This window comes from Cupressus sempervirens, chromosome 5 (assembly GCF_028749045.1).
Source record: "Cupressus sempervirens isolate cs-2001-9-10 chromosome 5, ASM2874904v1, whole genome shotgun sequence".
Taxonomy (NCBI): Eukaryota; Viridiplantae; Streptophyta; class Pinopsida; order Cupressales; family Cupressaceae; genus Cupressus; species Cupressus sempervirens.
The window spans coordinates 589523943-589668121 of record NC_143122.1 but is presented as its reverse complement, the minus strand read 5'-3'; positions in this window follow the sequence as shown (position 1 = coordinate 589668121).

Below are 144179 nucleotides of genomic sequence, written 5' to 3'. Positions count from 1 at the left end.
TATCTCCAATCATATATTCCTTAGGATGAGTCAAAATACACTTTAACACATTTTTATCTCTTTTATACCTCATTATGTGTCAAAAAAAAAATTCCATTTCTTATTTTAAGAGACTTTGTATTTTTGGAACTGAGAGTTTGATTGATAAAACATTTGAAGTACCATACACATCATGATGTGCTTTATAAATTTATAAATTTCTACATTGATTACAAATATATTAATGTTTCTTGGGAGCCTCTAAGGAATTCAAAATTAACTTTGCAAATTTATCAACTACTTTAAAATAAAACTTTAATATCTTCAAATGCAGACTTGACCTTAGAACATTACTTTATTAGTATACTTCAGCAAATTTTTATTTTTGGGAGTATTTTTGCACCAATCCATGCTCAAATTTTAAACTTATGATCAATATTAACTTCATTCTAATATAGTGTTGATCTCATAAACTATTTTCTCAATAGTCTCACACTTTCCAAACACCTTGCAAGAGTATAATAATAATCTACACCACAATTTAATTTCTAGAAGCCATGAGACCCATATAATTTGAGAACCATATAAAATTATTTTTGCATAATTTTTTTTTAATGAATCTAAAACATTCATCAAAGTTCCCACCTTAACCAAATTCACCCTTCCATCATTTACTATAACTGAAAAAAATGATAATGAACAATAATCTGCTTGGGTTTGTGTGTAATTTTCCTTTAGGAGTTATTTAGCTTGGTCATGAATCTAAAAGAGTGGCATTTATTTATATTTTATTTTAGTTGTTTTGTGTTGGAATATTCAAATGGGAAGAATGCTTCTAAGAAGGGTGGGGGGGGGGGGGGAGGGGGGTGAATCAGAAGTACTACACTTTAACCATTAAAATGTTTAACTAAAAGTAAATTGCATGCATGTAAACATATCAAGAAAACATGAAAAACAAACAAGCATCACCACATAACACTTGAGATTTTGGTAACCCAGAAACCCTCCAGGAATAAGAAGGTAAAATTGGGATGGGGATGATATCGACAAAATCACTATAGTGATAATGTTTGACCACTTCTAATGGTCTGCCCTATTAAAGGCGTTACATTGTGTCAATAGTGACCTAGTTAAAGGATTTACAAACACTTTACATGAAGTGTTACCCTGTTAAAGGATTTAATCACCTTTTCAAAGGATCTACAAAATAGTTGTTAAGCTAACCTATTAACATAGGGTTTCCTTTCTAATAAAATGGCTAAAGAGTATTAGATAAAATAATCCTGATAGCTTAGAATCCTTCATTGCTGAATACAGGCACTTGATCTACTTTCTTTGATCTTGATCCTCTGAGATCTGATATTTATTTGTATCCCTTACTTTGTTCTAATTAACTAAATGTCTAACTGCTGCTCTCTTCCTCTAAGTCTTTTTACTATTCACTCCACTATAGTTTCCCCATACACTTCTTCATCCAGACATGATACAATGAGATTTTGTCTTCCTTATGAAGACATTCAAAGACTTAGTGTTAGGTGTGGATCTACGATCCAAATTGAATCTTTGTTTCCTGCTTGTTCCTTGCACTTTTGTTATTGGTTGCATGCCTTCTTCCTTTTTTTTATTGGCTACATGTAGTTTGAATGGGAAAAATAAAAGATTCAATCTTATCTGTTTGATCCTTCTAGATCTTTCAATGTCAGCCATAAAAAAAATTTACATCTGAATCAGTGACGTTATAAACTCATGTGTACATTCTGTGTTACTCGACACTTACTAATTTTTGATGCTTGACACATGTAACAAAACTATCTCACTCGACTCCTGTTGCATTTCTATTTTTCTCGGCATCATCTGTGACTCGGCACTTAAATATCACTCAGCTCCTGTATCATGCTCGGCACCTGAAGTCACTCAACACTTGATCTCCACTCAACACTTGAAGGCTGCTCAGCACCTGAACATCACTCGGCACCTATTGGATTTTTGACTTAGCACATGTTGTGGATCGGCATACATAGTGTTCTTGGCTTCAATGTAGAAAGTGGTTAAGTGTGTTGGGACTCAAATGTCAAAACCATTCTGAGACTAACAATCTCCCCCTTTGACATGAGTGTCAAAAATACTTAACTAAGCATTATTTATCTGACCTTATGAGTATGTTCACTAATCTACTCGGTATATATACAGAGGTTAAAAAAATAAAAATAAAACTTTATCAAAATTTTGTAGGAAACAATATATACTGCAAAATTATTGTAACTCCCCCTGAGTTGATTGTGCCATTATCTGTTCTGTCTTGGTAACCAAAATTATTGTGTTGAATATGTCTCATGTTGAATGCTGATATAACATTATATCTCCCCCTTTATCTCATCTTCCCCCTTTATCTCATCTCCCCCACTCTCTTTACCTCCCCCTTTTTGACACTTATGTCAAAGGGTTATATGGGTTAAGACCATATTTTGCCAAAAATGTACTATTTACCTCCATAATTATTTTGAGAGAAGCATCCCAATTACTCAAAGCAATTGCAAGAGATTTGTGCTAGATGTCAGTCTCTGTAGAAAGATGAACAAGACCATATAAAGTAGACAAATTAGGGTGTTTTTTTAGAACATTTTCTGCATAGGCTTGTTCCTTATGGAGGATTTCCAAGTGTGGGGTGATGGAAGATTGAGCTATAGCAATTTGGCTTTGATGGTGCTCTCTTCTGTTGTCAATTCAGCCAATTCCTTTTGAGTATGAAGTGTTTGAGAAAAATGCTTCTCACTTTGAGCTGGATCCTTAGGTAGTTGCATGCTTGAAACATTTAGATTCCTCTCCAAGATCATTATCTTCTAGTTGCTCTCTAGTGTGAAATATGAGAAGTCACACAACTTTTTGTACAATGAGAATATATTCTCAAGTACCTGTTTGACCTTCTCAATTTTCTTGGCCAGTTCAACTTGTGATAGTGTTATTTCATTTGCAATTTTTTTGTTTACTTTCCCTTGAAATTTCTTTTTAGACCATTCCATTAGTTTTACATTGGTCTCTTGGACTTCAGTTTGTACCCGTTCCACTATATTGGCTAGTTGCTCCATTATGGGCTTTGTTTCATGAGGTACCTATAAATTGAAAGCATCTAGAAATATATCCTTAATTTCTACTAATGCTTGCCTCTATTTGTACTCATTCCTAAGTACCTCTTGCTTCTTCTTCCTTTCAAGTGCCTCTTGCACTCCAGTCATTTGGGCAATGGTCATGGTGTCAAAGTCATACCTGGGAATGACTATCTCTTCATCAAGAGTAGGGTCTCCATAGTGAAGTACCCTTGCAACCTTAGTAGAACTTGAGCCTATTACAAATATCTGCAATGGTACTATAGAGCTCGGCTCTTGTGAAGTTTCAGTGGGAGTCCCTGTTCTAGGCAAGTTGACCAATGTTTGAATTGCCTGTTGCTCCTTCTCCTTAGGGCTCTCCCCTCCCTTGTCCTATTCTTTTCTACCTTGATCAATGATAGTTATCTTAGGTAATATACCTTGTGTTTGTGCTGTAGATATAGAGGTATCTTTTTGTCTAGTTTTCTCTTTTGTTGTCTCCCATGTATTTGTACTTATTGAAGTGTCAACCTTAGTAGTTGTATCTTTGACTTCATGCTCTTTAGGTTGAGTACTAGTAGCTGTAGGATGTTGTGAAGGTCGTTCTTGTGGATTCACCTTTGCCTTGGTAATTTCAGCTACTACCTTTTGCAATTCATCAACACTCACCAAAATAAGGATAGTGCACAACTGTGATTGCAATATTGTTTGGTGAAGAATCTTCTTGAGATCCTCTGTAGTGAGTGGATTGATGTTTTGAAAAGAGGTATCAGGAACATCCTTTATTTTTTACAGATTTTGCAGATGTAGTTGCAATATGTGGAGGGCTAGGTGGTGGCAATTGGGTGTCTTGGACACTCTGTTCTTGTTGTTGCTCCCCAGCTATTGCCTAGTCACCTTCTTGGGCATCTTTCTCCACATCTTCCTCTTTTTCACTTTCATCAATATCTTCTTGTTCATTTCTCCCTTCAAAAGGGTCCTCTTCTCCCTCATTTCTTGTAGTCAATCCATATATTACCTTCCATATTTGTGTTGACTTTTTGACAACATCTTTAATTTGGTTCTGCAAGATACTAAAGGCTCAATATTTAGGTACAAATTTTCTTGCATATTTCTTGCTTGCCTTACTGATTTGACCTTTTGTAAGGTCTAGCATTACATGAGCTAAAGTTGACTCTCTTATTTCCTTTTCCACTTTGAGGTAGTAATGCCACTTATTCTCAATTAATGTGCTTAGCTCCTTGGGTATTGAGTCATCAAGTTCAAGTGGAGTAGTCTTGAACTTTGCTATCATAGTGTAGATGGACTCCTCAACTATGTTTTGTAGTTCTATAGACAACTTATTGAACTTTATGGTCTTAAGACAAGAAAAATCTGAATTATCTCTAATTTCATTACAAATGCTTTCTAATCTAGATGAAGTGGAGTGTCTTACCATTCTAAACTGTTCTTCATCAGATTCTATTTCTTCTTCTTCTGACTCCTGTGATGCAATAAACTTTCTTTTCTTCTACTCTGTAGGCCCACCTTGCTCTATTGCCTTCTTCTTTTCTTGGTTTTTTTTTTTCTTGGTCTGTTCCCCTTGTATCTGCCCTTGTAGTTGGCTTTACTGGGCTAGGTTTTGTCACAGTTTTCTTTGCCTTAGGCCATGCAACTGATAGCTTCTTTTCTTTCCTTTTCTTGGGCTCAACCTTGGGTGGATCCTTCTCTACACTTTCCTCTTCTTCAACATCTTCACCCGTGCCTTGAGTTAATGTAGGTGGCCCTTGCTCTTTCTCTTCTTCATCTCCATTTGCTTCTTCATCTTCTTCCTCCCCTTCTATTGTGCCTTCACCAAGTTTTTTCTTTAGCCTTTTAACCAATTTATCCTTTTTCTTGAGTGTGGAGGCAGTCTTTAACTCCATATCCACCTTTGACCTTACCACATCATAAGTGCCAAAGTGTGGGGCACTCTTGTCTATCTCTTCTACCAATAATGCAGTTATTGCTCCAGATGCTTCATCTATGTTGATCTCATAACAAAGAGGCCTTAACCATCTCACTCTTGGTATGATGGCTTGTACATAGGTATATTCAATATCTACAAGAAAGCAAGCATCATTTACATGTTTCTCCACTAGAGAAACTGGAATCCTAATTCTTTGCTTCATTGATTTCTTAAAATCTTCAAAATAACTTGTCATTAGTGTGTCAAAAATGTCTCCCATTTGTTCTATATAATCATTAATTTGGGCTATGATAGTTCTATCATTTCTCCATGCAACTTTTCCAAAAGAAGGAAATTCATTCTAAACATAGAAGAATATACAAATCAAAATTGTACCAAATTTGCATTGGGCACCCTTTGTCCTTCTTATAGTTGCTAAGTTTTCATTAATCTGTTGTAGTTGCAGCTCTACAAGATCATAAGTATGATCCTTTTTCAACAATTTGTATCCTACATCTACTGCAATACACAACACACTGTTGAGTCTACTAGATTGATAGAATTTATGGGCAATAACTCTAATAGCAAATTCAACTAGAGGATCTTGAATGGTGTCAATTATCATTCCTCTTTTATTCCACTTGGCACCTGTGCTTTTCTCAATAACCTCCTTGGAGTCACTTCTCAAGCTTTTGTACTGATCTAGGGTAGGATATCTAGTTACTCTATGAATGATTCTTTTCATGATCTTTATGGGAACATCTTCTAACCACAAACTAACATCATGAATTTTGCTTAACACAAGTCTAATCCATTCTGTCTTAAATATAGTGGGAAAACCCAAAGCTCATGTTAAACCCTTCCTCTCAACAATTTTATATTCATCCTTTAAAACTCTATTGACACACAACTTCTCATAGGCTTCCCTTTTTCCCATATCTCCTATGGCTCCTATCTTATAGTTATAACATCTCCTTACATCCTGAACCATTACAACTTTTAGAGGTATGTGGGAAAGGGCTCTGACGGGATCATTCTTATATGCAACTTTAGGAATGGGATGGAAATTAGGCTGTTTAACCTCATTCAATACTAGCTAGACCTCAAATGACTCTTTGTCATGGGTTTTCTTAGAACTCAAAGCCATTTGTGCGAACTAGGGTTTCCTTTACAAAGAAATATGAAACTGTGTAGCTCGACACAAATGAAAATACCTCAAGATCGATAAAAATGTGTTGTAAGAGGTTGGAATCTTCTTGGAACACTAGATTCTCTACCATGAAGTTGCTCCACTCTCTTTCTCTTCTTTGCTTCTTGTTCACGATGAAGAAAAATGATTAAAATCGTAATGATATACCCTATTTCCATTGCATTAAATGCTCAACTACCCACTCATCTTCTGAAGGATTTTTAACATTACTCAACTTGCACTACATTTCTACTTCACTCAACTTTCATTGGAGTTACTCAACTCAGCATCATTCATCAACTTGATCATTGTTAGGAACTTGGAACCCACTAGAGTTTTACTTAGCCTTTGAGGACAACTCGACAGTTTTGTAAGAATCTTCATATTATGACTTGGCATCTCTGCTTATGCTGATTTCTTCTTTTTAGTACTTCTTTTTCTTGGGATTGGTGTATGATATAACTTTTTTTATTAGTCCCATGCATCTATTCATGTTTCAGTTTGAGGAAGTGTGATCACTTGACCCACTGGGTGAAGTAATCCCTTCACTTGATGTGTTGCACTCATCTTTCTTCTTCCAAGTCTTATTCATTTTTTCTCTTATTTTTTTGACATCAATATTTTCTTTTCCTTTGTTGGCTTTAGTTTTTGGTGCTTTTGACCTTATAGGACAATTTCTACTAATATGACCAGTTTTCAAGCAGCTAAAACAAGTGGTTTGACTTAGCCACCTGCTATAATTCCCTTTGAAGTGTGTCCTTATACAATTTTTAGGGATATGTCCTAAAAATAATGACAAATTTTCCTTGTATTGTAGTCCCAATTGTAATGGTTTACATAGTTGTTCCTTCTTACATGCTGATTTGGTGTCCACATAGGCTTTGATCTGCATTCAAAGGCTTTGTGTCGATACTTCTTGCAATTATGGCAATGTCCACCAAATCTTTGTGTCCTTGTGACTTTAGACCTGCAATCTTGTGTCATATGTTCTTGCATGTTGCACTTTTGATAGTAACCCTTGTTTTTGGATGTATTCAGCTAATTGATCCTTCTACTCCTACAACCATTAGTAGTATGTGCCTTTTTATTATAGTAATGACAAGTGGGTTTAGAAGCCTTACCTTTGTCACTTCTTTTCTCAACACTCTTTGATGATTCCCCAACTTTAGTGTTGTTATATCCAAGTCCTGATGTATCGTGGGCTGATCTTGGGGATCTCAACAACTGTTCAAAGTACTTGATGGCTTCACTTGACTTGTTGAGATTCTTTGATTTTTCTTTTTGTCTATTCAATTCATTATGTAGTTGTTCATTTTGCATTTTTAGTGTAGAGATCTCAATGTCCTTCATATTAAGTTCATGATGAAGGTTCATCATTTGGGCAAGTGTATCCATCTACATGTTTGAGATCATTGTTAATTCAGTACATTTTTCTTCAAGTCTGTTTGCAAGATTCCTTTTGTCATCTTCCATCATGACTCTATCCTCAACCACTCTTTTCTTTTGTTCAATAATTTCACATAACATTATGGCCTGTGATTTATGTTCCATCTTGAGAGATCTTATCTCTTTTGCTTGAACTCTATTTTTCTCCATCAATTCTGCTATTTTTGTATCAAACTCTTTAGTGTCTCCATTAGCAAACACTTGTGTGGTATCAATCTCCCTATAGTTTGTATCATTTTCAGCTATGGCTATCTCCTTTCTTCTTTGCAAGGATTTTCTTAATTCCTCTCTAGCTTCCTCTACCTTGTGTAGAGCGATATGCACATCTATCACCTAGTTTTCAATGATCTTTCCAAGTTTGAAAACTTCCATCTTCAAATCTTTTCCTCCAAGCTGTTAGGCTTCTTCTTGAGAGAACTTAGCTCTGATACCAATTTTTGGAATATTCAAATGGGATGAATGCTTCTGAGAGGGGGGGGGGGGGGGGGGTGTGGGTGAATTAGAAGTACTACACTTTAACCATTAAAATGTTTAACTGAAAGTAAATTGCATGCATGTAAACATATCAAGAAAACATGAAAAATAAACAACCATCACCACATAACACTTGAGATTTTGGTAACCTAGAAACCCTCCAAGGATAAGAAGGTAAAACTAGGGTGGGGATGATACCCACAAAATCACTGCAGCGATAATGTTTGACCACTTTTGATGATCTGCCCTGTTAAAGGCCTACCTTGTTAAAGGCTTTACACTGTGTCAATAGTGACCTGGTTAAAGGATTTACAAACACTTTACATGAAGTGTTACCCTATTAAAGGATTTAATCACCTTTTCAAAGGATCTACAAAATAGCTTTTAAGCTAACCTATCAACATAGGTTTCCTTTCTAATACAATGGCTAAAGCGTATTAGATAAAATAAACTTGATAGCTTACAATCCTTGATTGCTAAATACAAGCACTTGATCTACTTTCTTTGATCTTGATCCTCTGAGATCTAATATTTATTTGTATCCCTTGCTTTGTTCCGACTAACTAAATGTCTAACTGCTGCTCTCTTTCTCTAAGTCTTTTTACTCTTCACTCCACTATAGTTTCCCCATACACTTCTTCATCCATACATGATACAATGAGATTTCATCTTCCTTATAAAGACATTCGAAGACTTAGGGTTAGATGTGGATCTACGATCCAAATTGAATCTTTGTTTCCTGCTCATTCCTTGCACTTTTGTTATTGGTTGCATGACTTCTTCCTTTTTTTAATTGGCTGCATGTAGTTTGCATGGGAAAAATAAAAGATTGGATCTTATCTATTTGATCCTTCTAGATCCTTCAATGTCAGCCATAAAAATAATTTATGTCTGAATCAATTATGTTACAAACTCATGTGTGCATTCTGTGTTACTCAACATTTACTAATTTTTGATGCTCAATACATGTAACAGAACTATCTCACTTAGCTCATATTGCACTTCTATTTTTCTCGGCATTATTTTTGACTCGGCACTTAAATATCACTCGGCTCCTGTATCATGCTCGGCACCTGAAGTCACTCAGCACTTGATCTTCACTCAACACTTGAAGGTTGCTCGACACCTGAAGATCATTTGACACCTGTTGGATTTTTTGACTCGACACATGTTGTGGCTCGGCATGCATAGTGTGCTCAGCTTCAATGTAGAAAGTGGTTAAGTGTGTTGGCACTCAAATGTTAAAACCATTTTGAGACTAACAATTTTGGTGGTGTTTAAGTCTATAAGTGTTGTAGGATGAATCACAAAATGAGGAAGAACAAGGAGGGTGATCCTTTTCAAGTTGATCTTGACAAGTGGGGAGAATATAAAAATGACATTGAATTATTAAGAAACCCTCAAATGAGGAGAAATTACTAAGCTATTTTAGGGATGAAGGGATATAACCCAGATCTCTCTAAGAAGATTAAGGAAAATTGGGATGTGGTGAATGTTATAGTGGGTTGTGTTTCCTTCATTATGACTCTAGAATAAATCTTAATGATTATGGGTCAAAGTATGGAAGGTGTGAGGATTTCACAAAATATAAAGATGTCATTTGAAGAGGCTCTTGAGTGTTTTGTGGACTTAGGGGAGAAAAGTTGCAGACTACATTCTAGATTCAATAGACAAGCTATTAAGGGGGTATTGTAGAATGTGGTGAAAGTCATCATTGAATTTATCACTTGTATAGGTAGGCATAAGAGGTTCCATTACCATTTATTTCCTATTGTTAACCACTTTTAGATGTATGATTTGTTTATTATTTGTTCTAGAGTCTCTCCTCTCTTTCTCTTTTTGTGGAAAATGTAAAGTGAAGGGTTGGCTTCCCAATCACTAGGGACTTCTGTATCATCTTTATAAGTTTCATAGGAATCTAGTGCCTCAAATTTCACCCATTTAGTGTTTGAGTTGAATAATTAAGTCTTCCTAGATATTTCTTCCTCATTGAAATAGGTTTGTACCCCCATTACTCCCAAAAGCTCTTCTAGGTCTATTGTGCATGTTATTCCTCCTGCAAATATAAGAATAAGAAAGAAAACCCTCTCAAGCATCAGGAGGAATCTGTTAAGGTTTCTAAGGACTCTAAAGAGGGATTGTCATCAAGTACTAAGGTTAAATGGAAAATGGGGAACTCTAACCAATTTTTTCACTCCCTCATACCCTTGTTCTACTATGTTCCCCCCTCCAGTTTCATTGATTTAAGCTACCAGAGAGACCATAAAGTGTATTAGGAATAATCATAGGACCTATTCCTAAAAAATTAAAATTCTCTATGGATTTAGAAACTCTTATCTTATATTTGGTAGAAATGGGAATACCCTATAACATATTAAAGGTGGTGGCAAGATGAATACTCTTTCAAATGAATATATAGCCTAAAGTAAAATTAATAGATTTGAGGATATTATTGAGGTGGAGCATAAGGATGAATCTTGGTGAGAAGTGGGACAAGTGGTGGGAGATAAATTACACAATTGGGAGCAATTTGAGGAGCAAGTGGTGGATATCTAGAACATAGTTCCTTTGAAAGAGGAAATAGATGAAATAATTAAGACCATGATGGCCATGAAAAAATTTCAAGATCATACCAGGGATCAAATTAGTAATTTTTCTTCCTACCATAATTCTATTTCAGCCATGATGGAGGCTAAAAATTGTGGTCTAAAGCTCCAACTGGAAGATAGGTCAGCAAAGAGAAAGTGCATGGAAGAGACCCAAAGTAAGGATGATGGCAATTGACAGGGCTCTCAAGGAATAAGTGAGGTGATGTCTTTCCACCCTCTTAAGAACTCCTTCCTAGACTAGCTTAATAAGTTTCAAAAGAAGTGTCTTGGTCTTATTTTCTTTTTCCTTGGGGTGGTGTGTGTTGGGCTCTTAGTGGTTGGTTTCTAATGGTTTTAGGTTTTAGCAAGTGGTGGTATTTGTTAGTTTGGTGCAATTTTTCCTAGTTGATTCTTATTGGCTTAGCTGGGTTATGCTACTAAAATGTATTTTTTTAGTACCATATTGGTCTATCATCTAGCCTTATAGGTGTTTTTTGGGAATTTTTTTTGGTCTCCCAACCTATTTTAGTTTCCTTAGTTTTTGTTGTGCTTTTTTAGTTACATTTTTTTCTATTTTAAGTTTTGATTTGTAGGGAGTCATAAATCATCATCTTATCTATGTATCTTAAAGACTCGATGTTAAATTTCCTATAAGAATTTGGGCTTTCTTCTATTTTACTTATGCATTAGCAATGTGCTTGGGTTGGGATCTTAACTAAGGAGTCAATAATTTAAATATCACAATAGAATATCACTACTCCTTGTTCTATTCTAATATTTTTTCATAGTGTCTTAAAATGATTGAATTATTTAGAAGCATTAGAAACATATATATAATTAGCTTTATTACTGGACATGGAAATCACATTTTTTTGCTTACACATTTAACTAATTACACTACTAGATAAAGTTAAAATATAATTAATTTTGGATGTGTTGTTATCAATATTATGAGAAATGTTATCACCAATCAAATTTTTATGATATATTACAAAGAATACTCTAAGGTAACCTTCAAATATCTAAAGTGTTTTTTAACTACATCCTAATGAACTCTTCTTCATTAAGACATATACCTATAAATAACTCTTGTTCCTATGAAATGTGTTGTTCAATAAAGGCCATATCATATGTAAAAACTCAAAATACACTATAGTAATATACTCCTTTATGCTTCCATCTTTGATGGGGATGTAGGAAAATAATAATACTTTCAACCTATAAAAGGAACACATAATACTCCACAATATTACATGTTGAACCTCAATATAAATGATTCTTCATTTTTATATTGGTGTAGCCATGTACTTATGTTCACTATATCAATTTTTATTTCCATCACATGAACATGTTTAGCTTTAAAAAAAAATCATCTCAAATTTAGTACAAAGTTGAGGATTTAGTTATAAACTCATACATTTCCTTTTTCCAAACAAATAACACGTCATATTATGTGATTATTAGAAATAACCACCATAAGATTTATTAATTGATTTAGAATACTCAATTCTCAAACTCAACGCACATGTATTAGAGTTTTCATATGATATGCTAGGACTTTATTTGAGGCTATGCAAATATTTCTTACATTACAAACTAATTTTTTAATTTATTTTTACTATATAGTGTTTTTTTTAATCTAATATGAATGTCTTCCTCTAAACCACCATGAAGGGAAATAAGTTTTAGTTCTATTTCATCACTAACTAAATCATAAGAAACAACAATAGAAATAAAAAATATAATGGATTACATTTTTATAAGAAGATAAAATATCTCACCATAATTGACCCCCTCAACCTATGTGTATCCTTTCACAACTAATATTTCCTTTTAATTCTTTATATATCCATATAATAAGTCTTTTTATTCATTTCTTTTTTGCAGTCCTTATGGGTCTGTCTAGGCTTTCTACAATTCTAGGATATAAAATTGTACTTTTCAATAGATTTGGATCTCCCTATAGATTTTGATTTATTATGCTTCTTATTATTCTTTTATTTTTCCTAAGGTCTTGAATAAATAGTAAGGGCCTCCTTAACATTCATAGATATTTTCCTCCTCATCACTTCAAAAAGGAACCTTTGTTCTTTAAAATGCAATAAGTACTTCTAGTTGCCATAACAAGAGAATCTCATAAATCAAGAAAATAACAAAGAAACATCTAAAATTTCTTATCCTCATCAATGTTGACACTAATAGATGAAAATGTTGATCTCTAGGCCAAAGTTTCCTATTAGTGTCCAATACTTAGTCATTCTCTAGGTAGTGTTGGTTAGTAATCATTGTGATCAATCCATATAAAGAAGGTTAAGCTTATAGAAGCTAATTGTTGTCATGAATGTTGGTTATGACTAAGCATCAGAACATTCAATTGCTAAGTAAACCAATTTTGACATATGGGTTTGTAATGACACAGACACTCATGTAAATCATTTTTTGCTGACTTCTACATAATATTTAAAGATTTTAGAGAAAATTGAGGATCAAATTAATTTTTTTTTAGAAGGCATTAATCCCAAGAAAGGAAGATTAACCAATCAAAAAATCAAAATGATAACATGGAAAAAGTATGAAATATGGCTCGTTAATTAAGATCTAGAACATTCTATGATTATCTATTTAAGAAGGGATCTAACCTTAAATTCATAATGAGTGAGAGAATAAAATTTTGAAGGAGTGATTAAGAAAAGTACATAATAAGGAGGCTAAGTCAAATAGGAGATCAAATAGAGCAACCTAGTAGTGATGGATAGAATAGAGCAAACTAGATAAGGAGATTAGTTTAAGACATTGAAGAGAGGAGATTCCTAAATAGCTTCAAGAGTAAATTGAAGGATCAGGTATTGAGATATTCTAATAGATAAATCAAGGAAAATATCTTAACAAAGTTGTTTTAACAGACCTTATTTAAATCTCCTAATATATTCCTTACTTCAATGTAAGTGTAAAATCCTTTAATTAAGGTAAGACCTAATAGCCTTCTAAAGATTTTAATAGAGAAAACCCCTTCTAAGGTAGATCATTAGAAGTGATGAAATTGTAGCCCTAATAGGCAAAGTTTGATATTGTAGTAGTAAATATTTGTAGGTGTCATCCCCACCCTAGTTTTATCTTTTTCTTGAAGTGTCTTTGGGTTACCAAAATCTTTGTGTTCTAAGTTTATGTTTCATGGATGATATTTTAAGATAGATCTCAACATTACAAGTTTATGATTATATGGTATGATATATAAGATATGAGATGGATTACAAGTGAATATAGTCAAATTGAGATATAATTTTAACAATAAAAAGTTTTATAGATCCTGATTTACCCCCCTCTCAATATCTTATTTCCCAATAAGACTTCCAAAAATTAATATCAGATCTTAGTTCTCTTGAAAGAAGTGTAACAACTTGAGATTAAAAATCTTGGAAATGGAGAAATAAAAATTGGGAAAGATAATTGAGAACTAGATGATTGAAATCTAGATCATATTGCACCAACTTGAAGGAGAAAAAGAAGAGTTAAGGAAATCTCTAAAGAAAAGGATAAATATTTCCATTCATCAAAATGTCACACTATACAAGGAAGTTGATGTCAAAGAATTTCTTAATAGTGTGAATATAGGTGACAATGATATAGTAATGTTGAATCTATTAGAGAAGAATAACATTCTAAGTAAAGAAGTTAGAGAACTCAAAAGAGAACATGAAATTCAATCAGTAAGACTATGTGAGGTGATTGAACAAAAGAAGAAAGCTAAAGAAGACAAGATCATAGATGAAGAAGAAAAAAGAAAAATAATTACTAGACTTGAAGAAAGATCATTTGATGCACAAAAACTCACAAATACTCAACTAGATATGATGAGTCAATTATTACTGGAAAATAAGGTGTTGCACAAAAAGGACATGGAAATCACAAATTTGAGATCAAATAGTGACCATCTAAGGATAGAGTTAAGACTTGAGTAATAACTTTTGGAAAGAATGAATAAACCAAGTGAAGCTATCTGATGCTTTGAAGAACTAATGAGATCACTGAGGTCATCTAGTGATACTTTTGGTCTAGGACATATGTAGTGCCTCTCATGTTTGTAGTCTATACCTTGTCTATTTTTTATTTGAGAGATACTTGATACTCTTATATTATGTACTTTGAGATGACCTGAGGGTCTAATGTTATACTTTAATTTCAGTACCATACATTCTTTACTACAATGCTATTCAATATATCATATTTTCATGTTGATGCCATTTTGAGATGATAGTTTGTTTCATGATGATATTTTCTTATCTAGTATTTGGACATATTTTCTAATTATATCATGTGATGGATGTTATGCTATGGTTATTTACTTCATTCTTGTATCTTTATGCTTTATGCAAACATGAGTTATGTAAATGGATTATTTAGGTATAATTGAATAAATGGTTAAATTAGTTATTTAATTCTTTATTACTTTGTTTGTGATATTATATGTAATTGCACTTGATTGTGTGCTTTAGTGTATAGGATTTATATCCATGGTAGTGACCCATGAAGTTAGTGATTTAGCTATTCATATTTTACCAATTATGTCATTCCTATATGATTGACATATCCTTATTTAATTATTTAATTAAACCTTTCAATGATTATAAAATCTGAACTCATGGGCATTATGTGATTAGACTAGTGAGCATGTCTATGCATTTAGAAGTTTGCATTGTCACAAAAGTTTTTAAGGGATTTTTTGTGATTTTGGGTTTTTAGGATTTAAATCTTATTGAATTTAATTTATGGCAACTTTGCCTTCGGTAAATTCCTATTATGAGGGATAACCTATTTTCATTTGGGTCAATTCAGAGTTAAGCTAGTCTAACTGGCTATTTTCCCTAATCAATTATTCATTCGAAAAGTGTATAAGTATTGAAAAAGGGAATTATTTTCTCACTTCTTATTTTTGCAACATACAAATTTGAGAGCTTTTTTGAGAATCCTCTTTTAGAGGATCACATTTTTGTTTGTTATGGGAGCTGTGAGCATGGGATCTTTGCAAGGTCAGTCTTGTTAGATCTCGCTCAGGTAAACCTTACTTTTCTGTGATTTCCAATAGTTTTAGCAGGTGATTTAATTTATTGTGCTATTTTTAGATTGAACCCCTTTTTCTATCAGGTAGGGATTTCCTATTTTCTTGTTTCTACTTTGTTTCAACTTCTATTTCTAGTAGAATTTTGTTAGGAGGCTAAGGACTAATGTTCACCTCCATTTTTGTTTATTGGTTCTGCTCGGTTGGTTGGATATGAACATTTTCCTTATTTTTGGGATGAGGGTTTGGGGTTTCACACTATTATACTGGCTTATTTTGCATACGGTGTCGAAACCCAAATATTATTGGATTTTTGAGGGATTTGTACCCAAAGACCAAATGGGTTTTAATTGTGAAATTTTCTAGTTTTTTGGGGTTTTTACCTCATTTTGCATGTCACCCTATTTTCTTAGGTTTTCCTTGCATGATGTTGGTCATGGACCTAGATGATCCATTTGGATGTCAGTCAAACCACTATTGCACTTTTATGTTACTTTGGGATGCATGTCACATTTGTCCTCCTGAGTCTATTTTTGGTTGAGTGACTTTCTACATTATGTTCTCATCCAGTCCTTGTGTTATGATCTTCATGATGGTCATGTACCACACATAAGTACATGCAAATACAATTTTTAGGTGACTTCCAAGGCCCAATCTTTTGTGGTACTTCTGAAAGTTATGATCATTGGGGTTGGGTTGGGAATTTGCATGCTAATGGGCATTCATCATTGGGTGAGCATGGTTAGGCTAAGGTAGCATATGAGGAGGTCTTATATATTGTAGCTTGGTGTTTATGACACCATAGGGTTGGCAGAGGAAGTTTTAAGTAAGTGATAACTAAATAAAACACTAAATGGTAATAAAATTTAAGATAATAAGACAATGCTTTAGTATGAGATCCTTCCACTAGGAAGTTGAGTCTACACAAATCTGAGCTTGGGCTTTTAGATGCCAAGTGACTCTCCATGATGTTAGCCCCTACTTAGTAGCCCATTGAGTGTCTGACTAGGATCTATAGTTTATGCATTGTCTATGTTCTTGGTTTTAGTCATCATGTTGTTCTGGCATGTGTTAGCCATGGATGTTGTGCTTTATGTGTGTTTGTGGTTAGATCATTATCTCCATCACCATGGTGGGAGTGGGCCTATAGCTACCATGTATTTGCGAGGTATAGCTACCTATACCACTACTAGGGACCAATGTATAGAGATGATCTACTATCCTACTGTGACCATTGCTCGATGTCTCCACTTCGTACTTCAGGTTTCAAAGTAGGTTACCTTGTCATTTATGATCTCATTGGAACACTTGTATATCATGTTTAGATGATGTTAGTATTGAAACATTTTTTATTATGATGTTTAGGATATCTAGATGATGAGTTGATTTATATTATTATCTTATGCTTTACTTCTAGCAAGTTAGACTTCGTTATGCTTATATTGTAACACATTTTAGTAGTGACGTCCTCATAAGATAACACTAACAATTTGGTTGGTAGTTTGGGATGTTACACATGGGGGATGGCTAGGGACCATGATGTTCTTGTGATGCTATTATGGTTGGGAGGAACCACATACCTAGTTTGGTTGTCCAATTTATTGTGATGTTAATTCTGTGCATTGCAATGTTGCTTTCAATTATTTTCCTTTCACTATTTGTTAGATAGTTAGATTTTGTCTTTCCATCTTTTAATTATTGTTCAAGTGTCCTTGCCTCAAAATGTGGATTTGGTACTCCCTAGTGTGGAGGAACATTATTTCTTGATTTTTACCTTTATATTTTATGGTTTACTAATTTGGATTCTCACATGAACTTTTAGTTTCTCATACAAGAATGCAAGTTCTCACATAGTGTGTTGGGTTTTATCATGCAACTTCTGGCACTTTCTCATGCAAAACCTAACACCAATTTTAGGTGTCTTGGCTATTGGGTCAAGTACATTCTCATTCCATTTAGTGTACTTCCTCATGTGGATGACAATTTCAAGCATGGCGTGTTGCACTCCCTCACACGAGAATCTATTAGTCTGTTGGCCTTGCACAAAAAATAGGGGGTATCTAGGCTTGTGTAGGGAAATTTTGGAAGTTGGTTTTGGATACCCTGTTATGTTTTACACCTTCCTAGTTCAAAATATATTTACTGTAGGGTTTTAAATATATCATTTGAATATAAGTTCCTTATACAATTTAAGATATATTTTAATATATGCAATGAGTCTTTTGACATAGGTTGTAGACCTTTGCAAGCTAAGATAAAGATTCTAGAAAATTTTAGGGCTTCAAAAATCCAAACTTAGCCAAATTTTAGGGCTCCAAGATTTTAGACTTAGCCAATTTTTAGGAGTCAAATTTTATCTTTCAGCATGGTGTTCAGTAGTTGAGTTGTGCTTCCTTTCCACCCTCATCATGTGTGAGACCATGGTTGGTCTTTGTTATTTTCTTGTTTATTTTTGGTTTGTAGTGACACTTGGAGATCTTTGGTGTTGTTTGTTTGTTAGTCTTCTATTGTGATCTTTATGATCATTTTATGTTGGTTTTTGTGTGCTTGCATACTTGTAAAAAAAACTTGTTTGGCTTTTATCTATCCTTGTTCCAAGGATCTCTAGGCAGGGCATTTCAACATATCAAGTACTCTTCATCTAATGATGTGGGAGAGTCAACAAAGAACAAAGAAAAAAGAAATTCAAAATCCAAAGGAAAACCTACATTTCCTTATCGTGGTAAACTTGGACATAGAGCAAACATTTGTAGAAGCTAAAATGGTGTACAAAACCCTGAACCTTAGTTTATTGGTAACCATTTTAATTACAAGAAACAAGGACACTGAGAACATGAATATGACACAAAGACAAGTGATTTGAAGAAAATTTCACCTACTACACCTAGATTTGAAGAAAATCTTTATAACTATTAGAAATATGGACATAGAGCTCAAGAATGCAGATCCAGACCAAAATTCAACTGGACATCTAAAGGGAAAATACATGCACCTAAGCAAGGTAACTCTTACAATTGGGATTACAACACATGGTACAATTGTCATTATTGTTGAGAGTATGAGCACATTGTAAAGAATTTTATCAAGGACATTTTAGAGGAAATTACAAAAATGGTATAATGGAATCTGAGTTTGTTTTAGTTGTCTCAGAGTTGGACATATTAGTAAGAAATATAGGATCCAAGCACCATCACCAAACAATGAAATAAATAATGGAAATGTAAAAAGATTATAGAATGTGGAGGTAGTGGAGTAGAAAAAGTTGAGGGCATCCAATCTAATGGATCAGGTGATCACACCACATCAAACTAAGGAGAATAGGTATGTAAGGGACTATATACTTCAAAGATATATCATACATCAGTTCCTATCATAAAAAGTGTGATTAAATTTCCACATAAACATGAATCAAGATGCATTAGGACATATCTAAGATAAGAATTAGACACTGCAATAATTTACACTATCAAGTACCAAGCATCAGTAATACAATACAATTGACCAAGTATTGAAATATAGAATGAGAGCTTACATCGACTAAGCTTATGTATTGGCTGAACCAAATGTTATTGATCAAGAAAAGTGATAGTGATGAAGTATATGAATGAAAAAAAGTGTCAACACAACTTATGGAGGCTACGATAATTTTTATGCACTTGCCTAAGTACAACACACTTATTGTAGACTTAAATGACAAGATTGAAGTTATACATCAATTTTTGTTACTCATTTTAATTTCATCAAGTGATTTTTAGTGGATGTGAAATTTAAAGGTGATCAAGGTAATTTCAACAAAATAACAAGTGAACCACAACATGCTATTGGAAAAATTAGAAGAACTTAGCAAGTAAAGTTTCAGTGTTGAGCTACATTATTTTTAAAGTTGCTCAAACCATAGTTTGAAAATGGCATCCTTTGCATCTACATCCACTAAAGAAATATTGAAGGAGAGAAATGCACAAATCGTGAGGAATGATTAATGTCTTCCATCAAAATTTAAGGAATACCCTAATGTTGCATTGATTGGTGATGAATTTGGTGCCCTGTCGCCAATTCCACCATGAGTATTAATGATTCACAATATACATGTTGGAAATATAAGAGGAGTAACTAATAGGGGTGAGGAGTGAATTAGTTATGAAAAAAAAATTTCAAGTCCCTTAAGATGTCAATAATACAAAACCAAAACTCTACTAAAACTATTGCAACTCGGTTAGCACAAAATCACTTGGTTAACACTAAGAATTACTACTACTCAATAATCACTCAATTAATATTAACAATGAAGAACTTAAGATATTAAGTTTGATTATATCTAATTAACTTAGTTATAGAAACATAAATCAAATAACATGACACATGAGACACCAAGATTTAATGTGGAAATGTAATTTTAAAAAACCACCAATTGCAACTAGTTACTATTTTTCACTCTTCTAAAGTGAACCCTAATAGGACCCAACCTTGTTAAAGGTTATAAAATACATTGTTAGGTGTGACCCTGATAAAGGATTTAGTAACCCTGTTAGGGGTCGCCTTGTTAGAGGTCTTCAAAAACTTCAATATAGAAATCCCACCTTGTTAGAGGATTTGGAAAATAGTTGTTAAGCTAACTCTGTTAGGAGATTTGATTCACAACTACAATTATTAGAGAGTAATAATGACTTGACCTAATTGTTGATGCAATTATCTTTCTGATTTTAGATCTCTATTTTGGCTTTATTACTTGATCCTCCTTGATCAAAAACTCAAATACTCTATCTTCTTGCAGATATCCTTCTAATTCCTTTCCTTAATTCATCTTCTTCAATTCCATATGTTCACTCTCTCAATCCTCAACATGACCTTATACTTATATGAATCACCTTGTCAAGTCAACTTTAACATACTTATAAACATTCAATAATAAATATTTAAGTCAGCTAGAACTAACAAATAAATACATTAGATTCAATATGATGCTAGAAAAATCCTTTGTTAGCTAACCTAGCTCAGTCAACACTAACTTAGAAAAGCTTTCCTTTGGTAACCAAGTGAGCTAAGTTAACACTAGTTCGATGCCAACTTTCCTTTGGTAATCGAGTGAGCTTGGTTAACATTGGATTTCCTTTGATGCCTGAGTGAGCTCGATAGCTATTAACTCTAAAATTGGTTATCACTAGAATAGTCAACATACATAGGAAATTGTATTCATCACCCAAGTGAGCTCGACACACACTGACTTGCTCAGTAAGGCTTGATATTTTGTGTAACATCAAAGATGACATACAATTTAAATAATTGTTTTCAACAATATTCCTCTTTGGCATTGATGGAAACACAATATGTCATAGTACAATGAAATTTTTAGAGAAAAATAAGAGTAAGAATAATATCCTTAGTTTGATTATAATTCTCATCCATGAGACCTCCCTCTATCAATGTGAGGTCCCTCTAACATTAGTTTATCCCTCTAGAATGGTTTTTTGATTACTTTGACTATAATTTCTCCCTTTGTTAGCAAGCTCTCCCTCTTTGACATCTCATGCCAAAAGCATAAACTCTCCTTTGATATTTCAATCATTCACAAAATTTCTCTGATATGACAACATAAACTCCCCCTCTTTAACACCTCATACCAAAGATAGAATTCATCGACTTTCCATGTACCAAATGTGCTGATTCATATGAAATCTACCTTGATAATACTGTATCAACCCTGACTAATCTTCAAATATTTGGTTGATGCATCACTATTTCTTTTATAGTGTGCTTTAGATAGGGGATTAACCCCTAGCCTACCTCTTAGCTACAAGAATGCATCCTTAGGAAATGATTTGGTGAATATATCTATAATTTTTTCCTTTTTATTCACATATTCCAATATCACCTCTCTGTCTTGTACCAATTCTCTTAGAAAATGATATTTTATTGAAATGTGTTTAGTCTTGGTATGCATCACATGATTCTTGAAAATGTTGATTGCACTAGTGTTATCATAGAAAAAAACTACTACATCTTTGATTTATTCCTTCATACATGACAATAGTTGTTTGAACCAAACAATCTTAGAATAAATAAGTGCTACTGCAACATATTCTTCTCTTGCTATAGACTAAGAGACAATTTTTCTTCTTACTTGTCCAAGATACTAGCCTCTTTCCAAGAAAGAATGCTCCACCACTAGTGCTCTTCCTGTCATCAATGATTGCTGCCCAATCATCATTAGTGAAGGCTTTCAATTCAAAGTTACCTCCTTTCTTATACCACAATCCATAATATTTAGTACCATTTAGATACCTTATGATTCTTTAAAATTTCATCATATAATTTTCTTTCGGATTAGCAGAGACTCTTTCCACCATACCAAATGATAGTGTAATATCAGGTCTTGTATGTGCTACATACTGAAGTTTTCCAATCATTGATCTATATGTAGTCTGATCTACCTCTTTGGAATCATCATTTTGGGAAAGCTTATGTCTAGTAGACATAGGTGTTCCAACTAGTCTAGAATCCTCCATTCTAAACTTCTTCAATATCTCCTTGATGTACTTTTATTGAGTGTTGTATATACCATCCTTCTTCTATTGAATATGTAGGCTAACAAATAATTTGATCTCTCCAAAAATTGACATTTCAAATTCCTTAATCATTTCCTTAGAAAAATATTTGCACAATTCATCGTGTGTAGTGAATAATATATCATCTACAAAGATTTCTGCCAGTAATATCTTCTTCTATGGTCCTTCCTTGAAGTATAGGATACTATTGTCATTTGTTTAGGTAGAAAACTAATCCTTACCAAATAACTATGCAATCTTTCATACCAAGCTTTGGGGGCTTGTTTGAGACCATACAAATCTATGTGTAGTCTACAAACCATAGTCTTTTTTTTGGGATCAATAAAACCTTCAAGGTTCTCAATGTAGACTTCTTCTTCTAGGATTCCATCCAAGAAAGCTAAATTTACATTCATCTGATATACTTTGAATCCTTTATATGTAACATAAGAAAGTAGTGTTCTAACACCTTCTAGTCTTGCAACAGGAGCAAAAGTTTCTCCATAGTCAATTCCTTCTTCTTGAGGATAAAATTTGCATACTAGTCTTGCCTTATTCCTTGACACTTCTCCATTTTCATACAACTTATTTCCAAATACCAATTTTGTGCCAATTGCATTTTTTTCCTTAGGTCTAGGAACAAGAGACCAAGTCTTATTTCTTTCAATTTGTTCTATCTCTTCATTCATAGCCTTAATCTAACTATCATTGTACAATGCATCCTTAAAAGTTCTTGGTTTAAATTCTACAAGAAAACATGTACCTTTTAGTACATTTATTGTCATTGTGCCTTTTGACTAATCTTTGATTATCTGCTCCAGTGCATGATACCGTTTTACATATCTAGAAAGTATAGGTATCTTCTCTTTGGATTTTAGACTTGAATGACTTAGTTCAATAAGATCAAAATGTTCTTCTGAATCATGCTCAAGTCCAACTATCTATGTCTCGGGTCCTTTAGACTATGATTTAGTTTCTACTTGTTGAAACTTGGGTCCTTTCGACAGAGACTTGGGCCCTTTTGATTGTGACTTAGGTTGAACTCCATACAACTTAAGTTGAACTGGAGATTTAGGGGAGTTGGGTGGTGAAGACTGTTGATTCCTAATTATATTTTCTTGAACTTTAGGTAAAGTATTAGGTTCATAGTAGACAAATTTTTTGGAGCTTTTAGGTTCTTTTCTACTTTTTTCTTCACTCTTTTTTTCAAACTATTCACTATTTTATACAAACTCAACAATTTTTACATAAGCACTTTATATAACCTTGTTAGAAGTTAGATTCAAACATTTATATACTTTTCTTTTGTTGCAGTATCCTAGATATATGCCTTCATCACTTTTCACATTAAAATTTTCTTTCCTTGTCTATTTAAAGATATAACATTTTTTTCCAAATACTTTGAAATAACTATAGTGCCTGCCCCTAAGTTACATTTTGCTATCATTTCCAAACTCTTTTAGGCACGTTTTATGTTTGATGTTTAGTAGCATTACTTTTAAATTATCATATATTGTTTCAGATTCAGTTGATTATATGATGAGATTACTTGGTACTCTATATTTCATGTATACATGATGATTATTAGAGTGTTTTTAGTTATTGATGATGATTAGTTAGATGGTTTATTATCCTTTGTGTTTTATTATGGATACTTACCCCATATTGCATGTGTATGGTGTGCATGTTTATTTTCTTTATGTATGGTGTTCTTGATGTGGTTAAGGAAGGTAGTCATAGTCACCTGCTAGTCGAGATCTATATGATGTACCACTTCCTGCCATTGCTTGTTTAGCTTAGAATATTGTGTTTGTACATGTCTGAGTTTTATGAAAGTTGTAGGTACTAGGTATCGACTTCCCTGAATTGCCAAGATGAGCGTACCCTATTGCATTATCTCAATGGTAAGAGAGGGGAGATAAATTCGTAAATCCAACTTCCAAACCTTTAAGCCATTTGTTCTAATTGAAAATTAGGACAAGTATCTAAGTCGAGTACCCTCCAAATGCATCGAATGACGTTAATACGTGATTATAACACTTTAGTTTGATTTTGTATGTGTTTTCTTATGATGGGTTCTTGTATGTTGTTTTATGAGTCTTTGGTAAAATTTCTATTAATTAAGTCTAATTAAAAGATTAAATTAATGACTTGATTTAATGGAAAATTATTATCATATTTTAATACTTAGTTATATTTAAATAATTGGGAAATTAATTAAATAAAAAGAATTAAATTTGAAGATAAAAGTTATAAGAATAAATTTAGAACGTGATAATATTTATTTTATTTAATAATAATATATTTAGAGTTCATTTTTAATTAAATGCTAAATATTATTATTATTTAAGTTAATAAATATTTTATTGATTAAGTTTTGAAAATAAATTAAAATATGAAAAGATATTAATTTATTAAAAGTTATTAGATTGAATGATATATGCATGAGATTTAAAATATAAGAAATTAGTTAAAAAGATAAAATAAGTGAATTTAACAAAGATATTTTAATTGCATAATATGTGCATGAGATTAAAATTTAATACATTAATTAAAATAGAAGTCAAGTGAAAAGTAAATAAAATTATTTAATAATTTAATAAACATGCATGGAAAAGATTAAGAAAAGTTAATTTAATGTTGAGTCTAGTGAACAAAGGGTTCTCTCGGGTGAACCCACAATTAGTGCGCTGATTTGAGGAGAGAACTCCTTATCACCAATGGAGAGTTCATTTTCAAGGGACTGAAGTTTTTGGGAAGGAATTGCAAATTTTGGAGAAGGAAGAAATTTTTGAAAAGAAGAAGATTTTGAGAGGAGGAATTTTCTCTATAGTTTTTTGGGGCATTACGATTTTAGCATCAGAACTAGGTAGGTTTTTGAGTTTTGTTCACCCAATTAGAGTTAAGTTATTTAGATAATCCTCCTTTCTTCGTGATTTTTGAAATCAACTCTCTAGATTTCATTACATGAATCTCTTGCTCTCTTGTTCTGAATCTATAATATTTGTATTGTATCTCATATGTATAATAAGATTAAAAGAAAAATAAATCAATTAAGAACCCTCATTCCATAGATGAAAGGAAATTAAAATTTAATTTGGGAAGGGTTTGAATTTTTAAAAAAGAAAATTCTAAAATGGGAAAATTTGAATGGTTGATAATAATTCTTCTATCAGACTATATTTGTAATTGATAGTTTATATATATATATATATATATATATATATATATATATATATATATATATATATAATTTCATTGAAGGGGGTTTTCATTTTATTAAATTTATAAAAAAAATATTAAATCCTTTACAAAATAAAATTATAAAAAACAAATTTTAAAAGATTTTAAATATATATATATATATATATATATATATATATATATATATATATATATATATATATATATATATATATATATATATATATATATATATATATATATATATATGGGTCGAGTGGGGGAAATCTCACACCCTCCCCTCTCTTAAATGTTTCCATAGGTCTCTGCTAGCACATGGACTATGTTAGTAATGCTGCTGCAAGCCCTGTGTCAGCAGGAGGCCACATGACTTATGTAAAATAAGACTGCAATTTCAAATTGCGTTTAATTTGTAATTTTTTTAATAAAAATCATTTTATTTTTAATTTAATTAAATTAATTTTATTATTATTAATTTATTAATTATTATCAGTTATTAATTTTATTATTAATTTTTAGTTAATAATTTTATTATTAATTTTTAGTTAATAATTTTATTATTAATTATTTAATTAATGAATGAATTCATATATGCTATTTATTTAAAAGGATTTAATTCAAAATTTTTAGTTATTAATTATAAATTAATTAATGATATATATATAATAAAAGAATTTTGTTAATAGTTGTTGATTATTAATTAATTAATAATTATTAAATAATTAATAATTAATAATTTAGTAATGTAAATGGATATGGGAACTAATTTGAATTAATGATAAATATCATTTAATAATGTTAATTATATTTATTATTTAAAAATTTAATTATTAATGAAATTGAGATTATTTTTATAATCAAATATTATTATTTTAATAAATTATTATTATTACTTTTGAGTCATGATATGATTTTCCAATTATAAGAATGAGAATGGGTTTAATTGCAAGGGTAAATAGTGAATTTTATCTACCCGAAAACTTATACTAAAACAAAAATTGAAACCTTATATTTAACCCAACCATGTGATTTTGAAAACAAACCAAAACATGAAATTTACATCGTGGTTTCCATGTGATGTTTGTGTTAGGGGTTTTTGGGATTTGACTTAGCCTTGACCAGTCTTAGGTTGTTACCAGAGGCTCGGGGGCTATGTTTTTGTGATGTCATGTTGATGTTTTTATCTTGATCTTCTATACCCAACCATGGTAATGTGTTTAGTATGCTCTATGATATGTTTGTATTTACTATTCGTTATTTCTTTCTAGTTTTTTTGTGTGACACTGAGGTGTATGTATATGAGATACTTGACTTAACCATTTTTGAGTCCTCAATCAGTTATACTTGGGTTACTTTCTAGTCGCCTTGATGGGACTGAAGTGTTTTCTTTGATCTTGGTGATGTCATGTTGTGACATGTTTGACTTAACCATTTTGAGTCATTGATTAGTATTATTCTAGTTGCTCATTGAGAATCGATGGGTACTGTGATTTATCTTGGGATGCTTTCTAGTTGCTTGTAGAGAACTAATATGATTATTGTGGATTATCTTTTGATGCTTCCTAGTCACTTGTGTATGAGTGAGGTGATTTTTATATGATTATTGATTTGTACTTTTATGATCCTAGGGTTTTCTATCTATATGTAGTGGCTTGCAATGGGGACTGGGGCCCTAAGTCGCTGCCAAGGTAACTTATTGTAAGTTGTTTAATAAGTGAAAACATTACACTAAATGGGATTAAAATGAACCTAATAAGAGTCTTTGTATGTTCTCACCCATGCCTCAAGTGCTAGTATAGATTAGTATGGGAGTAGAGAGAACGCTTGGTTGTGACCTTGCATTTTGTAGTATGCCTTATTAGTACAAGAGGATACTAGTGGCTGTGTAGGGATCACTAGGGACCCTGAGGTCCTAAGAGATTGCCAAGGTAACTCTAGTGTGATTCGTGCGATGACACTTGCCCGCTTACATAGAAGGGTTCCTACAAGTCTTGTGTACCTCTGGGAATTAGATTTCAATCTATCTTAGAACCTTTGAGTTAGATTGCTTTTAAGATTTCTTGGACTTAATGTGTACTTTTGATATGTGGTTTGATATTTTGTTTGGGACTTGAGACTATCTCCTCAATATGGTGGGAGAGGGCCATTTAGGTTCCACGTGGTTGGGTGGTAGTTCTTTTTTCACTCTTTCCATTGAGATCCGTCCGTAGTCACCAAGGCTAGAGCTTCCTTGTCTACATTTACTTTCATTGTTTCTATGTATCATTATGATGGATGGTTATATTTCATGATGGATGTTATACCTTTTTGATGGATGGTTTTATCATGTATGGTGGATGGTTTCATTTATTTTATTGTACTTGTATCATGGATCTAAGGAGGATGATATATTTCTATTTCTACATATGTATATTCTTTTAGCCTTTCATACCCTATGGCATCTATAGTGGATAATTGAGCATTCTGAATTTAATTTTCCAAGAGGCATTTGGAACAAATGTATATTATTTAAATGGACATTTGACTTTTAATTATTATTTCATGTGGATGCGTTAGTTGTTAGACTTAGTATTAATTAAATTTAAATATAATTCAACATAATGGGATCCTTAAAGAATGTAACCTATTATGTATGCTTATAGTTGATTGTATGTATTTTCTTCTGCTACTATGCATTTGATGTGTATGTGTTATCTTCATTGATTCAAAAAAAAAAGTTTGACAAAATTAGTAAAATGTTAGGTTAATTCTTTTGGATCCCTTGGTGGGGCATTACATATGGTATCAAAGCCTGAGTTTCTACATTGGGAGCTCTGGGTATATTGGAATGCCACTAGTGTTAACTACTTGATCAAAAATGAAAACTTTAAACTATTATGTATATCCTTTTCAAACTAAAACTTGAACTAGTTGAATTGAAACAAAACTTAAACTTATAGTTTAATATTTTTCATACTACAACACTTAGACTTCAAAGCTAAAACTTATACTTAAACCTAAATTTAGGCAAAACTAAAGATTGGAACTTCTACTACTTTTAAAACATGTGTCTTTTATCTATGCTTTATAGTAGTATGGTTTATGGTTATTATAGCATCTTGTATGTTTTCCAATGGATTAGGGATGTTGATCCTTTGTTTAGAGTGTTTAGGGGATCTATTTCAGTATTTGTTAAAAGAATGAATGTTGGATCAATATGGTTTTTGGTTTACTACTAAACCAGAATCATATTGCTCTAAGTGACTCAAAGTAGTATGTTATATGGTTATCATAGTATCTTGTTATCTGAGATATTATTGTTGTAGTGTTCTCAGTAGAGTCATATCCTCCTACAGGGGGAAGGGTCCAATGGGACCCACATAGTATAGTGAGTCCTTAGCTTTACTTTTCTTGTAGGCTTCCAAGAGTAAGCCTAAGTCTAGGGGGGTAGATGTAGTTTCTGCCCCTAAGTTACATTTTGCTATCATTGCCAAACTCTTTTAGGCTAGTTTTATGTTTGATGTTTAGTAGCATTACTTTTAGATTTTCAGATATTGTTTCAAATTCAGTTTGTTATATGATGAGATTACTTGGTACTCTATATTTCATGTATGCATGTTGATTATTACAGTGTTTTTACTTATTGATGATGATTGTTTAGATGGTTTATTACCCTATGTGTTTTATTATGGATACTTACCCCATATTGCATGTGTATGGTGTGCAAGTTTGTTTTTTTAATGTATGGCATTCCTGATGCGGTTAAGGAAGCGAGTCATAATCACTTGCTGGTTGAGATCTACATGATGCACCACTTCCTACCATTGCCTGTTTAGCTTAGAATATTGTGTCTATACATGTGTAGGTTTTATGAAGGTTGTAGGTACCAGGTATCGACTTCCTTGAATTGCTAGGATGAGCATACCCTATCACATTATCTCAATGGTAAGAGAGGGAAGATAAATTCTTAAGTCCAAATCCTATACCTTTAAGCCATTTTTCCTAATTGAAAATTAGGACAAGTATCTGAGTCGAGTACCCTTTGAATGCATTGAATGATGTTAATTTGTGATTATAACCTTTTAGTTTGAATTTGTATGTGTTTTCCTATGATAGGTTTTCGTATGTTGTTTTATGAGTCTTTGGTAAATTTTCTATTAATTAAGTCCAATTTAAAGATTAAATTAATGATTTAATTTAAAGAAAAATTATTATGATTTTTTAATACTCAGTTGTATTTAATTAATTAGAAAATTAATTAAATAAAAAGAATTAAATTTGAAGATAAAAGTTATAAGAATAAAGGCAAGAGCCTACAACACAACGGTAAATTGTAAGCCTCTTATCTAGAAGGTCTTGGGTTTGACTCTACTCGAAGTTAATAAAATATAATAATTAAACACAACACATAATAATAATAGTAATGAATCTTGGCTTCAGCCTCTTACCGATCAAAAAAAAAAAGTTATAAGAATAAATTTAGAACGTGATAATATTTATTTAATTTCACAATAATATATTTAGAGTTCATTTTTAATTAAAATGCTAAATATTATCATTATTTAAGTTAATAAATATTTTATAGATGAAGTTTCAAAAATGAATTAAAATATGAAAAGGTATTAATTTATTAAAAGTTGTTAGATTGCATGATATATGAATGAGATTTAAAATATAAGAAATTAATTAAAAAGAAAAAAGAAGTGAATTTAACAAAGATATTTTAATTGTATAATATGTGCATGAGATTAAAACTTAATAAATTAATTTTAATAAAAGTCAAGTGAAAAGGAAATAAAATTATTTAATAATTTAATAAACGTACATGGAAAAGATTAAGAAAAGATAAAGAAAAGTTAATTTAAAGTTGAGTCCAGTGAGCAGAGAGTTCTCTCGGGTGAACACACAATTAGTGTCCCGATTTGAGGAGAGAACTCCTTATCACCAATGGAGGGTTCATTTTCAAGGGACCAAAGTTTTTGGGAAGGAACTGTGAATTTTGGAGAAGGAAGAAATTTTCAGAAAGGAAAAGGTTCTAACAGAAGGAATTTTCTTTACAGTTTTCTGGGGCGTTGCAATTTTAGCATCAGAATCAGGTAGGTTCTTGAGTTTTGTTCACCCAGTTAGAAGTATGTTGTTTAGATAATCTTGTCTTCTTCATGATTGTTAAAATCGACTCTCTAGATTTCATTGCATGAATCTATCACTCTCTTGTTCTAAATCTATGGTATTTGTATTGTATCTCATCTATATAATAAGATTGAAAGAAAAATAAATCAATTAGGAACCCTTGTTCCCTAGATGAAAGGAAATTAAAATTTAATTTGGGAAGGGTTTGAATTTTTTTTTTTTAAATTTCTAAAATGGGAAAATTTAAATGGTTGATAGTAATTCTTCTATTAGACTATATTTGCAAATGATAATTAAAAAATTATACACACACACACACACACACAATTTCATTAGAGGGGGTTATTGTTTTATTAAATTTATAAAAAAAAAAAAATTTAAAAATATATTAAATCCTTTATAAAATAGAATTACAAAAAACAAATTTGAAAAGAATTTTTTAAAAATATATATATTAAAATATATGGGTTGGGTTGGGGAAACCCCAAACCCTTCTCTCTCTTAAATGTTGTTGGCAATCTCTACTAGCATAGTGACTATGTCAACAATGATACCACAGGCCTTGCATCAGTAGGAGGCCATACGACTTATGTAAAATAAGACCGCGATCTCAAATCATATTTAATTTGTAAATTTTTTTTTTTTAAACTATCTAATTTTAAATTTAACTAAATTTAATTCATTTTATTATTAATATATTAATTATTATTAATTTATTAATTATTATTAATTATTAATTAATAATTTAATTATTAATTAATTAATTAATTAATTAGTATATGTTATTTATTTAAAAGGATTTAATTATTAATTATTAATTAATTAATGATATATATATTTATATATATATATATTATAAAAGAATTTTGTTAATAGTTGTTGATTATTAGTTAATTAATAATTATTAATTTAGTAATGTAAATGGATATTGGAACTAATTTGAATTAATGAAAAATATCATTTAATAATCTTAATTATATTTATTATTTAAAAATTTAATTATTAATGGAATTTGGATTATTTTTATAATCAATTATTATTATTTTAATAAATGATTATTATTACTTTTAAGTCATGATATAATTTTCTAATTATAAGAAGGAGAATGGGTTTAATTGTAAGGGTAAATTGTGAATTTTATCTTCTGTGGGAAAGGTTGTAATAACAGTGGAATTATTACCATACATCATAGAGGTGGAGGTCACAAGCATCTATATCGTCAAATTGATTTCAACAGAGTGAAAAAACATACTAGGAAAAATTGTACCAATAGATGAAATTTACATCTTGTTTTCTATGTGATGTTTATGTTTGGGGTTTTTGGGATTTGACTTAGCCTTGACCAGTCTGAGATTTTTACTAGAGGCTCGAGGGCTATGTGTTTCTGATGTCATGTTGATGTTTTGATCTTGATCTTTTATACCCAACCATGGTAATGTGTTTAGTATGCTCTATGATATGTTTTTATTTACTATTTGTTATTGCTTTCCAGTGTTTTTGTGAGATACTGAGGTGTATGTATATGAGATACTTGACTTAAACATTTTTGAGTCCTCGATCAATTATACTTTGGTTACTTTCTAGTTGCCTTGATGGGACTGAAGTGTTTTCTTTGATCTTTGTGATGTCATGTTGTGACATGTTTGACTTAACCATTTTGAGTCATTGAACAGTATTATTGGGATACTTTCCAGTTGCTCATTGAGAACTGATGGGTATTGTGATTTATCTTGGGATGCTTTCTAGTTGCTCATAGAGAACTAATGTGATTATTGTGGATTATCTTTTCATGCTTTCTAGTCACTTGTGTATGAATAAGGTGATTTTTATATGATTATTGGTTTGTACTTTTATGAGCCTAGGGTAGGCTATCTATATGTAGTATCAGGAAGTGGCTTGCAATGGGGGCCGAGGCCCAAAGTGGCTACCAGGGTAACTCATTATAAGTTGTTTAATAAGTGAAAACATTACACTAAATAGGATTAAAATGAACCTAATAAGAGTCTTTATATATTCTCGCCCATGCCTCGAGTGCTAGTATAGAGTAGGACAAGAGTAAAGAGAATTCTTGGTTGTGACCTTGCATTCTGTAGTATGCCTTGTCAGTACAAGAGGATACTAGTGGCTGCATAGGGATCACTAGGGACCCTGGGGTCCTAAGAGGCTACTAGGGTAATTCTAGCATGATTTGTGCAATGACACTTGCCCACTTACATAGTAGGTTTCCTACAAGTCTTGTGTGCCTCTGGGAATTAGATGTTGATTTATCTTAGAACCTTTGAGTTAGACTACTTTTAGGATTTCCTGAACTTAGAGTGTATTTTTGATATGTGGTTTGATATCCTATTTGGGACTTCAGACTATCTCCTCAGCATGGTGGGAGTGGACCGTTTAGGTTCCATGTGGTCAGGTGGTAGTGCTTTTTTCACTCTTACCATTGAGATCCATTTGTAGTCACTAGGGCTGGAGCTTCCTTGTCTGCATTTACTTTCATTCTTTCTATGTATCATTATGATGGATGGTTATATTTCATGATGGATGCTATACCTTTTTGATGGATGGTTTTATCATGTATGGTTGATGGTTTCATTTATTTTATTGTACTTGTATCATGGATTTGAGGAGGGTGATATATTTCTATTTCTACATATGTATATTCTTTTAGCCTTTCATACCCTATGACATGTATAGTGGATGATTAAGCATTCCGAATTTAATTTTCCAAGAGGCATTTTGAACAAATGTATATTATTTAAATGGACATTGGACTTTTAATTATTCTTTCATGTTGATGTGTTAGTTGTTAGAATTATTATTAATTAAATTTTAATGTAATTCAACATCATGGGATCCTTAAGGAATGTAACCTATTATGTATGCTTATAGTTGATTGTATGTATTTGCTTCCGCTACTATGTGTTTGATGTGTCTGTGTTATCTTTCTTGACTCAAAAAAAATTATTGGTAAACTTAGTAAAACTTTAGGTTAATTATTTTGGATCCCTTGGTAGGGCATTATAATAATAGATAATAGGTTTATATCCATACCATATTTCATAAGGAGTTTGATCTGAGTCTTTCTTTAGCTAAAATCAATTCAAGGTATGAACTATTGTGCGAATTGCTTCCTTCTAGTATTTGATTGCAATATTTTTCTCTATCATCAATGTTCTTGCACAATCCATGATGGATCTATTTCTTCTTTTTGCTATTCCATTTTGCTGAGGTATACCAAGTGTAGATACCTGTCTTTTGATTCCTCTTTCATTGTAGAATTCATTAAATTCATTTGATATGAAGTCACTTGTTTGACCTTAGACATTTCAATTTCTTTCCTATTTTATTTTCCACTCTAGCCATATACCACAATTTTGAAAAGCCTCTAAATTATCCTTCAAGTACATTACTGTCATCATTCTAGAATAATCATCAAAAAATGAAATAAATTACTTATCTCTAGAATAGCTCTCTATGCCAATAGGTCCACAAAGGTATTTATGAACTAGATTAAGAACTTTAGAATGATAATTCTTTCTTTAAATTTTTTTTTTTCCCCATCTTCCTAATTTGACAATTCTTATAGATGCCTATGTTAGATTTCTTGAGGCTTGGAATGCCTCTCACTCTTTTGTTCTTGCTTATGTTGAACCGGTTTTCAAAATTCACATGACACGACCTTTATGCCATAACCAACTTTCCTCTACTTGGGCTAGTAAACATGAACTTTTAGTTAGATCAAGATAGAATAGATCACATTTTGTTTGATTGCTAGTCCCAATTAGATTTCCTTTCCCATTCAGTAGCTTGGCCTTACCATTCATGAATTTTACCTAGAATCCAATGTTGTTCAATTGTGCCACACTAAGTACATTATGTTTTAGTCTTTCAACCCAATAAGAATTATCACATCTGAGTTCATTGGTCAATGCAATGCATCCTTTTCCTTTTACATAATAGGGTTCTTCATTACCAAAATTGACACTTCCACCATCATAGTGTACCGAGTTATCAAATTTTGATTTATCACTAGTCATGTAATGAGAACAATCACTATCTGTGAACCATGTGTCATTCTTTCTAATATGAGAAATGAGGGCCATCTTATCATTTTCATCATCTAATTCATCTTTATTATCAATGTAAACCATTTCATCTTCATCACTACTATCAAAGTCTTTAGCCATGTACTAGGATTTCTTAGCTTAATCCTTGTTCTCTTTTTAGCTTTCAAAATCTTTCTTGCCTTTTTACTTGTTGTACTTCTTTTCTTCTTTGCCTTTTTTGTTTGGACATAACCTCTTCACAAGAAAAAAAGATTAAAGGTATTTTACCTTTATACTTTCTTTTTCCTTTATGAAATCTTCTTGCAAGTAGGGATTCAATGGTTTTAAGATCATCATTAGAATCTTCTTTATCTTCACTCAAATTGTTTTCTTTTATATTTTTTACCTTTCTTTCTAAGTGATTTCTTAGCTTGAAATGTAGACTCAATGTTACCAAATTTAGGAACATAGTTATCATAGTTGTCTAACTCAAAGGCTATCAACCTTCCTAATAGTGCATCCTAAGTTCTATCATTTTTGGGATCACATTTAATTTCTTGAATAGTTAAAACTCTAATTGCATAAATAGGAAGAAGAGTTTTGGGTACCTTGCTTACCACTGTCACATCATCAATTTTCCCTCTTGAGGATATGATTGCACTTACACTTTCTTTAATTCTTTCACTATATTTTACAATATTTCCATCTTCTCTCATCTTTATTTGATCAAATTGACCTCTGAAAATTTATACCTTAGCTCTCCTTACATTTTCATCTCCTCCATAGATATATTTTAGCTTGATCCACATCTTGTGAGTAGTAGGACAATCTTTGATTTTATCAAATTCAACATATTTGAGAGTAGAGGCAATGTCAGTCATCATTATGTTATTACTCTTCTTTGCTGTAATTTGTGCCATAGTCAAAGTTCTAGTACGTGCCACATACATGGTATTTAGATATTTTAGGTCTAAGTCTCCAATTGTTTCCAAATGTAGTTTCATGATTTCCTACCATGCTTTGAAGTTATATCTATTCAACTTGGAGATTTCCCTTCTATAAGTCATCTTGATCTTTAGCTTGGGTCCTTGAAACCTTATCTGTAATCACCAAACACTATGATACCAATTGTTGAAAATATATAATAGAAGAAAGTAAGAGGGGAGGGGTCAATTAGTTACCACAAAAACAAATCCAAGTCCCTTAAGATGTCAATAATACAAACCCAAAACTCTATTGAAACTATTGTAACTCAGTTAGTACATAATCACTTGGTTAACACTAAGAATTACTATTACTTAGTAATCACTCGATTAATACTGACAATGCAGAACTTAAGATATTAAGTTTGATTAACCTTAATTAACTTGGTTGCAAAACCATGAAGAAAATAACATGAACACATGAGACAACAAGATTTAATATAGAAACCCAATTTGGAAAAACTACCAATTGCAACTAATTACTATTTTTCACTCTTTTGAAGTGAGCCGTGTTAGGAGCCAAACCTATTAAAGGTTACAAAACACTATTAGGTGTGACCCTATCAAAGGATTTAGATCAACCTATTAGGAGTGGCCTTATTAGAGGTCTTCAAACACTTCAATCTAGAAATGCCTCCTTGTTAGAGGATTTGGAAAATAGTTCTTAATGTTGGAATCTGATTGAAAAAGAATACTATCAAAGAGGGAGATTATTGCAAAGAAGAAAGATTGCTATTAAAGAATGTTTTCAATCATTGTTTTGTCATTGATGTCAAACCTACTATTTTTTGGAATGACAATTTCTTATAAGATCTAAGTACTATCACTTAGCTGATTGATGAAGGGGATTTAATCAACAAGATGTAACAAAATCACATAAGGGAAAGGTTGAGTTATGGTTTTGTAATGAAGTGCAAGGTTTAGTTAAGACAATGGTAAAATGATGTATTGATAATATACTTGAAGATATAGAGGTTGGCCACACTTAGAAACTTTAGAAGTATAAGTTGTAACAAGGTTGACTACAAAGCTTAACTAAGTTCATTAGTGAGTGTCGAGCAAGCTAATTCAAGATGGTAAAATTTTAGTTAGTGCCGAGCAAATGAAAAATCTAGTGTGTGCTGAGTGATGCAAAAGGAGCCAAGCATGTTCAAGTACCATGCATTAGAAAAACTTAGTGGATGCCAAGTGAATCCATAGTAGGTATTGAGCATTAGTAAAATGTAGTTGATGTTGAGTAACAAAGTATGTGTCGAGCACCAAAATTTCAATAGTGCCAAGCTACTTCATGATTAGAAAAGTCAAAGATTTCCCAAATTTGAGCTGACAAAATTGTTACCTTGAATTTTGTGAACCAGTTGAAGGATAAGGATGATGAGCTAGTGGCACATAATTTTATGTAAACCATTTTTTAGTGAATTTAAGAGGATTCTTCATGATGTTTCTAGAAGGAACAAGATATGGGTTAGATTCAATGAATCTTACCTAATCCATTCAAACTAAAATTAAAGGAGGGAAGAATCAAGCATAAAAAGCAGTTCTAGACTTCTATTTAAGGAATCACAAGCCAAGAAGCTAGGGTTGTTGGTGTGCCAAATTATGAAGTGGATTGTAGTGTGTCAAGGAGAAGGCATGTAGGAGAAGGAAGAATAGAGCACATAGACTCTTCTTCAATTAGTGGTCATATAGTAGATTGCACTGGTACATTGAGCATGGAGACTTAAGGAGATAAAGCTTGAAAGGAGAACAAGTTGTCAAAGCTGCAGAGATTAAAAGCTGAGCAATGTTATGAGTTGAATAGACATATAAATTTTGTAAAATAAGTTGTGAATTGTAATCATGTCAAAACCCCTTATTGTTACTCTCTAGCAATTGTATCAGTTAGGGTAAAATCCTATGGACTTAGGTTGATTTAATAGCCATTTGTAAATCCTTTAACAAGATGGCATTCCAAGTGAATGTTCTAAAATCCTCTAACTAGGCCCACTTCTAATAGGGTGGTTAAATCCTTTAACCAGGTCACATTTAATAGTGTGTTATAGCCTTTAATAGGGCATGTCTTTCATAGGGCATCACTTTAGAAGAGTGAGAATTGAGTAGCATGTTAGTACTAGTTTTTCCCAAATTGGGTTTCCATGTAAATAACTATGTTATGTGTTGATCTTTAATGTGTTATGCTTGCATGTTGATTTACAATACATTGCTAAGTAGGAAAGTTTAAGCTTGGATGAATGAACAGTTGTATAAGCTCACTTTACTTGATGAAAAAGTTTTAATTGGACATTTGGACCCTAAATAATTGATTCACCCCCCTCTTAGTTATTCTAGAGCATTTTTAACACTTAAACTAATTCTATTAGGAGATTTTATTCATTGGTACAATTATTAGAGAGTACAATGACTTGACTTGATTGCTAATGTAACTATCTTTCTAATTTTAGATCTTTGTTCTGGCTTGATTACTTGATCCTCCTTGATCAAAATTTTAATTGTAGCTCAATTAACTTAGATAATCTATCTTCTTGAGGATATATTTCTGATTCTCTTAATTCATCTTCTTCAATTCCACATGTTCACTCTTTCAATCCTCAACTTGACCTTATACTTATATGAATTACCTTGTTGAGTTAGCTTGAACATACTTATAAAAATTCAATAATCAAACCTTAAGTTGGCTAGAACTAACAAATAAATCCATTAAATTCAATATGCTATTATAAAAACATCCTTCATTAGCTGACCCAAATTGGTCAACACTAACTCATAAAAGAATTTCCATTGGTAATCTAGTGAGCTCAATTAATACTGGTTCCATGCCAACTTTCCTTTGGTAATTGAATGAGCTCAGTTAATACTGGATTTACTTTTATGCCCAAGTGATCTCAGCTGATAATAACTTTGATCTTGGTTATCACTAGAATACCTGACATATATAGGAAACTTTCTTCATTGCTTGTGTGAGCTTGGTAGACATTGACTTGCTTGGAAAGGCTTGACATTTTGTGTAACATCAAAGAAAACATACAATTTGAATAATTATTTTCAGCAATATGATTATATTACATTTGCAAAGTTTCCAAATTGGAGATTATGAACTTTGAGTAGTATATGAAAATTGTGTGACAATTGAGTTTTGAGAGATGAATGCAAAATTGTTGCCTAGAAAGGGTTGACCCATGCCCTATCTTTTTTGAAGGTATTCAAGGTTGAATGGATAAAGATTATGTTGAGCCAAGTTCATGATATGAAGATATGGTCAGAGGTTGGACCAATCAAGATAAACAAGGATACCATTCACCAAGTCACTAGCTTCCCTACCCTAGATAGACCAAAGACAATGAGATGTAGTACCAAGGATATTATCAAGTAGAAAACATAGGCTAAATGGAATAGCATGGAAGGCAAATTGATGCAATTGAAGATCTAGTCATTAAATTTTCAATACATTGAGCTAACTAAATAGAAGTCCTTGCATTGCAGTGGACCTAGGTTACAAACTAGTAAAGAAAGACCATAGTTATTATCTTTTTGAGCCATAATTGCAACAACTATCAAAGAATCTTGGAGTGATAAGGAAAGAAAAAAATAATTCATGTAAGTTCAACTCCCAATTTTTTTGTATTTTTCCTATGTCCATAATTCATTCCCCATCATCAACATCATAGCATGGGAAAGAAGCATATCAATTATTAAGAAGATAAGTGACCTAATCAATCAATTGGGAGAAAATTTTGAGGTGATAATGAAAAATTACTTTGAAGAATTCAAGAATAAGATGAAAAATAGGATGAGGATACCTAAGTCAGTAGTAGATAATTATTTTGATGACATATTTTTTATGATAGATTTAGATTTCATCTATACACAAGTAGTACTACCAAGGGTTGCATGGCCAAGACCAATGCAATACAAAGTTAATGTTAATGAAGTTACATCAGTAGTGATTGCATTAATATTTGAAGAGATTGACAAGAATGTTGAGACATTTGGTACTTATGAGACATGAAAGATTAAGAAGTCAAAGAAAACAAAAGTGCTGAAGATAGATAGGAAATGAAAGAATATGATTAAATATATTAAGGGAAAACTTGGAAAAGTTCAACTTTAGATAATTGAAGGCAAAGGAGAGGATGAGGAACCTGATGAAGCAAGTAAAGTTGAGGAATCAAAAGGCTAAGAGCTAGCTATTGCTAAGTCCAAGGAAACAAAAAAGAAAGAAAGAGGTGATTGTTGATCCAAAGGTGAAGTGGGATTTGATGAAAATTTTGAAAAAATCTATCACAATACTATTGATCTCTAATCATATGTTGTTGATTAGTGTCCAAATACTTAGTCATTTACTAGGAAAGATTACTTGGTCATCACAAGGACTAAGTTATCTAGTAAAGGCCAAGCATACAATGCTTATATTAAGCATGATAGTGATTGTAGAGTATTTAGTAGTGACAAAGAAATATAGTTGAGACCAAGAATGTTGACAAGTTACTAAGTGCCAAGGAAATGAGATTATAGAAGCTAAGTGACAACATGGAGAAGTAAACATGACCATCATCAAAGCATTCAAGTGTTGCGTAGTTCAATCTTGACTTATAAATTTGTAATGGAACAAATAGTTATGTAAACCATTTTGGAAAACTTTTCAATGATATTTAATATTTGTAGAACTAGCTAAGGATTTTATCCCATGTCATTATAAAAGGTAATAATCCCAAGGTGTGTAATTTAATCGATCAAAAAATAGGATAGAAATGATAAAAGATGTTGTAGTGTAAGCTATTGATCAAGATCTAGAACCTTCACAAAACATCCATTTAAGGAGGATTCTAACCCTAGAATTATATGAAGGAGGTAGAGATAAGGAAAAGTATCCCTATGCACATGTGAAGGGGTGAAGATGAAGTCTAAAAGAAGAGAAGACAAAGAGAAATTAGAGTAGTGAAGGACTAAAAAAAGTTGTTATATTTGGAGATTAGATCAAAGATGCAACAAAGAGGAGACTCAAGATTATATTGTAGATAAAACTAAGGGTTAGGTACTTAATCAATTAGTGTTAATTGAGATAGGGTAAATATCTTAACAAAGTGGTCTTAATAGATCTATGTAAACGTCCTAATAGATCCTTACTTCATTATGAGTGTAAAATACTTTAACAAGGTGAGACCTAATAGTTTGTTAAAATTTTAACGAGATAGACCCCTCATAGGGTAGATTATATTTTATAACCAAACATTATAACCTTAACAAGTTAGCTTTTCTTTTTGCAATTGTGAAGATTTGTGGGTTTCATCCCACCCCACTTTTACCTTCATCTTGAAGTGATTCTAGTGAATGAGCTTCTTGGTGTGCTTGCACAAATGCTAAGAAGACCTAGCTTTTCTTCTTAAAGGATACTAATATCCTCTAGGATCTTAATGGCTGAAATGATTAACTAATATCTTATCTAATTCTTCTCTAAGATTCTCATTCTATGTGTTTTACCTTGAAGGACAAACACCTTGTTGTTAATTCAATGCTTTCTCATACACTTAGAAGACTCTAAGTTCCATCTCCACAAAAATATTCAAACTCATTACAGGGGTGCCCAACATGTTGAAAATATTCAATATGTCTCCATCTAAATCCATCTTTAAGGATCTCCAAGCCCTTTTCTATCAAGTTCAAGAATTAGTCTTTAAGAGGCCTAACTAGGCTTAATTCCTCGTAGCCCTTAACAGGGTCCTTTTCCACTTTTCTACTAAAAATTCCCAAAAAAAAATGAATAAATAATTCCACATTAAAATAAACTTTTTGATTTTATGAAGGATTCTAAAGGTTTTAGACTCCTAGGTCATTCGTACACATGATTCCTATTATCTAGGTCAAATAGGTCTAAAATGCCTCATTTATAGCACCTTGTTGGTTTGTTGTTCAAACCTCAATCAAATGGATTGATAGTCTCTCAATACTTCTAACATATCAAGATGTGTTCATATCTCACTTATAACTACACTTTTTCCATAGTTTTCTTCAATCCCCTGCATTAAATCTTTAATTTATCATTGTCAAATCACTAACGAGGTACTCTAAGCTCTCCGAGGGCTTGATATTAAAAATAGAAACTCAACTATTCATGAATCCTAAATCTAAATATATATAGACTAATATCTTCCCTAAAACATTCATCTATCCTAAGGAAGATCTCATGGTTAGATTTCATGGGGGAGCCATAGAAAGACAAATTGGTCAGGATACGACTAGAAAACCCTATAATTCTAAAATAATTCATTCAAAACACTAAATCAACTCCAAGCTACTTTCTTAATGCATGAATAATTCTTGAAACTATCCTATAAATATAAATCTAACACTAGATCAAGGAATTCAATCCATTAGATATCATTGTTACACTAAAAAGCTTGGTAAATTCACATAACCAGAATTACAGAGCTCTTTTGTTGTTCACAAACTTAGTTACAATACCATTTACCTTGAGATTCAAGACTAAGAGAGTATTAGAGGTCATTATCAATTTTATTTCACCTTTTTATTTGATCTCCCACTCCTATATTTTAGGGGATCCAATGTTTCCAAGTTGCATGCGGCATTTGCAATAAATTGCCAATGTTGTCATGACAACTTTTGGTATCTTTTACATTCATTTGCCTAGCTAGAATCTAGGGCCTCTAAGCCATGTAGTTCAAAGAAATAACTTCTTAAATTACCTTAAATAATATTCTTAACATCTCTCATGTGTTTAGGACACATTAACAACTCAAATCCAAAATTTAAGCTTCTAAGGCTAAGTTATCAAAAACAACTAATAATGGTTAATTGGTGACCATAGTTCTAACACTAATTCACCTAGTTCACATCTTTCAAGACCTTATAAGGTCAAAATCAAACACATAACTTCTCTAACTTTGTTAATTATAGATACAATCTGAAATGACAAAGGATTTGGAGGTTAGCCTAGCTGCTCTGACACCATCCTCCCCAAGAAAAAGCTTTCAATCTGCCCTTGGATTGAGTAAGTTGAGGTCAATGCCCAAATTCTTGAACTCTAATTCTTTGATCCATACTACATCAGAATTATATTTACCATGCCACTTGATCAAATGTTCTTTGTAGTATTTCTTCCTTATCTTTTTTTAGTCTCTTGTATCTAGTATACTATCATCCCTCTTCATAGTAGTTGGAGGTAATTGGAGTTCATCCACATCTTGGATAACTTCAATCAGATTTTGGTCTAAATTTAGCATGGTTCCTTTATAAGGAACTAGGTCTATAATATTTAAAATAGGGGACAATCCACTATCCTTTGGAAACTCCACTTTATAAGCATTATCACCATATTTTGGTAAGATAGGACAGGGACCTATCCTTCTTATTTGCAACTTGTGAGGGACTCCCTTTGGTAGTCTAGAATTATTTAGATGCACCATCACCAAGTCTTCCACATTGAATTGGATTTCCCTTATACTTTTATGAACTTTAGTTTTATGCTTATAGTGTTCTTAGTCAATGTTTTCTTAACTATATCATGAATCTCCTACATTACATAAGAAAAATCTTTAGCATAGCTACTCCCTCTTACTCCATCCTTTAAGTCTCTTAGCTCATAGATCCCTCTAGGATTTAGGCCATATACAATTTCAAAGGGTATTTTACTGATGGACCTATTTATAGTGTCATTGTATGTATATTTTGCCTATCCAATCAATTGATCCCATTATTGACCATATTCTTTGGTCAAGCATCTCAATAGATCTCCAAGACTTCTATTTACCACTTTGGTCTGACCAACAGTTTGAAGATGATATGCAGATCCAAATGATAAATCAATGGCCAACCTTTCCAAAAGAGTCTTCCAAAAGTGACTTATAGACTTGGTGTATAGATCTGACACAATGCTCAAAGGTAACCCATGGATTCTTACTATCTCTTTGAAGAAGAGGGAGTCTATTTGGATGGCATCATTAGTTGTCTTGCATGGCACAAAGTGAGCCATCTTGTTTAATCTATCCACAACCACATAAATACTATCCATTCCTTTTCTTTTCTTGGGTTACCCAACTACAAAGTCCATGCTTAAGCATTCCCATGGCTAGTGGGAATAGGTAGTGGTTGATATAGACGTACATTTGAGGAAGTACCTTTGGCCTTTTGACACACAATGCAACTTTCAACATAATAGGTAGTGGTTGATATAGGCCTGCATTTTAAGAAGTACCTTTGGCCTTTTGATACACAATGCAACTTTCAACATACTTCCTAACACCACTTAATGCACCACTATGCTTTTCCTGAATCGAATTCTTTGTTATAGACCCTCTAGGGACACATAACTGATTTCCCTTAAACAAGAGACCATTTTGTAAAGTATATTCATCATATTTTCTATGGAAATGATTCATATATTCAACTAATACCTTATAAATTCCTACAAATTCTTCATCATCAGAATATAGATCTTTGAAGTGATCTATTCCCATTCTCTTCAATTGGATTTCTTGGATTGGAGAGTTCTACTCAAGGCATTTTCCACCTTGTTGAGTAATCCTTTCTTGTGCTTGATATTAAAGGTGTAAGATTACATGTATTCAACCCACTTCATGTGCTTATGGCTTAACTTCTCTTGAGAGTTCAAGAAACTTAGAGCTTGATTATCTAAATAGACTATGAACTTCTTGGGAAGTAAATAGTGCCTCCATTTCCTTAAGGCTTGAAATAATGCATACATCTCAAGATCATAAGAAGAATACTTCTTCTTAGATTCACTCAACTTTTCTAAATGAAAAGCCACTAGCCTACCCTCTTGGCTTAGAACATATCTAATAGCCACATTTCTTGCATCACACTTTATGGTGAATAGCTTCTCAAAGCTTGGCAAAACTAAAATAGGTTGTGTAACAATCTTCTCCTTTAACAACAAAAAGCTTTTGTTAGCTTTCTCATTCCATACAAGCTTAGATTTCATGCTTCCTTTAATGGTGCATAACATAGGGGCACAATTAGCATTAAATTTCCTTATAAACTTCTTGTAGTATTGAGCAAGGTCATGAAACCTTCTTACCTCCATTGCTATCCTTGGAGTAGGCCAATTGAGGATGGCTTCCAATTTACTCTTGTCCATTTTTATTTTTCCATAAGATAGAATAAACCCAAGGTACACAAACTTTGTCTTGATGAACTCACATTTCTCTAAGTTGATCATCAACTTATTATCATGCAAATTCTTGAAAATAGTCTCAAGGTGTTGGATATGCTCACCTTTTGTCTTGCTATAAATCAATATATCATCAAGATATACCACTACAAATTTTCCAATGTAGTCTTTGAGAAATTCCTTCATGAGCCTCATGAATGTGGAGGGGGCATTATATAGTCCAAATGGCATGACAAGCCATTCATATAAATCTTCATTGGGTTTAAAGGCTATTTTTCACTCATCTCCCTCATGTATTCTTATTTGGTGATAGCAACTCTTTAAGTCTATCTTGCTATAGTACTTAGCTTCACTTAGACAATCCATTAAGTCTTCAATATTAGGGATAGGAATCTATACCTAATGGTTATCCTATTTATGGCCTTGAATCAATACAAAGCCTCCAAGTTCCTCCTTTCTTAGGTGCTAGGATAGTGGGTACGACACATGGCCTAATTATTTTCCTAATAAGGACTTGGTTTAGGAGTTCTTGTATTTGTCTAGCAATTTCCTTAGTTTGTTGAGGGGTCATCTTATAGGCTACTTTATTGGGAAGGGTGGCTCCTACTTGAGGTCTATCCTATGACTTATAGCTCTTTTAGGAGGTAAGGTTGATGGTTGTCCATCACTTACTATGCCTTCATAAATTTGCAATATGCTTTGTATCTCCTTAAGTAACTATGGCTTCTTTGTTTTGTTACCTTCATATACTTCTCTTTTCCTTAACACCAATGAAAATCCAACTCCTTATTCTTCTTCTAAGAACTCATTTTCACTAACCATGAGCACATTAGGACATGTTGTCTTCACCTCTACATCCTCTAGCAATGCCTGAATTTTGAAACTCACATTATCCTTCTTGAAAGTATAGGAGTTATTCACTCCATTATACATAGCTTGGTAGTCAAATTTCCATGGTCTACCTAGGAGCAAGTGACATGCATCCATACGTAACACATCACACAATACCTAGTCCTTATACCATCCAATTAAGAACTCTAGTGAAGCCTTCTCATTTATCAAAACATGTTGGCCTTAATTGACCTTGTAAGGACTAGTGTTGGGTATCCTTGGCATGTTTAACATGCTGACTATTGCCTTTGACACAATATTGTTAGTAAACATTGAATCAATGATGACTCTACACACTTTGCCCATCATCTTACATTTTATCCTAAATAGAGATCTTCTTTGTCTTGGCTCTTCTTCAACCATCTATTTGATCAATCTTCTCCTCATCTATAGGCTCTCACCTTCCTCTAATGTTAGTGGTACCTCAGGGTGACTCACTACTACTTTTGTCTCCTCGTGAACCAAATTAGTTCTCTTATCACCTCCTTGAGAAGTACTACCCTTCTTTGAACATCTATAGGGATGGTATTTGGTTACAATGATAGCATTTCATATTGGCAAAATAATTGCCTCTTCCTTGTCCACCACTCCTTCTGCTAAAGTTAAAGCTCCTTCCTCTACTACCTCTACTAGAACTTCCCTCTTTCTTCTTAGTGTATTTAACTTATCTTTGTGTCCTTGGCTTTGAATTTTTTCGACCATAACCACTTCTTTTCTCTCTACTATCTTTTCCTCTACCTCTACCTCTTGAGTTACTTGAATCTTTTTTATTTCTCAACTTCTCCTCTACCTTAACAACAAGCTCATGATATTTTTGTATGGTGTTAGGAGTTATAAGACTCATCTCATCTTGAATGTTCCACTTAAGCCCATTGAGGTATCTTGCAAGCTTTACCTTCTCATCTTCTACAACTCAAGATCTTATAAAAAGCTTTTGGAACTCCTTAGTATATGAGTTCACATCCAAGTCTTTTTTCCTAAGACTTTGCCTCTTTTTTTGAAGTTGGATTTCAGAATCCTCTAGCACATATGCCTCCCTAATTTTAGTCATCATTACCTTCCATGTAGAGATTGGTTTCTTACCTTCTCTCTCTCTCATCTTGTAGAAACTTCTACCAAGTAAGTGTAGGACCCCTTAGTCTAGCCTTTTCTATCTTCACCTTTTGAGCCTCTATGATTCCATCACACTTAAAATGGTTCTTTAGTTGCTCTATCCAATATAGGACTATCTCAAGTTTCATCTTCCCATTGAGGATAGGAATACCTTCTAATGCTTTTCCACTCAAGGATTTCAATGTCTTAAAGAATGGTTCTTTAGCCAACACTAGCTTTGGTTTAGGGATCTCATCCTCCATAGGGATGTCTTTCTTCTTGCCATTTATCTTATCATTAGATTCTTTAGCCTTCACATCTACTTCATCCACCTTTTGCTCCAATTGAGCCAATCTTTCTTAGAGTAGTCCATTCCCCTCCTCATGGTCTTCAACCTTCTTGGCTGACTCAAAATTAGTCACCATTTTACTTTTTTATTAAAATGAAGTATTCTCTCCCACTAATTCATTAGGTTGAAATATTAATGAAAAGCTTGATCAAAAAAAGCTCTAATGCCAATATGGTGTATAAGCTTCTTGGTGTGCTTGCACAAATGCTAAGAAAACCTAGCTTTTCTTCTTAAAGGATCATAATATCCTCTAGGATCTTAATAGATTATATGATTAACTAAGACCTTATCTAACTCTTCTCTAATAGTCCCATTCCTTGTGCTTCACCTTGAAGGACATTGTTGTTACTTCAATGTTTTCTCCTAAACTTAGAAAACTCTAAGTTCCATCTCCACACAAATCTTCAAACTCATTGTAGGGGTGCTAACCATGTTGAAAATATTCCATATGTTTCCATTTAAATTTATCTTTAAGGATTTCCAAGCCCTTTTCTATGGGAGGCCTAACTAGGCCTAATTCCTTGTAGCCCTTGATAGGGTCTTTTTCCACTTTCATGCCAAAAATACCCAGAATAATTGAAAAACTAATTCCACATTCGAATACCCTTCTAGATTTTGTGAAGTACTCTAAAGGTTTTAGACTTCTAGGTCATCCATACATATGATTATTATTATCTAGGTCAAATAGGGCTAAAAGGCCTAATTTATAGGACCTCACTAGTTTCTTGTTCAAACATCAATCAAATTGATTGATGATCTCTCAATCCTTCTAGAATATCAAGATATGTTCATATCACACTTTGAATTGTAATTGTTTTGTATTGTATTGTGCTTCAATCCCCTACATTAAATCTTTAATTTATCACTGTCAAACCACTAATTAGGCATTTTAAGGTCACCTATAATTTGATCTCAAAAATAGCAACCCAAATCTTCATGACTCCTAACTCTAAATATATATACACCAATTTCCTCCCCTAAAAAATTCATCTACTCTAGGGAAGATTCCATGGTTAGATTTCATTGGGGAGCTATAGAAAGACAAACTAGTTAGGACAGGACCGAGAAACCCTCTAAATCTAAAACAATTTATTCAAAGCACTAAATCAACTTGAACCTACTTTCTCACTGAATGATAAAGTCCTAAAACTATCCTATGAACAAAAATCTAACACTAGATAGGGGCATTCAATCCATTAGATATCACTACCATATTGAAAAACTTAGCAAATTCACACAACCAGAATTATAGAGTTCTTTTTTTGTTCACAAATTTAGTTACAATACCCTCTACCTTGAGATTCAAGCCTAAGAGATTCATAGAGGTCATTCTCCATTTTTTTAGGCATTTTTAATTAATCTCCCACTCCTATATTTTAGGTGACCCAATGTTTCCAAGTTGCATGTAGCATTTGCAATAAATTGCTAATGTTGTCATGACAACTTTTGGCATCTTTTACATTCATTTGCCTAGCTAGAATCTAGGGCCTCTAAGCCATATAATTCAAAGAAATAACTTCTTAAATGACCTCAAATCATCTTCTTAAAATATCCAATGTGTCTAGGACACATTAACAACTCAAATCCAAACTTTGAGCTCCTAAGACTAAGTTATCAAAAACAACTAAAAATGACTAATTGGTGACCTTAGTTCTAACACTGACTCACCTAGTCCACACCTTGCAAGACCTTCTAAGCTCCAAATCAAAAAAACCAATTATCTAACTTGGATAATTTTAGATACAAGCCAAAATGAGAAAGGAATTAGAGGTTAGTCTAGGTGCTTCTGCACCATCTTCTAGGTAACCAAATTATTGTCATGTGTTGAACTTTTTATAGATGTGATTCATTTAATTTATGTTTTAGCATTATAGTTTTAAGGATAAACCTATGAGATGAATTAGGTGTGGATTTATGTGATTGGTTTTTGTTAGCATAAATAATTAATTATTATTATAATTTACCTAAGTTTACTTAGTTTAATACATTATTTTATTATTTATTAGTTAGACACCTAAGAGTATGTGTACTCATATGAGTTGTCTTGTTGACAACACAAGAGTTAGCAACTCTAATTTAGCACATGGTGTCTAGAATACTAGAGTTTGCATAATTATCTAAGTTGTCATGTAGACAACATAGTTGTTTGAACTCTAATTAAGCACATGGTGTCTACAACATCTTTTTACATGACACACCTATATAAGCTTATCCTCTCATCATCACATTAACTTCTATGCTCAATGGAGGCTAATCGACTCCTAGTCATTCTAGAGGCCTTTATATATAGGCACTCCTAGTGTGTATGTACATCAATTCATTTTCATATTATTATTCTAATCATACTTTATTGGTCCATATTGTGTTAGTGCTTGAGCTTCTTGATCTTGGGTGATTTTTCTCTAAGGTTAATTCTTACATGGTACCGGAGTTGAGCAAGCTTCTCTTCACATAGCCATTCGAGACCATTTTTGCTTCACCTCTTGGAGGATCTTGATTTAGATCTAGAGTATCACAGTCATTGGGAGTGTTTAGAGCCAAAGAAGACCTCACCATTACATCTAGAGCATCGATGTGGTGAAATTTGACTATAAATCTATCTACCCTAGGCCATAGTCAAAATTGTGGAATTTTTTTTTTGCAAATTGGCACTCAAAGGCCCAATTTATAGAATTTGGTATGATCTTTTAGATCTATTCATTTGATTTTTGGATCTATATTTATTCCATTTGCATCTCTACAATTTTTTTGGATTTTCATATTTTGTATTTTTGGATCTGTAATTTTTAAATTTTTTTGAATTTTTTTTGGCCATTAGGCCTATAGAGGATTTTTTTTTTTTGCAGGACATTGGGTGATCAATTCCTAGTGCCTATGGAATATTCTCTAAAATATTCCTCCACCGCTGATAACAACTTTTCCACATTACTAATGATGGCATATACCCAACAAATATTCCAACAAATTGACCATTATAGCTATCTGTGGCCAACATTACACTCCCAGTGGATTCAACCACATATGGTAATCAACACATAGTTTAATAGAACCTATTAGCCTCAACTTTGGCTTAACCATCGATGCTTGTAGATTTTATTCACTCCAAACAACACAGTTGAGTGAATGTGGGATTAATCCCCACTGCCCTTGTTGACTTTCTTCTCACTGACAAAAATCTTCTGGTCATTGGTGGCAACTAAAACTCCCACTACTAGTGAACTCCCTACTAATAGTCCCCTCTCCACTACGTGTCTACTCCATGGTGGAAAATTTCAACCTGATACGTCAGCAAGTGCCCACATCAGAAGACATGTGGCATTGCCACATTAGATCCACATAAGTAGCCCACTCAATGACTGGCTAGCACCCCTACCTAGTGAGTACCTTTGTATGGGCATGTCATCATCCATACAACTAATGTCATTAGTCATATAGTACGATCTACCACATCATCAAGACTAACTATTTTTCTATTGACATTAGCATTTCATAACATTAAATTTGATAGTTGTTTGATTGTCTCTAGCAGGCTCGATTACACTACCATGACAAACATTTGGACATAAAATTTAACATTGTGTTTTTCTGATTAGACCCCTCACCATATGTAGTTTTTATTTGATAGTCCAACTTCAAGAGGCCATATCTTAGTCATCTGAACTCCAAATGAGGTGCAATTTTTTTTTGATTTTGGCTAAATTTTCCTGAATGGTTTAGTGGTGCTATTATTTTCTTGTTTTGGTGCACTAATTTTTCAGAAAATGTAGTTTTTTGCAACTATACCTATCTAATCCTATATTTTGCAACTTCAAATGTTTTGTATAGGCTCATCTAGACACATTTTTTAGGTTTCATTTCTTTCGAAAGTGCATAATTTTTTGTCTACCTTCTAGATCTACAATTAGATTATAGACTTGTGTGGACAAAAATACCACTTTTAGAAATAGGTCATTTTTTACATTGTATTGCTTTGCTAAAACTTAAACATTGTTGTACATATGAGCTATAATTATTAGTACCATATTTGAACTCCAAAAGGAGGCTGTAAATAGAAAAATTAGAAGCCCACTTTTGTCCATTTTGACAAGTGGCCTATTATAAATGCACTACATATAAAGTGCCAAAAGTGGTGCAGGAGAACCTAAAGTACAAGAACATGACAAGGTGAAGATTTCTTATATGAGATATTTAAATTCATTTGAGTCATTTATGTTGTATTTAGATCAAGATGTAAAGGCTATGAAGCCATTTTGTCATAAAATTGTAAAAGTTGTCAATTTGCCCTAGTTGTCTTAGTAAGGCCATGAATTGGTCAAGAGATCAAATTTTTTTTGTAAACCCAAGGAAGATTAAAAATATTGTAAATTAATATTCCATCATCACATGTTTGAAAGGTTGGAACAAGGTTGTGAGGTCAAAATTTATAAAATGTAAAAGTTGCTTAAATGTTGCAACTTTAAAACTTTGCAAAAAGTGCAAAAATAGTTAAAGAGTTTAATAAGTTGGTTCAAAAGTTATTTGGGAAGTTATCAAAAGAATTATAATGGTCTTTCCAAATAAATTAATTAGAATAAGGAGAAGAAACAATCATTTTGGAGAATTTTTGGTGTTTTCAACTATTGCTATTTTGATTGGTTTCTCTAGATTTGTGTTGGTTCTAGGCCTTGTATGTCCATGTATGCCATAGAAACACCTATATAATATATATATTTGGATAGTGGTATGAATTATATTTCTTCTTGCTTTGGTTTGGAGTAATTTCATGTAGTTTTGAGGAATTTATGACCATTTTGGTGAAAGTTATTGTTTTTAGATATGAGAACTCTTGCAAATAGTCATGTTGCAGAATTTGGTATGAACACATATACATGGCTTAGGAATTCTAAATTTATTCATTGAAAAGATATTTTAATTACTTTCCATTTCATGTTTGTTTGGGACATTTGCATGCAAATTTGTGAAAGTTATGAAAACTAGTTTTTAAATGCGTTCAATGGAGTTATAGGAAAAGATATGTGATTATACAATGATTTATGAAATGAAAATATTAATGGCTTATATTTTTGGAAACTAAACTTAAAAATTGATAATTTGAATTTTTTTTTTGTATCATTTGAAGTTGATTTTTGAAAAATATTGGATGCCCTAGGTAGGGTTACATATTTTTACTTCTGGTTTTTTATAGATAAAATGGGTCTCGGTGCAAACAAAATAATTTGTAATTGGTGTATTGAATTATAATGAAATATTGATATATTTTAGAAAAACTAATTTTAAATAATTCCTCCAAAGGGTTTGGTAAGAAAATATCAGAAAAGAAAGTTATGAATGATATTCTATGGAATAGAAATCAGACTATGCAAATGGTGAAGTATTGGTAGACTTGTGTTGGAAAGTGTTTTGTTTTGCCTCTTGAGATGCGTCTATATAATGAAATTATTTCTTAGAATTTGAAGGGATAAAAATGTATCTCATTGATTGGTTGATTTTTAAGATGCTCTACATTAGATTGGTACCAGAGCTTGAAGATCTTGATTTTGTGGCTAGAGTGCTGAGGGAGGCAATCCACACTAGGAGGTTGAAGATTTGGTTTTGATTTGTGGATGAGTTTTTGGTTGTAGCTACTCATCCATCTTTCTACATAAATAATGTGGTGTTGTGTTGGTAGAAAAGGAAGTTTTTTCAAGGGCCAAGAGAAGGTCTAGGGCTAAGGAGTGGTACATTTGATTACCAAGAGACTAGGGAGAGAGGTAAAGAGGAGGACTCCTAGGTGAGGCATAAGGGTGAGTTGTTGTGGTGAGTTTGAAGCAGCATGGTAAAGGTGGATCTTTGACTGATAAGGCACTATGGAAGTTGTAGCCATTAATGTTCCACTAATAGAAGTATTTGAGGTAATTTTGAGGGTAGTCCTATGTCATAAAAGGAACATACAATGGTGATAGAGTTATGAAGAGGAAAATAAGTTGAGTGAAGAAAAATGTGAAAATTTTGGTCTAATTTTCTTTTTTGCAGGTTATTGGTTCCATGTTGCCAAGAGACTTGTAAACTTTTCAAGGTTGGGAGTATGGTGTAGGAGCAATAAAGTACAAGAACATGATAAGGTTAAGATTTCTTATATGAGATATTTAAATTCATTTGAGCAATTTATGTTGTATTTATATCAAGATGTAAAGGCTATGAAGCCATTTTGTCATAAAATTGTAAAAGTTGTCAATTTACCCTAGTTGTCTTAGTAAGGCCATGAATTGGTCACAAGGTAAATATTTTTTTGTAAACCCAAGGAAGAGTAAAAATATTGTGATTAATATTCAATCATCACATGTTTTCAAGGTTGGAACAAGGTTGTGAGGTCTAAATTTCTAAAATATAAAAGTTGCTTAAATGTTGCAACTTTAAAACTTTTCAAAAAGTGCAAAAAGGGTTAAAGAGTGTAATAAGTTGCTTCAAAAGTTAGTGGGAAGTTCTAAAAATAATTTTAATGGTCATTCCAAATCAATTAATGAGAATAAGGAGAAGAATGAATCATTTTGGAGAATTTTTGGTGTTTTCAACTATTGCTATTTTGATTGGTTTTTCTAGATTTGTGTTGGTTCTAAGCTTTGTACATCCATGTATAGCCTAAAAACCCTATAATATATATATATATATATATATATATATATATATATATATATATATATATATATATATATATATATATATATATATATATATATATATATATATATATATATATATATATATAGATAACGGTATGAATTATATTTCTTCTACCTTTGGTTTGGATTAATTTCATGCAGTTTTGAGGAAGTTATGATCATTTTGGAGAAAGTTATTGTTTTAGATTTGAGAACTCTTGCAAATAGTCATGTTGTAGCATTTGGTATGAACACATATGGATGGTTCAAGAAGTATAAATATATTCATTGGAAAGATATTTTAATTACCTTCCATTTCATGTTTTTTTGGGACATTTTTATGTAGATTTGTGAAATTTATGAAGATTTGAGTGAAAACTAGTTTTTAGATGCATTTAATAGAGTTGCAAGAAAAGATATGAGATTATACAATGATTTATGAATTGGAAAAATTAATGGCTTATTGTTTTGGAAACTAGAATCACAATTTGATAATTTTAAATTGGTTGTGTCATTTGAAGTTGTTTTGTGAAAGATATTGGATGCCCTAGGTAGGGTTACATATTTTACTTATGGTTTTTTATAGATAAAATGGATCTCGATGTAAAAATAGTAATTTTTAATTGGTGTATTGGAGTCTAATGAGATTTGGATATATTTTAGAAAGAATAATTTTAAATAATTAATCCAAAGGGTTTGGCAAGAAAATATCCAAAAAGATAGTTATGAATGATATTCTATGGAATAGAAATCAGACTATGCAAATGGTGAAGTATTGGTAGACTTGTGTTGGAAAGTGTTTTGTTTTTCCTCTTGAGATGCTTCTATACAATGAACTTATTTAATATATTTTGAAGGGATCATAATGTATCTAATTGATTAGTTTATTTTTAAGATGCTCTACATCAAAAAGCATCATTTTCGGGGGGGTTCTTTGATTGAGTGAATGGGGGGTTGTGTCTTGTGTTCTTGTGTCTCTCTTTCTCTCTTGTGCTCTTTTAATTTTACATCATGGGTTTACTTAAAGCTCCACTTTTAACTTCACACAATTATACTACATGGAAAGTTATTGTATAGAGTAGACTAATGGAAAAAGGTTTAACTCTATATGTTGATGGAATAATTGTAAAACCCATTGATGCTACTACATGAGTTGATTGGCAAGTTAGAGACAACCAAGTGTTAGGAATTATTAGGAGTTGTGTTCATAGAGATCTCTTCTTTTACATCTCTAGCTTTAAGGATTCCAAGGTTTCTTGGGACAAAGTTTAAGCGTTGTATGGTAAGGTGGATGAGGAAAAGAGATTCCAGAATAAGGATGATCTACTTCTATTGGATCCTAAGAATTTTGACACAATTGAATACTATGTCAACAAAGCCAATGAATTGAGAGCACTACTTAATGATTGTGGTAATCCCATGAAGGATGATCAATTGATTCATCACATCTTGAAGAGGATGACTTTAGAGTATGCATCTTTTGTTTCAAGTTACAACATTCATAGGTTCACCATAGGAAGTGCCTTCAGTCAGCCTTCATTTGATTCATTTGCAAAAATGTTGATGTTGGAATAGTCCAAGTTGATAGATATGGTAATTCTCAAGTCATCCAAGTCTACAACATTGGTGGCTAGTAATGAGACCCAAAAAAATCAAGGTAGAAAAAGTTTAACCAACAACAAGAAAAAATAGTGGAATCCAAAATCACAATCAAAGACACAACAATCTTCCTCCTCACAACAATGCAATTATTCTTCCAACAAGAAGGGAAACAAAAATAAGAAGGATAAACTATTTTTTGCATATTGTAAGACTAAGAGAATAGATGAGTTGGAAAACTTACTTAGGAAGAACAAAATCAATGTGCCAAATGCTTCCAAGGATTCAAATCTCTTGACTCAGGTGTCTCATATCATATGATTTCTTCAAAAGGACACTTTTCTTCACTAAAGTAGTCTAAGGTACCTCACATATTTGTAGTTAATGATACACAAGTGGAAGTTGAAGGGAATAGACAAGTTGAGATGGAAAATGGGGAGTTCAAAGATGTTCTCTATGTTCCTAACCTTAGCACTAATCTCCTTTCAATTTACCAAATCACCCACTATGGAGGTGGAAATAAAGTTGAGTTCCTTCCTAATTTAGTAATGATGTGAAATCTTAAGGATAATTCATTGGTTGCATTGGGTAAAGTCAATCATGACACAAGGCTTTATTCTTTCTCCTTCACATGTCTTGTTGACTCAATCATAATCACAAAGTAAATTATGGCATAAGCGGTATAGAAATCTTGCCTTTTGCTATCTTCATCAACTTAGCTCAAGAAATATGGTCAAAGGTCTACCTACAATAAACTCTTCTATGGGTGAATGTTCAACTTTTTTAGTGGAAATGCATCTAGAAGAGAAGTTTGACAAAGGAAAGTCTTGGAGAGCATTAGTTGTTCTTGAGTTGGTTCACATGGTTCTAGTAGGCCCTTTTTTAGTGACATCAATTAGCAAGGGTTGATATGTGCTCACTTTCATTGATGGATTTTCATGCTACACATGGGTCTACTTTCTTAATCACAACAATGAAGTATTTGATAAGTTTCTAGCCTTCAAGAGTCATGTTGAGAAACAATCAAGTGAAGCCATCAAGGTTCTTTATATGGAAAATGAAAGTAGATATGTGAACTCAAGACTTAGAGAATTTTGTGAACTTGAGGGTATTGATCTTCAAAATCCTATAGCATTTAGTCCACAAAAGACAAGTGTTGCAACAATGAGGATTCAAACTCTTAATCCAATGGCAAGTTGCATGATTCAAGCTATGTCTCTTGATCCATCACTTGAAGTCAAAGCTATAAGTAGTGTCAATCGCATTCATAATAGGTCTCCTCATAATGTCTTAGATGTAATGACTCCTTTTGAGGCATGGTGTGGAATGAAACTGGTTGTGAAACACTTCAGAGTTTTTGGTTGTTTAGCATGGGTACACATATCTTCAAGGGAATGCAAGGCACCACCACCAAGGCCTTGTACTTTCATTGGATATGAAGAAAGTGTTAAGGATCATAAGAGTCATGAGATATTAATAGAGAGGAATGTTCACTTTGGGGAAATTTCACCTAGCTTATCCTCTAATCCTCTCCATACTTCATACATTGTGGAAATTGACAATGACAAAAGTGATAGTGATTCAATAGGTTTAGATATGGGGGATCCTATTTATAGAGGCAAAACGAGGTTACAACATCAACACATTCCACATGCATACATTGCTACAATGATAGGTCCATATAATTTAGTATAGTTGGGTACACATTTTCTTGTTGTTCCAGTATTAGGGGATGACTACTTGAAAAAAAATTTAGGTTTCTTTGTAGAGTCCTACATAGCAGATTTGGGAGACATTATTAATTATATACATCTTCTCTTTGATGAAAAAGATCCTTCTTTAGTTTTTGTGAAGGAATGCTCTAACCTTCCTATCCATTCTCTACATGATCAATCTTACAAGGTTGATATGATTGTGGATCCTTATGTACAATAGTTGTAGGAGGTCTCTTTATCATTTGAGGAGATAGTTGGTTCTTTGGGATATATTCTACATCAATCCTTGCTAGATCCAAAAAATTTCTTTTCAAAAATGTTGGAAAGGGAAACCATTAGTAACAACACAAGGATTTTTGAGTAGTTTTTAGAGACCCCATTCATCTCCCAGATTCTTTCTACAAATTAGGGAAGCATCTTATATGTACATATGACATTGTTTCTTCCTAAAGGGAGGAACATTATTCAATAGTCATGGATCAGCTTCTACATTCATCTTGGAGTAGCTATCATTGATTGGCTTTCTATATTTGGGAGGGGGACAGGGGGGAGAGCAGGGGGTGGTTGGCTACCTTGTCTCTTTCCTTCTTCTTCTTCTTCTCTCTTATGGGGGGGTTTTTTCCTCTTATAGGATTGTGTTCTTCTCATACTTCTCTATTAGATATACATGATGTATGTTGTAATTTGGGGGGGTCTCTTAATTACTCCATCTATCCATGCATCTTGTTTTTTTATCTCTCTCCTTCTTTTTTTTTTTTTGGGGGGGGGGGGGGGGGGGGGAGGCTGTTTCCCATGAGGTTTTCCCTCTTTCTCCATTTTCAAAGAGATTGCATTGTATTGCATTGCATCTTTACATGGGTACCTAACATGGCCTAGTAGCCAAGACCCATCACGCATCTTCATTATAGATTTCATAAGCTTAAGTGCATTCCCCTAAGTTTCACATAAGGGAGGGTGTTAGTGTAAATAATTTATTATAATTAAACTTTACTTAAGTTTACTTTGGTTAATACATTATTTTATTATTTATTAGTTAGACACCTAGGAGTATACATACTCATATGAGTTGTCTTGTTGACAACACAAGAGTTAGCAATTCTAATTTAGCACATGGTGTCTACAACATCTTTTTACATGACACACCTATGTAAGTTTAGCCTCTCATCATCACACTAACTTCTATGCTTAATGGAGGATAATCCACTCTTAGTGGACATGTGCTTAGTTGTGAGTCTTATCACTTTTCTAACATCTAGTCATTCTAGAGGACTTTATATACAAGCACTCCTAGTGTGTATATAAATCAATTCATTTTCATATTGTTAATCTGATCATACTTCATTGGTCCATATTGTGCTAGTTCTTGAGCTTCTTGATCTTGGGTGATTTTTCCCTAAGGAAAATTCTTATAGTTTTAAAGTGAAAGTTTAAGATCCTAATTCTCATCCCCCTCTCAATATCTCCTTTCCCACACACTCATTCCAAAAATTGGTATTAGAGCTTAGTTCTTTTGTTAGGAATCGTAAGAGGTTGAGATGATAAGATCATGGAGATAGAAGTATATAAGATGGGAAAAATGAATGAGAATTTTATGATTAAAATCTAGATCATATTGAAACAATTAGAAATAGAAAAATAATAGTTAAGGAAAACCCTAAAAGGAAGAAAAGAGTTAGCTATTTAGCTAAATGACACTCAATACAAAGAAGTTGACAAAGAAAGACTATTGGAAATTGGAAATAATGGTAATAATGATGAAGCATTGCTCTAATTTCTATAGAAGAATAAAGACCTAGTAAAAGAAGAAAAATATCTCAAGATAGAACATGAATTCAATCAATTACACTTTGTGAAGAAATCATAGAAAAGAAGAAAGAAATAGAAGACAAGCTCATGGATGAACAAGAAAAAATATATATGACTAGTAGACTTGAAGAAAGATCATTTGAAGTATAAAAGATCACCAATAATCAGATGGATATGATAAATCAATTAGTAATTGCAAATCAGGAATCAAATAGGAAAAATTTGAAGATCACAAATCTAAGGCTATAGAATGAGAAATTGAAAAGTGAGTTAAGACATGAAAAGTAACTCATGGAGAGATTTAACAAACCAAATGAAGCAATCAAGAACTTTGAATAAATTATGAAGTCACCTAGAACAAAAGATACCTTTGGACTAGGATACAAGAAGAACTCTTCATCTACTAAAAAAGGAGAATCATCCAAAGGTGGAGAACAAAGGAATGCATAATTGAAAGGCATACTTACATGTCATCACTATGGGAAAATTGGTTACACAACCAGCATTTATTTGAGTAAAAATTGTAAGAAAACTCCTAAATCTAAACCAAGTGGTAATTGGTTTAATCACAAGAAAGTAAGATATCAAGCACATGAATGTAGATTAAAGAAAAATGACTCACCTAGAAAGGTATCAAAATTCCAAATTCATTTATATAATTGTCAAAAGTATGGATGTAGAGCTCATGAGTGGAGACTCAAGAAAAAAGTCAAATTGGTTACCTGAAGAAAAAAAAACTCGTACAACAAGGAAAGGAAATTCCTATAATTCAGATTACAATACATCGTACAATTGTCACTATTATGGAGAATATGTACACATTCTACAGAATTAAATCAAAACACATTTAAGTGGAAATTACAAGAAATGGTTAAATAGAGAAACAATATGTTTCAATTGTCTCAAAGTTAGACACATCAATAAAAGTTGCAAAACCAGAACACCAACACCAACACCAACACCAAGTAATAGAAATGAAAAACTTAAAGAATAGAAAAGATAGATAGAGATAGTAAGAGTTGGAAGTAGTAGAGTAGATTGAACTATGATCATCTAATCTAAAGGATTGGGTTATCACAACACATCCCACTAAAGGAAAAAGGTATGTAGGAACTGTATACTCAATGTTACATTTTACATAAGTTCCTAGCATAGAAGTTATAAAAGTTCATATTTGCATAAGTAAAGATGCACTAAGAACTCTTAGAAGATGAAAATCATTAAGTACTAAGTATCAGTGGTACATTCTATGTTGAATGAGCCTTGTAGTATAAACCAAGTGATCAAGGAAGATAATACACTAACCAAATAAATTTGTATCATTGATTGAGTAACCTTGACTGAGTTAGCTATCATACACCAAATAAGGATAGAGACATTAATTATAGATCTAAAATGAAAGTTTGTAGGTATTTATTAAATTTGGATTTTTTTTGCATTCACCAAGTGATCAAATATCTTACGAGAATATTTCAAGGCAATCAAAGTGATTTTAATGAAAAAAGAAAAAGAATCACAATAGCTAATCAAAAAAATTTGTGGAAAAAAGTAAGTATCATTCTCCATGCCAAGTTTAATATTTAGTGAAGATATTTGTGAAAGTTTAATTTCAAACTCTTGTTCAAAATGACATATGAAGGTGAAATGATGAAGGATAACAGTGCAAAAATCATAAGCAATGATCAAAGTCCTCTACCCAACTTCATAAATTTAGTTAATATTAAAAATACTATTGATGATATTGGAGTTTTATCATCAATTCTATATAGATTCTTGACTGTTCAAGTTTTAAGATCATGCTATTAATGTAAAGGTAAAAAAATTAGAGATTTTGAAATAATAGTAGTTTATAAGAAGCTATGCATTGATGGAATCCTAAAGGATGGGTTCAAGATCATTGCTAAGAAAGGGCTTACCCATGACCTAGGATTTCTAAAAGTTTTTAAATTTGAATGGATAAAGGTTGTACTCAACTACATTCTTGATTTGAAAATTTGGTTAGAATGTGAGTCAATCAAGATCAACAAAGCTATCATTTGTAGGGTAACTCGGTACCCTACCTTGGATTGACCAAAGAGAATTAGAAGAGGAACCAAGAATGAAATTGAAAATTTGACTAAGGCAAAGTGGAATGGTCATGGTGTGTAATTTTATGGAATTAAGACCAATTAATTGAATTTTTTGTTCATGAAATTGTACACAAATTCTATCAATTTAGTAGATTGAAAAATGTACCCTATGTAGCAGTGGATTTGGGCTACAAAATTGTGAAGAAGGATCATTAATATGATCTTGCTGAACTACAACTTCACCAACTTATAGAGAACCTAGAAGTAATGATAAAAAGAAGAACACCTCTTGTAATTTTGGATCCTTATTATTTTATATATTTTTCAATGTAAAAAATTATTTTCCTACCACTAGAATAGTTGGATGGGATAGGAATAGAACAACTATGGAGAAATTAATTGATAATTTAATAATATATTGGGAGAAAATTTTAAAGCAATAATGAACAACTACTTTGAAGAATTCAAAGTTAAGATGAACAAAATGAGAACTCCAAAGTTAGTTGTTGAAAAATAATATAATGAAGTTGAATAGGAAGAAAATAGGACCTATCCTCAACCCAAATTCCCAAAAGGAATGATCTAAATTCATTAACCACAAGAAAGTGATCAATGCACAAATGGATCAAGCAATGAAGAATATGAAGAAATAAATAGATTCTATGATCTTTCTATGGAAGGTAAGTACATGAAATCTTGAATAAATAGAAGACAAATACTCACTTCCAAGTAGGATAAATCTATAAAATGTTGATTTCTGACATTTGTGTACAATTTTAGTGATTTTTGCAACCTGTTTTGAATTGGAAATGTCAAGATAGAGGAAATCCCAAAATAAATTGTCCTTTTGAAGGTAGAACAACCTTGATGTAGATAGAGGGGCACAATCTTATGCAAGGGCACAATTGTACCCCGAAAAGTCCTCCTTGACCTAGACTGCTTTGACAAAATTTATGTTCATGGATCCCACAAGTTCAATAAAATGTATCCAAACCTGTACTTTAATTCACTATTTCACACTTGTATCTACCATAAAAATGTTTTTTTTTTTGGATAAGGGGTTTTTCTTGGTCAAACCATAGTTTGGAATCAACCTTAATAATGGAATTAAAACAAAGAATGCTACCAAGTAGTATAAGTAAATCTAACAATGAAGCTATAATACTCAATTGATATGAAATTGTATTTGAAATGTAAATAAGTATATTGATATGAAATATTGAACATAACATTAGAAAATGTAATTAAAAACCTCCATAATTTTATTTTTGGAATCAACCTTGAGAGAAGAATGAATAGATCTAGAAGATGAACAAAGGACCTTGAAGGAAGATCACACCACCATGATGTATAGATCTAGGGTTTTGAATGATGAAGCTTGAATTCTTGAATCCTTGATCTTCAATGGAAAAATTGAATGCTTGAGCACTTGAATGCTTGATGGATAGTAGAGTCACTCATAGAAGTGGATGCTTCGTAATAAAAAGTAGATCAATCAAATGAGAGAAGAAGGCTTCCTTATATAGAGATCTAGGGAAAAAATTTCTAGAGAAGGCCAACATGGGAGTATTAAATCCCATTTAATCTTAAAACTGAGAAATGGACCTAGATTAAATGTAATTTAAGAGTCTAGCATTCTAAAACTAGAAACAACTGACCCAAAAGAAAGAAAATAAAACTTTCTAAAATTTGATATCTCGAAACTCCTAGAATTGAAAAGTAGACCAAGGGTCAGGGATGAGGTTGACCCTATTCTAGGTGAGAGTCAAGGTTGTCCTTGACCTAGGTCAAGATCAAATTTTAACGTTGACCCTTTATGTCATCCTTGACCTAGAAAGTCAAAGTCTTCAATTTCAAAGAGAAAGTTGTCAAAAAGAAGTTGGAGATCAAGAGAGAAGAGGAATAGAGGGAAAAAAACTAGATCCATGCAAAGACCTATTCAAGGAACTTGCCATGAATCTAAACCACTTACTTAGAGGGCTAAACTCTCCTAACTTGGAAGTGCTTCCATTTTAAGAGATACATTTAGCCCCCACTTTAGCAAGAGTATGGAATCGATGCAAGTTCTTAACTTAAAGTAGAAGAAAGAAGAGATCAAAGTGGATTCATAATGAGATGAAATAATACTTAGGTATGGACACAATACCCTAGGCTAAGGATTATAACCTAAAATACATGAATGATGGTGCAAAAACAAACAAAAATAAAATAACATAAAGAAAAGGGTCAGTACAAATCCAAATCAATCAACACAAGAAGCCTTGCTAAGAAATATTTCTCATACTAATATTGTATTTGGAAAGCTATCATAAAAATATAAGTGATTATTAGAAAGACAAGAGAAACACTGTAAATAAAATAGATTCTTGATCTAGTTCTACTAGCATGAAAGCAAAAATAAAGAAAAGAAGAAGTGATTACCTCATCCACTAAGATGCCCACCTTACTAAAAATCACCAAGAGAGGGAGAGCCCAAAAGGTGACCAAACCTAATAGTTCACCTATAAATTGTTCTTACAATTGTAATGCATCTTTTGACAGCTTCTAGAATACCCATAGGGCCATCTTATTGTATCACTATGAATATGAAATTTTTGTCTCTTCAAGATTTAGCAATTTATGTGCATTACCTTTAGAAGATTTAGCATATTGAAAAATTAAAAAATTCATATCTCTTCAAAGGATTTAGTAATGCATGTCTCTCTAGGATTTAACAACTTACGTGCATTACCTTTAGAGGATTAGCATATAAATAAAAAACTATAGTGCAAGGGAGACACTATATATGCCCACCTCCTTGTCATGGATATCTACAAGACATGATAAGGAGAGGAAGAGGATACCTACTTCAAAAGGCAAGGAGATATTCTATTTAACAACAATGTATACCATATTCTTAGCAAGGGATTGATGCCTACATCCAAGAGCATAAATAATTTTAAAAATAATATATCACTTATGGAAAAAGGATACTCAAAGAAGGAGATCTTATCAACAAGACCCCCAACATAGATGAGTGCTTTAGATAAAATATCATCTTTCAAAGATAAATCAAGTGGGAAGAAAGATTGAATAATCAAGCCTCCTATAAAGAAGAGGAAGATAAATCTTTTGATTGAGGAAAACAACTCTAGCACCAAAGAAAGAGTAAGAGTTTATAAAGAAACATAATTTGCAACATAGAGAAGAGGTGACAACCTAGGACAAAAAATTTTTATATAAAAAGATTATCCATAGTCAAAACATCAATTTGTATGAAGAAATAAAATTACAATATAAACAGATGCTACTAATCTAAGGAAAGAAGTTCTCTATACAAAGAGAAAGAAAGAAGAACCTTGCTCCATAGGGAGGAAGACAAGAGATACCTTTGCAAAATAAATGTCTAAGTAAAGATATCTTGAACAAAGCATAACAGAAAATAGGAAGAGATAATATGAATTAAACCAAATAAAAGGCCTAATGGATCCTAGGAGACTGGATGAAAATATACCTCATGCCCTCCAGTCCAGAAACAAGAGGAGAAGAGATATATATTATATCAAAAGGAGGGAAATCCCCTATGTCAAAATTATGATGAAATTGTAAAACTGCATGAGAGTGAGATATAATTCCTAAAGAAGCTCATTCATGAATATACAATTTGAAATTTCTACAATCAACAAGTGCATATTACGATAATGAAAAGGACATTTGGTGAAGGAAAACTTCTAGCTTCCAATACCTACCTTTTTAAGAACATTAGAGAAATCAAAATAAAATGGTTAGGGTAGTAATTGGATCTAGAATATAATTCTATAAATAATGTCCAAGTTTTAAGGCAAGGAGACATTAGGTGTGTTATAAACCTAATTGTCCACCTTAATCATTTTATGGGAAATTTCTAAGTAGAAATAAGATAAGGTATTCTAGAAGGTTAAATAATGGTTGATTATTGATCAAGAGCTTCTTTGAGTCCTAGATAGATTCTAGGGTTAATTTTTAGTAGAGATTAGAGACATTTGACAACTTTTGCAAAAAGTTGTCAAAGTTATCAATGTTGCATAACGTAACTTTTGTGCAAAAATGCAACTTTTGAATACCAAAATTCCTAACCACCTTTATTAGTTGGAAATATTTATGAATTACATAAATAAGGTTTAGAATCCTTTCTCAAGACAAAAGAGAAAAATCTATTATAATCATTGCAACAAATCAATAAAAATTAGCTATTTTCCTAACAAAACTGCTAGAGAAACTACTTGTATGGAATTGTGTAGATTACGAAGGATTGGAAAATTTGAATAATTTTATTTTGAATTTTTTTCAAGTGGTTTGAGGTTTCCAATTCATTCTGGTTAGGACAAAATGAATTTTAAATACTTGCTAGTCACAGGGAGGCCCTAACTAGGGTTTGAGAGAAAAATTCTCTTTCCTAGAGACTCCACCATGGAAAAATGATAAGCCTTAGTGGAAATAAGGGATAGAGTATATAATTTAAGAATATTTTGATCTTAGGATAGGAGGAAAGAGATGTTTGGAGAAATCACTAAACCCTTTGGATAGGCATCTAAATGCAATTATCCAGTTTTAGGGTTTTTGACACACAACATGGCCCAGGGGTGGAATAGAATCATAGGAACTTGGACTTAGATCTTTTGGCATGTCCCTAAAGTATTCCAATAGGTTTAGTTGGAATATGTGTTTAATTTCATATAATTTCTTTGGAAAAGAGACCTAATGAGCCCTATTAGGCCTAGGAGAATTTTGCAAACAACTTGAGTTGGGAGATTGTTCAAGAGTCCTAACTTGGCAGGGGTTGTTGAATAAGGGATTGGAGTTTTTAAACTTTTTTAGAGATTTCTATGGTGGATTTCCAAGAAGGTTTCCTTCACAAATCCTTATTTTCTCCTTGTAGCCCTATTTGGAGTTTTAGGTGTGTAATTTGATTTCCTAAGAAAATATTGTGGAACATGTGTATGAAAACATTAGGGAACTACATCTAAGGTTGAAGGAAGCCCTATTTGGTCCCTAAAACCTTTGGCTTAAGTTTATGTCAAGGAGGTGTCTTAGAGTTTGAATTTGATCTAGTCTAGAAAATGTGAGTATTATGAATCACATAGTGGAGTCCTAGGTTGTATGGTTGGTGAATATTTTGTGCACCTACAAGTACACACATCTTGAATATACATAGGGGACTTTTCTTGAAGTGGTATCAGAGAAACTTAGTAGATCTTTGGAGAAAGACAAGTTTCAACCATGTTAGAGGGTGGATAAGAAAATGAAAATGAACTTCCTAACAAAATGGAAAATGTTGAACTACTGAGCGTGGTGAAAAAGCATGATTCTGACAGGAAGAAAATGAAAAGAGAAATGGAAAAAGTAAAAGGACAAGTCAAGAAATCATTTAGTGGTAACTCTAAGAATGAGAAGGAGGGGAGTGATGAGGAAACCCCTTGGCATGAGGAAGAAGAATAGATCACTATAGAATAGAGGTTGTTCCTAAAGACTTTGAAATCCATGGAGAGAAGGACCATGGGCACTAAACTTGATCTTCTTATCTATAGTGGGAAGATGGATCCATAAGAAGTGATGGATTGGATTGATGCACTCACTAGTTTCTTTGGCTTTGAGGAGATACTAGAGCATCTAAAGGTGAAAATAGTAAAATCCAAGTTGAAGGGATCTACCTTAACTTGGTAGAATTTTACTCAAGCAAAGAAGGTGAAGATGGAAAAAAACTAGATCAACACATTGAAGAAGATGGTGACCTTGATAAAGGAAGCCTAATTTCTTAAGGACAATGAGATTATACTTCATAAAAAGAGGGAAAGTCTAAGACAAAAGGAGATGGATGTCTCTAGTTACACTAAGGAGTTCCATAAACTCACTATGAAGTCCAAATTGATGGAACCAAAGTGTGTCAAACTTTCTAGGTATATGCAAGGGTTGAGGATGAATATCTAAGGAGGGAAAGGAAGAAATCTAAGAGATTTTGGCCATAAAGGAAGATGAACAAGTGGTGGTAGAGGAAAAACTCCTAGAGACTATGGAGAGACTAGTTAAGACAATTCCTTCAGTGAAATTTTTTTTGGAGGATCCCATAGTGGAATAAGAGGAGACTCAAGGGGAAGATTTGGAGGGAGATTGTTAAGACCTCCAAGATGTTAAAAATTTAACCAACCAAGGTACTTGGCATCTAAGTGTCCTTAAAAAGAAAATAATTAGAGTAATAGGAAAGCAAACCTAGTAAGGGAAGAGGACATTCAAGAAGAGGAAGCCAAAGGATCTTATGCAACACCCAAGAAGTGAGAAGCCCTTATGAGGAGGAGGAAACTATTCAATGCAAAAAGCACCCATGAAGCACCTCAGATGAAGAATTTTTTGAGAACCACATGCAAGTATGGAGACTGTTTGTAGGATGTTGATTGATAGTGGATCTACTGATAAATTAGTATTTGAGGAAGTAGTAAAGAAGTTTAAATTGAGAAGGGTACCACATACAAAACCTTATAATGTGTCTTGTCTCACAAAGAAGAAACATAACATCGTAAGGAGCATGCTTGGGTAGAATTTTAGATTCGAAAGTATAGGGACAAAGTTCTTTGTGATATTTTACTAATGGATGCCTATCATTTGCTATTATAAAGACCATGGAAATATGATGTGGATGCACACCATGATGGAAAGTTGAATACATATACCATCAATGATAGAGGTGAAAAGGTAACTCTCTTACCCTTACCAAATTCTATAGAAGAGCAAAAGGATACAAAATTATTATTTTTTAGATGGAAAAGAATTTCTAAAATTTGTGAACCAGGAAAAAGCTCCATGCTATGATCTAGTCAATTTTACTAAGAATGAAAGACCTAAGAAGGTTGTGAACAAAGTGAAGGCCTTGATATATGTAGGACCTAAGGAAATTGAAGACCTATTGGACCACTATAAGGACATTGTCACCAAGGAATTGCCAAGTGAGTTTCCCCCAATTAGGGATATAAGCTATAACATAGATCTAATACCAAGAGCAACATTATCTAATAAAACAACATATAAACTAACCCTAAATTAGAATTAGGAGATGGAAAGAAAAATACAAGAACTCCTAGCTAAATGATTGATCTAAAATAGCCTTAGTCCTTGTGTAGTACTTGCCCTATTGGCACCTAAGAAAGAAGGCACATGGAGATTGTGCACTTATTCTAAAGCAATAAATAGAATCATCATTAGGTATAGGTTCCCTATGCCTAAGATAGAAGACCTATTGGACCAACTAGGGGGAGAAAGATATTATTCCAAGATAGATTTAAAAAGTGGCTATTTCCAAATAAGGATTGGGGATGGTTCTGAATGAAGAACTACATTTAAAACCAATAAGGGCTTATATAAATGAGGGTAATGCCTTTTGGCCTATCAAATCTCCAAGAACATTCATGCGACTCATGAATGAGGTGCTTAAGCCATGCCTTGGAAAATTTGTCATAGTATACCTTTAGTGACATCCTTATTTTTAGTAGGAGTAAGGAGGAACATTTAAAACATCTTAACTTGGTGTTGAAGAGATTGCATGAAGAGAAGCTTTTTATAAACTTGGATAAGTGTGTTTTTATGTAGGAAAAACTTATATATTTGGGGTTTGTAATCTCTGAAGGTAACATAAAAGTGGATCCTATGAAGGTGGAAGCCATCTTGAGTTGGCGTTTCCCTAGGACCATGACTAAAGTCAGAAGCTTTCATGGGCTTGCTTCTTTCTATAAAAGGTTCATCAGAGGCTTTAGTCACTTGTGTACTCCTATCCTTTAAACTATCAAGGGTGGGAAGAAATGTAAATTTTTGGGGGAAAAGGATGCAAAGGAGGCCTTCCAAATGTTGAAGAATAAGGTAATGGAGAAACCTATCCTAACATTCCCTAATTTTCAAAAAATCTTTACTATTGAATGTGATGCTTCTAACTTGGCTAGGGGCTATCTTGAGTCAAGAAGGGGGTCCAATATCCTTTTTTAGTGAGAAACTGAATGAAGTCAAGAAGAAATACTCCTCTTATGACTTGGAACTATATGCCTTAGTGCAGTCATTGAAGAAATGGAGGCACTACCTCCTTCCAAAAAAAAAAAAATTCTTATTTTCACAGACAACCAAGCCTTAAGTTTCTTGAATAGCTAGGAGAAACTAGGCTACAAGAATGTAAAATGGGTAGAATCCATTTAAGCCTACCCCTTTGCAATAAAGCACAAGAAGGGATTTGCTAATAAGGTGGTAGATGCACTAAGTAGGAGGAATCTAGTTGAGCAAGAAATCCAACTCTAAAGTGTAGGGATCAATGCTTTGAAAGGTATGTATAAAGATGATAATGATTTTAAAGACATTTATAAGGTGTTCTCTAACTTCGCTGAGGAATATCACACTAAAAATGTTTACTACTTGATTCAAAATGGGTTAATGCTATCAGATTTCCACAATCCATGATTCAAAATGGGTTACTATTCAAGGGACATCAACTTTGTGTTCCACAATGTTCAATGAGGGAGACCATCATTAGAGAAAAGCATGTAGGAATAATGGGTGGATATTTTGGATTGGACAAGACCTTGGAGTAGGTGGGAATGTTCTACTATTAGCCAAGACTTTAGACTGAAGTGAGGAAGATTATGGAAACATGTACAATCTATAGAGGGCCAAGGGTACATCCACTATTGTAGGACTATACCAACCTTTGTCTATTCCTACAAGGCCTTGGGAGAGTTGTAACATGGACTTTGTTATGGGATTTCCTACATCACAAAAAAGAAATGATATCATATATGTTATATTTGAAAATATTAGTAAAATGGCCCACTCCATTCCTTGTAAAAGCACAAATGATGCATAAAAAATTGCAAGTTTATTCTGCAAGGATATTGTCAAGATTCATGGTTTACCTTTAACCATACTATTAGAGAGAGATGTGAAATTTATTGGTTACTTTTGGAGGACCTTGTGGATGAAATCGGGAACAAATCTGAGTTTTAGCTCTTCCTACCATCCATAAACAAATAAGTAGATAGAAGTGGTCAACAAGTCTCTTGGAAACCTACTTAGATTCTTGAAAAAGTAGTATGGAGATAAGTGAGAGTCAACCCTACCACAATTAGAGTTTTTATTTAATGACTAATTCAACATGAGCATATGGAAGAGCCCTTTTCAAATAGCTTATGGAAAAATCTAAGAGATATCCTAGAACTTAGGGAACTACCTTCCACTACTCTAGTCAGTGCTCATGGAGAGGAGTTTATAGAAATCATGAAGGATATTGATGACTCAGTAAGGTTGGCACTTGAGAAGAGTGCAAATAAGTATACAAAGGCTAAAGAAAAGAAATGTTTAGTTTTAGGTTGGAGACTTGATCTAGGCATACTTGAAGAAGGAGAGGTTACCAAAGGGCAAGCATACCAAATTATGCATTCGAAAAGTAGGACCTTGTTAGATATTGAAGAAACATGGAATGAATGCTTATGAAATAGAGTTTCCCTGACACCTTGGTATCTCTCCCATATTTAATATTTATGATCTAACTGCATATGAAGGTGATGTGAATGCAAGTTCAGAAGTGAAGCTTGAAGAACTGAAAGAAGATGTTGTAGGAATACCAATCCATGAACCAAGAAAAATTGACAATATCTTGGATGCTATAGTCATGAAACAGAATAGGAAGAATGTATACAAGAAGTATTTTTTTTAGTGGTATGGATGTCCTAAGGAAGAGTTTGTATGGATGCATGAACAAGAGATTTGGAAACATGGCCTAATTTTGTAAGAGCTTATCTCAAGAGGACTTGAGACTAGTGCACCCTAGGAGTATGGTGCAAGAGCACTTCCAAATTCTAATACCTACCATTGCAAGAGAATCATAAGTATTAAAGGAAAAGTGTTAGGGTAGAAATTGGATCTAGAATCCAATGCTATAAATAATGTCCAAGTTGTAAGGAAAGGAGATATTAGCTGTGTTATAAACCTAATTGTCTACCTTATTTATTTTGTGGGGAATTTCTAGATAGAAATAATATAAGGTAGTCTAGAAGGTTAAATAATGATTGATTATTGATCAAAAAATTCTTAGGGTCGTAGTTAGAGTCTAGGATTAATATTTAGTGGAGATTAGATACATTTGACAACTTTTGCAAAAACTTGTCAATGTTGCATAATGCAACTTTTGTGCAAAAATACAACTTTTGAATCCCAACATTCACAACCACCTTTATCACTTGGAACTACTTTGGAATGGCATCAATAAGGTTGAGAAATTTTTCTCAAGACATAAGAAAAGAATCTATTGTAATCATTATAACAAATCAAAAAAAAAATTGCTATTTTCCTATAGAAATATCATGAGAAACTACTTGTACAAAATTGTAAGGATTCACATGAAACTATGAAGGATTGGGAAATTTGAAAAAAAAATTCTTATGAAGGTGTTTCAAGTGGTTTAGGGTTTCCAAGTCATTCTAGTTAGGAGAAAATGAACTTTTATTGTTTGTTGATCATAGAGAGAACCTAACTAGGGTATGAGAGAAAAATTCTCTTTCCTAGACACTCCATCATGGAAAAAGAGAAGCCTCAATGGAAAGAAGGGGGAAAGGATGCAATTGGATAATATTTGGGTCTCAAGATAGGAGGTAGGATATTTTGGAAGAATTCACTAAACTCTTTAGACATGCATCTAAATGTGACTATCCAATTTTTGTTTTTGAGACATAACTTGGCCCAGGGATGGAATAGAATCATAGGAACTTGGACTTAGATGTGTTAGCATGTCCTTGAAGAATTCAAATAGGTTTGGTTGGAAGATGTGTTTAATTTCATAGAATTTCTTTGGAAAGGATACTTTGGGAAATTGTTCAAGAGTCCTAACTTGACAAGGGTTGTTGAATAAAGAATTAGAGTGTCTGAAGGTGTTTAAAGATTTGTGTGGTGGTGTTCATAGATGGTTTCTTTCACAAATCCTGATTTCTCCTTGTATCCCTATTTGGAGTTTTAGGTGTGTAATTTGATTTCCTAAGAAAATATTGTGGAACTTATGTATGAGAAATATTGGGAACTACGTCTAAGGTTAAAGGTAACCCTATTTCATCCTTGAAATATTTGGCTTAAGTTTGTGTCTTGTTATATCTCAAGGAGGTGGCTTAGACTCTAAATTTGATCTAGTCTAGAGAAAGTGGGTATTGGGAATCACATAGTGGAGTCCTAGGTTTTATGGTTGGTGAATAATTTGTGCACCTACAAGTACACACATCTTGGGTATACATAGGGGACTTTTCTTCAACATCTATACTTGGATAAGGAATCTTTCTATATAGGTTTAAAGATTTCTTTTCTAGAATTCATTAATTCAACATACACCTATTTAGCCAGCTCTTGATGAATATTAGAGTTATCCAAAGTAGGTGTAGGAAGAAGTTTATGAAGAGGACAATGATTAACATCACCTTACTTAACTTGATATTTAAAACAACCGACACCATGTAAATCTGGTTTATAGGGTAGATGAACTAGATACTTAATACCATGCTTATTAAATCCAAGCGCTAAACCTTCATAACCTTGTTTAGTTATCATATTATATCATGTAGTGTACATATCATGTAGCTATTCTATAAGAGGTGATTGTTTATCATGCTCATAAATAAAGGTTGTATAAAGTGGAATAATAGGTTTGGAAGAAGTGTCTTTACCTTTCCTTTAATATCATCATGAATCAGAGGAGAAGGTAAATCAAAAATTTCTTCCATGTATGTATCCTAAACTATAGTTTGAGTTCCATCATAAGTATAGGAAGAATGAGGATTAATATATGGAGAATTAGGCATCAGATTAATAATAATAGGAATTAGATTAGGAAGATTAGGAGATGGCATATCATCTACCAAATCATTCACATAATCTAAAAGAACAATAACTCTACCACATGAATCTTTAATGAAAGTTTCAAATGTAGGAAGATGAGTATCAATCAAATTCATAAAAGCATAAGCAAGAATAAAATGAAATATCATGAACATAATAAAATGAATGATACTCTCATAAAAATAATAATTATGTTAAAGAGATGCTAAAAGAAGGGTAATAAGGAACATAACCATACACCAAAACATATTAATAATATTAATAATAAATGAAATGCAAGAACTATTTTTGTATTTTATTAAATATATATACTTTTTTGTATTTTTTAAATTTAACACTTCAAAATACAATAGGGCTCCTAATTCCACAAAAGATAGGGGGTAAGTGTGTTGGGTTCACCAAAATGAATAGGAAGAAAATAAGACCTATCCTCAACCCAAATTCCCAAAAGGAATGTTCCAAATTGATTAACCACAATGAAGTGATTAATGTAGAAATGGATCAAGCAATGAAGAATATGAAGAAAGAAATAGATCCTATAATCTTGCTATGGAAGGTAAGTACATGAAATATTAAATAAATAGAAGAGAAATACTCACCTTCAAGTAGGATAAATCTAGAAAATATTGATTTCTAATGTTTGTGTATAGTTTCAAGGATTTCTATAATTTGTTTCAGATTAGAAATGTCAAGATAGAGAAAACCTAGAAAATTCTTGTCCTTTTGAAGGTAAGTTGACCTTGACCTAGATAGAGGGGCACAATTGTACCCTAAAAAGTTGACCTTGATGTGAACTACTTTGATAAAAAATTTGTTCATGGATCTTGCAAGTTTGACAAGAAGGGTATCTAAATATTTACTTCAATTTATTGTTCCACATATATATTTGCAAGAAAAATGGTTTTGTTGTTTGGATTAGGGATTTTCCTTTGTCAAACCTTAGTTTAGAATCAACCTTAATAATGGAATTGAAATAGAGAATGCTAGCAAGTAGTAGAAGTAAATCTAACAATGAAGCAATAATACTCAATAGAGATGCAATTGTATTTTAAATGTAAAAAAGTATTGACATAGGCAAGGGATAGAATAACTAGGGCCAAAGGCACATGAAGGAATAACTCGGCACATGAAGAGTGCTACAGTAACTCGGCACCAACTAAGTAACTTGACACTAACTGAAGGATGAACAAAATGAGCAAGATAACAAGGCAACCCAAGATGCTCCTACAATAGACAACCAGTGTTTAAAGAAATGATTCTCCTAAATCATTGAGATGTCCCAACCTGAGCTGAATCCAACTGAAACTAAAAAATCCATGAAGCATCTTCAATAGGTTTTTTCTTCCACTTCACCAAATATTCATAGTAATTTTTTCCTCTTGTACTCTTGCCAACTCTTTGATCCAATATCTATTCAACTTCCTCAATTTGTTTCTTAGGATAATCATCTGGTATAACAACTTCATCCTCTGACTCACGATACTTATACAAATCAGCAATATTAAAAATAGGAGATATATCCATGTCATCAGGTAACTCAACTTCATAAGAATTACCACTATCAAACTTCCTCAGGATCTTTCAAGGTCCAAATTTATTCATCTTCAATTTTCTATATGCTAAAACTTGGAATCTTCCTTTCTTCAGATGAACCATCACCTCATCACCAACTTGAAAATCATGGTGTCTTCTAGACTGTTCAGCATCCTCCTTATACTTATGATTACTTTGTTCCAATCTCAACTTCACATCTTTATGCAAAGACTCCATAAAATCACAAAATTCTTCTCCTATAGAACTTCTCTTTTCTTCACCATCAACATCTCTCAAATTTGATATACCTCCAGGATGCATTCCAGTAACAATCTCAAAAGGTGTCTTCCCTGTACTCCTATTCACAAAATTGTTATATGAAAATTTAGCTTGTACCAATACCATCTCCCAAATACTCATCTTATTCCCAACTAAACATCTCAAAAAATTACCCAAGCTTCTATTCACAACCTCTTTCTATCCATTTGTTTGTGGATGGAATGTAGAACTAAACTTCAATTTAGTACCCATCTTCTTCCACAGTCTTCCAAAAATAACCAAAAAACTTACTATCTCTATCTGAAATAATGCTTCTTGGTAATCCATGCAATCTCACAATCACTTTAAATAAAAGTTCAGCAACATGCTCAACATCTAATGTCTTCTTACATGGTATAAAATGAGCCATCTTAGAAAATCTGTCCACTACAACAAATATAGAATCATACCCCTTCACTATTTTAGGTAATCCAAGAGAAAAATCCATACTAATGTCAGTCCAAGGTTTCTCAGGAATAGTAATAGGTGTATACAAACTAGTATTTTGACTCACTCCCTTTGCAACTTAAAAAACTCCACAATTCTTTACAAATTTTTGAACATCCTTATACATTTGTGGCCAATAATGTTTCTCTTTCAGAAAACTCAATGTCTTATCAATTCCAACATGTCTAGCTAATCCACCACTATGTTTTTCCTTAATCAAATTCAACCTCATAGGACTTCTAGGAATACACAACTAAATACCTTTGAACAAGATACCTTCTTTAATGAAATACTCATCATACTTACTTATGTGATCTGTCAGATTTGGTACTCTACACTCTCTTCATGCATCAAAAAAATTAGGATCAGCATCATATGACTCTTTCATCTCATCAAAACCAAGAATTTCAACCTTCATTTCAGTCAACAAATAATGTCTTCTACTCAATGCATCAAAAACTTTGTTAGTAACTCCACTCTTATGCTTGATCAAAAATGTAAAACTCTGCAAATGCTCAACTCAGTTCATATGTCTTTGATTCAATTTATGTTGACTTCCCAAGTATTGTAAAGCTTTATGATCAGTATACAACACAAACTCCTTAGGCATCAAATAATGTCTCCACTTCTTCAATGCTTGAACAATAGAATAAAACTCTTGATCATACACAGAATATTTCCTTTTAGCATCATTCAACTTTTCACTAAAGAAAGCAACAAGTTTACCTTCTTGACTTAATACAGCTCCTATTGCATTACCACTTGCATCAAATTCAACTTGAAATACTTTGTTGAAATCATGTAAAGCCAATACAGGTAATTCAATAACCTTTTGTTTCAAAATCTCAAAACTCTTATCAGCTCCATGTGTCCACTTGAATTCCTTTTTATCTCCCCTTATTGTTTCAGTCATAGCATTACAAATAGCACTGAAATTCTTTATAAACTTTCTGTAAAAACTAGCCAAACCATGAAATGATCTTACCTCACCCACATTCTCAGGTGTAGGCCATTCCAAAATTGCTTTAACCTTCTCATGATCCATCTTCAAACCATCAACTGAAATCACAAATCCTAGATACACAATCTCCTCTTGCATAAAAGAACACTTTTTTAGATTAATCAACAACTTTTCCTCTTTCAACCTCTCCAATACTTTCTAATATGCTCAAGATGTTCTTCTTTAGTCTTACTGAATATCAAAATATCATCCAAATAAACAATCACAAATTTACCCAAGAATCTTTTCAGAACTTCATTCATCAACCTCATGAAAGTACTAGATGTATTAGTCAAACCAAAAGGCATAACCAACCATTCATACAAACCATCTTTTGTCTTGAAAGAAATCTTCCATTCATCACCTTCTCTAATTCTAATCCGATGATAGCCACTCTTCAAATCAATCTTGGTAAAATACTTTGGTCCACTCAAAAAATCCATTATGTCATCCATCCTTGGCATAGGAAACCTATATTTCACTATTATCTTGTTAATGGCTCTGGAATCAGTACACATTCTTCATTCTTTTTAGGTGCTAATACAATAGGTACAACACATGGACTCAAGCTTTCTCTAATCAAACCTTTCTACAACAATTCATGCACTTGTCTGTTAAGTTCTTCATTCTCTGCACATGTTAATCTATATAGTTTTTTGTTTGGAAAACTAGCTCTAGGAATCAAATCCATACAATGACTTATACTTCTTATAGGAGGTAAACCACCAGGAATATCTTTAGCAATAAAGCCTTTATACTCATTCAAAAATTCTACAATTTCTCTTGGTACTCGGCTTCCATTAGTTTCTGCTATCACTCAGTCACCATTGACTAGCACTCAGTTAACACTATTTTCTTGCACTCAGTCTCCATTGAAAAAACTCAGTTTTCTTGGAATTATAGCAAAAAAAACTTGATTCTTCTTCACTTCCTTTTCAAATTGTTTCCCATTAACCATGCAAATTTTTATAGTAGTACACTTAACCTCATCTAGACTTTCGATCAAAGGCAACAATGTTTGTTTCTTCTCATTTACACAAAGAGTATATTGATTCAATCTTCCATCATGTATAACATATCTATCATATTGCCAAGGTCTACCCAACAAAATATGACAGCAATTCATGGGCATAATATCACACAAAATTTCATCAACATAATGTCCAATTTTGAACTTCACAAGGCATTGCTCACTTACCAATATCTTATGCTCATCTTTGATCCATGAAACATGATAAGGTTTGGGATGTTTTAGCCTTTGCAACTACAAGTTGCTAACTAACTCTTCTAATGCTAGATTTGTAGAACTTCCACTATCAATGATCACTTTGTAGCATTTTTCAGCCATCTTACATCTTGTCTTGAAAAGACTTCTCCTTAAAATAGGTTCCTCATCACTTCCCTTATTGCATAAGGTTCTTCTCACCATCAAATTTTCTCTAGCCTCAGGTCCACTTGGAAAACTCACAATTTCTTTTTGAATCATAGCATTTCTATTATTCTGTCCACCTTCAGAACATTTACATTCAAAGAATCTATGCCCTTCTTTGCCACATCTAAAACAATTACCATGAAATCCACCTCTAGAATAAGAATTACCTCTTCCTCGATAAGAATTAGTGCCTCCTTGGTAAGAATTACCACTTTTTCATTTAGTCTTGCCTTTATCATCATTCTTCCATTCAAATTTTCCTTTATCCTACATAGAACTACCAAATCTGCCACTTTCTCCATAAGATCTACCTCTGCCTCTCTAGAATCTACCACCTCTACCTCTCTGTCTTTGTTCATGCTTCTTTGTCAATATCTCCTCAGCTTTCAAGGCATATTGATATGCCTCTTCTACACTTTCTAGCTTCACAAAACTTATTTTATCTTGTATTCTAGATCTCAATCCATTAATGTACCTTGCAATTTTCTCAACATCATCATCCACATGTCCAGATCTGATGTCTAATCAATAAAATTATTCAGTACACTCTTTCACAGTCATGTCTTTTTGCTTCAAATTTTGCATCTTTCTCAACAAGATAACTTGGTAATCAGCAAGAAGGAATTTGTTCCTTACCTTGTTCACCATCTTTGGCCAAGTTCTAATCTTCTCCTTTCCTCTCCTTTGTCTATTAGTTTGCAAGTGCTCCCACCATAGTGATGCGTGACCTTTCAACCTAGTAACTACAATCTTCACCTTTCTATTATCAAGAGTTTTTTCATACTCAAAGAACTTCTCCATATCAGAGATTCAATCCAACACAGCATTGGTATCCAATTTTCCATCATAAGTAACAACTTCTACAATATTCTTTGAATTCACCCTAGACAATACTCTCAACAATCTTTCTTCATCTTGGTCTTCTTTAGGTTCTTGATTAGGGTTTGGTTTTTCTGCTTCATCATCACTTACATCATCAAGATGTGCTCCTCTCCTCTGGGTTGTCTCCATAGCATCTAATATAATTGCAATTTGTCTCAACTAATCCAATATAGCATTATCAACATTATTTCCTCTACCACGAGCCATCTTTACAAATTAGGTTCCTGCAAGATTGTAACCCTCTACAAGTTATAGGTCAAATCCACAGATTTTCCACCCTACAACCAAATCCAAATTAGGGTTCTACACAATCCAATCTCCACAAGGATGAACCTCAAGCTTTGATACCAACTGACATAGGCAAGGGATAGAATAACTAGGGCCAAAGGCACATGAAGGAATAACTCGGCACATGAAGAGTGCTATAGTAACTCAACACCAACTAAGTAACTCAACACTAACTAAAGGATGAACAAAATGAGCAAGATAACAAGGCAACCCAAGATGCTCCTGCATCAAGTATATTGCTAATAAACCTTAAACATAACATTAGAAAATGTAAATCAAAACCGTCATGATTGTATGCTTGGAATCCACCTTGAGAGAAGAATGAATAGATCTAGAAGATGAACAAAAGACCTTGAAGGAAGATTACACCATCATGATGGATAGATCTAGGGTTTTGAATCATGAACCTTGTATGCTTGAACCAAATCTCTTCAAAGAATTGAATGCTTGAATCCTTGATCTTCAATGGAAAACTTGAATAGTTGATGGATAGTAGATTCACTGATAAAAAGTGGATGCTTCCTCATAAAAAGTAGATCAATCAAATGAGAGAAGAAGGCTTCCTTATATAGAGATCTAGGGGAAAAATTCCTAGAGAAGGCTGACATGGGAGAAATAAATCTAAATTAACCTTAAACCCTAGAAATGGACCTAGATAAAATGCTATTGAAGAGTCTACCATCACAAAACTCAAAACAACTGACCTGAAAGTAGGAAAATGAAACTTTTCAAAGCCTAATATCCCAAAACTCCAAGAAATTGAAAATTGGACCTAGGGTTAAGGATGAGGTTGACCCTACCCTAGGTTAGGTTCAATATCCTCCTTGACCTAGGTTAGGGTTAAGGTGAACCTTGACCCTCTAGGTTGTCCTTGACCCAAAAAGTCAAAGTCCCCAATTTCATAGAGAAAGTTGTTAGAAAGAGGCTAGAAATAGAGAGAGAAGTAGAAAATTTGAAAAATAGCTAGATAAAACAAAGACCTATTCAAGGCACTTGACATGACCCAAGACCACTTACTCAGAGGGATAAAAACTCTTAACATGGAAATGCTTCCATTTAAGATGATATAGAAGTATGTATCATTATGAATACATATTTTTTGTATACACAAAGTTTTTTGCTTAAGGTAGCATGGACGAGGTCAATGACCTATGAAGTAAATGAAGATGAGGTAACTACAATTTTTATTGCACTTTTGGGGAAGACATAGACGCTAGTGCCAAGCAATTAGGCACATATGAGACTATAATTGTAGAGCTGACGGCTAAATTTGACACACCCAAAGAAGGGAAGAAAAGAAAGAGAAATGTTGCCAAACATGGTAATAAAGAACAAGGGGAAGGGTTAGGAAAACCTGCAAAGGATGAGGAAGGTAAGGGAAAATAAATTGTTTTTATGAAGCAAAATATCACCAAGAAGAAAAAGGTTATTATGATAGAACCTAAGGTGTAGGCCAACCTAAAGAAGAACATGAAAGAAATATTGACACCTTAGAGGCCAAAGGGAAAGGTGATCATTACCAAGGAAAGGATGACACAACCCGTACCAAGATATTAATAGGAAGTTCATCCAAGAAGAAAAAATCAACTTAAGTACAAGAAAAACTAAAGAGAAAATTGATCATTGCACAAGAGGAGAAAGATGATGAAAAGATCGAGTTTGACGAACCTAGAAAACTTCAAATAGTGAAGAGAATCCCTCTAGTGACTATGGATTAGGTATGTGAATTTTTTTTTGTAGAATTAGAAAGTATCTTTGGATTTAAAGACATTTAATATGATGCTTTGAACAACGATGTTCAAGTTAAACTTGAAGGTAAAATGATAGACGTTGTTGGTGTTTTGAAAAACCTACTAAGCAAAAAAATGCTCAATACCAAAATGACATCACTCACACAATCTAAGGACTATCCAATTCCTATTAACAATTATATGTGCAAACCATTTCGACCCAACTTCAAAAAAACCAAGGGTGGTTTTCTACTCTTTAGGCTCTATAAAACTAGGGTGGGTATACCTAGGGATGATTCAAGATTAGGAAACATTGTATGAGGATTATTTTACTTTCATTCTAATTCTCACCTCAAATCCTCAAATACATGCATAATTCATGACAATTTGATAAACACATCCCATATCATAGATCTGGCAAAAATTCTTCTATAGATCTACATGTGTTCTTAGCAATAGTGGCTAACTAATCTAAAACATTCCATGCAAACAAGTATTGGCCAACTTTGGAAATCTTCAGGAAATAAAAGTAAAATTGATTATAATTCTACATTTGAAAACCATTTATGACACATCTCTCTTCCAGCTGAATCAATCTGACCAGTGCCTAATCCGTTAGGGTTCAGAGTCTACAAAAAATCCTTAGATCTAATTTGTTGCCTTACAACAAATATTATCAGCAATTCTTATCAAAATTCATCATTCAAAAATTATTTCTACTACAGTAGCAACCTTATCAAATTCATCAAAGCCTTTACTTAATCCATTAAACTAATAGTAGTGATGAACAGATATACAACCTAACTGGATTTCATTCAATTGCATAAGCCTTTACTCATACAATATCAAGATAACCAAGTAATCAAAAGGAGATAAAATTCAAAAAGAACTGATATGGGGACAGCTCATAATTTGTATTCATTTTCCTTGAAAATTGTATACATTTGTAGTAAACTCAGAATGACCTTAAGAATAAACATAGAGATCATTCTATATTCATCTATTCTCAGGAAATAATAGAGAAAATATATCATCAACTTGCTCAAATATTGGACCGAGAACAAACTAAGTATATCACCTAAAAATAATAGAAATTGGGCCCTTTCTCTAGCCGTAGAATCTTACTTATATAGTGTCAGATGCAACAAGCTTCAAGCTAAGAGAAAATAAGAGGTGTCCTTTACAAGAGATAATTACATACACCTATCACAAAATGACAAAAATGTGGGTAACAAAAGATGTGAAAATTGAAACATTCTTTTTGCTGGGTTAGCTTCTATCACATGTTTTAATGTTGTTGAGTTGGCTGCTATTCTGATCCCTCTTTGTATGCAACTACCAAGCTAGCCAACGATGAAGATTGTTCTACATTAATCTCCACCTATTGTTTTTCACCATCTTCATCTTGTATAGTGGGAGTAACTTCTACTTTTTTCTCTTCTTCGGTTGTATCAACATCCTGTGGGCCCAGGCCTACAACTAAAGGTGGCTAATTATTCTTGTCATCTTCTTCCAGTTGGGCTTGTGTAGTGACAGTGTCAATGATTTGGATCTCCTCACCCTGCACCTCATCACTGTCAGTTTCATCTTCATCAAACTATTCACCAAGAACTATTTTTTCCATCTACTTGTCGAACAATGTGTCATCTGGCCAATTGAATTGCAAAATATCTCTCTATCCTTTTAACACATATTCAACCTCATTATTAATATCAAAAAATTCTTGTTTTAAAGAATCAAAGAATATTTGGGCCTTCAACATTTCTTTTGTTGTGGTAGCCCACCATGCATGCCCTATTTCATTTACAATTCTATTCATCCTTAAACAAAAAATATCATCAAGTTCCTTCTCCCATTCATCTTTGCTTTTCAAATTATTTCTTTTATCTAGGGCACAAGGAAACAAACTGAATTTTTGGCTCTTATACTTGTTCAAGTAGCCTACTATTATTCTTTGTAAATGAATCCTTTTATTGTCAAAATTAGCAAGATCAAAAATAATATCAAAGGTTTTTTCAATTTGATCATAAGAATTCCTTATGATAGAGAAACACAAAAATGTCATTTCTTTCTCCCTTCTTACCCATTTATTCACAATAGGCTTTAGAGCCTCATCATTGGCTTTCAACTCCTCCCAAATACTGATCACCTTGGCCAACTGATCATGAATTAGTGGTGATTCAACTTTTTCCCCCAAATATGTGAGAGCTTTTCTTAGTTTATCTTCATATTTTGACTCTAGCTCTACATGTAAGGCCCATAGTTTACCCTTTTCTTCTTCAAAATCCTCAGCAGTGTACTACTGTGGCCTCTGGGGTGTATCTAGTATTTCCATGAGGCGGGTGGATTTGAAGGGTTAAACTGGAGGATGGGGGTATGTTATTCTTGGCTTAGTGGACTTCCCCATTAGCTTGTCTTCAAGCTCAATTCTCCTTTTTACCTCCTTATTATAGGCCTCAAGAATTGTTTCATATTTATTTTGTAACTCAAACATAGCCTATTCCTCCTTCTTAGCAGTGGCCAAAAGAAACTTGGAAGAATCCACATTCTACTGTGCTTCTTGCACATGTGAGGTATCAACAACTCTTCTCACAATTATGCTTCCCATCAATCAAGACTCATCTAGTTGTGATGATGGGGCTCTAGACCCTCTCCTCAATGACTAGCTAAACCATGTAGCTTGATCTTCAATGAATGCAGTGCCTTGAAAGTCCCCTTTATTTTGATCTTGCAAGGTCATTTTATTTGAAACAAAACTGAAAACTAAGGCATCAACAATATACCAATTTGGTAACAATAAAATGTTAGATGCCTTCACCATTTTCCTTCCATCCTTAGGGCTTATATTCTAAAATTATTTTATCATTTCTTCTTTTGTTTAGTTCTAGATGGAAGCTTCATCCATTTTTGGATGCTCTATTTTCAACCTTTTATATTTCTCCTAAAAAATATTCATGTTTTCCCTCCATGCAAACTACTAAAAAGCCCTAGATTTCGCAAAACTGTCATCAGCCAAAAATTGATGACTTGCTTGTTCTAACACAAGGTCCAATTCCCTACCTCTATAGTCAGCTATTGTTAGGTCTAGACTTTGGAGGGGGGGTTCTAGAGGGTTACCTTCATCCAATTCTACTTGAGTAATGAAGATGCCTCCCTATGATCCCATCTGCTCAATTTTCTCAACTGTGAGCTATTCTTCTCCAATCCTCAAAGGGGATTGAGAAGGTGAATATTCCTCAACTTGAGGTCTCTCTTCTTTCATTACCTTCTACCTCTTGGGACTAGGCTCATAAATTCTCTCCTCTAGGGTGTACTGGTGGATCCCATTATTTTCTTGCCCTTATCTATAGGAGCCCTTTTATTTTGAATTATAGTGTAACCAAGCTTCTTTTGTACAATTATTTGAACAACTCCTATATTAAGAGAAAAAGCCAACCTCCTCATGACATCTCTAGCCTTATTAGGATAAGAATCAATAAAAATTATTTCTTCTCATTCATAGCTTCCATTATTTCAGGGAAGTTACTCATGAGCTTATTTATTTTGTCAGCCTCTATATTAGCATTATCTAAAGGACTATATTTCTGATCAAAATAAAGAATGAATTCCACGACTCGAGAGTAAACTCTCCATTTTTCTTTTTTAGTTTCTTGTTCCTACAATAAGAATTCATTCCTTATAATGTCCTCTAGATAATATGAATCATGTTTGACCTATCCTAGCTTAATCCTATGCCTCAAGGTCTAATTGAAAAAACCCTCAGAATCACAAAAATGGGGATGGGAGACAACCATCATATACTGATCAAAAATTTTATGCAAAAAGAGCCAACCCCATTTGGTAATCACAAACTGATGGGCCACTTTGTAGGTAGGGAAAATTGATCCTAGTTGCCTCTTCAATAGAAACATTTCTTCTACTCCTCCTAGTTGCCACAAAACTTCAGCCATTCCTACCTTGAAAGGTACTTGGTAAGGCAAGACATGAGGACTCCCTTTAAAACCATAAATTCTAAAAATAGTGGAAATAGAGTAAGGGATGATATCTCCCCAATTATATGAGAATTTCAAATTATGCGGGTTATCCATAGGCCTGATGAGACTCATTAGTACCTTAGGGATTCTGGGATTGTCACTCAATATAAGGCATCTCAATTTAGAAGTAAAATACCTATCAAATCTGATAAAACTAGCATTATTTGCATCCCAGGTCATATCTGCACTCCACAACTGGATAGGTAGTACTTCCTCATTTTCTTCTTTGTTCAATTCCATCTCATTACCAAAATATGTCACCCCCTTGAACAAAAACATATGCATTAATAGAGAATAGTGGCCAAAATTTTTCTCCACTTTTCCCTTTGCAATTCCAACTAAACCAATGTGAATTTCTTCAGCCAAAAGGGAGGAAAAATCAAAGATAACATCCACATCAAAAGAAGCAATTTGAACCATCATATACATAAGGCCAATGGGCATGAAATCCTACTCATCTTCACCAAAAACATAGCACAGGGTCCTATATATTTCTATAGCCCGAGAAGTGAAAAGACTCTTCTTAAAAGGTTCTCTAGAGGCTACAGTAATTATTGGTAGAGCTCCTATTCTACCAATATGTGCCCTTAGTGCACCTCACCTAATTACATCTTTCTTTGCTTTGTATTCATTCTCTAATTCCCGCAAATTGATTGGTACATGGTAATCTGACAATGGTTCTAGGTGAAAAACCTCTCTAATTTCTTCAGGGCTAATCAAGATCATAGGCACACCATCATTTCTTCTTACAACCCTAATAGCTTGATCATAATTCTTAGCAATGGCTTCAAGAAAATCATAATCCCTGAAAACATTTGGAACAACTAGCTTTCCCAAATCAAAATTCCAGATATTAGCATGCGGGGCAAACAACTTCCTTTCTGAAAACCAATTTTTGAACAAGACAAGACTAGTTTGAGTAGTTATTGCATCCCTGACTAGTTCACCTTGTCATATAATCCATCAAAAATTCTAAGCCTAGGGTTTAAGGAAGTTAACCTTTTAACTTGTGCAGGCTCTGTAGTGGATTCTGGGAGTAATTCTAACAAATCATCGTGGAAATTCCTATCCATATAATTAATTTTCCTAGAAAATGCTTTCTTAAGAGGCATATTGATCATAATAATAGAAATTGGAATGCCATAGAGGTTATATATGAGTTCTTACTTGACTTGTCAGACTTATTCTTCTTTGAACTTCTACAGTTGCTCTCGAACAAATGAGGAATCGCTTCACATCATTACCAGGCTTAACACAATATGATCAACAGGTCATTGTGCTCAGAAAACATGGAATATTTGTTTGTGTGGGACTAGAATTAATGAAAATATCCTATATTATACTTTTTTTCTCCCACACGTGAAGCTTTCATTCATCATAAATGCATAGAATAGAAAATTAGAGTAGCATCGCACTTCCTTTTAAATTTGCACTGTTGATCCTTGAAAAATCCTACGATCTAGGAATGAAAACTAGGCTGACTTGACTTTCTTCTTAGCATGCTAGCAGTCAAACCAATAAACTAGCTCCATCTGTACCTTTCCTTGAATGCTAGCATTTCAATCTGGGCCCACAGATGACTAAGGAAACATGTCATCAACTTGCTAACTAGCTATACATAACTTTCGAGCACCTTTCCATAACGAGCTAGCAATAACCACTGATTTTACTTTATTCATGTGGCAGATATTTGAAACAACTTTTAAGAAAATAATGGTGGGTCCCTCACTTGCTAACTCGCTATACATAATCTTCGCACTTTTCATAGTGAGTTAACAAGTATTGTTGATGCATGCTTGATCTGACGATGAGAATTCTTCATATGTTTTATACATGGGAAGTGGGTCTAGGTACTACTATTGCTGAGCTAGCTTAACATGCTGGCACACACATATATTTTATATTCTCTTAATGACACCACATGTCCTTGCCCTTGCCATGTTTTTTACTTTCAGGTGGGTTGCTACATAGCTACCAGCAAAAATACTAACTACCCGGCTAGCAATATAGAGAGTTCTGAGGAATCCAAAAATTTTGGCTTATAGATGCTCAGTAGGATGCCATCGTGTCATTTGATCTACACAACTCAGCTTTATCAAGTCACTCAGTTGGGGCCCACCTTCGAGGACTTTTAGTTATGTCACCACATTCTAACTAGTTGCTACACCACTACTGGTGAAATTACCAACTATCTGGCTAGTGATATAGCAACCTCCTAGTAAACATCAAAACTGATGCTAGGAAATAAAACTCTGAGTGAAATAACTTTCACAAAAATAAAAGCAAAGTTTGCACAATATTTTCTTTGAGATCTTCACAATAATTTCTTTTTTTAAAAAAAGAGCACCATCTTTTGCAATAATCGAGCCCTCGCTATGTCACTACTAGAAAAGCGGTGTTATTCTGGCTAGCAATATAGAAACCTTTGATAGATTCTCAATTGTGGTGATGGAGAACAAAAAAAAATATTGATTGAAAACCTACCAATTAATGTTGGTGTTAGAAAAGGTAGTCGTGAACATTTATAAGACTGCATGGGAATTTTTGCGGTCACATCAACATTTAAAAGAACACTGCCTTTTGCAAAATTTGGGCACTCGCTATGTCACCACCGACAAGTTGCATGGATTTTTTGATAGTGACTTAGTGAATTACTGGAGAAACTTGGACTCCAGTGACACCATTTATGGGTTTTTTCATGTGCATTTCTTCTTAAAACTAACAAGCCTAGGCCATAACATGTGGTCATAATGTCTTCATGTTAACACAATTCTCGATGCCGAACATCATTTTTTAGTATCACAGACACAGTTATCCGATGGTCACTACCTCATTAGGCATAAAATTCAAGCATCTTTCGATATCGAGTATGCGACAACCGTAGATTCAAATAAGATTCAACGGTGGGATAAAACCTCTTTCAAAAGGATTGAACAATGACCTCAAAACAGGTGGGAAAAGAATATTCACTCATCCTTTTTTTTAAAAAAAACTTTCACTCCAAGGAATTCTTAAATGGAATGAGACATAGGGTTTTAACAAAAAATTTCAAAGGCTAACAAATGAAAGATTTAGCTAGAGACCCTATTCACCATTAATGGATTCCAATCTAAAATTTTATACTTGGACAAAGGAATTTTATCATTCAAAAATTTAGACCAACATACATGATGGTCAAGTTCAAGTGAACACCCTTGAAATTAGGAACTAGATTTCTAGTGGGATTGTATGAAAGAGTTGATGCTAAGTGGCAATGGACATTGTCCACTAAGAAGAAAATAAGAGAGAATACACTGGCACAAGCTATGCCAGATTTAAGGAAGACTCACATGTCTATAGCCCTTAAAGATTTTGTCAAGAATTTTATGCCAACAACTAAAGCATATAAAATTTTGGAAAATAAATCTTATGAAGTTGACCAAGATAGTATTCAGATATGGAAAGAAGGATTTGGATTTCTTATTCCATCTATAGAAGTGAGGGAAAGTTGAGATTCTATAGAATTTGAGGATGAATTCAAACAAGAAATGGCCAAGTTGACCAAGGAGATTCAACAACTTGTTAGTCAATATGAAAAAAAAGGGACTATCACAATTGAAGATGAAATTGAGACCCCTCCACCTAATTCAAATATATTAATAGAAACTAAAATTCAAGGTTTCATGAAATATTCAAGAAAAATTTGTATTAACCCAATTTTGTTGTAGATATTTGAATATCTAAATCTTGAAAATAAGATGATATATGATGCTAATGTCACATCAGTTACAGTGGATACAAGTATCGAGCAACTTGTTAATGATTTAATTGTATATACACCATTAACTTGTATGCCAATTTTTAAAATGGAGGAAAATTTTAATAAAGACTCATAAACTAAATTAGTATAGGATGAAGTAAAATAGAAAGAGAAAGATTTCTACACAAATGCATTAGCCAAGATCAAGATAGAGTGAAAAGGGGAAATAATCTATTATCACTACCTTGTGATATACCCTCTTGATCTTAGGATGTGACTCATTCAAGAGAGGAAGATGATGAGTTACTGAGCCTTAACAAGGAAATTACATTACCTATGTATGATTTGAATAATCTTACTCTAAAGAGGATGCAAGAGCTACAAAGCTTGTTAAGCCATTAGGAAAAGAAAAAAATCTAAGAAGAGACTAGAAGAGAAGATAAGTACTTCATATTGTAAAAGATATTTTTACAGATGCATTTGGGATCACATATTTGAAGAACCAACATATAATTTTGGATCAGCTAATACATTTAGTTGATAAGATTCAAACATAATACATAGAGACTAATGAAAAATTATTATAGTGGCCTAAAAGAAGAATGGAGCATAAAGTGCTACAAAAAGCCTCACAAGAATTTGTACATAGACAAGCTAAACTTTCTACATCAATCACCAAGCTAGAAATTTTTTTGAAAACCATCAATTCTTTATATTTGAAATTGTGTGATATTGATTTCTTATGAAAAATACTACATGCTCATTAGAGCTATTATATCCATACATTAGAGAGAATGTTATTACATTGGGAAAGAACACAAGTTCAAGGTCATACTCTTATAGTGAATTGACATTTAGTCAAACTTAAGAGGTTAGTCAAGCTCATGGCTAGAGATACAGAGACCAAGCATAAAATGACATTGATTTAAATTTAATTATTGCCACATATATAGATTATTCATAAGGTTGTCTATGTTGCCCAAGACATTTTGAAGAAAGACACATTTCTCACATGTTTAAGGATTAATTTATCTAGCTGTCAAGCTAGAGATTTAGTTTTAAATTTTGGAATAAGTATATGAATGATGGAATAAAGGCTATACCAGTATTGTGGCAAGTTATCAACAATTATTTGATAAGTATCAGTTAGCCCCAATAGTCTTAAGTTTCATCACTAACAAAAATAAGGGGGATATGAAATAAAAAAGGGATATGGAAGGATAAGACAATCGAAAGCAATGTGCAGATCAAAGATTAGATTTTATAAAATCAAATTATGGTCTCAAGGGGAGTACTCATTTTTGAAAAAAATGATTATTTTGTTCATGAAAAAATTTTTTTTCCACTATGATCAAAGGGGAAGATTGTTGATCTCTAAGCCTATGTTTTTTATTAGTGTCCAAACACTTTGTCATTTACTAGGAAAGATTACAAGGTCATCATTCTAACTGAGTTATCTAGTAAAGGCCAAGAATATACTGCTTATACCAAGAAGGATAGTTATTGTTGAGTATTTAGTAGTGACCATTCAAAATAGTTGAGACTGAGCATGTTGACAAGTTACCAAGTGCTGAGAAAATAGGATTATTGAAGCCAAGTGACAAAATAGTGAAGTAAACATGACCGAGTGTCAGAGCATTCAAGTGTTGAGTAGTTCAATTTTGACATATAAGTTTGTTATGGTACAAAAACATATGCAAACTATTTTGGCTGACTTTTCTATGATATTTAATATTTGTAGACCCAACTAAAGAGTTGATCGCACATCATTTCAAAAGGTAATAATCCCAAGGTGTGTAATTAAACCAACAAGGAAATGGGAGAGAAATGGAAAAATATGATGAAGTGTAAGATGTTAATCAATATCTAAAAGTTTCACATAACATCTATTTAAGGAGGATTCTAAACCTAGAATCATATGAAGGAGGTAGAGAGAATGACAAGTATTTTTATGTACATGTGAAGGAGTGAAAGAAAAGTCTAAAAGAAGAGAAGATAGAGAAATCAGAGCAGTGAAGGACTAAATAGAGTTATTAGATTAGGAGATAAGATCAGAGATAAAACAAAGAGGAGACCCAATATTAGCTTATAGAGAAAACTAAGGGTCAGGTACTGAATCAGTTATTGTTAATTGAGATAGGGTAGATCTCTTAATAGAGTGGTCTTAGTAGATCTATGTAAACCTCCTAAACAATTCCTTACTTTTTTGTGAGTATAAAATCCTTTAACAAGGTGAGACCTAATATTCTCTTAATATTTTAATAGGGTAGACCCCTGATAGGGTAGATCTTATTTTATGATCAAACATTGCAACCTTAAGAGGTTTAATTTATTGTTGCAATAGTGAAGATTTGTGGGTTTTATCACCACCCTAGTTTTATCTTCACCTTCAAGTGTTTCTAGGTAACCAAATCATTATGTAATTTATTGAAATTTTTATGGATGTGTTGTATTTCATTTATGTTTCAACATTACAATTTTAATGATAGGTGATCTATGAGATGAGTTAGGTGTGGATTTATGTGTTTGGTTCTAAAGTGAAAAAGTTTAAGATTCTAATTCACCCCCTCTCTCAATATCTTATTTCACATATACTCTTTCCAAGAACCACTAGAGCTAGAGCCAAAGAGGAGAGTAATCACAAGATCAAAGGAAGCTCTATCTCTAGCTACAAAAGGAAAAAAAATCCCAACAAAGAGGAAGCTGACCAAAACACCAAGGAAAAGCCAACCTAAGAGGCTAAGGAGAAAATTAGTCATGACACCTAATGAGGAGGAAGATGGTGAAGAAACCAAGTCCAAAAATCTAAGAAAACTTTAGATTGTACCTAGATAACCTCTATTGAATTTTTCTTAGGTATGTGAGAAGATTAGAGAATCAACTAGTATAGAAGTATTTAGGAAAATTAAGTATGATTCTTTAAATAATGATGATCAAGTGGCTTGAAAAAGCTATGATGGACATGATGATAAAATTTATATGAACACCTATAAAATTAGGAGAAGGAATTTCTATAGATTTATATTATAAATTAGATGTTAAGTGGAAGTGGGCATTGTCCACTAAAAGATAGATAAGGGAGACCACCTTAGCACACAAAATGCCTAATCTAGGAAAGACACATATGTCAATAGCCCTAAAATATTTTGTAAAGAAATTTATGCCTAAAGAGAAGGCTTACAAAAATTTTGAAGAATAAATATCATGAAGTTGAGGAAGAGAGCATCCTTATATGGAAATAAGCATTTGGATTGCTTTTTCCATTCGATGAAGAAGAAGAAGAAGAGGAAGAAGGTACATATATAGTTGAGCTAGAAGAGAAAAATAAAGAAGTTGCAAAACTAGTAGAAGACATTAGGAAATTGGTAGAAGGATGTGTACAACAAGATTTTGTCACCACTAAGGATATTCCAAATTCATCTTCACAAAATTAGAATATATTAACCAAGGAATATTTTTAAAATGCTACATCAAATGCCTCAAATACCCCTCTACCATGCACCAATATTGTCTTGCTACAAATAAAAGATTATCCACAAATTGAAAGTGTAAAAAATGATGATTTTCAAGTTACATCAGTCATAGTCTTTCGAGATGAGTGCCAAGCGATAGGGTAAGGCAATAATTATGTTCCCACAATTCACTCATGTCACAGATGATAAAGCATATGAGAAAGAGGTAAAAGAGGAAAATGAACTAGATGAGAAAGAGAAATTGCAAGAACAAGAGGCTATTCAAGCTCTTATACAACTATCAAGTGCCATGCCAATAGGAACATTAACTCTTATATATGTACAATAGGTTAGATAAACTCAGTAGGAGCCAAACAAACATCTGAACTAAGTGCAAAGGGAAAATAACAATAGATATCACTACCTATTGATAGTACCCCTTGATCCTAGATAGTGGCACATAAAGATGTTACAGAAAAGTAGGCACTGAATTTAGATGAGGTCATTACACTCCTTATGTGTGGCTTGAATAGCATGACTCTAGAATATATGAAAGAATTACAAATTTTGTTGCATCACAAGACAAAACAAGAATAATTAAGAGGATAACATAAGAAGAAATAGATATTACATAATATCAAGGATATTTTTCTTGATGCTTTTGAGATTCAAGATTTTGATAAGAAGGATCAAATTTTGGATCAATTAATGCATATAGTTGATAATGTACAAATAGAAAATATAAAGACCAATGAAAAATTTATGACATAGTTTGACAAAAACTTTGAGCAAAAACTTCTAAAGAAAGTCTCAATAGAACTTGCAATTAGTCAAGTTGAGCTTTCTAAGCTTAGTACTCAATTGGAAATAATTATGATGGTAATTCATTCTTTCTTTATAAAACTTTATGAAGTTGATTTTTTCACATTAGAGAATAAATATTCTAATGATTTGATATAGGCATACATGAAGGCTTGTACACTTTCTTTGAGCAAGAACATAAGTTCAATCTCATAATCTTATAATAAATTGACATTTGACTAGTAGAGATTAGAACAATTGATGGCTAGAGATAGTTACATTTGGAGTAAATTAATATCAATTCAATTCATGATACTAGCCTATTTGGTGATAACTCAAAAGAAATTATTAGAGGCTTAGGACTTAACAAGGAGAGATACATATCTTTCAATTGTAGAGAGCCTAATTGACCAGGCTACTTAGCTAGAAATCAAAATTCAATTCCTGGAATTAGTGAGAACATGATGGAATAAAGGATTTGAAGCAATTTTGTCAAGTCATCAAACATTTTTGGACAAATACAAGTTGACCCCTTAAAATCCCAAGCCATAAGTGTCAAAAACAAGGGGAAAATATTATCCTCATACAAAAGCAATGGGGAATCATTTCATTTCTAGCGACAAAGTGGATACATAAATCCTTTAGTAAGGGAAATCATTTCCATGCAAGAAAAAGTTAGAAGATTAGAAATAACATCATCAAATGAGTTAGAGTTTATAAATATGCATATACTATATAGAAAAGATAAGATTTTGAAGACCGAATCATAGTCTCAAGGGGAGTGCTACATTTTTTTATTTTGTATGAATTGCTAAGTCATGAAAAAGTATTTTTTTCACTAATTCCAAAGGCGGATATTGTTGATCTCTAAGCCCAAGTCACCTATTAGTGTCCAACACTTAGGCATTCTCTATGCAATGTTGGTTAGTCATCACTATGATTGAACCATCTAGAGAAGGTTGAGCTTATAAAAGTTGAGTGCCAACATGAATGTTAGTTATAACTAAGCATTAGAAAATTCAATTGACAAGTAAACCAATTTTGACATATGAGTGTGTAATGGTACAATCACTTATGTAAATCATTTTTAGTCAAATTCTATGTGACATTTAAAGATTGTAGAGATAGTTAAGGAGAAGACTACACAATTTTTTAGAAGATATTAATACCAAGAAAAATAGATTAACTAATTAGAAGACTAAAAGGGTAAAATAGAAAAAGGATGAAATATGGATCATTGATTAAGATCTAGAACTTTCTAGGATTATGTATTTAAGAAAGGGCCCTAAAATCATTATGGGTGACAAGAAATTTTGAAGGAGTGATTAAGATAAGTACATATCAAGGAGGCTAAGTTAGATAGCAAATTAGATAGAGAAATCTAAAAGTGAAGAATAGAACAAAGCATACCAGATAAGGAGATTAGTTTGAGACATTGAAGAGAGGAGATCCATAAACAACTTTAAGAAAAAATTGAAGAATTAGGTATAGAGATATTCTAATAGATAAATTAGGGAAAATCTCTTAACATAATGGTTTTAATAGAGCTTATTTAAATCTCTTTAAAAAGTCATTACTTCATTGTAAGTGTAAAATCCTTTAATCAAGGTAAGACCTAACAATATTGTAAAGCTTTTAATAGAGAAGAACCCTCACATGGTAGATCATCAGAAGTGATCAAATTGTAGCTCTACAAGCAAACATTTTTATTTCAATAGTAAAAATTTGTGGGTTTCATCCTTACCCCAATTTTACCTTCATCTTGAAGTGTTTCTGAGTTACCAAAATATTTGTTTCATAAGTTTATGTTTTCATGGATGTTATTCTTAGATAGATTTCATTTCAGCATTACAATTTTATGATTATATGGTATGATATCTAAGATATGAAATGGATTAGGAGTGTATAGAATCATATTGAGATATTGTTTTACAAGTAATTTTTTTTATAGATCATGATTCAACCCCCCTTCTCAATATCTTGTTTCCCAATAAAAATTCCAAAATAATATTTAGGGTACAAATATATTGAATTCTTCTAGTTGGGTTGTAGTTCATCTACCCTCTTCCATTCCCAGGAATCAAAATATATTGCTTAATAATTTTTTACTAACCAAATAGGATTCTTTCATAATTTACTAATTGAAATCTCTTCATGTAAATTAATTTGAAAATACTTTACCTATAAGGACTCATGTCAACCATTATTTGGATTTATGAAGTTAAATACTTTTATGTCACTTTGCATATACGTGTTAGATCTTTAGTGTAATTTGATGTTGCTTTCATGATTATTGTGGCTTCATGTATCTAATTATATTATGCTATTCAGATGAGTATGATCACCTTAAAATTTATGTTTGCAATTACTTACCTCATACTTGCATGTGTATGGTTGACATGTCTTTTTTTATATTTTTGGTTGATGTGTCTATCGATGTTCTTGAGGGACAAAGCCATAGTCACTTTCTTGTGCAATCTACACAATGTACTCACCCTTACCAATATCTATATTATAATTACACATATTTATATATTCTCATATTTTATGTAGATTTTTGGTATTGAACTTCAACTTCCTTGAATTATGAGCATGAATGTGCACTTTTAAAATATCTCAATGGTAAGAAATGGGAGACAAAAGACAATTTTTTTGGTGTTTTTTAACTATTAAGAAACAAAATTATTAATATCAAGATAATAAAGAATAAAATAACCTAAGGATCATCTACTTCCTATAAATAGTTACTTGTTCTTCAAATCTAAACCCAACTTCAACAAAATCATAAGAGATTTTCTACTCTTTAGGCTTTGCAAAACCAAGGTGGGTGCACTTGAGGGATGAAAGATTTTAACACTAATATTACATATATATTTTATCCATTTCATGATATTTTACAACAATACACATCCCTTTTAGTAGAGTTGGTCATAATTCTTCTTAGATCTACAAACAATTATAGGCAATATCAACTCATTAAAACACAAGAATTAAATGCAAACAAGTGCTAACCAGCATTGACATTCTTCAAACAGTAAAGTAAAATTGATTTCAAATTTAATATTGATGCTTTTTTTTTATCTCTCCATCTATAGTCTGAATTAATAGATCAGTTCCTTATCCATTGGGATTCAGAGTTCATTCAACTTCTAGATCTTGATTCACTACATTACAATCAATACTATCAACAATTCTCACTAAAAATCATTCTTATAGACATCCTTCCTATTACCATGGAAACTCTATCAACCTCACTAAAGCATCTACTTAATTCATTGAATTAAAGGCAATAGTGAATTAACATACAACTTGATTTAATTGCATTTAGTTGAACAAGCTTTGCTCATACAACTTCAAAATGACCAAGTAACAAAAATGGAGACAAATTTTAGCAAGAATAGATAAGGGGATAGTTCATCTTTGTATTAACTTCCTATGAAAAATTGAAAAAACGTAGAATGACTCAAGAAAAGATACTAAGATTCTATAACATCCATGCATTTTTAGATATTGGTAGAGAAAATACATCACAAAGTTTGAATCAATAAACTAGATTGAACAAACTTAGTAGAAAACTAAAATTATGTAATAAATCAAACCATTTCTCTAGCCCTAGAATCTCACCTATGTTGAGATAATGGGTGTTGCACACATTGCATAATATTGTTATTTTATTATTTTATTTTATTATGTAATGTTGTACCTAGATGGACGTGCAACATGTAAAAATTCTCATGGAATATTCTTGATGAGTTGTATTATAACATTGTGAAAATATTTCATGTAATTATTTAATATTGGAGAAAACAATTAAATGCCCAATATTAAATGTGGGGTCAGTGGGTTAGGTAGCACATGGTTTTAGCACATGGTTTATGTAATACCACTTAGTGGTTTTGTGGGACTTGCTACTATATAAGCAGCCGCAAGGCTAGTTGTTGTATAGGGAAGAGAGTGACAAGGAGAAGACAAAAGGCAAGAGTCGAGCAGGACAAGGCTTGACAGGTTAGCCAAGGGAGCATTTGTGAAGGTTGAAAGTATGGCATGGGATGTGTGGATTCATGCTTGTTCACATAGTTTTCTCGGTTGTGGCCATGGCCATGAAGGCTTCCATGGTTGTATGGAAATGGTATTTTTACTGAATAATACATGGTGATGGATGCTTTTGGAGGCTAGGTTTTTCCCTCAATGAGGGTTTCCCAAGGTATATCTTGTGTCAATTTTGTGGGTATGTTGTCTATTCTCTTGCATGTGGATTTTAATTTCATATTTATTTCAGATTTATTATGGGTTATGTGGAAATGATTATATTCTTTATTGCCAAGTTTCCTTACAAGTGGTATCAGAGCTATGGTTTTATTATTGTAACCCTAGATTGAATCCATGGGAATGCATGAGAGGATAAAAGAAAGGGCAAGATATATGAATGATTTATTGCAGATCTGAGGGTTTTTTGGGATTTTCTATTATGATGGGATGTTAAAAGATTTGGGCATGTGAAATTGTTGGACGAAAAGAATTTTTTGGATGTTTCATTTAAATGAGGGTTTTGGGGGGTAGCTTGCAGAAATGACCTCTTAGGTAAAAATAGACCTCACCATTGGATCCGGGTCGACATTTCCATAAATTTTGATATATAATATGCCCTAGTTTGGCCATGTTCAGAGGAAATGAAAGAATTTTTTGGTTTCAGCCCATGTGGCCATCAAATTTAATCCCGTCGGAATTTTCATCACTGAAAAAAATAAAAAATAAAAAATCGTACTGAAAATGGTAAAAAGACTGTCTTAGTAAAATGGCCATAACTTTCTCTTAGAATATCGGATTTCAGAGTTCTTATAGGCGTTGGAAAGATAATTCAGAGCACTACAAGATGGTGTAGGTTTGGTTTTATGATTTTGAAATTTGTCATATTTTAAGAGCCCTAAAGTCAGATATTGTTTATTTTGAGCACAAATTGGGGCATAACTTGGGCATACAGAGTCAGATTTTGGGCTTTGAGTAGTCAACAGAAAGCTCTTGGAGAGCTCTACACATTGGTTTAGATTTGGTGCAAGTTTGACATAATTTATTTGTTGATATATTTATCTAAACAGCTTATAAATATATTTTGACTATGCTAACATTGTGAGTTTATGGCATTGGAGATTTAAGATTTGATGTCATTCTATAGTCAGTTCATATTTCAGATTGGTCTCATGATGATATGGTTATTAGTGTTCGGTTTGGATATGTATGATGACTTGTTGGGTCTACAAGTTGTGCAGTGTTGTAAGCGGTCTATACTTACAGGTTGCATTTATAGCTTGGTTATGGGTTGTCTTTTCCCATTGATCTTTCATTATTAATGCATATTCATATTGGTGGCTTGGATTTGGGTTGTCTATGCCCTGAGTCACATGATTTGCTAATTTTATTCTTCATGTAGAAGGGATGAGATGTTGTTACCAGGTACAATCATGGCAGAGGATTGTGGTTGACTATGCTAACAGGTTGGACACTTTGAGAGCCAAATGCTCGGTTCATGGATGTGATCATGGTGTCATGGATTTTTGCATGACATGATTGGCTATACAGGTACATCCTTGATGTTCATTAGCTTGGATTTCTGATTCAGTTATGGTGGTATATCTTCTTGGTTGAAGATCATGGTTATTTGATTTCTTTTGAGGAGCTCATGATGTGCACTTTGAGTTCTTTGATGGTTTGATGCCTTGGTTGATTCTCATGGTTAGAAGATGGTTTTTCATCATTATGTCATGGATAGCTTGGATACACGGTTTAGTGGGAGCTTGTGACAGTGATGGGGTGACAGTGCAGGATTAGTTCTTGGCTTGATTTATATCTTCTTGGTTTGGAGAGGATGGATTTTATGATGCCATAGGTGACTTGGTACCACAATTGAGTGGAATTTGTTGGCATTGATATATTTATTGAGTGTTTGCAGATGTTGGAGGTTTGTCTTAGATCCTGTTGCTGCAAAAGCGTCTTTGACATTTGCATGGTGCACTTGTTATCTTCATGGTGTGTGAAGATGGTTAGATCTTGAGGACTCATGGAGTTCTTGGTTATCTTCATGGTATGTGGAGATTATTTTCTTCATGGTGTGTGGAGATGGTTGCATCTTGAGGACTCACAAGGTTCTTGGAAAAGGTGTGGTTTATGCTTTTATTTGCCATGTTATCCTTGGTGTGAGGATGGTTTCATTATTATGTCATGGTATACTCTTGATACGCATTTAGAGTTGTGACATGTTATAGTGTGTTCATGTGGAGCATGTTATCTCTTTGGTTGAGATGGTAAGATCATGTTGTCATGTTTATGTTCTTGAGGCCATGGTTGGAACTTTGACATTGATCTTGGTTTAGTTTATTGGTATTGAGTACACTGATCATAAGCTGGATACTTCATGATATTGCTATGTTGCATTTGGAGTTGGCATGGATTGATTGGTTACAAGTGCTCATGGATACTTAGAGACGGTGGTGACATTGATTTCTCATGGATTAGAGAAGTATTTGCTGGGATGATTGATGGTTTCAGCAGGAAGTCCGAGGGGCAGTCACCTGATATGGACTTGAGAAGAGATTGTTCTTAGATGAGTCTTGCTTGGAGACTTGGGTATCTTGATGAGCATTCTCATTCCCTACTCTTAGTCTACTCGGCGGTTTGCTACTTGAGAGGTATAGCCCATTGTTTCTCTCAGTTACATTATATTTATGCTTGTCTTTCATGGATATGGATCTTGAGCTATGGTACATGAGTTAGTTCTGGAGGGTCCATTTGAGAGATGGTTTAGCATTGGTTATCTCCATGTGCATATGTTTTTATGCTAGTTGAGTTTGGGAGATGGTTTTATATTGGGCATATTCCTTGGATTATGAATGGTTATTCCTTGATTTAGGAATGGGTTTATTGAGTTTGATCTTATTGTGAGAGGCTTACATACATGATTAGTTATATGGTATGGTTTGGGTGTTGTTGAGGCTTCTTATTGGGGTTTTATGGAGGATATCATACTTGCATAGTTTACATCTAGAGGTGTGTGTAGAAGGACATGATACAGGTTTGATTTGCATGGTTTCTCCGGTCTTGGTTATCTACCTGGATGTTTAGTTTTTCCTACATTGGATTTGAGATTGGTTAGAGATTGTGATCACTGGTTTGTGCTCATGTATGTCATGTGAGAGATGACATGGTTATTCCTTTATCTCTTTCCTCTGTTGGTTGTGGTGAACTTGGGAGAGCATTGGAGACTTGTTATGAGAGTTGTTCTTGCAGGATATTAGTTTATGTATTGTGGATTTCCTTGATACTACATGGATTCACTTCTTTGAGATGTGTTGAGTGGATTGGTTATAGATTTGACATTATCTTTTACAGTGGGAGCTTCTTGGTATATATGTGGCAGGTATTGCTCTTGAGGCTTGTGATTGCAGGTTATAGATTGGATATGTCAGTGATATGAGATTCACTTGTTATACCTTTGAGGTATGGATGGTTGGATGGGTTTGGCACTTTTCTGTGGGTGCTATTTCAGCTATGGATATTTTTTGACAACTACGGATACATGTTATTACCTTTGGATCAGGTTATTTGTGCTTGGAATTTCACTTGGTACAGGATTTTATGATCTTCTAATGCGACAGGTTGGGTGGTTTTCTCTTTGGATGGCTTCTATGTATGTCCAGTGGCAGTGGCATAATAGGAGGTGAGATCATTCATGTTCAAGATGCTGGATACTTTGATTTTGTCACAGGTACCAGGATGAAGCACTTGGTGTATTTTGATCCATGATGGTGGATGTACTAGGAGGGATTGTTCCCTTGTTCATTTATGTGGCTACGGATTGACCCTATGCAATGTATACAACAAGTGGGAGATTGTTGAGATAATGGGTGTTGCACACATTGCATAATATTGTTATTTTATTATTTTATTTTATTATGTAATATTGTACCTAGATGGATGTGCAACATGTAAAGATTCCCATAGAATATTCTTGATGAGTTCTATTGTAACATTGTGAAAATATTTCATGTAATTATTTAATATTGGGGAAAACAATTAATGCCCAATATTAAATGTGGGGTCAGTGGGTTAGGTAGCACATGGTTTTAGCACATGGTTTATGTAATACCACTTAGTGGTTTTGTGGGACTTGCTACTATATAAGCAACCATAAGGGTAGTTGTTGTATAGGGAAGAGAGTGACAAGGAGAAGACAAAAGGCAAGAGTCGAGCGGGACAAGGCTTGACAGGTTAGCCAAGGGAGCATTTGTGAAGGTTGAAAGTATGGCATGAGATGTGTGGATTCATGCTTGTTCACATAGTTTTCTCGGTTGTGGCTATGGGCATGAAGGCTTCCATGGTTGTATGGCAATGGTATTTTTGCTGAATAATACATGGTGATGGATGTTTTTGGAGGCTGGGTTTTTCCCTCAATGAGGGTTTCCCAGGGTATATCTTGTGTCAATTTTGTGGGTATGTTGTCTATTCTCTTGCATGTGGATTTTAATTTCGTATTTATTTCAGATTTATTATGGGTTATGTGGAAATGGTTATATTCTTTATTGCCAAGTTTCCTTACAACCTATATAGTGTGGGATGCAACAAGTTTTAGGCATAGAGAATTGACATTTTTCCTTTAGAATTTTTTTTTTTAACAATTGTTACTATCATAAAAGAAAAAATTTTGTGCAATAGAAAAACTTTACATCATAATATTCCTTTGGTAGGCCCATTTTTCTATTACACTTTCAAATACTAGAAATTTCATGATTGGTTCATTTATTATTCTGACTCCTTTGAATATGTAGCCATCAAATCTGCTAATGAAGTACTTGACTCTAATTTGTGCATCTTCAATTCAACTCAATGCTCTCCACTTTCATCATCATGAACTATTAAGACAACGGTTTTTTTTGAGTCCCCAGCTGCCACATCATTAGTTTGATCCCTTAGGCTAGCAGTTATGATTGGTTGTTCTATTTCTATTACTAGTCATTTTCTTGATCCTCTTCCTAGCTCACACCCTCTTCTTCTATTTTCATCTATTCTGAAGATACAAGGTCTTCCCTCCATTTGTTGAAAATAGTATCATCAAGCCAATCAAAATTTAGGATTTCATGTTGCTTTCTGATTACAAAGCCTCCTAATTTGTCTATTTGAACTAATTCTTTTTTTATTGTGTTGAAGAATAGTTGTACTTTGACATATTCTTCATTATTCATGGCCCACAACACATGTCCTTTTTCATTAATAACTTCATACATTTTATGACAAAGTAAATCATCCAATTCCTTCTCCCACTCTTCCTTTACTTTTACCTTATCAATCCTTTTGAGTGCACTAGCGAAAAGATCAAATTTTTCTCCTATATATTGTGAGAAACAAATTATTATTCTTTTTTAGATAGAAACCCTTTTCTCATCAAATTCCATCAAATTATTGGTTATATCAAAAGTCTTCTTTATTTGTTCACAAGATAAATGGATAATTGGGATACACATGAGAGTAATATCTTTATCTCTCTCACTTCATTTTTGAACAATGAGCTTTAGAATATCTTCAAAACTTCTTATTTCATCCCACATATTAAGGATCCCCACCAACTAGTCATAGAATGTTGGCTAGTCAATCTTATCTACTAAGTGTAAGATTGTTTTTCTATGTTTTTCCTCATATTGATTATTTAGCTCAACCTACAATTCCCATAACTTAGTCTTTCTTCTAAAAACTCCTCTACAGTATAAAATTCTAGCCTTTGTGGGGTATTAGGTTGTTCTACAATCGATGTTGAGTTGAATGGCTCAATAGGGGGTTGAGGGTATTTAACTCAAGGCCTAGTTGGTTCTCCTATCTTCCTCTTTCCTAGCTACTTATCCATATGGGATATTTGATTCTCTAGAAGCTATATCTTGTTTCCTCTTTCCTCATATGATTTTAATACTACAAATTTTTTATTGAGTTCTAGCAACTTATGTTTTTCTTTTCCAACAACCATTGAGCTCAAATCCACCACTTCTTTAGTCATCTTAGTGACTTCCTCACTATCCACTTCATCATCTCTATATGTTGTAAGAGTACCAATATGCTTAACACTTGAGATCTTTTGTATTCTAGTCTTGTCTCTCTTTTCAATAGACCAAATCATGAGAGCTTGGTGATCATTGTTGAGTTTCACTCCTCTATGTGCTTGCAATATTTCTTCTTCAATCTTATATTGTACATCTTTTTCTTTTCTAATAGAATTAAAAATCATAGCATTAGCTATGTCCCATTTAGGTAAAATCAAAACACTTGACTCTTTTACTAGCTATCTTCCAACTTCAGGTGTTAATTGAGAAAAGTCCTCCAAAAATTTGGCTTTAACCTCCTCCTCAACCCTAGAGCCCAAATTATTTGGTAGCTCTACTTGTATTAATTTACATTTTGCCTCAAAATTGCCAATGTTTTTTCTCCATAAGAATTGTGCAAACACCCTAGACTTTACAAAATTTTCATCATCAATAAAATTTTGAGATGCTTGTAAAATTATAGAGTCAATCTCCCTACCTCTATAATCCACAACAATAAGGTCAAAAGATGGCATGTGAGGCTCTTTAGACACTCCCCTTTCAATATCAATAGTTGTAATAACTATGTCCCCCTACCCTCCAATTTGCCTCAACTGTTCTCTCAAAGATGCCTCATCAACTATTTTGAGTGGAGTCTGGGATGGTGAATACTCTCCTACTTGAGAAGATGACCTTTATTCCAACTTTTTTTTCTTGGGAGAATTTACGTTAGATGGTCTCTCTGATCTTGGCCTTTTGTAAGGGGGAATGTATTGTATATTTTGATCTACAACATATCTAGCCCTTCTCTATAGTGTATACTAGTCTAGATTCATAACCATTCTGCTATTTATTCTCCTTTCCACCTCATCAGATCTATCTAGATGTGCCTTTGAAAAAATTTCCTTCTTCTCATTTAAAGTTTGCATTATTGTAGGAAAATTGTTCATCAATAACATATTCATTTTTTCTCCCCAATATTTCTTGTCTGCTAGAGGGTCATACTTGGACTCAAAAGCATTGATGAAATCCAAAACCTTGCTATAAACCACCCATTTTTCTTTTCTAATTTCCTGCTCTTGTAATGAAAATATATTTCTGATGACATCCTCTAGGAAATACATAGTTTGTATATGATCTTTAGCTTTACTTCTTTCCCTAAGGAGGTCATAGAATCCCTTTGAATCAATGTAGCAGGCTTGTGATTGAGCCATTTGATATTTATCCAAAATTTTCTCCAAACCTATCCATCCTTTCTTAACAAAGGAAAATTCATGCACAATAGTGACTACTAGGAATCTAATGCACCTTTGTCTTTTCCTAGCATATCCCTTTCATCAATTGATCTAATCTGCCACAATAGCTTTACAATTCTTATCTTTAAAGGCACATGGTAGGGTAGCACATGGGGTTTCCTTAAAAGCCATAAACTTTGAAAATAATGGAAATAAGGTACAAGATGCTATCCCCATAAATATGACTAATCAACAATCCCTTAGCATGATCCTTTGGTCTTACTGATTCAAACAAAGGCTATGGTATTCTAGGACTATCACCTTTTAAATGTAATCTAAGCCTTGAAGCAAAATACCTATTAAATCTAACATAACTGGCATCTATGACTTCCCATGTCATGTCAGTGCTCCATAATTGAATCAGGAGTTTCTCTCCATCCCTCTCTAATTCCAACTTCATTTCCTTGGAGAATAAAGTAACTCCTTTATCTTGGTATATATACATCAATAGAGAATACCAACAGAAAGGCCTATTAACCTTAACTTGAGCTATCCCAGTCAAACCATTGTGAACTTCCTCAGGTAGGTAGGTGGCAAAATCAAGAATTAAACTCATTCCAAACTTTAGGTTATGAGCTATGATGAGGACAATAGAGCCTTGAATATAATCTTTCTCATCCATTCCAAATATTTTTCAAAGAGAAAAATATAGGGCTTGTGCCCTAGATTAAAATATTTCTTCATCAAAGACTTTAGGGTATTTGGTGTAACTAGAGGTAGTGACCCAATTTTGACAAATTTGTTGCAATGGTCCTCCCCTTGAGTATAACCTTTGGGCATCATACCTAGCTTGGAATTCTTCCATGTCAATTTTTTCATGAATGATATGGTTGGGATTGAGCTTGAACACTTCTCTAATTAATGCGGGTGAAACCCTAAAGAAATTATCCCTAGCATGGTTTTTCACAATTCTAGTAATGGGGTCATATTTCATAACCATGCCAGTTAATAGGTCACTATCAAAAAATACTCCAAGAATGACCAATTTTCCTATATCAAATTTTGACACATTGCTCATTGGAGTGTCCAAGTTTCATTTTGCAAACCATTTTTTGAATAATTCTAAATTGACTACCAAAACTTTTGCATCCCTTAAATAATTAGCCTTGTCATAAAAACCTTCACTAATAACCAACCTAGGGTTTTTTGGAATGAACTCTCTACCCTTTGTTAATTCATTGATAGAAGGAGGCATTTGTTCAAGAAAATCATCATGAACCCATCTCTTTAGGTAATCCTTCATACCAAAAAATTTCCTATGAGGAGGCATCTTCTTAATTTGACCTAGCACAATTATAATTTCTCAAAATTCACAAGTTATAGACCACTTACCTACTTATTCCTACTTGTTTTTCTTTGTGAATCACTCCTCAAATCACTGAAAACCCTAGAGAATCTCATGCCCTAGCTCTAGAAACCCTTGCACTTTGAGAATTTTGCAATTGTGTGGCTTAGTAATGATGAATTTTTAAGTTATATTGTAGCATTAAGGTCACACAAAGTGGTCCTAAATGGCATTAATGTCTCTAACAGTTAATTTTTATATCACACCTCAAATTTAAATTTCCTCCATTGATCTCACAACATTGTATGACTCTATTTGGAAATAGAAAATCAACTTAAAAATTTTAAAAACCTTGCCATGCATCAAGCAAGCACTTTCCTACTTTACTTAAAACTTGACCACTTTTATAATGCGGTAAAGCACTAATCGTTGATCTTCTAAAGATTGACAATCATGAAAAATTGCATTACTTTGTAAATAAGGCTTTCTAAAATGCAGCCCTACTAGCACACTCATCTCTAGCCTAGTAGGTACATGTCATACTTCACTAATTACTACACTCTAATTCATCATATTTTTCCACCTTGGCTTGACTCGATAGTCTTTTTTTATAATAGGTCCCACCTTGCCACATGGTGTGTGGGTACTTCTCCACTTTGCTTAAAGCTTGAGCACTTTTATAATGCAAGTAAGCAATTCTTGTTGATCTTACCAAGATGAACGGTGTTATAAAATTGTATCCTTTTGAGACCTAGTCAGTCAGACCAACCAATAAAATGTTTCTTTTTTGTGCCACATTGTTTGACAACTGCCAATAATATAGATTACTTAATACCTTTTAAAGACTGCATCCATCATATCATCTATGCTAGATGCCAATGAGGTGTTTACCTACTTTAGTTAAAATTCTATCAAGATCAATGGTGTACAATTTGTGTCTTTCTAAATTGTGTGAAATATTCTTTGTGACTTCATTAGGGATAGGTGTCATCAAGGTGCTTCCCTGCTTTGATTAATAACCTTGCATCTCCATAAAGTGATAATACACCCACCATTGATCTTCCAAAGATCAAAAACTCAATTAACATGGTAGAAAAAGAAACTCTAATACATGGCTAACTAATGATATTGCTAGGAAATGGAACATGCACTAGCAATCCTATAAAAGTTCTCAAAAGTACTGACAAGCTCTAACAAATTCTAGTCTTTGCAGTGCGGTCATAACCCACATCACCAAGGGCTATGTGTCACAAAGGTGCTTGTCTACTTTGCTAAAACTTTGAATAGGTTTATATTGTAGGGATGTGCTTACTCTTGATCTTGGAAAGATCAACGGTTGATCAAAATAAAACATCATAGTTAAGATGTTACATAGAATGGTGTAAAGAAAGCTAACTGCCGTTAGGGCATGTTTAACAAAAGGTTCAATTCATGGAAAGAAATCAAAAGACCTCAAAGAAAATAAGACTTAGGACAAGCATGTACCATGAAATTTTATTTGAAATTTATATTTAATCACTTTTGAGGGCCAGGGCACATAAACAAGGGTTTATGAAAATTTTAAGGAAATTTTATCTAGGGTTTTAAGAAACTCATAAATTTTAAAACATAACCCTAGGTTTTTTCACTGCGAGGTTAAAAATATCACAAATGGTGAAAAAATAGGCCAACAACTTTCTTGTGGGATATACACAATGTACTCACCCTCACCAATATTTATTTATAATTACACATGTTTATATATTCTCATATTTTATGTAGATTGTAGGTATTGAACTTTGACTTCCTTGAATTATGAGCATGAATGTACACTTGTAAATTATCTCAATGGTAAGAAATGGGAGATAAAAAGACATGTCCAAATCCCATCCTATGTCATCATTTATCCTAAAATAGTAGAAACGTATCTGATTGACTACATGTACAAATTCATTAAGGTCACATGAATATGTCAAATCTTCCTTTGAGTATGATGATCACTTTGAGTTGTCTTATGTTGCAGTCATGTGGGTTTTGTTAAAATTCATTAAGATTAATAATTATATTAAAATAATTATATCTTATGAATATTATAATATAAAATATTAGGATATTTAATTATTAAAGATTAGTTAAATCACTTTGTTTAATTAAAAGGACTTAGTTAAACAGTGCAAATATGAAAATAATATATTTAATTAGTTATTAATCAAAACTTAAACAAATAGCATAAATAATATGAATTGATATTAAATACCGGATTTCATATTACATTATGCTAAAACTATTAATTTAGTTAGCATTTTACATATATATTGTGTTGAATATGTTAATTATAACTAAGTTATTATTTATACATATTACATCTACACTAATTAAAAATAATAATAGAAAATCAAAAGTTTGCATTTAAAACTTAAGCAAAAGAATGATTTTAAATCAAGAACTCATTCATTATGGATGATTGAGTTAAGAGACTTAACTAATTATTCAATAAATATTAATAGTTTTCATTTTTTTAAATCAAATTAAGTGAACTTTGATATTCACTAGAGGTGCTAAAACTATTAATATCACTAAAATAATAATTATGTGATTTAAATGCACTTAATTTATTATTATAATTATAAAGTTTATTTAAGTAAGTCAATTAAAGTAGAATTACTAAATTATCAATCTTTATAATTATTTTTTGGGTTGAGTTTGTTTTATTTATAGAATTTCTTTATTATAAGCCCTAGGTTTTAGATTTTTCTTTACAATAGATGAGATTATTAGTTTAGGTGTCCATTAATATTAGATGGGAGGATATTTTTTATTTTGAGAGGAGAAAAATAAAAAGTGATTTAAAACTTGATATTTGGTTGAAATTTTATTCTCTTCTTCTCAAATTGCTTCATGATTTTGAGGTTGGATTTTGAACCTTTTTAATTTTAATTTCATAAAAAACTTTTAAATTTTGGTTGAAGTTTATCTCATTTTTTCAAAGCTGATCATTTGATATTTTCTTTCCTCACTTTTGGTTATTGTCTTCACTATGATAGTAAGAGCTCATGTTGTGTTCTGAATAACATTCTATGTGATTATTTAAACAATAATTTAGGTTAAATTTTTTGTGTTCATGGTTATCATGTACATTACTAGGGGAAAGTTTGATTAGGATTTTATCTTAAAATAGTTTCTTTCCATGTTTAGATTGGGTTATGTGCCAGATAAGTGCATGTGATAGTTCATAAAAATAAAGAAATTTGACTTTCAAAATTAATTTTACATGTACCTTTCAAGTTTTTGTAAATTTTGATTCTTATGTGTATATATATGCACATACGTATATTTACATATATGCATAAATACATATATATACAAATATATAGATACATATAGATACATATACATATATCTATATATACACATATAGATATAGATATATACATACATATATTATCTATATATATATATATATGTATATATTTATATATATATGTATATATATATACATATATATATATACATATATATATATACATATATATATATATGTATACATACATACATTTACATATATATGTGTATATATGTATAAATATATGTATATACATATACATATATTTATACATATATATGTAAATGTATGTATACATACATATATATATATATATATATATATATATATATATATATATATATATATATATATATATGTATATATATATATATGTATATGTATATATATATATATATATATGTATGTATATATATGTATGTATGTATGTATACATGGATATATATATGTATGTATACATAGATATATACATATATATACATTTATGTATATATGCATAGATATACATATATCTATGTATACATAGATATACATATATATATATATGTATACATAGATATACATATATATGTATGTATGTATGTATGTATGTATGTATGTATTGTTGATCTCATTTTAGTTTTGACAAGGTAGTTACAAAACACTTAAGTCATAATCTAGTAGAATTATAGTGCATGTCGAGCAATATACTTGGTGCCAAGAAGATGGTATGTACTGAGTCACTCAAGTGTCAAGCAAGTATATACATGCCAAGTGATTTAGGTGCTGAGTAAATAGTGGATGCTGAGCCATTCAAAAGTTGAGTTATAGCATTGAAGATATAGTGAGTGTTGAGCATCATAGTTTGTAGGTGTTGAGTAAATATTATTTAGATAGTTGTTTGTAATGAAAAAAACTTCTATTTAAACCATTTTTAGGCCAACCTAATGATTTCTTTATGATTCTAGGAGATAAGGATGAATGTATATTGAGAATCCCTATGCATTACATGCAACCAATCAGAAAATGGGATCCTCTAAGTGACAATATGGATCAATCATACCATTAATTATAACCTAACCCTAGTCCACCAATGGCTACTTAAGGAGGCCAAACCTAAAAGAGTTTGTGTGACAAGGTGTATGTGCGAAGAAGTGAAGGAAATGAATGCTAAGTGTAGAGAGGGTGTTAGTGGTGACTAAGGAGATTGAGATAGAGGGATAAATTGAAAAATCAATTAGAGAGAATAGAATATAGTAAAGAGAGAGCAAAGGAGATATATTTGATCAGGAGGATCAAGTATTCATTAGGAAAGAGAAGATTTGACATCTAGCAATGAGGTGCTAACTAAAGGATCATCGTTTTGAATCATTTTAACATGTGATGCAAATAAAATCTCTTGGCATAGTAGCCTTAAAGGTTTCAAGTTTTAATAGAATTTTCTAAAATCTCATAACTGAGTGCTTACTTCATTGTGAGTTAAAATCCTCTAACAAGGTGAGATCTACCAGTATTTGAAGCCTTTGATAGGGAAGATCCTTTACATGATAGATCATAGATTATGATCAAATAATTTTAACCATAATTGGGTACACTTTACAACTGCAGTAGTGAAGATTTGTCGGTGTCATCCCCACCCCAGTTTTAGCTTCTCTTTGGAGGGTTTTTGGGTAACCAATATCTTGTGTCAAATGTTATTTACTTTATTTAATGTATGAATGCATGGATAGTTATTTCTATTTACATATTATATTTTGAGATGGATGTACGGTGATCATATTTTGGTTAAAGTTTTGGAGTGCTAATTTTACCCCCCCTCTCAAAATTCACTTTTCCATTAAGTAATTCCAACAATTGGTATTAGATCATAGGTTCTCTTGAAGGAAAGCTTGATAGGTTGAGAGGAAAAATCTTGAAGGTGGAAGTTTACTTATTGGATTTAACACTGACAATCAAAAGAAGGAAATACAACTTGCCCTATGTTAGTTGAATGAAGCAAGAAAGTGTTGCAATAGTCATCAAAGAAAAGAAAAGAATTGGTCATGCAATAGAATGACACATAATAAAAAGAGATTGACACTACTGGATTATTTGCAGAAGGAAATTCTAAAGAGTTTGATGTAGCAATCATAGATCTAATTAAAAAGAAAGGAGCCTTAAATGAAGAAGTCAAGAATCTCAAAAGAGATAAAGAGATGCAATCAATATTGCTATGTGAGATTAATGAAAGACAAAGAAAGTTGAGGATGAAAAAGTCATGATTGAAGAAGATAAAAGGGTATTGTCTAATAGACTTGAAGAGAATACATCACATGTACAAAAGATTGCCAATATGCAATTGGATACAATGAATCAATTGTTGATTGTTAATCATGAATTGAATGGAAAGGATATTGAGATCAAAACTTTGAAGTAATAGAATGATCTACTATAGAATGAATTGAGAGCTAAAAGAGGAAAGCTTAACAAGCCTAGTGAAGCTATAAAATATTTTGAAAAATTGATGAAATTACCAAGACCTATCAATGATACTACTAGATTGGGTTACATCATTACTAAAGAAGAAGAATCATCTAGAAGTAGTGAACAAAGGAGAAACAAAGTTAAGAATAGAAAAATCATTTATCATAATTGTGGAAAGATAGGTCATACACCTAATGTTTGTAGGAGTAAAATGTTGATCTTAGATTGGTTTTAACAAATGAGTGTCTACACACTTAAGTAATTTACTTAGTTCATGCCAAACAAGTAGTACATGTCAAGTATAACATTATATTATAGTGCATGCTGAGTCCACAGTGAGTGCCAAGCCACTCATGTGCCAAGTCAATCAAGTGCTGAGAAAAAATATACGTTGAGTGATATAGATGTTGAGTCTTAGTATAAAATATAGTATATGTTGAGCATCAAAGACTTTAGATGTCGAGTGAGATAGTTTTGACATAATTGTTTGTATGGGCACAAACAACTATGTAAACCATTTTTGAGCTAACTTAATGAAAAATTATGATATTTTGGAGGTAAGGATGAATCTTAAGTTGGATTCTCAATGCAGTAATGCAAACAATTAGAAAATAGGAAGGATTAAGTGAGAAAATGGATGAATCACATTCTTTGATTCATACCCAAACCTAAGTCACCTAAGTCTTCTTAAGGAGGATGAACCCTAAACTATCTAGAGTGTTGAAGGAGAACAGAGAGAAGTTTACATGTAAAAATAGAATATCCATGGTGGCTAAGGAGTTATGAAGTGAGATTGCATTGTAGAATTAGTTAGAGTAGAATAGAGGAAAGAGAAGAGTATATAGCAAAGAGATATCTGATCAAGAAGGATTGAGAAGACAATAGTTTAGAGGTGATTTGTCATCAAGCAATCAAGTGCAAAGCATAGGATCATTGTTGAATCATTCTAGTAGGTGAATACATCAAATCTCTTAACAGAGTAGTCCTAACAGGCTATATAGAAATCCTTTAATAGGGTTCTTACTTAGTTGTGAGTTAAAGTCCTTTAGCAAGGCACACTTCTAATAGGGTGTTGAAATCCCTTAACAGGGTGAGACATAATAGTATTTGTAAGCCTTTAATAGGGAAGACCTTTCATAGTGTAGATCATGTCTCATGATCAAAATATTGTAGCCTTCATTGAACCCACTTTATTAATACAGTAGTGAAGATTTGTGGGTGTCATCCCCACCCTAGTTTTACCTTCTCATTGTATGGTTTCTAGGTAATTATATCTGGTGTCATATGCATGTGAATGTTTACTTGATTACGTGTTTTAGATGTACATGCTTTACATGATATTTCAATTTACTTATTAAACATATGATCTAAATGTATGGTGAAAGTTTTTATAGGTCTAAGTTTAAACTACTAATTCAACCCCCTTAGAAGTTTACCTTTCCTATTTGTAATTCCAATAATTGGTATCAAATCCTTGTTCTATGAAAGAGAAGCTTTGCAGCTTTGAGGAAAGATCTTGGAAATGGAAGTCTACAAATTGGGAAAAACTATTGAGAATTAGGAAATTGAAATAAAACTCATTCTACATCAACTAAATGAAGCAAGAGAAGAACTAAAGAAATCTTTGAAGAGAAGGAAGGAAATTTCTATTGAGGAGAATGACACACAATATAGAGAGATGGATAATACTAAGCTATTTGTTGATGGAGACTCTAATGAATTTGATGCAGCAGTTACAGATCTAATGGAAAAGGATAGAGCCCAAGTTGAGAAAATTAGATGTTTAAGGATAGAGCAAGAATCACAAGGCATACTACTATGTGAGATGACTAAATAGAAGAAGAAAGCTATGGAAGACAAAGACATGATTGAAGAAGAAAAAATAATTATGAGCAATAGACTAGAAGAGAAATCATCAAAGCTAAAAAAGATTTTGAACATACAATTGTATACACCGAGTCAACTAATAAATGCCAACTATGAGCTAAATGTTAAGGACATTGAGATAACAACATTGAATTTATAGAATGAGCAATTATGGATTGATCTAAAAAGGGAAAAGGAATTTGCTGAAAGTTTCAACAAACTAAGTGAAGCCATTAAATACTTTGAGTAATTATTAAGATCCCCTAGATCTAATAATGACAAGTACTAAAGAAGGAGAATCATCCAAAAGTGCTGATGAAAGGAAAAATAAAGGTAAGAACTCCAAACCTACTTGTCATAATTGTGGTAAGAAAGGACATAATACTAATGTGTGTAAGAATAAAACTACAAATTGGAATGTCAATCATAGGAGCATGGTTAATTTTCATAGGTGCAAAAAAAAGGTTATTAGGCACATGAATGTAGAACCAAGACCATGCACACACAAAGATTTAAAGGATACTATTGAAATTGTCAAAAACATGGACATAGAGATTTTGAGTGTAGATCAAAACCCATGTGGTCATCAAACAAGAAAACAAAGGTAAGGAACAATGACAACTCTTATAACTAGGATTATAATACAAGATATAGCTATCATTGTCTTCAAGAATATGGACAAGTTCTTGAGAATTGTATTAGGACACACTTTAGAAGTGACTACAAGAGGTGGTTGAGTCAAACCACATATTGTAGCTTTTTGAAGACAAGTCACATCAGTAGGTATTGTCCAACAAGATCAAAGGCACCAACTTGTGAGTTTGATAAAGGAAAAGGCATGGTAGATGTTGAAAATGTTAGAAATGAAATGAATAAGACATGGAAGAAAAAATATTATTACAACAAATCAAATGGAGAAGGGATTACTTCACCCAATGGGTTAGGTGATCACACCTCATCAAACTAAGCAATCAAGAGGTATGTGGGACTCATATTTAAAGGTTATGTTATACATCAATTCCAAAGGATTTAGTACTGAAAGGATTACATTAGCATGAACAAAGATGCAAGATGTTGTTAGGAATTCAAGAAAAATCTTTAAGATTTTCATGTTATTGCCAAGCATGAAATATTTCCTATGTGTGCCAAGTAAAATGCTAGAAGATTCTGAGCTAACAAATTGGCTAGTTGATGCCAAGCTCGTAATGGATGCCAAGTAAACCTAAAATTTGTTGATACCAAGCTTACAACTATGTAAGCACTCAATATTAATTGCAAACTTTCAAAGGGTATTTTATCAATTTTTAGCTCATTCTTCATTATTTTGAAATTGAGAAAGACCAAGGAGAGCAAGAGGTGATCATAAAACTTATCCAAAGTGATTGCAGAAGACTTGAGTAGTGATTCTACATCATTTCATCAGATCTTACAAGGTATTAATCAAGAGCTAAGCTACACTATTTATATTTTTGTAAACCCTATGTTGATCCGATATTGGTTTTGACAATTGAGTGTCAACACACTTAAAATATTCACTAAGTTTATATTGAACTAAGTAATACATGATGAGTATGATATGTAAATCAATACATGTCAAGTTTTAATGAGTGTTGAGTCACTCATGTCCCAAGTCACTAAAGTTTCAAGAAGACAATACATGCCAAGTGATTCAAGTGCTAAGAAAATAGTAGATGCCAATAGTTTAAGTGTCGAGTCAGAGACAAAATTTTAGTATGTGCCAAGCATTAGTAACCTCAAGTGTCAAGTAACATATATTTGACATATTTGTTTAAGGTTTCACAAACAACTATGTAAGCCATTTTTTAGCCAACCTAAGAACATAATACAATCTTTTGAAGATAAGGACAAATCTATAAGTAGATTCCCTATGTAATTACATGCAACCAATCAAAAAAAAGGGAAGGCTTAAGAAAAAAAAAGGGTGAATCTCAACCATAGAAATTCATACCTAACCCTAAGTCTTCTAGTCTTCTTAAGGAGGACGAAACCCTAAACTTCATTAAGAGTGAGTGTATAAGGAATTGAAGAAAAAGAATAGTGAAGTTTGCATGGAGACTTAAAAGTTGTAAGAGAGAAAATTGTAGAATCAGTTCGAGAAGAAAAAAGGATAGAGGATACAACATTGAAACATCAAGTTAGAGAGGATCAAGGACACAATAAAAATTTGATCTTTAATCAGGCTACCAGAGTTAATCACAAGACATATGCTGAAACATCCTAATAGGTGATTTTAGTTAAATCTCCTAGGCAGAGTAGTCTTAATAGATTATTGTAAATCCTTTAATAGGGTGACATTCCAAGTGGATTTTCTAAATTACTTTAGTTAGGCGCACTTCTAAAAGGGTATTGAAATCCTCTAACAAGGTGGGACTTAATAGTCCTTGTAAGCCATTAATAGGGTAGACCTTTCACAGGGTAGATCATGTCTCATGGTCAACTCATTGTAATCTTATTTGGTCACATTTTATTGCTATAATGGTAAAGAATTTTGGGCGTCATCCCCAACCTATTTTACCTTCTCATTTCAACAGTTTCTAGGTACTCATATCAGGTGTCAAATGTGTGATTGCTTATGTGTTTATATGTTTTAGATGTATGTGATTTACATGTTATTTCAAGTTTATCTATTGAATGCACGAGATGGATGAGTGGTGAAAAGTTTTATGGGTTCGTGTTTTAACTACTGATTCATCCCCCTAGTAGTTTACTATTCCTACTTGTAATTCCATCAATTGGTATCATAGATGAGTTCTCAAAAGAAGAAGCTTTGCAACTTAGAGGAAAGATCTTGAAATCAAAGTCTACAAGTTGGGAAAGATCATTGAGAACTAGGAGATTGAGATATATCTCATACTACATCAACTAAATGAAGCTAGAGATGCTTTGAAGAATTCCTTGAAGAGAAGCAAAGAAATTTATATAGTAGAAAATGACACATAGTACAAAGAGATTGAAAGCACAAAGCTATTTACAGAAGCTAACTCTAGTGAATTTGATGTAGCAATTGTAGATCTGATGGAAAAGAATAGAGCACAAGGTGAAGAGATAAAAAAATCTCAAGTTGGAGTAAGAATCACAAGTTATACTGCTATGTGAGGTGACTAAACAAAAGAAGAAAAATGTAGAAGATAAGGCCATGATTGAAGAAGACAAAAGAATTTTGGCAAATAGATTGGAAGAAAGATCAACAGAGCTATCTAGGATCACAAACATGCAATTGGATACCTTAAGCCAAATGATGAATGCTCATCATGAGTTGAATATCAAGGATATTGAAATAACCACTTTGAAGCTACATAATGAACAACTACTAAATGACTTGAAAAGAGAAAAATAATTTTCTAAAAGTTTCAACAAGTAAAATGAAGCCATCAAGTACTTTGAGAAACTAATAAAATCCCTTAGATCCAGTAGAGATATATCTAGATTGGGCTATACAAGCACTGAAGAAGGAGAATCATCCAAAGCTACTAAGGAAATGAACAATAAAGGTAAGAACTCTAAACCTACTTGTTATCATTGTGGTAAGAAAGGACATACAACTAATGTTTGCAAGAGTAAGAATGAAAATTAGAATGCTAAGCCTAAGAACATGACTCATTGTCACAAGTGCAACAAAAAAGGTTATCAAGCACATGAATGCAAAACCAAAACCATGCATGCACAAAAATTTGAAGAACACTACTACAATTGTTATAAGTATGGACATAGAGCCTTTGAATGTAGATCCAAGTCCACATGGTCATCAAGCAAGCCAAAAATGGTAAGAACCTAAGAAAACTCCTATAACTAGGATTACAGTACAAGATATAACTATCCTTTTAAGCCTTTAATAGCGTAGATCATGTCTCATGGTCAACTCATTATAACCTTAATTGGTGACGCTTTATTGTTGTAGTAGTGAAGAATTGTGGGTGCCATCCCAACCTCAGTTTTACCTTCTCATTTCAAGGGTTTCTAGGTAATCATATTAGGTGTCAAATGTGTTATTTCTTATGTGTTTATATATTTTAGATGTATGTGCTTTGCATGTTAGTTCAAGTTTATCTATTGAATGCATAAGATGGATGAGTGGTGAAAAGTTGTATGGGTTCATGGTTTAATTGCTGACTCAACACCCCCCCCTCTCCCCCTCAGTAGTTTACTATTCCTACTTGTAATTCCATCACCCTAGTTTCATAGAATGACATCTAGTTCAAATAATGTAGAGCATAAGGAGGTCTTAAATATTCAGCTAGTTAGTAATGAATTTAAGAAACCTATACTCAAGGCCATTCCTAATACACAAAAAGTTTTAATGTTGCAAGATGTTAGGAAATTCTATAACTACAAAATTGATAGAATTGGTGATATGGAGATCAGGGAAGCGTATAATAGATTATGTGAGAATGTTGTGTTGAAAGAAGAATTCAAAATTATTAAGAAGAAAGGGTTGACACAAGCCCTAGATTTTTTGAATGTGTTCAAGATCAAATGGATTAGGATAGTGCATAGTAGAATTCATGATAGTTTATTATGGTTGGATAATGGACCTATCAAAATAAATAAAAGGATAATCCATAGGGTAACTAGATACCTAACCCTAGATTGGCCTAAGACACTTAGGAGTGATTAAAAAGAGGTGATTGATAAGAATAATGGAGTTGTATGGAACAAGAGAGGAATGACTATTAACACCATTATTGATCCTCTGATAGAGTTTGTAGTAAGGGTTATTTCACACAAGTTCTACCAATCAAGAAGATTGATAGCAGTAGATGTGGGCTATAAAATTGTTAAGAAAGATCACACTTATGATCTTGTAGAGTTACAATTACAATAATTTGTTGAGAATCTAGGAGCTATTAGAAAGACTAAAAGTGCACAATGTAAATTTGGTTCCATTTTGATATGCATATTTTTGTATGTTGAAAACACATTCCCTACATTTGGCACTATGGGAAGGGGAAAAAAATAGATCAGTGGCAGTGTAGATTAGTGAGTTTATTGAATAATTGGGTTCAAACTTTGAATCTTTAATGACAAGTTACTTTGACAACTTCAAGTAGTCAATGAAGAAGAGATTGAGAATACCAATATCTCTAGTAGAAAAGCATTATGATGATGTCTATTTTGTAGTGGATGATAACTATACATTTGTCTAAGCAATAACACTAAGGGTGAGATGGCTAAGGCCATTTGGATATGAAATAAATGTGGATGATGCCTCTATAGATATTACTACTTTACTTGCAAAAGAAATTGATAAAAATGCTAAGGAATTTGGGAACTATGAGTTGGCTAAGTCAAAAATCACCATGGAATTGAAGATTTCTTTTGTAATAAAGAAGAAGGTTAAATTGGTGAAGAATTTGAGAGCCAAATTTGGAGAGGGTCTCGAGTAGGAAGAAGAAGAAGAAGAAAAAGAGGATGAAGATGGAGAAGATTATCAAACACAAGCACCACTTGCACTTACTCAGGGTATGGGTGAAGATCAACTAGAGGAGGAGACTAAATCTGTTGAAGGTTCCAAGGGAGAAGAGGTTGAGGAAGCACCTACACCCACTAATCCAAAGAAGAGGAAGGCTAAGAACCAAGCAGTGACAAAAGCCAAGAATGTAGCCAAGCCAAGTCAGCCCAAACCAACTACACCTACTACAAGGGCTAGTGCATATGTGACTACACAAAAGGATTAAGAGAAGAAAAAACTAATAGAGCAAGGAAGTCAAGTGTAGAAAATACCTAGGAGGAAATATTTTGCACAAGATAAGTTAGATGAGGAGAAAATAGAATCAGATGACAACAACCAATTCAAAGTGGGGAGACACAATACTCTATCAGATCTAGAGAATCTATGTGAAAATGTTAAGAATTGTGTAGATTTATCAGGATTCTCTCATGTTGAATTTGATAATATTGGTGAAGTGGAGAAGAATCAAGTGAAGGAGGCTATATATTCCATGATGGAAAAATTCAAGACTATCCCACTAAAAATTGCCAGCTCAATGCCCAAAAGCTTATATGATAGAGTTGAGCAAAAATGGCACTATTATTTGAACTTGGAGAGATAGATTAGAGAGACATCTTTTGTACAAGTGATGCCTTAAGTTAGTAAGGAAAAAATGGCTAAGGTTATGAAGGAATATGCATTTATGTTTGTACCTAACTATAGAGCCTTTATCATTTTACAAAATAATATTGAAGATGTAGTTGAGAAGTCCACACAAATGTGGAAAGTAAGATATGGGCTTGCTATAGTAAAGGAAGCTAAGAAAGAACCCATAGAGGTCACGGATGATGAAGAGGATGATAACAATAATGGCACTATTGAGGGAGGAACTAAAATGCACATAGATGGCAAGGCAACAGTTGAAGTAGAGCAACAAGAAGAATAGAGTGTGTAAGACACACAATTTCCTAGTGTTAGTCTTCAACATATAATAAGTGAAAATACTAAAATAATCATAGTGAAGGATGTTTCGAATGTCATAGCTCAAAAAATCAATCCCCTTATAGAGGAAAATCTCAAGAAGATACTTGATCAGTCTACATTACAAGAAAAACTTTGTGATAATCCTATTTTGGTGAGTGTGGATGAATTGCAAAAGATAGCAACTAATACTAAAAGAGAAAAGGTGAATACATAAGTACCACCTTCTATCATCCCTTAAGTCACTCATATATAACCTTTGGATAAAAAACCTAAAGCTACATCTAAATAGGTTGATACAATTGAAAAGGATATAGTGGAAACACAAGAAACAATAGAAACATAGAGTGAAATAGGTTAGATAGACTTATCTGGACCTACAACACAAGTACAAGTTGCATCACAAATCATTATGGAAGTCAAGGAAAAGATTAAAGAGATAGAGATGACACCACAACTAAAGGAGCAAACAAGAATTGAAGCCCTGGTAACCTTACCAGTATCTGGCACTCCTTCAAGCCATACTCTTTAGAATCCAAGCATAGATTCAAAACCATTGTAGATCTTAGTACCAAGCCCAAGTTCATCAAAGGCTGAAGAAGTGATCCAATATGGAGATCTTAACCTTGATGAAAATTTTTTTTTATCACACTATGATTATGATACAATGAATATAGAATAGATGGGCATACTTTAGGAAGCCCTAGCATGGAAGAAGCACTAGAAAATGCTTAGAAAAAAGCATAGGTAGAAGAAGACATTGCAAGATATCAAAGACATTTTTTTAGATGCATTTAGTCTACCAAGTCTAGATGAGACCAAGCCACTATGTTGGTGTTTTAAAACTACTAAGCAAAAAAATGCTTAATACCAAAATTATATCACTCACACAATATAAGGATTAGCCAATTCCTATTAAGAATTTGCATGCAAACTATTTGGACCCAACTTCAACAAAACCATGGGTGGTTTTCTACTCTTTAGGCTCTGCAAAACTAGGGTGGGTATACCCAGGGATGATTCAAGACTGGGAAACACTCTATGAGAATTATTTTAGTTTCATTATGATTCTCATCTCAAATCCTCAAATACATGTATAATTCTTGACAATTTGATAAAAACATCCCATATAATAGATCTAGCAAAAATTCTTATATATATTTGCACATGATCTTATCAATAGTGGCTAATTGAAGCTAAAACATTCCATGCAAACAAGTACCAACCAACTTTGAAGATCTTCAAGAAATAAAAGGAAAATTGATTATAATTTTGCATTTGAAAACCATTTATGACATATTTCTCTTCCAGCTAAATAAATTTGACCAGTGCCTAATCCATTAGGGTTCAGAGTCTATTACAAATCCTTAGATCTAATTTGTTTCCTTACAACAAATATTATCAGCAATTCTTATCAAAATTCATCATTCAAAAATCCTTCCTACTACTATAGCAACCTTATCAAATTCATCAAATTTTTTACTTAATCCATTGAACTAATAGCAGTGGTGAACAAATATACAACCTAACTGGATTGCATTCAATTACACAAGCCTTTACTCATACAATATCAAGATGACCAAGTAACTAAAAGGAGACAAAATTCAGAAAGAACTGATATGGGGGTAGCTCATAATTTGTATTCATTTTCTTTGAAAATTGTATACATTTGTAGTAAACTCAGAATGACCTTAGGAAAAACATAGAGATCATTCTATATTAATGTATTCTCAGGAACTAATAGAGAAAATACATCATAAACTTACTCAAAACATTGGACCGAAAAAAAAACCAAGTATATGACCTAGAAATAATAGAAATCAAACCTATCCTTTAGCCTTGGAATCTCACTTATATAGTGTGAGATGCAACAAGCTTTAGGCTAGGAGAAATTGACAAGTTTCCTTTACAAGAGATAATTACATACACCTATCACAAAATGACAAAAATGTGGGTAACAGAAGATGTCTAAATCAAAACATTCTTTTTGGTGGGTCTACTTCTATCACATCCTCTAATGTTGTTGAGTTGTTTACTATTTTGATCCCTCTTTATATGCAACTGCCAAGCTAGCCAACGATAAAGTTTGTTATGATGATTGCAAGTTACTCTCCACCTATGGGTTTTCACCATTTTTTATGTTGTACAGTGGGGATAACTTCTACTTTTCCCTTTTCTTTGGTGGTGTTAGTGTCCTATGGGCCCAAGTCTACAACTATAAGTGATTGATCATTCTTGTCTTCTTCATTCTGGTGGCCTTGTGTAGTGATAGTGTCAATGATTTGGATCTCATCATCCTGCACCTCATCACTGTCAATTTCTTCTTCCTCAAACTATTCACCAGGAGCTATTTCTGCCATCCACTTGTCGAATAGTGTGTCATATGGCCAATTAAATTGCAAAATATCACTCTGCCTCTTGAGCACATACTTAGCCTCATTATCAATAGTAACAAAATTCTATTTCAAAGAATCAAAGAATATTTGGCCTTTCACTATTTCTTCAGTTGTTGTGGCCCACCATGCATGCCCTGTTTCATTTATAATTCCTTTGCCCATTCATCTTTGTTTTTTAAATTATTCTTCTTATCTAGGGCAGGAGGAAATAGACTAAACTTTTGGCTCTTGTACTTATCTAAGTAGCCAACTATTATTCTTTGCAAGTGAATTCTCTTATTGTCAAAATTAGTAAGTTTAGAAAAAATATCAAAGGTTTTCTCAATTTGATCACTGGAGGTTTTTATAACAAAATAACATAAAAATGTCATCTCCTTCCTCCTTCTTACCCACTTATTCACAATGGGTTTTAGAGCCTCATCACTTGCTTTCATTTCATCCCAAATGCTGATCACCCTAGCTAACTGATCATATACTAGTGGTCATTCAACTTTATCCCCCAAATACATGAGATCTTTTCTTAATTTATCTTCATATTTTGCCTCCAACTCTACATGTAGGGTCCTTAGTTTAACCTTTTCTTCTTCAAAATCTTCATCAGTGTAGTGTTGTGGCCTTTGGGGTGTATTTGGTATTTCTATGAGGGGGGTGCATTTGAAGGGTTTAGCTAGGGGGTGAGGGTATGTTATCCCTAGTGTTGCTGACCTACCCATTAGCTTGTTATCAAGATCAATTCTCCTCTTTACTTATTTATTGTAGGCATCCACAACTACCTCATACTTGCTTTGCAACTCAGTCATTTCTTTTTCCTACCTCTCTGTAGTAGCCAAGGAAAATTTAGAGTAATCTACATTCATGTGGGCTACCTGTACATGTGAGGTATAACCAAATCTCCTCACAATGATATTCCCTATTAGTCCTAAATCATCAAGCTATGATGGAACATCTCTAGATCCTCTTCTTAATGACCACATGACAAGAGCAGGTTGGTCATTACTGAATGCAGTTCCCAAGAACTCCTTCTTATTTGGATCTTGCAATCCCAAATTATTTGACACAGAATTGAAAATCAAAGCATCAACAATGTCCCAATTGGGTAATAATAAAATATTTGCAACCTTTACCATCTATCTCAATTTTTCAGGGGTTATATTTTGAAACTCTTGAATCAATTTTTCCTTTATCTGATTTTGAATGGAGGCTTCATCCATTTTTGGATGCTCTATTTTCATATTCTTACATCTTTCCTCAAAATTGTTCATGTTGGCCCTCTAAGCAAATTGGTGGAAAGCCCTAGACTTTACAAAACTGTCATCAGACAAAAATTGTTGATGGGCTTGTTCCAAAATAGGATCCAATTCTCTTCCCCTAAAATCTACTATAGTCAACTCAAAACTTGGCACAGGAGGCTCTTTGGGGTTCCTTTCATCAATCTTTTCTTGGGTAACAAAAACTCCCCCTTGTGATCCAATTTGTTCAATTTTCTCATTAGTGACCTACTCCTCCTCAATTCTCATGGGGGTTTTGGAAGGTGAGTAACTCTCATCATGTGGCTCGTCTTCCCTTATTATCTTTCTCCTCTTAGGAGAAGGTTGAGGAGGCCTTTCTTCAAAAAGAACACTAGTAGATTCAACTATCTATTTTCCTTTATCCACAATGGGCCTTTGATCCTGAATGATAGTATATCCTGACCTCTTTTGAAAAATTAATGGGCTTGCCCCTATATTGGGAGTGAAACCCAATCTTCTCATTATTTCCCTAGCCTTATCTAGAAAAGAATCAATGAAATGTTGCTTCTTCTCATTCATTACCCCCATTATTTCAGGGAATGTACTCATAAGCTTATTTATTTTATTTGTAGTAGTTATAGCATTACTAAGAGGGTTGTAATATTTGTTAAAACAATTAATGAAACTCAAAACTTTTGAATAGACTCTCCATTTTTCTTTCTTTGTTTCTTGCTCCTGTAAAGAGTACTCATTCCTTATTACATCTTCATGGGAATAAAATTCATGCTCAACTAGATGAAACTTGATCCTATGCCTAAGAGCCAAATTAAAGAAACCTTTTGCATAACAAAAATGAGGGTGAGAAACTGTCATCTTATACTGATCCAAAAATTTGTAGAGGAAGACCCACCCTTCCTTGGTTATTACAAACTGGTGGACTACTATGCATGTGGGAAAAATTGATCTTGTTTCCCTTTTGTGCATAAAGGCTTCTTCTACTCCTCCCAACTGCCACAAGAATTCAACTACTCCTACCTCTAAGGGCACCTAGTAAGGTAGTACATGGGGTGTCCCTTTAAATCCATAAATTATGATAATAGTTGAAACTAAATATGGGATGATATCTCTCCAATTATGTGAAACATTCAAATTATGGGGTTTATCCATAGGCCTAATAAGGTACATTAGTGCCTTAGGGATCCTAGGATTGTCACTCAATATGGGGCACCTCAATTTGAAGGCAAAGTACTTATCAAATCTAACAAAACTAATATTTTCTGCTTCCCCAGTCATATCTACACTCCACAATTGAATTGGTAATGCTTCCCCTTCTTTTTCTCTATTTAAAACCATTTCTTTGCCAAAGTATGTAACTCCCTTAAATAGAAACATGTGCATCAATAGAGAGTAATGGCCCCAAGCCTTCTCCACCTTGCCCTTGGCAATCCCAACCAATCCACTATGAATCTCATTGGCCAAGTAAGAAGCAAAATCAAAAATTATTTCCTTGCCAAAAGAGGATATTTGAGTAACCATATACATGAAACTCTCAGGGATAAAATCTTCTTCACCCTCTCCAAAAACTCTGCATAGGGTCTTGTATATCTCTACTACCCTATCATTGAAGCATGCTTTCTTGAAAGGTTTTTTAGAGGATGATGTTATTGCTAGTAAGGTTCCAATCTTGCCAATGTGGGCCTTCATTGCACCTTGTCTAATTATATCTCTCTTAGACATATATTCTTCTTTTAAATCTTCCAAATTAATGGGCACATGATACCTAGTCAGAGGTCCCAAATGGAAAACTTCCCTAATTTCTTTTAGGATGCTGGTGATTAGAATTTCACCATCTATTCTTCTCACTAACCTAGTGGCTTGATCATAACTCTTCACCATAGCCTCAAGGAGATCATAATCCATAAACACACTGGGAACAACTAGCTTTCCTAGGTCAAAATTCCATATATTGGCATGTGGGGCAAATAGTTTTCTTTCTGCAAACCATTTCTTGAACAAATTTGAACTAGTTTGCGAGGTTTGAGCATCCTAGACCCAATTACCCTTATCATACAATCCATCTGCTATCCTCAACCTAGGGTTTAATGAGGTCAAATTTTTAACTTGCACTATCTCTTCAGTAGACTTAGAAAGCAACTCAAGTAAATCATCATGTACATTTATATCCAAATAATTTACTTGACCTGAAAACTCCTTCTTCGAAGGCATCTTTGGTTATGCTTTTTAGAACTGAAATACTTATAGAGATTACATTAGGATTACTTACTTGAATTTTGTCCTCATTTTCCTCTATATTTTTGCAATTTTTTTGCTAACAAACTACTTCACAATCTTGCCAAAATTCAACATGATCTTCTTTAGTAATTGCTTTTGCTCTTGAAAGGCTCAAAATCTTTGTTCACATAAGGTGAAATTGATAAAATCTTTTGTATTATACTTTTTTTTCCCTCACATGCGAATCTTTCATGTCTAATTAATACACAGCATGGCACCACCTTCTACATTTAAATCTGCATTGTTGATCTTTAAAAATCCTATGATCATGGGATATGGAGAAAGACAACTTGGCATTCCACTTGAAAGTAGGCTAGTCAATCTAATGAAAATTGCCCATGTACATAGCTCCTTCCTTGATGGCACTTCCATTTGGACCCACTAGCAACTGAGGACACATGTCGACATGTCACTACTTTTTTATACATAAAGAATGAGCACCTTACCATAGTGAAGTAGTGACAGCCATTGATTCAATCTTGATCTTGTGGATGACACATTACTGCATTGCTTAGAAGAACAGTGATGGGCCCTTATTCGCTACCTCACTATACATATCCTTCAAGCAACTCTTTATGGAGAGATGATGATGGTCATTGATCTGAGATCAAATCAAAGGTAAGGAAACTACATAAAGTACCCTGAAGAGTGGTGGGTCCCATACTCGCTATGTCACATAGATTAAACAACTTGCAACTTTCCATAGTGAGATAGCGAAGACTATTAATTCTAGTTTGATCTGACGATCGGGATCCCTTATTTTCTTTCTGAATGGGACATGGGTCCGAGGCACTAATGACGTAGAAAATATGCACTACTAGCAACAAACCAAAACCTTACTTTCATCCTAGTCACCTTTCCACATTGCTTGAGGTCCCACCATGTGTTCTTTTCACGGTACCTCGCTACTTTACTAATGGTGAGATGTCAAATTTTTTTGATAGCGAGGTAGTGACACATTGGAAAGACCGTTATTTTGGCACTAACTTCTAGCTACTTCTATTGGGTCCCTTTTCCTATTCAGATGGTACTTACAAGGTGCACATGACTGGAAAATTGGCCAGAAAACAAATCCTTGACCGTCGTACCTTCATTTTACGGTACCATTTTATAAACTTTTTGACACTTGCTACCTCTCTATGTATAAAAAGTGCTCATCATTTTATAGCAAGGTAGTGACAATGGTAGATCTATTCAAATTAGATGGTAAGGAACATGAGAGGAAAGACTATTTGAGGGCACCAAAAAATTTAAAAGAAAATAGAATATTCGTCCAAGTTTTAAAAAGCTTTCGTGCCCAAAAATTACAAAAGGGATGAGACAAAGGGTTTTAATAAATTTTTTCAAAGGTTAACAAATATGGATAACCAAAGACCATAAACCCTAGTCACCATTAATGGATATAATTTGAATTTTTATACCTAGACAAAGGAATTTTATCATGCAAAAATTTAGACCAACACACTGATTGAATAGCTAACAAACATGGCAGAAAAGGTTAGTGAGGCATACCTAGACATAAATGCCAGATTATTAGAATGGATAGAAAAGAAATTTTAGAGAAAAGTAAATGAAAAGATAGCAGGTGACATAGCACTAACACAAGTTGTATTGGCAACTAAGGTTGAGGATGTGAAGAAGGTACTTGAGAACATTTTCTCATCGTACACTAAACTATGTAATCTAACACTCTTCACCCAAGAAACCAAAAGTCACATTTTGAGCTTGGAGAGCCACATCAATGCATTAGGTGCAAAGTTGCCTATGAATCTAGCTCAAGGTGAGAAGCACTTCAAAACTTTGTTACAAACCCAGAGTCAATTAGCTGCATTATTAGTAGATAAGGCCAATATAAGGGCCAAACTAATTAGCATCTAGACAACATCAACCCATCATATGGAAATTTTGGACAAGGAACTAGATTATACTAAAATTCTCATGAAGAAAGACCCAAATCTTTCAACATTAGATGGCTTAGTCCACTTTGTTGTCAAGCTAGCTATCTAAAACAAGTCTTTGGATGTATCATGTGAAAACTAGGATGTGGCTCTCAAGATAATCCTAGATGTCAATAAATATTTTTTGGACAAACACATTATATATGTATATCCCATTAACATAAATGTCAAAAAGTGGGAGTGTAAGAAAAGGGGGAGGTATAGATATTGGAAGAGACTAAGATGAGATAAAGAAGAAAGGGGGAAAGTAAGAAAAAAGATAGAGAAAAGATAGATTAAGCTAAGGGAGAGAAAGAAATAAAAGGTATGAAATCAAAATGTATTAGATGAGACACATTTACCTAGAAGGAGTACAAGATTTTGGTTACAAAAAAAACCTATCAACTTAGGGGGAGTTATCACATTTTGAGGTATACAAGTTGTTACAAAATTTTGAAAATTTGAAGTTTTGTACATAAGCCAAGTTACAGATATGTTATATTCATAAGACTAAGGCTAGTATTGCATACCCAAGTATTTTTGACACTCATGTCAAAGGGGGAGATTGTTGATCTCAGATTGGTTTTGATAAATGAGTGTCTACACACTTAAGTTATTTACTTAGTTCATGGAAAATAAGTAGTACATGCTGAGCACAACATGTATATTATAGTGCATGTCAAGTTCATAGTGAGTACTGAGCCACTCATGTGCCAAGTCACTCAAGTTTTGAGTAGACAATGCATGACAAGTGATACAGATACTGAGTCTCAATATAAAAGATATTATATGCCAAGCATTAGAGACTTTAGATGCTAAGTGAGACAATTTTGACATAATTGTTTGTATTGGAACAAACAACTATTTAAACCATTTTTGAGTTTATTTAAGGATGAATTACAATATTTGGAGATAAGGATGAATCTTAAGTTAGATTCCCAATGTAGTACATGCAACCAATCAAAAAATGGGAAGGATTAAGTAGTAAAATGGATGAATAACAGTCATTGATTCATACCTAACCCTAAATCACCCAAGTCTTAGAGTGGCTAAGGAGTTATGAAGTGAAATTACATTGCAAAATTAGTTAGAGTAGAACAAAGGAAATAGAAGAGTATAGAACAAAGAGATATCTGATCAAGAAGGATCAAGAAAATAACAGTTTAGAGGTGATCTATCAACAAGAAACCAAGTGTAAACCATAGGATCATTGTTGAACCATTCTAGTAGGTGAATTAGTCAAATCTCTTAACAAAGTACTCCTAATAGGCTATATTGAAATCCTTTAATAGGGTGCTTACTTAATTGTGAGTTAACGTCCTTTAGCAAGGTACACTTTTAATAGGGTGTTCAAATCCTTTAATAGGGTGAGACCTAATAGTCTTTGTAAACCTTTAACAAGGTAGACCTTTCACAGGGTAGATCATGTCTCATGATCAAAATATTGTAACCTTCATTGGATACACTTTATTATTATAGTAGTGAAGATTTTTGGGTGTCATCCCTACCCTAGTTTTACCTTCTCATTGGAGGGTTTCTAGGTAATCATATCTGGTGTCATATGTGTGTGAATCTTTACTTGATTACATGTTTTAGATGTACATGCTGTACATGATATTTCAATTTACTTAATAAATGTATGAGATGGATGTGTGGTGAAAGTTTTTATGGATCTAAGTTTAAACTACTGATTCACCCCCCCCCCCCCCCCCCCTTAGAATTTTACCTTTCCTAATTGTAATTCCAATAATAAAACTATCAACCAAAGCCCTAAGAAAAAATAGAGAGGAAACTACTACAACTACAACAAGAAAGGACATCAAGCATATGAATGAAAGACAAGGACTGTGAACAATCAAATATTTGAACAATACTACTATAATTGTCAAAAGTATGAGAACAAAGCATATGAGTGTAGATCCAATCCTAAATTTTCATCAAACAAACAAGCCAATGTAAACCACAATACAAACTCTTATAGTTTGGATTATAACACAAGGCATAGTTCTCGCTATTGTGAAGAGTATGGACATGTTCCAGAGAAATGCATAAGAATACATTTCAAAAGTGATTATAGTAGATGGATGAGCAACACTACATGCTTTAGTTGTTTGAAGATTGGTCATATTAGTAGAAATTGTCCAAAAAGGTCACTAGTAATAAGTAGTAAATCCAACAAGGGTAAAGAGAAGATTGATGTTGAAAAGGTAAAGGTTTAGATGAACAAGACATGGAAGAAGAGAGAAATTGAAATACATCAATTCAAGATGAGGTCACTTCATCTAATGGCTTAGGTGATCACATCATTCCCAACTAGGAAATATAAAGGTATGTGTAGGACTAATATTTCAAAGTTATATTATACACTAGTTCCAACAATCTAAGATCTAAAAAGATTACATGTGCATAAGTTAAGATGCAATAGAGTGATTAGAACATGGAATAAAATCTTTAGTTTTTTTATTTCTATGTTGTTGTCAAATGTGAATGGAATTTCAATTATTGCCAAGTGAAGGAGTTATATCAGTATTGGCCAAGATTTCTATGTAAATCAAACATAGTGGAAATCATGCATATGCTGGGTGAGTTGGAAACCCTATGGTAGTCAAGCTTACAATTGTGTAAGAATTAAGCATTTATTGCAAAATTCAAAGGGTTATATAGTCATTTTTTGACTCATTTGCATTTTCCAGTGATCAAAGATAGCATGAAGAGTACAAAGGTGAATTACAATAGGAGATTCTTACATTTTTTAACTCAATTCAACTGCAACTCGATAGAACTCATTAGATTCAAAGGTATTTAACTAGTGCTAAGTTTCACTGTTTGAATTTCTAAAAACCCTAAGTAGTAAATATTATTGGAATAGATTAGAATAACTAAGAGGTGGGTGAATCAGTTATCCAAGGTCCAAAACTCCCAATTAAATTTTTTAGTGCTTAAAAAAACTGATACATAAATCTCCTTCTCATATATCTTGCACACATCCATAATAATATTCAAAACTTAAACTTATAGATTATTGTCCTAGGTCAAAATCACTTTGCAGAAAAGTAAAAATGAAACATAAAAAAATAATTCACACATATGACACAAGGATTTTACATGGAATACTAATTTGGGAAAAACCACCAGTAATATGCTACTAATTCTCACTCTTTTGAAGTGATTCTGTGTGAAAGGCCAACCCTACTAAAGGTTACAATACACTCTATTAAATGTGACCTAGTTAAAGGATTTCAATCACCCTATTAGGAGTGAGCCTTGTTAGAGGACTTTAGTTCATTCCATTAGAATTATGCCTTGTTAAATGATTTACAAATGAATATTAGGTCAACTTTAATCCAAAGTATTTTACCCTAAATTGGTACAATTATTAGAGAGTAATAGTAAGGCTTGATTTGACAACAAATTACAACTCACTTGCATATTAAAATTCTATTTTAGTCCTTCAGTCTATTTGGCTTCATTCACTTAAGCTCTAATAGCTCGTTGACCCTTTAAGCATTCATCCTATTAAGTCTTCTTACTTTGCATGCTAATTGTAGACTCTATAGTTCAACCTCCATATGAAGCAATACCCTAGACTCCTTGTCTACCTTGAGGTTTTACACATGCCAACTATCTTTGACCTTTGCTTCATGCCTTGTATGTTTGACCACCATCCATTCTAGGGTTAGGTAGGATTCATTGAATCTAACCATCTTTCTATTTTAACTCCCTCTAGAAACTTCCTTCAAAATGCTCCTTGAATTTTCCTCAATATAGTTTACCTTGAATTTTGTGCCATCAACTCATCAAGATTATCTTCCACATGTTGTACACAATTGAAGAAATCAACCTTGTCATCTAAGATTCATCAAATTCATGATCTTTCTTGTAATGCTATAACTTGACATTAACTAACTTGTTATGCTTAGCACATACTATGTTTCTCAACATCCACTAACAATTCACTCAATACACACTAAAGTCTACTGATGCTTGGTACCAACTAAACTTTACTTGGCTTACACTATGTTCACTTGGCATACACTAAAACTTCACTTTTCTTAGCTTAAACTAATTTTTTGCTTGGCTTGTACTAACTTTTCTCAACACCTACTGTGTACTTGATCAATCTTGGTAGACAAAATTCTTCTTACTTGTTCTTCTAGACTTAATCAGTCTATCCAAACTTTGTAGCTTCAAGTAGATAATCAATACACTATATCATCACTATCTCAACTAATCTTTTTACTCATTTTTCATACCATAACTCGACCTTTCCTCTAGGTGCTATTGTTATCAAATTTGATCAATTCCTCTTCATCAATCAAAGAAATGATAGTACTCAAATCAACTAAGCAATTGTCTTACCAGTAGGTAGCAGATTTGACATCAATGAAAAAATAATGATTGAAACACACCCTCATACTTGTACCAATATTTTCTCAACAACCTACCTCTTTTGCATTGATGAAAAACCAATACTAGGAACAATACCAAAAAATAATTCCTTGTATTGAAATCTCTCCCTCTAGCAATAGCTTTCATCTTTGGTATAGGCTACAAAATTCTATTCTAATCAACAATCAACTCTTTCATATGACTCCCTCTTTCTAATTTTCAAGTATCTATCTCTCCATCTATACTTATTTCTCCCTCTGAGTTAGTTTTCTTCTACTATTTCTCCCTTTTTTTGGTATTTCTCTATTTCTCCCTCTTTGACAAAAATGCCAAGGACTTGTCATCTCAACATGAGATGTTAACAATTTCAAGTTCTCCCACTGTCACCTAACTTGTAACTAGTATTTTGTTCCATCTCTTTGATTACTTTAGTAGCTTCCTAAAGTAAGATCTACTATGTCAATATGTAACATGTGTCATTCATCTCAGTTGATGCAGGGCACAATTCTAGCTTCTTAAACAACTTTGCATAGGGGTATCACCCCTAGTTTACCTCTTAGATACTCATGAGAATCCTTAGGTAAATCTTTTATGAATATATCAACTATTTATTCTTTAGTATTCACAGATTCCATCTTTATTTCTTTGTCTTGAACAAAATCTCTTAATTAATGATACTTGATAGCTATATTTTTTGTCTTTGTGTCCATCACTAGGTTCTTGGATATATTTATTGCACTTGTGTTATCATAGTAAAGTATAGCAAGTTCAATGATATCCTCCTTCATTCCTTTGAGTAGCTATTTGATTCATTCAATATTTGTCCAATTTACTACAATCACAACATAATTAGCTTCAATAGTAGATTAAGATATGTAATTTTCTTTCTTACTAGTCCAAGTAACTAGTCTATTCCCCAAGAAAAATTCTCCATCACCTGTGCTTTTTTTGTCATCAAAATTTCTAGCCCAATCAACATCTATATAGGCTCTCAATTCAAATTTCTCACTTTTCTTTTAGTATAGACCAAATTCCTCTATTCTTTTTATATATCTCATTATTCTCTAATAGCCATCAAATGATTCTCCTTAGGATTTGCAGAGAATCTTTCAACAATCCCTATAGATAGTTCAATGTCATGTCTACTATGTAGTAAATATTACAATTTTCCAATCATTGACCTATAAAAAATTTTCTTCACATTAGCAGAATCATCATTCTTCGAAAGTTTATGTCATGTGACCATAGATGTGCTAATAGGATTTAAATCTTCTAATCTAAAAGTTTTCAATATTTCCTTCACATGCTTAGACCTAGTGATGTAAATACCATATTGCATTTGATAAAATTGTAATCCAACAAAGAATTTAATTTCTCAAAACATGGACATCTCAAATTCTTGCTTCATTTTATTAGCAAATGTCTTGCAAAGTGCATTTTTTTCTCCAAATATGATATCATCAACAATAATTTCAGCTAGTTAAAAACCTTTAGATCCTTCAGTCTTCAAGTATGAATTGCTTTTATCATCAATTCTCTCAAAACCAATCTTCACAAGATAAGTATGAACTCTCTCATACCATGTGCTAGGTGCTTGCTTTAAACCATATAAATCTTTGTGCAATCTAGACACAGTGTTTTTTTTGTTGGCATCAACAAATCCTTTAGGTTATTCTATGTAAATGTCTTCCTCTAATATACCATTAATAAATGCAGATTTCACATCTTGATAAACTTTGAAACCTTTGTATGTAGAGTAAGCAAGTAGATTTCTTACTCCTTCTAGTCTTGCAATAGGGGAAAATGTCTCTCCATAGTCTATTCCTTCTTCTTGAGCATACCCTTTGCAAAATAGTCTTTCCTTATTTCTTGTGACTTCACCATTTTCATCTAACTTGTTTCTGAACACCCACTTGGTACGAATAACATTCTTGTTCTCAGGTCTAGGCACAAGTGACCAAGTTTTATTCTTCTCTATTTTCTCAATTTCTTCTCTCATGACTTTAGTCCAATCATCATTCTCGAGTGTATCCCTAACTATTTTAGGTTCATGCATGCTCAGAAGACATATATTGATCACTTCTCAACTTGTTTCTTGTCATAGGTTTGGCCTCTTTATCTCCAATAATTTGAGTAGTAGGATGACCTCTCTTAACATACTTTGACAATCTTGGTTCTATTATGTGTTCTTTATTAGGTCTTTCAACATAAAAATCATCATGTTCTTCTCTATAAAGTAATTCAACATCTCTTTTATGTGTACTGATCTCATTGTTAGAGTGTATCTTAGCTTCATTATACAACTCAGCCCTTGACTACAACTTGGCTCTTGACTGTAACTCGACATTCACTATCTGTGACTTGACAGTTGCTAAAACTTTGTATTGTTGTTTGTAACTTAGTACATAGCAACATCATCAATCATGTTATCATAGAAATACACAAATGATTTGTAATCTTTAGGTTCTTTTTTAGGTTCATCTTCATGTACTTCTATATATTGATCAAATTTCATATTTGTACTTTCCACAAATTTGTTAGTGTTGGTATTTAAACACTTATAAGATTTTCTGCTTGTTAGGAACATACCTTCTTCACTTTTAGTGTCAAATTTTCCATTCCCACTGTCCTTAAGAATATAACACTTTCTTCCAAATACCTTAAAATATTTTACTTTGGGTGAGTATCCATACAATAATTCAAAAGGTTTTGAATGAGTACCTTTCTTGACTTGTCCATAGTTTAGGGTATAGACAACTGTACTTACAATCTCTCTCTAATATTTTAAAGCAACATTCTTCTCCATCATCAATGTTCTATCATTGACCATCATAGATCTATTTCTCCTTTTAGTAATCCAATTTCACTAAGGGGTTCTAGGTGTAGAAGTCTATCTTTTGATACCTCTATCATTATAGAACATCTTAAACTCATTTCAGGTAAATTCTCCACCTCTATCATATCTCATATATTTCAAGATTTTGCCAGTTTCATTTTCCACTCTAGAGAAGTACCACTTAAACATTTGTAATGTATCAAATTTTTTCTTCAAAAATATAACTGTCATCATCCTATAATAATCATCAGTAAATAGGATAATGTATTTATCACCTTTATATATTTTCATATTGAATGTACATAGATCAGTATGAACTAACTCAAGAATTCCTTTATAAGTGTAGGTATTTCTTTTAAAACTTGATTTAGTCATCTTGCATAACTAATATTGCTTACATATTACATTTTTTAGTTTTTCAATTTTGGCAAACCTCAAACTCTCTTCATCTTACTAATAATAACCAAATTATCAAAGTTTACATGGCATAGCCTTTTGTGCCATAGTCACACATCATCAAATTATACCACTAGACAAGTAGCATCATTATTGTCAAGATAGAATAGATTACCTCTAGTCTAATCACCATTGTCAATTTTCTCTCCATTAGCATCATAAATCTTGGCTTTTATATTTCCAAATTTAACCTTACAACCAAAACTATTCAATTGTGATACACTTAGAAAATTATAATCTAGTCCTTTCACATAATAACCATTATCACAAATGATCTTATCTATCAACTTTATTGATCCTTTTCCTTTCATAAGATAGGATGCATCATTCCAAAATCTAACACTATTTCCACCATAGTGCACAAGGGAATTGAACTTACTTTAATCTCTAATCATGTGATTGGAACATCCACTACCAATGATACATCTATAACTCTTGTTCACATAAGATACAAGTATACTTTTCTCATCTTCATCAAATTCATCCTTTATTGCAACATATAAAAATTCATAGTCATGATCACTAGATTGGTCATTGTATTCCTCTTCAACAATGTAATAGGACTTCTCTCCTTTGTGTTTGTAAGCTTTTTTCTCATCTCTTTTTCTTTTGACCTCATCTCCACTTCTATTTTTCTTCTTCTCTAGACATCTTGCAACACTATGACTAACTTCATTGTAGTTAAAACATATGATATGCATCTTACCTTTGTATTTTCCTTTGCCTCTATGAAATCTCATAGCCAACAATGCTTCAAGCTGATCAAAATATTCCTCATCTATATCACTATCACTAGAAATATTTTTTCTCTTTTTCTTTTTCTTTTCATCAGCTTCTTTTAGTGACAACTTAGATTTAAGAAAAGATTCAACATTGTCAAATTTGAAGTTCTCATAATTAGATAATTCAAAAGTAGTAAGCCTACCTACCAAACCTTAAAGGGTCAAATAAATTCCAAGTATAAATCTTAGTTTTTGTATGGCAAAAACTCTAATAGCATAGATGTTAAGAAGTGTCCTCAATACTTTTCTCAATACATTATCATCATCAATCTTACCATTTGATTTTCTTGTAGCATTTATGACTTCTTTTATTCTAAATAAATACTAAACAATATTTTCACCTTCTTCCATTCTCATATCATTGAACTTAGATCTGAGACTTTCAAATTTGGCTCTCAAAACATTTTTGTCTCCTCCATAGATAGTCTGAAGAGAATCCCACATTTTCTTTACAATGTCACAACTCTTGATATCATTCAACTCTAAGTAATTTAGGGAATATTCAATCTCCAATATTTCCTCATTGTGTTTCTTCTTCTTTTTTAGATCTTCAGTAGTGAGGGCTCCAATAGGGTCAACATCTTCAATAGAAATGGTATTCTGTGCATTATCTCCAAGTCCACCTAGGTTTAGCTTCATCAAACTTTTCCATGCATGAAAGTTCTCCTTTTTAAGCTTGGGCACATCTTTCTTATAAATTTTGATCTTTAACTTATAATACCTTGAAACTATTTTTCACAAGAAACCAATGCTATGATACCAATTGTTGGAATAGTTTATAATAACTTGGAAGGGGGCGGGCGGGTGTGAATCAATTACCTAAGGTCCAAAACTCCCAATTAAAATTTTCAATGCTTTGAAAAACTCATACATATATTTCCTTCTCATATTTCTTGCATGCATCCATAATAACATTCAAAAATTTAAAACTTAATCTTGTAGATTACTATCCTAGGTCAAAATCACTTTGCAGAAATGTGAACATGAAGCATCATAGAATCATTCACACATATGAAACAAGGATTTTATGTGGAAACCCAATTTGGAAAAACCACCAGTAACATGCTAGTAATTTTCACTCTTTTGAAGTGATGCCCTATGAAAGGCCAATCTTGTGAAAGTTACAATATACACTATTAAATGTGACCTGGTTAAAGGATTTCAATCAAGCCTTATTAGAGGACTTTAGGTCATTCCATTAGAATGCCACCTAGTTAAAGGATTTTAAAATGACAACTAGTTCAATGTTAATCCAAAGGATTTTACCCTAAATTGATACAATGATTAGTGAGTAATAGTAAGGCTTGATCTAATAAAAAATTACAACTCACATACATATTAAAAATCTCTATTTTAGTCCTCCATCCTACTTGGATTCATTCACTTCAACTTTGATATCTTAATCACCCTTCAAGCATTCATCCTCTTAAGTATTCTTACTTTGCATGCCAACTAAAAACTCTATAGTTTGGTTTCCATATGAAGCAATACCCTAGACTCGTTATATACCTTGGGTTTTTGCACATGCCAACTATCTTTGACCTTTTCTTCATGCCTTGTACCCCCTTATAAAGAGAATTTAGATCTTTTTCCACTCCATCACCATCATCCATTCTAGGGTTAGGTAGGATTCATTGAATCTAACCATCTTTCTATTTTAGCTCCCTCAAGAAACTTTATTCACAATCCTCCTTGAATTTACCTCAAAATAGTTTACCTTGTTTAATTTTGTGCCATCATCTCATCAAGCTTATTTTCCACATGATTCAATCCAAGAAACCAACCCTCTTGGTTCATATTCATCAAATTCATTATCTTTCTCATGATTTTTTCACTCAACATTAACTAACTTCTGATGCTCGACACATATTGTGTTGCTCAATATCCACTAATAATTCAATTGTCACACACTAAAGTTTATAGCATGAGAGTTCCTAGAAGAGGAACTCTTATGGAATTCATGTTTTATTTTAGTGCAAAAAAATTATTTCTCTTCCTCAAAAAATGCACATTTATCATTTAGGTATTGTTCCACAAAAAGCTTTATCTAAAAAGCTTGACTTCTTCGAAAAAATTCAAAAAAATTGTAAAAAAGAAAGAAAAAATGTGCCTTGGTGAAAACCTAGTAATCAAGCACCTTGGTAGCAGAAGTAAAGAGAAATAAATTTTTCCTATGGTGAAAATCACTCCCTTATGGTGCCTTGTATAAGTACCATGATGAAAAACCAACAATTAGGCATGATGCATAGTTCTTCTACATCTTTCATCCATTCTGTCTTCTCTCTTTGATCTTGACAATATTGACCTATACACAAACATTTGGCTATCTTGTGAGCTATCTTATGATGATCTTGTTTTCATTCCTTTCATGTTTAGCCTTCATATCTATTTGCCTCGATTCATTCTAGTCTTTTGCTATCCTTTTCCCATTTACCCCTTTAGTCTTGATCTAATAAAAAAGAGTAAAATATGATGCTATGAAGCCATTTAACATGTCTACTCCTTTGGATTGCATCTTTACCACTTTTACATTATGCTTCCATGAATTATCCTATGCTGGTCTTTCATTTCTTGTCCAAATGTGCTTTACATGACAATTTTTCCCTAGCTCGGGTATTGTTAGGAGTTTTCCGTAGAGGATTTCTTCCACCAGCTTGCTAATCACTCTTGTCCTCCACCTTGTTAGACACTGGGACTATACGATGTGATCTTGCTTGAGATTTTGGTCCTTATTTTTTTCTAGGGGCATTGTATATCTTGGTACATATTTATTGATCTTCAAAAAATACAAAAAAATCATATATTTCAAAAATCCAAAACAAAAAGATATATTATGAAAATTCTAAAAATTGGAAAATGTCCTAAAAAAATGATCATGATAGTGAAAACCTAGAAATAGGTTCTTTGATGAATCTCCAAAAAAAATATATATATTCCAAAAATACAAAAAAATTAAATAATTCAAAAATTCAAAAAAATACAAAAAATGCCTTGGTGAAAACCTAGAAACAGGTACCTTGGTAGCAAAATAAAATAAAAATTATAAAAAGTCTTTAAAAAACATTAAAAAATCCATATGGTGAAAACTTGGAAATAGATGCTACTTGAGGCCTTTGCACCCCTATTTCTTAGTGGACATCCTCGACACTTAGCCTTTCTCCATCATGCCTTGCCCTTGTTGCCTTGGTTTGAAATTGGTCTTTGTCTAAGGGGCATAACTATGTTATTTTTTGTCTCTTGGATGCGTTAGTCTTTAGGACACCTCGCAAATGGTGTTTTTCAACACCACCCCAATTGTATTTTTCAATACAACCCCTAACATCGAGTGTTTTACAACACTTATTAGTTTGGTCTTACCTAGTTTTGTCATGTAATCTTACCTATTTGCTAGCATTTGATCCATATCCTTAGAACTCGATATTAGTTAACACATTTAAATTTTTAAACATAAACACTTAATGTTTGAGCTATGTCATGATCTTTTCTTTGTGTGCTGATTGTTATTGATTTTTGTTGAGTGTCATTGTTCCTAAGTCTCTTCAGGATGCATAGCTAGAGGACTTGGGGCATTAGGCATATGTTTTAGTTGCTACATTAAATTGGGAAAGCTAACATCGAAGTCATTTGACCTTTATGCCTTTGATGCTTATGTTAGAATCTTTGCACATTCTAGTTTGATATAAATCACATTCATACCTTCATATTTGCACTTGTGACTAGTGATGATTGTGTGATTATCTAATGTTTATTAATAATGGCCCAATGATGAAAATAATCTCCTTTACATTCTCTAATGAATGAAAAACACAAAATCCTTTGTTACAGTTGTTCTATTGCAATTACACCTTTGTATTTTCATATAGCTTGCATTGTTAGGCTTCATGTTAGTTTGCAGTTTTAGGCTACATTATTAGTTTGAGAGGGTTTTCCCTTCATCTTTCTTGTGGACTTTTAATCAATTGTGGTCACATTTTGATCTTCATTTCCTTATCTTCTTTCATGATCTCAATCAAAATTTTCTATCTTAAATAGTTGATTGATTTTGGAGCATTCTCTTTCTTCTTTCCATTTCTTTCCATCTCTTCCAAATTTCTATCTTCCATTTACTTTCACCCTACATCTTTTCTTTCGATTCAACGTTAGGGCATAATATTTCATACTTGATGATCCACCTTAGTTTTGTGATTATTATATTTTTCATCTTACATTAGGAACCTTATCTTTAGTTTGATTTGATCAATTTGATCAATTTGTTGTTTCTCCTCTATCTCATTTTGATTTCGATCATGAGGGGGTAGTACTTATCAAACTTCAATCCTTGATTTAGTTTTATCAATTTTATCCTCAACATTTTCAAGTCAAAATTTATTTTTATTCTTTGTCCTGATGTGTTCTCGAATCGACCACACATCTAGGGTGTTTTGTGATCTCGAATCAACCTCACACTTCAATTTCTTTCTTTGACTACATGTTTTCCTAGGTTGATCACACATTAGTCAAAGAGGAGTAAATGTATGCACCCTAAAATTGTTGCTTAGACTATGCGCTCCCATTTATCAATTTATCAATTTCCTAAATCACTGGTTTGCAATATTTTATTGAATCAATTCAAATCAATTTCCTTGATCAAATTTGATTATTTCAATATTTTCTAAGGTTGATCATTTTATCCTAAGTCTTATTTAATTTAAATAAAATCTACCTTTTAATTAAATAAAATAAGTGCATGTTTAATTAAAAGAAAACCTCTCTTTTAATTAAATAATTTATCCACATTTAATTAATTAAGAGAAAAACCCCTCTTTTAATTTAATTAAATATTTTCTATTTAGTTAAAAAAACTTGCTCCCTTTTAATTAAATAAATCCCCACTTAAAGAGGAAATAAAATAATTAAAAATTAAAAATTCTTATACACTTAAATGCACATATTTCTAAGTGGGATTCCATTTAATTCTTTTCCTATTTTCTCATTGGTGGATCTTTATTTCACATGGATCATTCTTTCTCCACCCTTGATTAAATCATTTTGCCTCTTAATCTTGATCATCTAATCTTCTTTATAAAGGAGAGCCCACTCCTCATTTTACATACACACACTCTATACTATGTTGTAGGTTTGGAGAGAAATTTTTGAATAAGGCAATTGAATACTAAAGTTTTTTGTGGAGAAATTTTATCTTCTAGTCTTCTTCTCTCATGCATCCACAACTTCCATTATCATATCTCATCCATGCATTTTCATATTATCTTAGATCTTGCTTTCATATATTAGATCTTGTATTGATCAATTACATCTTGCATTGATAGATTAGATCTTGCATTGTTTTGCATTTTTATCATATAAATTAGCTTTTATCTCCATTTGCATGCATATTGGATCTTTGAATCTCTCATTTTATGGTGTACTTGCATGGGCACAAACTATATCAAAATTGAGAGCCTTCATTACAAAACCTTGCACTCCATGGATAGAGAGCTATAAACCACCATTCAAGACCTCATTCTTGAGCAATCTTGGATATAATGAATCATATAAGTGTGCTCACATTTTAGTAAACAACCTTTACTTGACTTACACTATGTTTTCTTGGCATACAATGACACTTTGCTTGACTCCAACTAATTTTCTACTCTGCTTGTAGTAACTTTGCTTGGCATCTACTATGCACTTGGTCAAGCTTGGTAGACAAAATTATTCTTACTTATTCTTCTAGACTTAATTAGTGTATCCAACCTTTTCAGCCTCACATAGATAATTGATACACTATAGCATCATTGTCTCAACTTATCTTTGTACTCCTTTTTTATACCATAACTCAACCTTTCCTCTAGGTGCTCTTGTTATCACATTTGATCAAATCATCTTCATCAATCAAACAAATAATAGTACTTATGGAAACCAACTCTTCTACAAATGTTAGGAAGGAAGGAAAGGAAGTGTTTAGTATTCAATTAATTAATAATGATGTAAGACAACCACCTTTCTGAGGAATACCTGAGATGGCAGAAAAAGGAGACCCATCTGATGCATTATTGATGACACCACCAAAAGTTCTAATGATTTAGGATGTTTGGTGTTATTATACTTGTAAGGTTGGAAGTATAGGAGACATGGATATAAGAGAATTGTATAACAAAATTTGTGTGAATGGAGTCATAAGGGAAGAAAATTAAATTGTGGAAAAGAAGAGTTGACCCATGCCCTAAATTTCTCTAATATATTCAAGATAGAATGGATAAAAATTGTACTCAATAGAATACTTGATGACTTTATATGGTTGGAAAATAGACCAATTAATATCACCAAAAGGATTATCAACCAAGTAATAGGGTATTCTACCCTAGATAGACATATGAGCATGCAAATTGATGTAAAGGATATAATAGAGAAAAATATAGGTGCAATATGGAATAAGAGAGGGATGTCTATTGACTACGTTTTAGATCTCATAGTTTCCTTTGCAGTGAGAGTGATTACACATAACTTCTTTTAGTATAGAAATTTGAATAGTTTATCATGTATAGCAGTGGACTTGGGATATAAGATAGTGAAAAAATATCACACCTATGACCTTGCCAAGTTACAACTTCAGCATCTATCTAAAAACATGGAGGCCATAAGGAAAATAAAGAGTGCATATTGAAAGTTTGGTTCTCTACTTGTTTGCATATTCTTTTATGTGTAGAACACTTTTCCCACATTTGGTAAAGTGGTTTGGAAGTCAAATAGGCCAGTTACACTTTAGATTGTGGAGCTCATAGAGCAAGTTGAAGACAACTTTGAGTTAGTGATGGCTAGTTATTTTGAGCATTTTAAGAAATCCATGAAGAAAAGGTTAAGGATACCCATGTCACTTGTGGAACAACATTAAAATGATGTTTTGTTCTTAGTTGATGTAGATTATACATATGTCTAGGAAATTGTACCTATGATCAAATGTCTAAAGCCCTTGCCTTATGAGATTAATGTGGATGAACCATCTATAACTATTACAACTCTACTAGTAGAGGACACTAATAAAAGTTCCACCTTATTTGGAAACTATGAGGAATCCAAGTCTAGGATCACTGTGAACTTGCAAATAGCTTTAGTGATGAGAAAGAAGAATAAGCTTATGAAGAAGTTCAAGGAGAGATTTTGGCAAATAGGAGAAGAGGGAGAAGATGAAGAGGAAGAACAAGTCCAAGCTCCATTGTCACTTACACAAGGACAAGGAGAAGACAAAGGTGAAGAAGTGAAAGGTGTCAAGGAAGAAGAAGTTGATGAATCACTTAAAATAGCTAAGAAGAAGAGGAAGATAAAGGAACTAGAGGTGAAGAAACCAAAGAAAAATATGAAAAGTTCACAATAGAAGGAAAAAATACTTGCTACTAGGTCTAGCACAAGGGTAGACACCAAGGAAGTGAAAAATAGGTGAAAAGCCAAAGGGAAAAAAGATCTATTGACAAAACTGAGAAGAGTCATCGAAAAAAACAAACATAAAAGAGGTTAAGGAGAAAATACACTCCAATAGCTAAGTCAAATGAGAAGAAAAAAAAGTCAAATGACTTGAGCTAGTTCAAGGTGGTAAGGTGCAATCCCTCCTCTGACTTAGACAATTTGTGTGACAATGTAAAATCCAATGCAAATTTATCTGGTTTTGCACACATTAATTTTGAGAAATTAGGAAAAGTTGATTAAAATAAAGTTGAGGAAACCATATATGAGATGATGGCTACATTCAAATAAACTCCTCTTGATATTTCCAAATCACTACCCAAGAGTCTATATGACCAAGTAGAGCAAAAATGGAAGTTCAGTTCACGAACTAAGAGACAAATTAGGTAGACTAAACTAGCCCAAGTAATGCCTAAATTGGATAGGAAAATGACTAATGAGGCTATGAAATTACACAAAAGAAAATTTATCCCCAAATATAGAGCATTCCATATTTGTAAGAAGAATATAGAAGATGTGATAACCTAGAGTACAACCATTTGGAAAAAAATATGGGTTATCCACAAAGGCTATCATAGAGAGAGGTGAACAAGAAGCTACAAAGATTGCAAAAGAGGTATTAGTATATGATGGTAATGTGGGGGACACTAAGAAAATAGTAGAAGGGTGATGAAATATAGTAAAATGATTAGAATATACTTGATGTACAAGTGTTGAGTGCTAGTCCCCCAAATGTAGACCAAGTAAGTTAGTAGCAATTAGTGAAAATTATGGATGTTCTTGATAATTCATTTATAACATCAATTATTTGACTAAAGAAGACCTGAAGAAGATATTGAAGGACTCCACCAGAATAGAAAAATTATGCAGTAATCCTATGTTGGTGAGAGTAGATGATATTGAGAAGGAAAAACTAGCATCTATAGGGGAACAACCAAAAAACACATCTAATGTGCCCCTTTAATCTATAGAGGCAAAAGATAAAGAAGATCATAGCGCAAGCACTGAATAGGAAAGTGTTATAACTAACACACAATTTGTCATGCCTATAGTGGTGTTTCAAATAAAGGAGGCAGTAAACCAAGATGTCAATATATTGTTGACAGATATTACAATGAAAAAAGCTATATTGATTATTGAAAAAGGAGGAACTAAGGCTCACACAGGTTAGGAAGCTAGTCCTACACCTACTTGACAAGTGTAAGGTGAAACACAATAGGAAGAGGTGAGTAAAGAAGAGAAGACTAAAGAGTTAAAGGTGACTACTAGACTAGAGGAA